Below are 144,179 nucleotides of genomic sequence, written 5' to 3'. Positions count from 1 at the left end.
TTTGGAAACGGACGTGCAGGTACCATTATCAAATTACGTTCTTTGCTGTGTTTGCGACTATCCCAGACAGTGTTATAATGACTTAATGGAAATATGATTTGAATCTCGATGCACAGTTTGGGAACTCAGCGCTCGCAGGCGGGCTTTAAATTAATGCTCTACTTTGAAACTACCCCAGCAAAATATTGCCTGAATTTAGTGTCTGTTATCAGAACTGTGTGCGTGAACATACTTTAGTTCCACCCCCTTTTTATTGCTTTTCAAGATATGTAGGTGTAACGATATCAGTGAAACTCCTTTCTCTCTGTCTCTTCTCTGATTCGATGAAGTCGTGGAAGTTAAGATGAACTATCACTATGTGTCAATGACTTTTATATGACATGTTTACTTCTCAGGCTGTTATTAAAGCTGAGATGGACCTTTCCCGTTCCACATTATATGACCAAGGATGGTGTGTGTGTGTGTGTGTGTGTGTGTGTGTGTGTGTGTGTGCGTGCGTGCGTGTATCTGTAAATTATTCACCCAAAATGTGTATTGTAGCAACACCAATATATGACACCTGTGAAGTTTAAAGGCATAATTTAATTTACCATATGTAGATGAGACAAAAACCAAGCATTTGTGTTTCAAAATAGTTCTAAAGATAATGTTTAAAGGCATAATTTAATTTACCATATGCAGATGAAACAAAAACAAAGCATTTGTGTTTCAAAATAGTTCTAAAAATAATGTTAGGGATAGAAACAACCACTGTAAAAATTTGAATCCGTATAAACGATGTGAAGTATTGTTAAATACACAAAATGTGAACAATAGTTATAATTAAAATGTTTCCAGACTAAACCCTCTACAGTTATGGTTTATTGAGAAAAATACTGATATCTCCTTATATTCTAGGCTATATTGCAAAAATTGTATATGGCAGGATGCTTTGAGATACAACAGGCCTACACATATGCATCTTGAACATTTTTTTTTTTAAATCACTGCTCCCAAATGTAAACAATACCTGTATGGAAAATTGGACAATCTGTTCAAAGTTATGAATTTTTAGAGTTCCGGTGCCGCCATCAGTGGACAAGAAGATAGCAGTTCGTGATGTAGGTCCTAACATTAGGGCAACGACATAAAGAATATATATAAGAAAATGCTATACAAAACTGCAGGTTAGTATGAAAAGTTATACATTCCTTCGGCTTGCTGCTGACATTATGTTGAGGGTAATGTTATTCCCCCTGCCTTACGAAAGAGGTGAGTGAAGTGCTCTTTCATTATGCTATAAATTAAAACAATCATGCTGAATACCCTTTATGCTTTCTTTATATACATATCGTTGTCCTGCTGTGACCATGGTGGCATCTCGAATTGTTGTAGTCTTGTTTTCCAGCGATGACATGTATACGGCACATGGATTAAACCAAGATTGTAAAATATTCAGAACATTTGACCAAAATGTTCTTTTCCTCATACTTCACTGATGTGCCCTACTACTATTTCAGCATTGAATCCACATTAATATTTGGGGTGATTTTTTTTTTTTTTTTTTAATCTCCACAAGCCTGCGAATGACATGACTAGATAAACTGCACACTATAAGGAACAAGGATATTAATATTTCATTCAAGTTGTGGCTCGCCCATTGTGTGTCACAGTGTTTCCCAGCATTTGCAGATGCGGAGAATGGTTACTTTAATGTCATCACTGTAAAAGAAAAGTGCACAATTGAATTCTTCGCACAACAAGCTATCGTAGCTGCATATTATATATCGCCTCATGACCACGCATGCACGCGTATATGGATATGCGAATGAAATAATGGACTTGGGGAATTTCCCTTGATAAGCGCTATTTGGGTCAACCGCAGGGAAGTATAAAATATTATGTCAAAGATACTTGATATAAGCAGTGTCTTATAAAGCTAACTGATCTAGTTACTGTAGCACAGGATGAGTAACACACGTCTCATAATGTCCAGTGAAGAGGCGGTATGATGTATTTTGCGTTATTACATCAACAAAGTTGCCTTATTTAATTGACACTCAGAAAAATTCGAAATGAGAATGAATAGAGATAGTCCCTACGTGTGTCACTTTGTATACACACTGCGATAGGGAGATATTACGAGATTCCGATCACTGACTGAAAAACGTAGCGTTCAAGGGTAATATTTTCATGAATAGTCTGGACTAAGAAACCCACTCTTTCTCTGTCGACATCAGGCACTTAGTCTTGTGTCTCGTCTATCTTTAAAGACAGGAAAAATCTATGCAGGTCATTATCCAACAAAACATGTTATATCAACCATATCACATCTCACTATTTCGAGTGTTCAAAGTCCAGTATTTTGCTAAACGCAGACGATAAGAAAAACAAAATACAAACAAACAAATCAATATAATCACGTTCCATTGAATGCAGAGTGGCGTATACTCGCCCGATTAGCAAAGTGTCAAAAATATCATCTGGAATGTTAAACCGGTTTTTATTTTGTAAATAAATAGTAAAATTCTGTCAATGATTGTATAAAAAGGATTACTTTGTGTATTACCGGTGAAACAGATACAGAGAATTTATAATACATGAATAAATTTCACCAGTGTTCAAGAATCTTTTGCTGGCTTCCTGTCCAAAGTCCTGTACAGTTTAAGATATCACTACTACAGGTGTTGAATGTTTATATATATATATATATATATATATATATATATATATATATATATATATATATATGTATATATAGACTGCGAGAAGGGGTCTCGACCATTTACAGTACCAGTGTAGCTCCTTCATTATTTACATTCAGTGTGAAAAGAAGAGCTCTTCTTTTCACACTATATATGTATATATATATATATATATATATATATATATATATGTACATATATATATATATATATATATATATATATATATATATATATATATATATATATATATATATATATATATATATATATAAACATTCAACACCTGTAGTAGTGGTATCTCAAATCTGTATCATCACATAATACACCAGAAAGGAATCTTCATTCGAAAAGCAAAGGCTTATTGGTTATTCCAAACAGAATAATCCAATTCTATGGAAGACGAACATTTGCATGTAACGCCCATATTTCATCATTGCATATTCTATCTAAGAATCCAAGACAAATGAAAACAAAAGTAGATTCAACTTTGTCTTGAATATGCATCTCTTCACAGTTTCTATTTCTTTCCTTTTCTTGAGCGCATAGAGACATAATTAACACTATAACATGCGTAACCCACTGTATAAGCGTTGTTAATCGATATTATAATTTCAAGCGATGATAAGGGTGTTATAATTCAACACAAGTCATCATGCATTCCATTGTGCAGGAACTTTACCAATGCAGGGGCGGATCCAGGAATTCCGTAAAGGGTAGACGCCTTTGCAAAATTAAAGGGGGGGGGGCGCACGCACCCCCATTTTTTTTTCTTTTGTTTTGACCAAAAATAAAGAGGGAGCGCAAGCCCTATGCGCCCCTCTAGATCCGCCACTGCAATGGAGGTACAGCTGTATATGCCTACACAATGTCATGGCATAAAACCGGTGGATTTTGCTGCTGTTATTGTTGTTTCCAGGACGTGTGATAGATGTCTTACAAAACCACCTGAAGAACTTTCTGTGCAATCTTTCCATACTCGTACATCGTAAATGCTAACGGCTGTTTTACTTGCCAAATATATCAAGCTTTCATTATTCATTGTTCTGGAGACAAACTCAAAACTTGGAGAGAGATCATGTATGGAAGTGACAGGTGCAGTTCGAACCCATAGAATCTGGCCTGTCCTACGGAAATACCAATATTTTCAAAATGTTCGTTGGTTTACTCTTTCAGAGCTCGGTGATGAGGGGACACACATCCGTACATTCACCATACCCCCCCCCCAAAAAAAAAAAAAAAAAAATGTTTGGCCGAGATATGTATGAACTCCGAGCTGTTCTATGTTTTTGTTTTAGTGTGTGAATGACAAAGACTCGACGCTCCTGACTGAATGACATAAAAATTTGATCACCAGGGCAAGAAAGTCCACATTGTTCACAAAGGTCATAAATTGCGGTTTGCCTTTCACATTTTCCTCTCCAAATAGCATATTTGGAGAGAGAAAAAAAAAAATCGCACTGCGTATTTTGCCTTAGCTCTGGATGGCTGTCATATCTCTTGACATAAAATGCACCCGTGCACGGATTGTAGATAGAGATAGGCGGATGGAAGATACAGAGAGAAAAGGGAATCTTCTATCCCTTCAAGCTAGTCATGGAAACTCATGATATACGAGAAATGATACGTGAACTTGATTGAAATAAGCTTGTTTCAGAAGCAGCAAACGAAATTACAGACTGCTATTGAGAATGATAGGTATATAAAACGTGTTTTCAGCGATGTAACGGAATATAAGTCAAACCAGGGAGGTGAATCTCACCTCCCTGGTCAAACACAGGCAGTGTCAGACAGAGCAACGGGTGATCAACAGTTAGTTCAAATATCCATGTATCGCGTAGATATTATTATCAGAGATAGCAAGCCCAACTTCAAAGTTATGAGGAATATAAATGGAAATGCCAGAGAACCGCAGTGAATCTATTCAAAAACTTCTTGATCGTTTTTCCCCCTCGTGAAAATACCAACAGGTGGCAAGGTCGTGATAAATTCCCCTTCTCCAGCCTTTACCGACGTCTGCCGTTCACTAACGGTGTCTGTGCCTGCCTGTCCGTCTGTCTGTCTGTCTGCCCCCGTCACCCTCTCTTGGACTGTGCCCCCTCTGTCCAGTCAGTAGTCTACTTCATCAGCCAAAATGATACCAACAGCATGGTGGGAAAGACACTTTCACGGAATAGTGTGGCTGAAAGAGCTACGACTGCTAAATGGTGTGGATGCGTTTAGGTCATCGGCTCACCTCCGAGGTCTAGCCATGGACCTACAGTAGGTCCATGGTCTAGCCATGTGATTTCCTGGTCTAGCCGATGACTTTACAAGGCGCGCGCCGCAGTAGTGATGAATACGGGGAAACTATACCTACAACGAAATTGCTTTTCTGTAAAGATATCCTTAAAAGACGAAACAACGACGATAAAAGATCAGGAACAAATTTCATTGGAATCAGATTTAAAGGGGAAATCCAGTCCAAATATAAGTTAGTCTGATTAAAAAAAAGAATAAAATTTTATGAGTTCAACGGTAAAAATTGACTAAAATCGGATGAAAAATAAGGAAGTTATGACATTTTGAAGTTTTGCTAATTTCTGTAAAAAAGTTCTTCTACAGTGAATATGAATATGCAAATGAGTGAGCTAACCATGTCATAACCTCACAATTTTCCATTGATCCTGTACAAAAAATGACGAAAATTCAATGTTTCAGTCATTGGAGGAAACATTATGTTATTCCTGATTGAATAACTTCAGTATAATAGTGATCCGTTGAATATACCAGGATTTGAGCATCCGGCATAACTGCGTTTGAATGAAAAACTGGAAATTTCAAAATTGTACGTACAAACTATATGGCAAGTTGTGAGGGTATGACATGCTCACTTTGCCATTTGCATATTCATATTGATAGTTCAAGAACTGTTTCCTGAAAAATTAGCGAAACTTCAAAATGTCATAACTTCCTTATTTTTCACCCGATTTCGATCAACATTTTTTTTTTTCCGTTGAACTCGTAATATATTATTCTTTCTTATCAGACTAACTTATATTTGGACTGGATTTCCCCTTTAATGTCAAGGACATTATGGCAGTCTGGATATAGTTGAAGTAGGCGTCTATACTGGCATATAAAAGAGCTGCTTGACGTCATTTGATTCTTGCGTCTCCTTATTAGCGCTGATCGATTCTGTGCTACACACAAATACAAGATGAACTGAAAATTTTTAATGTTTTCAAGGCTTAAGAACGTGGTATCATTCATACACCTCATCTCCAGAAGGGTTACAGCTCGTTATTCCGAAGGTTCGTTATTCCGAAGGCTCTTTAGTCCGAAGATTCGTTATTCCGAAGGTTCATTGTTCCGAATTTCATTTTCAGATTAACGAATCTTTGGAATAACGAACCTTTGGAATAACGCCACAAATATTCGGATTAACGAACCCTTTTTCATTTTCGGATTAACGAACATCTAGATATAGGGAATTTGTGTGTTTCGGATTAACGACCCTTCGGAATAACCAACCTTCGGAATAACGAACAGCACCCCTCCAGAAGATGAGTGGAGAATTTTGTGTTTTTCAAAAATGTGGTTACAATCCACGTAACAGTCTCTTTAGACGCGATTCACCTAGGCATGAGATCATGACAGTGCAGACGGAGCAGCTTTGGCACAAAATAATGATAACGGCCTTTAATCAACTTGCGGTTATGTTTGTATTTCATCGTTTTTACCTCTGATACAACAATGAGCAAGGGTGACTCAATTGTACAACAAAGCTTTGATCTATCTATTTGAACCAAATTGATGGCCAAATAATTGTAGTAGGCCTACATAAGATTATATTTCTCGAAGACTCAGTTAATTTCTTTTACCCAGGTTCACAGAGCTGGTCTGAAATACCTAGACTATGAGCACGAAGGTTTGGTACCCTGAGCGCGCCACGCCGAATCAGCTGTTCACGTCATTGTGTCTGCGTAACCTCCAGCTGTTTGGTCGCGAACGGCTTGGGTGGCCCGAGCGCCATACAACCGGCGATTCTCCGCGGGTCCGATCGATCACGCCTCACGACGATACTGTTACACTGGTCGTTTGAAAATGAATTCTGACATAGCCTAAATTCCAGTCCACGGTTACAACCCTGTCAGGTTTTTTGGTCCCACACCCAAATACATTGTACACTTATATGCGCCTGGAGTGTGGAGACTGGTGCCATTTGGAATCATTTATCGAAATTTAGAACTGATTTTCGCAGCACTTTGAATGTGAGGGTTTAACAATATCATCATTTTAGCTTATTTGACTCCGCGCCAAGGAAATTCAGGAAAGAAAGAAGAAAAAAAAAACTTCCTCCATTCCTTTTCATCATTTCTGTCAACCCTTTCAGCTCCAACTAAGCGAATTCCATTCAAGAAAACGTTTACTTGTTCACTGTCTGGGATTTTTCTGGGATTGTTTATTTATTATTTTGAAGTGGGAGCGGCACACGGGGACCTGCTCAGCGAACGTCTGCCCCACTTACCGCGCCAAAGTTCAGGCGCTGCACCGACGAAGCGACAAACTCGGGCACCTCCTAGCAGAATCCTTGACAGGTAGAGGAGGTCTACAGGAGAGACATGTTAGTGGAACATGATTGGCCTTCTCTCATAGGACTGTGCGTCCGAGATGTTTGAACCAATGCTGCTGCGTGTTAATTTCCATGATTACGACAATGAACTCAATATCATAATTCCTTTGTGGAGGCTCTTCCTGCCTGGGAGTCTGACGTTGCTTTGCGTTGGTATCGTCACCCTCTACTTGTCCTGACTTTGTACACTTGTTTCTCCTATTGAAATGGGAAAAGGGGGGTGTAAACCAATATTTATACACACATCCAAACCATACTGTTGTTCGTATTAAAGGATAAACCTTCTAATCCAGGCAGACGTCATTGCTCCAAATAAATAGATTTACCTATTTCATGCAGCTTCTGATCAGATATAGATGTGCTGGGCCCTGTTTTATGAAGAGTTGAAATTGATTATATAGTTGATTTCAACTGCAATTCTATGGCAGCCTGTGTGGTAAGGAAATTTAGAATTAACTTTATCTTTTGGTAAAACAGGGCCCAGAGGTATCACTAAACTGACACTGCACAAAATCTATTTAAGACTACACTGCTTCCTCAGCGCCGCGTGAAATCATCCAAAATTCAAAACTCAAATTTCTGTCAAAAAAGGAGAAAAAATCATATATGGAGGCTAATGGTGTAATTCCAGATCATGCTCAAGTTGGCTTAATTTACAGAGTAAAATCAAATAAAGAGAAGAATCAAGGTGTCATGAAAATCAGAGCTAAGTAATAAAGTTATGAAAGTTTCATATGTTTTCACGAATCAGTGATATCAAACGCAATCCATTATGACAGATGTGATGATGCTAAAACCTTTGGGACATGCAAGCTGGAAGAGGTGGTGGTATCATCACCTCACAGTTCTCATAGTTTGCACACAAAACATTATTAGAGTCATGTTTTCAAAAATATTTGTCACAACCATTGTGAATTACAGAAGACAATTATGGCATTATACCATTACTTGTATACATAGATTAATATCGCTTAAAGGTACTAGCCCACATTTGCAAACCCACGAAAATCAAAACTGCATAAAACAGGTCCAATATGACTTCAAGTACAAGTTATAACAGTAACATACCTCACCTGTCGATCTTTGTCTATACCATTCAATGAAAGAGAGAAAATCATCGTTTTAAAATCAATTTTCAAACCGGGTCAACCCGACCCAAAATCGAATTACGAGCGCGGGCTATAGCTACGTACATTGTACATGTAACACGTACGTGGACCGGAGCTAGCGAGCATTATATATACGCATGCATACGGATTACGGTGCATTGTCATTTATTTTTATGAAATTAATGGACTAATTGGAACGAAATTTTGCACAGGTGTTACTGCAATCATACCCAAACTCCATGCTAACTATGAGACCAATTGTTGCAGGTTTACAAATGTGGGCTAAGACCCGCAAATAACTAGTTTATCAACTAAAACCCCTTACCCCTTGAAGTCATCATTGATAGCCTTTCACCTCGGTGAATTTCGATCGAGAGAATACAACTTTTTCTTTTCCATTTTCAAAAGAAAATATAGTCCAAATTTGAGTATATTACTATAGAAAATTTTGTGTATTCACCATAAATCAACTGAAATGAAACCAGCACAGTATTCATTATCCCCTTTCACCATGTAGGTGGTTCACGTGACCGTGATCTTTCCAGCGATAAACGCATATATTACATTTTATTTATGGACAGCAAACTTTAAAACTTCCAACTTCAACCTTCACATTGATGACGAAAAATAAATGAAGACATCTTGATGTTTCTGCAGGTTCGTGAGAAGCGTCGGAAAAACTCTACCAGACGATAGTTTAAAAACAGTTTTATCATCGTTTGCCCCCCCCCCCCAAAAAAAAAAATGTTAAACTTTATGCTCTCTGGTTGTCACTGATTAGACCGAAGTCAATCGAACAGAGGAGCAGAAGTTTCATAAATCTAAACTAAAAACACGGAAAATCAGGATTCGCTCGTTTTCACGAAAAAAAAAAAAAGAGAAACAAATGTCGACCATAATCACATTTGCAAATCTAATTCAGCGATAATGTAATGCCTTATCCAGTCTCTCATTTTATTGCGTTGAAAAGAAAAATAATTCATATCTATATAATTCCGCAACTGTATTCACCAGACATCCCCGTCAGCATGTTATAATTGCTAAGTACACGTATGGCTACCCCAGATTGATTTGATGTGTGGGAAATTTAGTGAAGATCTATGTGGACATAGAATTGAAGCTGTACAGACGATCCAGAGATTCAGTATTGGTCTATGGATAGACTGCTAATGACCGTTATACCACATTTACCATGTAGTACTCGTGGGCGAAAAAAAAAAAAAAAGGACAGAGGCTGTGTCTATAGGGCTGACGCTTGGCGGTAAGCGTCCAGGGTAGCGGCTTCGCGAAAGATCCAGGGTAGCGACATTTTTGTCGTTGTTGTTGTTTTTTTTCTGCTCGCACAAGTAGCAGACCGTAATCGTGCGATCAAACAGTCCGGAAGGTGGTAAGTTGTATCATGACCATTATTCGCTAGCTTCAGATTCAGCTGCCATATGCGTGGGAGTCGGAAGAACTGTGGGCCAACCAAGCTAAACCAACTTACATCTACTTGCTATTTGCACGGTCAGTGTCCGAACGCACAGGTGGTGCTCGAGTTAGAAAGCTCGTAGTCTCTTCCTAGCTACTGTAACTGTTTTCTTCAAACGAGAAATACAACGATTGTTCTTCATCGCACTGCCTCTGGCTTTACATATCTTAGGTTTATATGAAGACAACGACAGCAAAGCATGAAAACCAGTGAACTTGACTCGATTGGTAAGAAAGGTTGTGTGGCAATCTTAGCGCAAGTGCCCGGAACTCTGTAAGAATGCACGCTACTAACAAGTTACAACTGTATTTAATTACGTCATGTTTTGCCTATCTATGGACGAATATGAATGTATAAGAGAATAACGGTTTCATTTCTATAATATATTTTCATCTCCACTTCACGAAATACAGATGAGATGAAAATTGAAACTTAATTTATTGAAAGCATTTGCAGAGAACAGGGTCTGCCACAACAGACTGACCTAGTAGTGAGTCAGTAGCCGCCCGACGCCAGCAACAGCACGAGTTATCAGCTTGAGCCGCGCTGGGTGAATTAGGAGCATGGCTATCCATGAGGAAGGCGTACTCTCAGGGAGGGAGGGGGTCAGCACGGCTGCACGGAAGTCCCGATGGACGCCTCAATACGATTACTCAGGGGGAAGGGGAGGGTGAACTGGTTGTAACAGTTTCCTGTTGCTTTACGAAGCAGTGGTCAAATACAAGTACAACCACACCAACAAGTCACATCAGTACGGAGAACAGACCTCAAGACTGCCAGTGAACGGTCGTGATTACTCGGACAAGGGCATGTGTAATACGCTTATTCCATAGGAGCAAGGAAGTATCATTACTCCTTGGTAAAGAGCAAGGAGGGAGGGCCTACCATGGACCCTACCACAGGGTAGGGTCCATGGGCCTACGTAGGCAAGCTCGCCTCTTGCCTCCTTGGTAAGAGTAGGGTTAGGGAGGTGGAAGAGCAGACAGCAAAGTTTGAAAATAATTGCTTCTCTGGACCTGGCGGTTCTCAATAGCCTTAGAACAATGTATACGCCACAGATTTAGTCCTCTGCTCCTACGTGCAAGTTACTTTCCGCCTATACATTTATCTCGAAAGGGACATGTTCTCCATGACACTGATCAGAATATGTCCTGAAAATAGCGTTTTCTAGACAGTATTCTATTACGTGGGAAATATGCATACTAATGCTCATTATTCGCTGGAATCACAAATTTGGTCGTTTTGCAGACATAGATGTGAGGAATTTTTGACCAAGAATAGTAATCTAGAGCGGCCATTCACAAAGAAAGACATATTGACATTGAACGATCTTACTGTTTGTCAGATTTCCATTGTTCTGAAGCTAAACACGGTTTCCACTGAATGCATCGTTTTTTCTGAGGTTTTTTCCTTTAATCCTTGACGGTGATTACGATAGTGGAGATGATTACGTGTTCCCCTGGATAACACCCTGGGTATAGGAACAGCTGAAAAGGCTTAGAGCAAGTAAATAAAAGAAGTCAAGGACGTTGGGGACAGGAAGTAAAATGACAAATTTCGTCAAGGTCACTAATCGATGCTGTGGTGTATGCATTTCATGATCATAAAGGCGAAATTGACATTGACCGGGAGGATTTACAACAGGATGATACGATCATTTCCGGTACAAGTTAACCAATTTCCTTAGTGGTGTTTTGGATACATGAATGATAATCTCTAGTCTAGGAGCATCCCTACACTACTGATGGCTCCTTCGAGAAACGCTCATCTCGGCGCCCACAATAAAGTGACCAAACACCCAATTAAATCTTTTCCAGTAGTCTTCTCATGCTTTGCATGATGAGTCTTACCAATGTCCACTCACATTTAGAGACTACTGGGAGTTCGTCGAATTCTAGTCGGCACGAGATTACGTGAGGGACCTCCGTTTACCAAGTCCACCGGCGAGCCCGCGTGGTGGTTGAATGAAATTATAAGCTAATTCATGCCAGCTGTGATCATGTCTCTGTCTGTCTGTCTGTCTGTCTGTTTGCCCCTTTCACTCTCTACTGTTATTCTTCTCTCATTTCTCTCCTCATTTTCAAGTCTTTCTTTACCGTCGGATGAACAAATTCACATTTTGTTCATGACTTTGATGGTTCTGACGCCTTAGCTACTCTTGGTCAATCTGACTGAATTAAATCGTTCCAATACAGACCATTACAAGAACGAAAATGTCTTGGGAATGGCAATTCCACCATGTGATTGGACTAGTTGTCTCTCTCTCTCTCTCTCTCGCTCGCTCCTTCTACAGGGGTACTCTGGTCTATGTATTCTGAGGTTGCCTCTCTCGAGTCTTCTTGTTCTAGGCACGCTCAATACTCAAACCAAAACCTACGGTTTTCTTCAATATACCCAAAATACTAAAGAGTAAAATCAAATGACAGAAAGGTAGAGGATTCGTCAAATGACGTCTGAAACACAATATGCCAGTTTGATGATGTAATCATGGTCTAAGGTGTATCCCAGTGACCTACACACAAATCTTCACCATTACGTTTCCCTGTTTTGACATGACGTCACAAAAAAGTCCTTCACATCGAGGGTTTATTACGTCAATTACGACTTCGAAGGTTCATACCATATGTTACGTTGCAAACAGATGCAAGAATGAAACCAACTATCAGACACCGCCCGATAGCAGTGATGATTGTTGCATTGTCAACAAAGACATGCAAGCCCAGCATGTCCAGTGGTGTCAGAGCAAAGATCAGAATCTTTAAAAAAAGATCATCATCGCCCTCCCTAAAACCATTGAAACGAGGTAGGGGGAGTCCTTGAGTTGCACGAGTGTTTGAAACCAATGCTACAAGAGGAAAAGCGATCAGATTTTTACTTAAACTAATATCATGGACATTACTAGTATACTTATAGAGAGGCTGGATCTTTCACACACCATTCGAATTGATAAAAAAAAAATCATCTCAATGCAATGCTCTTGTGCATACTGTTATAGCAGCACACGATCAATGTTGTTCGAATTCTGCTTTACTATAATCGTCGGGAAGAAAAAAAACAAAACGAATCGGTGAAATAAGTTTGACGGCAGTTTCCCAAGTGAAATACCGATAACACCTCAACCTGTCGCTGGCAAAAAAAAAAAAAGAAAAAAAAAAGAATATTTTTGTATTGACAGTGATGGGGGTAAAAGTTACGAATCGTCTAGCCGAGGCATTTTGCTTATGTTACAGTCACATTGCATCCTACTTTTTACTATTGTTCCTCGCATTCCTTTGAATCAGCTGATTGGCCTTTTTTGGAATATATCTTTGATTTTTACATCGCTAGAGATCTAAGGTTTATCGTTTGTTTAAAGAAGCATACATGGTTCCGGCTACCCCAGTCATTCATTATAGAAAGGTGGGAGGGCTCCCTCTATTCATTGCATCCTGACTGCAACTGTGACTGAGGCGAGAGCAACGGAGGAGAGAGCCTGAGTAAGAGCAGGAGAGGGAAATGGTGAAATTGACTGATAATATTTAGACAGAATGCGGTAAATCATCGCAGGTGGGGCGACAATTTCAATGTGGGCCGGCCATAAAGCATCCAGAGAATTTTATTGAGAGTGTAAGTAGGGTACGAAATTGCTCTAGAATTCACCCTAAAGATTTATGTTCAACATTCCCAACGGTTAGAAGAGATATTCTGTTATCATGGAACATATCGGAGGAGGGCCGACAAATCGGAAAAGAGAGAGTGGAGATAAATTTCTCCTTGTGGCGACAAAGTCAATGCTGCTCACGTGCGGACATCATGTAATTTGGACTAGTCAAAACTGCTGGTGATCAATGATTGCAGTGCTATTGTGTCCATTACGATTTATCAAACTGTAAGCAGATTGAAATATATAAATGATCATACAATATATATATATATATATATATATATATATATATATATATATATATATATATATATATATATATATATATATTTAACTGGCCTAGCGAACCATCATAACCACCAAAAATACGCAGACTCTCAAACAAGGTGTTTGGTCGATCTCGGTCATCTTGTCGAACTCTTTATTTACATATTCCTCCGCGGAACAATAAAGTGCCCAGAAATGATAGTACAATGCACATGTATCCATAGCAATATATACGCATGTATATAGGTTTGTTTTTTTCCTGGAAAACAGACGATTATATATGCTATACCATATGTAAGGACATTGAAGTATAAAATAATCACTATGAAACATCTTTGTAAACACACCCGCATAATATTCTCTTCTTGTGCCCTACAAAATCGATAGGGACAAAAAGAGAAAAAAATACATAGTGTATTTCACCGCATGCATTATGACGTCACACCCTTTTTACTGCGCACACCACTAGGTTTAGATCACAGAAATTTCTGTGGTCTGGATCCGCACCAAAATCGCAGGCAAGAGATGACCCCATTCGCGATTATAGTTTGCCGTAAAGAGATGTGTTGCTCAGAAGACTCCGAAGCCAGATATTCACAGTCCTTTAACAAAAAAACAAAAAACACAAAAAACACAAAAAAACACAAAAAAACAAACCTAACAAAAACAACCAAACAAACAAACAAAAAATAAAATACTTCAACAAATTAGAAATAATGACGAATTTATTTCACTGTTTAATTTCTTTACTCACTCTGGAGAAAAGGATGCTTCAGAATTTACTCCCTTCCCTCCAAGACTCAAAGAACTGAAAAGTAAGTCATAAGCACACTCAATTATAAGAGTGAAGATTGTAAATAACACAGATGAATCAAATTTAGCTATACAATTCTTCAGGTACTTAGTAGAAAACAAGGTTGCAGATTTAACCCATAAAATGATAAAGAATTGAAAAATGGAAAGTAGGTCATCTTTTGGTTTTCACAAAGTTTGAACGTGTCTTTAATATGGAAGGCAAACTCAGACATATAACCGCAAAGGTCAAGGTTCGAGGTCAAAGTTCCTCGGGCCTACATCACTGCATCGCGTGCTGCTTCTTTTCTTCTTAGTCTTTTCAACCTATACCCTATTCAGTCTTGAAGTTGAACTGAATTGATGTAATTTATGTATTCAGACTGGCAGAAACTGATTAAAGTAGTCACATAAGATGAGCCGTACTTGGAACCGACCGTAAATAATCACCTGGAATTTCTGTTGATTTTTGTGATTTAGCATCATCAATGATGTCATTCTTCTTTTCTTCTCCTTTTTTTTTTTTTTTTTTTTTTTTGGGGGGGGGGTCTTTCGGAGGGGCACGGTTTTTTGTGATCTTGTAGTTTTTTGTTCCTCAGGACTCAACACGGGATCTCATACAATGTTCTTGTTAGTCATTAAGATATGAAACAACTGTAGAAGGGTCCGCAGAAGACCATGCCAGTTTAAAAGAGTGTGAATACAGCGATGTGGTTGAGAAGAAGTAGTATGTTTCCGATAAATGGAATTTTATTGACTACACCATGCTTATACATGTATATACATGTATAATATGTGTGTGCATGTATATAGTAGGACATTTTTAATGATATCGGAAAAGAAAAAGAAAGTGAACTTGGTTGCTAACCTTTGTTATAATATTAATGATGCGATTAGACTGCAGGTATAGATTCATATACGTTTAGTTTAATTCATCACTTTGAAAATTCACATCACGCATAAATTGCACTTCACTTCAAATGGTGATATCATACCAACAACTGGTGAAAAAAAAAGGATGGCCACTACTGTTGTATTCTCTTCTTTCTTTTCGAGTTTACGTGTAAAAAATATGGAATGTTTTAGTCTTAGGTCTGAGTGGCTAGAAAAGACGCAATATAAACCAATCTCTCACTGGTAAATACATTCGTACAAACAATTTATAGCCGTATTTATGAAGTCGTTTCTCCTCAAATGATGCTTTTCATACATTTACCCATACATTATGATTCTGTGCTCAAAATCATACCTCTCCGTTGGTTTGATAACAAATATTAGGAAAAATCGCTGAAAACTAAATGATTTACGTTGCAATGAAATTACACGTAAAGGAAGAACAAGGGAAAGTCGATTTTGAGATATGAAAACTTAATGTTGATTAAATGCCTGGCAACAAAATGTGGGAAATGCGTTATTTCAGTTTTTTGTGCTCTTCAACACATACATCAATTTCGTTTCATTATCAGCTAGAGTCTTGAGACACTTTGTACAAATTGTTTTATTTTACAAGCTCACACGCGTGGATTTCAATTTGTGTATTGATACCCATACTGCTGAATAACGTTTTATTCGAAATCTTCGTCACCAGTTTTACATTTTTGCATCAAACAAACGTTAAAAAGTTTCTTCACATTTTGTTTCGTTTGGACTCCTTGGGTTTTTCGCCGTCAGTTTCTTTGTTTACAGTTTTATTTGTTTTGGTTGTATTTCCGTTGCTTGCGGTTTTATAGTAACCTCGTCCTTGGCACTTCGATGGTCGATCACTGGAATCATTTCGTAAACACGAGTGAGCTTCACGTCAGAGACTCTTTTATGATGAGTACATCCTTGTACAACGTGTTGCAAAGCGGTCAAGTTTTATGAGTGACCAGAGACATTTTGAGGCAAACCATCGGAGGCCAGGCAGTGGTCAGAGGCTTATGACGTCAACTATTTTAGAGGACAGTGTTGACCGCATCATCGGACTGACCGCTGATATAGAACTATTTATCGTTGAAGTTGAAGTGAAAGTAGAGCTCACTGATAGTGCGTTGTATTTTTTCCCCCGTGGATTAATTTGGAGTGTTAGGTTTGCGCATTGCAAATATTATTTTCTTCTTAGAGTGGTCAGGTAAACATTTATACTTTCATCATTACGTCTCAAACTTAAATGTCATTGTCTGAATCCTTCGAAAAACAAATCATGTAGGCTTATACCCATGTTCTACAATGAAAATCTCTACTACGTCAGGGTCTTCACCCAAGACTTTAAAGGCATAATTTACCAATTGCGGATGAAACAAAAAGTCAGCTTTAGTGCTTCAAAATAGTTTTAGAATATGAGTTAGGGATGGAAACAACCAATATAAGAATTTGAATCAGTATAATTAATGTTAAGTATTGTTAACTATATACAAAATGTGAACAATACTTATTATAAAAATGTTTCTAGACTAAACCGTCTACAGTTATGGTTTAGTGAGAAAAATCGTGATATCTCCTTCTATTAAAGGCTTTATTGCGAAATATTTATATGGTAGGATGTTTTGTGATACAACTGACCTACACATATGCATCAAATGTGATATCTCGGTTTTTTTTTAATCATTGCTCCCAATGGTAAACAATACCTTTAACGAATGTTCATGTCCCTCTCTTCATTTATGTGATTTTTTTTTTTTTTTTTTTTTTACAATTTTCATTTCTTCGAGTCAGCAGACACAGTCACCTCCTTCCATATAAGTTCTTCCCGAAATTAAAGTGTAAATGTGGTTTCGTGAAGACCTCAGCAAGTAGGCCTACTTTAGTGTATCTTTTTTTTTTCAAAACCTCTCAAGATTTTAGTCGTTTTTCGGTCTTCTTAAAGGTGTGTTGGCCTTATAATAGAAACTAGGAATTATGAAGTATGCAAGTTTCAGTGGGAAAATTATTTGCTTTTGAATTTTTGCAGCTGACATTGTGAAAATATAAGTGTTTATGATGAAATGGAGATGACCAATTAAGCAAATTTGGTATACCAGCTCGATTACTATGGGATCATAAAAAAAGTTGGCAAGGATGTTGTATATTCGTATAGATTCGTATAGCATTCACGCTCTGCGACAGGTATTGAATCACCCAAGGAAAAACTATCGTCGAGGCCCGAGGGCATAAATATATAAAAGGGCACACTGCTCGTTTACAGGTAATACCACAAAATTTAGTCTGTATAGGAGACTAGGTGAACATCTTCTTGTAGCGCTTTGAATTGTTCTGATAACGATTTGTATAAGGCCTAAAGAGGAATTGATTTTCAGATTGCACTTGACACCAGGACAGGGGTAGACAGCTAGCAGACAAGAAGGTCAGGTAGAACTAGTCTGATGTTTCATACCCTGCCGTGTAGAAATGCATGCAACAGTTGCCTTGACACGTTGTGGGGGACTTTCCTCACCTCACAATGACTCTACACACAACGCCCGTCTTCAGAGATACAGATTGACATTGGTCTTTCTGGCTCCAGACTTCAAAGCTGTCCAACGATCTCACCGTAAAGACTTGTCATATTCAGTTTGTATGTCACTGATTCCCATCCCCCTTAAAAGTTATGAAAGAGTTTGAACTTGACAACCAGTCTCAACCGGTCGAAATCCTCTGTCCCCCATACAGAGCTCACGGTCTTACTAGAGGAGTAAACCTTATGAAATGAATGTGAAGGTACCGGTGGGACAGTGGGAAAGGAGGAAAGCAGGGGACCCAGATCTCGTCCTACACCAAGCATTCAGCCCTGTCTGTCTAGGGTCTGTCTGTCTCGTTGCTGCCTCCCCCCCCCCTCTCCCCATCCTTCTTCCCTTCTTCCCTCTATTTCTTTCACTCTCACTATCTTCTCCGTCTCTCTCTATCTGTTCCGTTCTTTTTCTCTCTTCTATATCATAGTTCTTCCTGTCTCTGTCCGTCAGTGTGTATTTCCCATCGTTCTCTCCTGAGTGACGGGGGGGGGGGGGGGGGGAGGCGGAGGAGTAAAGGGGATCGGGGAGGGGTAAAAGTGGGGGAGGGAGGTAAGAGGGTGGTTGTTCGAGATAGCCAGAGTAGGTGTTCGAACGATACGCAAATATCTTCTCCACCTTGATGTTGACATTCTTTGAAATTAAAAAAGGTGAGAGTACAAAAATGCAAGTGAAATATGAGAACCAGAAAGTTTGAAATATGTTTGATTTTGAAGAAAATGATATACTATTAATGTTTAACACTCGAGTACAAGTCGTGGTACGTATAGGAACTCGTGACTGTCTGAAACAAAGTAAATCTGCACGTACGATACCGGCGAGTCTGCGTTAATAGCGTTTCAGGGTAACTCAATTTTACAGATCCAATTCCCTTATCACTATATTTCGCTTCCAACACAACTCATCAATTTATCAAACAGCCCAAAGGCATCCGACCTCCCTAAACCTTTAAATCATTTTACCACTTTTTGCACATTAAACGAGTTACAATTGGTGGTTGCACGTTCAGTGATATTGAATGTGGGTGGGCGATCGTATTTCAGTGATCCATTACTGTCTGGAATGTTCCTTATAATTCCCTTGAATCATTGTTACAAATCTAACAGTCCCGTGTATTTTCGTTAGACAAGGGACATCACGAAGGATAGAGGGAGGGAGAGATAAGATGGAGAGAAGGAAAAGATGGAGAAGATAGGAAGGAGAGGGGAAATATAGAACCTCGCTGAGATCGCATTTCGTGAGCTATCATGTACTCCAAGGAGCTTAGTCATAAGCATTCTATCTCCTCCTCTACTTGGCATTGTCGCTCCCCAAATGTTGAGGAAATTCGAGTGCCACAACGTATGGATGTCGGACAATTATCCTACTGATATTGTAGCCTCTGGCTAAAGTCACTTTCAATCAGATCTCCCACTGTGTCGTCATATCTCAATGGCAATGCCATAACCTCGACCCCACTGCATCATGGGAAGTGAATATGTGACGTCACACCACCGTCGTGCGGACATGTACCTCGCAGGATGTTATGCTGCGATTTGCGTGGCTCCTGGGACGTTACACCATAACTAATCCTTTGCATTGTGGCATGAACTTTCACTGCGGGCTAAAAAACATGAAATGAATGTTTGCATACTTACAAATAGGTGTATTATCTAAAAGCGATGCGCGTTAGTGTTATTTGCGCAGCTTTGCCTAACATACATCATGAGACTTTTTTTTTTTCAATCATCCCTCCCATCATATGAGTACAATGATGAATAAAATCTGTGTTTAAAAAAATGAGTTAATAATTTATTCAATCTCCTCTAATTTCTTCTTACTGAAATAAGATTACGATTTAAACGAACATACATCAATAGGATATGTTGTTTAATGATTGTTGTTCGGGAAACTTATGATTGTGTGATATCAATAGAACAAAGAACCCACATTGTAAATCTTAGGCCCTGCTTGCAGGCTAACTGCATGCGAGAAGAAAAAAGAAAAACTGCAATGAAAGAAATTAATGATATCAGACAAAATTGTATATAAAGGTATATATAAGCCTAATGATAATCATCACGATCTGAAAGCACTTACTATCGCTGTAAAAAAGAAAATGATAAGAAAACCATGACTCAGACGAAAAAGCCTATTGAATGTGGTGTCAGGGTTTAACACCACATATTCTGTTTGTATGCTGTTGTAGCCATTAATGTCATTTAATCAACACAAGATTCAGCGCAATAGCTAAAATCATGGTTCTGTGTTTTCATATTCCTCATTCGCCCCTACTAAGAGGAGGTTTTGAAAAAAAGCAGAAATTAGAATGATACACTGCGAGAAATATTAAGGGACAATATTCTGCAAAGCTATTCTGAAAATATTGTTATTCATGCTGCGTGTATAGCAGAACAGATGCATTATGTCCATTTCATCTGATACCAATAAAGTACTATATAAAATGATAAATGTACCCAAAGATGTTAATTCCAAAAACAAGCGTCTATATAAATACACTTACGTCGTGTACCCGTCTAAGCTGAACAAACGCGGAGTATAGAAAAGAATGACTGATGAAGAGCAAACCAAGATAAATCAACAACAGAGTGCCCCATATAGCCGTCATTTAAAAAGAGCACTACACTCTATTTTTCTCTTTCAAAAAAGTATCTATAGTCTCTTCCGAATGCGGTAAGTGTTGTCTACAGCCGAACAATGCGCGGGCAGATATGACTGACCGACCGAGATACACGTTGTATCTTCAGCGAATTATGCTGGAAAAGCTCAAATGAAATTTGCGCCCAAAGTCTAAATGGCGAACAATGAGATCTATCACCCCGTCCCCCCCCCCTTTTACGTAAGAAAAAAAAATGAAAACAGAGATAGAGACCGAGACAGTAACATACAAACATATAAACACAGGAAACTGTGCAGCCAATATTTGGTGTTTGTTTATTTGTTTGAGTATTCCCTCCAGCTCACGATAGCGTCTTGTGATAAAGACATTATCTAGAGTAATATTCATTTTTGTACCTGATAAGAGTTTAACAGCATCAAGTGTGCATACAAATTACATTGTACAACGCAGTACATGCACAGAATGGATTCAAGTCCGAAGGCTGAAGGATGCAGTCGGTAAACATTTTGAGTGATGTTCGTTATTCCGAAGATTCGTTATTCCGAAACACACAAATTACGCATACATTGATGTTCATTAAGCCGAAATTGAAAAAGGGTTCGTTAATCCGAATTTTTGCGACGTTATTACGAAGGCTCGTTCTTCCGAAGGTTCGTAACTCCGAAAATAGAATAAGGTTCGTTATTCCGAAATTTCGTTAATCTGAAAATGAAAAAGCTGCGTACTAACGAACCTTCTGAATCACGAAGCTTATTTCGTTTTCGGATTAACGAACCTTCAGAATAACGAACCTTAGTTCATTTTCAGATTAACGAACGTTCGGAATATAAAACCTTCAGGAATATCGAATTGTAATCGACATTCTTTGTGTCTCTTCTTGACAAAGTGGCAGAGGGCTCTGTAATCTTCTTTCCATTGCATAGTGACTCGCGCATTATTCTTGATACTATGAATTCGACATCACCCAACTGCTTGATTAAAGAATACGATATTCAAGCCAGTAGCCGATTATGTATACACGTGCTTACACACGTGTCGACGAGCGGCTGAAAATCAACCCCATTAACTTTGCTGCGCATGTGCCGGGGAATTCCGACTCTACCGAACTCAAATCATTTTATTTGAAAAGAATTCTCCATTTTTATTATGTATTTCTACATCACTGCATCAGGTGCGCAGTATAGTGATAATCAAATTTCATGTGCAATGTCTCCGAACAAACAACAACATTATTTGTAAATGATTGCTGATTTGAATATCTTTTGGCATTAAACAAAATGATAAATGATATCAATTAGTGTATCAAACCACGACAGAGATAAGGACAGGAACTGCCATTCCAGTCTCCTTTGAGTGGCCACGCCCCATAAAGACACCTATGAGTGTGCCATCCGGCTTCTAAGAGAATCCTTGTGGAACTTCCACATCGTCTTCCGGGAAACAGTCCATCTTAAGACAGAATGATAATCAGGAGAACATATAAAACCGGCTTCAGTTCAACCACACCAAGATACCGATGTTTTCATGAACATTGAATTATACACAAGAAGAAGAAATTCAATTTGCCAACGTTAATGTGTTCCGTCAAGATATTTTTTCCCTGCATGGGGTGGAATATGTCGGAAGATGACCATGCAAGATCTAAGGCAATTATGGGGGGGGGGGGGTAATGTCACAGCACAATGCAATAAGAATTGATACAGAAAATAAAGAGCTTCTGATCTTTGTTCTGCGTGACAATAACTTGTCAGAAACGGTCGCAGGTGGTATGTACGCGCAGAGAGGTGGATATTGGATTGGTTTGAGGGATCCTGTAAACTGTAAAGGATTTGGGTGGTTCCTCACTGTACAACTAAATATCTCCAGTTCTCTCTTCATCTCTCCATCCTCAAGCCACATGCCTTAGCTCCAACAGGAGTATAAAGCCAAAGCGAGACAGCACCATGCAGTCAAAAGTCTCCCGCCAAGAGCATATGACGTCACATGACACGGTTCATTCATAAAATTGTTCTGCCTCATTTGCTGAAGCTCATGTTCCGATAGTGCAGCTTAAAGCCGTTCCTCTGAAACCATCTCAAACGCTTGCTAGAACCGATGATTGCTATGCTATATAGACCTCTGTAAGAGCATTTTCTGATTTTGATTGGAACATTGGTCTGCGGAAAGCGACCGCAGTGTACAAACATCAAAACGCTTTCGCTTGGCCAGGGGATCCGACCACTGAACCAATTTGTGAGTTTTGCGCAGTTGACGGTAACTATTCAACAGATCTTTTAATTTATTGTTTGGTGATAATTGATATTGCTATATAGCTACTCTGCCGAGGCTGTGTATTCCACAGTGCAAGATGCTAACAATACTTTCCCAAACTACATGTATTCAAAGCCCGGCGTTGTAACCTCCAAAAATCTGATTCAGTATGCCATGATTTAAATACGTTCTCTTAAACACTACGAACTCATTCACATTTCACATGCGAATTATGATGACTGGATATCAGGACCAATGACAGATTTCAATTAGAGGAAGCAGCCCGACGAGACGAAGGAATCACATACTGCTCTTTATTTTTAACCTTCCTTTATCGAATGATAAAAGAAGAAAGTGAAGACAGGAGAGGAATGTGGCGGAGGCGAACGGGCAACCTTTAACGAGAGCGCTCACACGTGGCTTACGGCATTGTTGAATCAACAATCAGTGTGGGCCGATGGCTCTCGTGTTTCCGCCAGTCGACATACCGTGACAGTCTATGCACACACTCTCATTTCGCGCGCTTTTTATATCTCACGTGCAGACAGTCATATCCATGACGGCGTGATATCGTACTGCAGACAATGTTAAAGGGAGTCTCTAGAGTCGCGGGAAAGGGTTTGTTCAGTGTAGACGACAATTATAATTTGCCACCTCTCTTTCTCACAGGCTACTTTTCATTCACACTGATGTCCTGTAGGGATTTCCTGTATATGGTGCTTACGTACCAGGCTCATATGCCACGCAGTGTGCGCGTATCGATCGGAAAATATCAGATAAATTAACATTCCAACCGAAATGTTGCTGGCCACACACGCGGACCGAATTCCCGTCTTACCAAATCAAGGGTCCATCACTGGGAAGAATTAAAAACCTAATGATGCGGTCATGCGAAACCAAAGGCTTGCACCACCCAACCATCGCCTCGAGCGTGACGGAACGTATTGTGCACGGCCTGTAACTAGCGTATTTCCGAAACCTTGCCGCTCAAGGCTTTGTGCATCTTTTGTCGCCTGCACGCTCGAGTTGTCTTGCAGCGCTCGAATAGCAATTCTTCCAACCCAGTTAACTCCTCAAAACTTGTCGATGAATAGATCGCCATTTTTTCCCTGCACCCGAGGACCGACATTAACAGACCTGTCTACAGTCATAGAAGAAGCCTGAGAAGCGTGTCTGAACAGGGTCTTCCCACCTCCCTGGTCTGAGGCGAGGCATGTGCATTTTGACTGCTAAACGGTGGGAAGTTCTCGCAGATACCAGGGCGGCCGCGAAATAGGCCAAAAATAAAATGAAGTCGATCTACCTGGGCCTCAAGAAAGATTGTAGGAGCCAAATTGGGCCAAGGGTCGCAAAATGTTGAGATGGGCGGATTTCAACGACTGGAGGATGAGCAGCATCTAAAAAAAAAGTAGCAAGCATCAGCTCAGAGGATTGTAACGGTAGGTCCACCTTTGTGGATGTGTAATCGAGGCTTCCTGAAACCATAATTGAAACAAGGGGGCATCATAATACGAGAAGACGCCTCCGTGATTGAACGCTCCCACGATTGTACATGATGTATCGATACTTGGAATTTGGCGGTAATTACATGTATCACCAGGTCATGGTCATTTTTTCCCCTCATGATGTCAGGCTCTTGATGTGAGCATGAGCATGATCAACTGATTTACTCGAGTATTTTGCTGCTTCTGCACGTTATCTAAGTATTTTCAAAATACGCTGAGTTTTCAATTAAGGATAGGCATAACCTACGACGAAATTAAGTAGGCCTAGATCTTACAGAGCACAAACATGAAGTTTAGCATATTAATGGAAGGAAATTCCTTTTAGTGAGTGTTGGTGTAAGAATACTGTTGTCAGCTTTTGTTGCTATTTTTTCTTTAGAAGAGGGTTATAAATAAAGTGTGAAATCTATGCATAGCAAGGGCAAGATTGATTTTATTACATCACGGATGCCAAGGGTATATAGAGAGAGCAAATACTTAGTATTGTGTTTGTTTATGATGTGTACCAAAACAACAGCAACAAAATTATAGAACGCAGGCTGCCGTGATAATAAACCTTTACAGCAAGTACACAAATACGTTTTCATATGGCATGTTCACATTCTTTTATAGGATAGATTCTATAACTCCTTCGTCAAAGTATACACCTCAATACTCGGGATATTGTATTCTCAATATAATGCTCTTTCATGTTGTCTTTTGGAAGAATGCTTGCAACTGAAGGTGTCGCGGAAAATGCTCAAGACGTGATTTAAACTGCCTTATTGGTCCTAAACACCTATATTTCCTGAAGACAAACAGACTGCCGAAGATGGGAGACAGGATGTCCCAGGTCAGATTTCTAGCGCCTTCAAATCGTAACCTACATACTACGGACTTGATGCGTGCTAAACAGGTCTGTCGTAACGTTGACACGCCTATGCCTGCGTCCTGGCGAACGACGAACTCCGGGTCCGATCAAATGCAGACTGGTGACCTTTCGCATGTAATGGGAGGGGGCGATGCCCGCTGCCGCTCGCTGTATCATCAGACATATCATTCACTGGACTCGTTCGAGAGGGAAATTCAGGTAGTGCAAGCCCTGTAATTAGGAAGACGATTGGGGGAGGGGGCACTATTTACAGAAATCGAGCTAAGTTATAACGTATTCAAACTATGGGCAACATTCTTCGAATGTGACTGGCAAGATTAACTCCCCGACCACACACAGACCCACAGGTGTACGTTACGTGAACGAACCTTTGCTTCAAAGGTAACTGCCCTTATTTGCAAACCATCTCTATTTCCGCAAATCTTATCTTAAGGTGATACTTAAGCTTAAGCTGAATGCGAAAAGTGCATCAACTTCTAGTTCAAACTACACCTGGATCAAACAGTGAGATATGACAACATTCATTTGCATCCTTAAAAGTGAAATGAGTTCACCGCTTTTTGAATGAACACAATGCGACTCATCCTACCTACGTTTATCAAAGCTTCGCGCGTTTTCACAATATCGGTTAGAACACAATCATAACTATGCAAAATCAGTGAGGCGTCGAAGTCATAGCTCCTTGATAGATTGGTATCTTGAGAATGTTAAAGCTATTTTATTCGTTTTGCAACTACAGCTCCTTTCTGAAACGCTGTCAATCCCTTTAAATCTTAAGCATTATTTATTTAGAATTAAAATCTTATGTTTAAAGAGCTGATCGCAGTAGCATAATGACAGGAATCGTGTATTGTTCCTTTCATTCGCACTTAATTATTTACAGATATAGGGGATTCTACATTTAGCAACGTTCTCACTTACATGCTATTAAAGATTAGTATAATGATTACAGCAGAAGAGAACAGCAATGCGTCGTGGGAGTATGCAGCCAACAGGAGGACCAGAAAGCTTCTAGAAACCTCTAGAAAGGGGAAGAAGATAAAGGAATGTATGTGGCATAAACCGAAAGTAATAACAAATACGAATAACTTGAAAATGGAGAGAGAGGGAAAGAAAACGTCGCTTACTTCAGGCTGTTTCGAGCGGTTTGTTAAAAATGAGCATCGGTCATAGTCTTCACAGGACGGCTCATTAATGCTACTTCACACGCTGGTTAAGAGAATTTTGTGGTCATGATTGTGCCAGTTATAATCCTCTCGGCCCCTGCCTTACAGGGAAATTATTACAGTACCGTCACTCATGGCAGGATTTGACGTCTGCATAATATTTTCTTTTCTTCGATGAATGCATTATTTCTTAATAACAGACTTCCAGCATGCTTTCATAACAACAGATCATGACAAATAGCAAAGAAATTAATAGTCCGCTCGAAAACAACATTCCCGACGTTTTTCTGGCATTACTCGATTTCGAAACAGATTGCTTTCGTGCACGTATGTGTAAGATCGAATGACTAAATCAAACAGTTAAGTTTTGATACAGTGAATAATTATGTTTCAACATGCCCTCAAGCCAACTCCTTGACGATTTGCTGTTTTTCTAAATTCATGAGCACTGTGCGGAAAGAGAGCACACTGATCTGTAGCTTTACGAGGCCTGGTGGCGTGTGAGATCAGCCAATCTCGCTCTTTGAGGTTTGTGGGGGTTTTTTGACGCAAGAGGGCGCCAATATCCCTTGTGATTACTCATCAGTATTGACCAATCGGAACTCTTCGCGACATATCTAGCTAACTATAGACCAATCAGAGTACGTCTTCATTCGTACAAAACGCCTGCGCGCTGTACGAGACGCAAAATTTGACTCTTTCATATTGAAGAAGATTAGAGGAAAATAAGACCGAAGTGGTAGGGGAAAATTGCAAAACTGTGCTGAGATGGCAATATTCTGCCTAATTAATGTAATCACCACGGAAAAATTAAGAGATTTTGAGATATTTCTGACGTTTGATTGTAGCGGTCCGATAGAGCATAATAATTAATATGGTTGACGTTGCATAGTATGCTACACAGACACGAGGACGGTCAATATACTTTCCTCTCCTCGACTCCACTTTCTCATAAAACTCTTTGAATGTGTCCCATACTCTCTCTCTCTCTCTCTCCCTCTCCCTCCCCTCTCTACTTGCTCTTTTAATTTTACCTTAACATACGTTATGTGAAGGAGACACACAGATGAAATACAGCTTTTAAAATAAAGTGTTTGGGGACGGAAGTTCTATAACTTCTTCTTTTAAAAGGGCAGTTATCACACCTAAACAAAGCTACAAAAAGAGAAAGGCGGTGATAGACAATGATAGAATAAGAACATACATAAAGAAAGTGGATGAATAAATGACTGGATAGATAGAACAATGGATAAGTAAATACATATGGTATTTCAGTAGACGAATTAATGCACGAATGAATGTAAGAATGAATGAATGAATGGACGCAAAGAGAGAACGAGCTGGGAGAGTGAGAGCGGTAGAGATAGTGACGAGCTGAGAGGTTGACGCGCGCTGGAGAAACGAAAGGTCATAATGCACTTTAAATTCTTCTCTGTTTTTCCTCCCCTTTGTCCACAGGATTGAAAAATGGATTGACTACGAGCTAGCTCCGTGTACTTCGGATATTTTTTCCCTCACGCCTACTTCTAAACAATAATATGATGACACCTGCGTGTTTCCGTACGCGAGTCCTTTGTCGCACGACCCTGTGACGAGACACGGGGGTGGCCCTGTGGCGTACTCCTTTTATAACTTGCCATCACAAGTTCTGTAACCACGAGGAGGCACGGGCTCCGAAGAACCGTTAATTCACCTACGCAAAGGACAAATGACAGTCTCATTCTCCCCTGTCATTCTTTATACCGTTGGATCTGCGGTGTTGTAATTGTGCAAGAATTACGTCTGATCAGAATACGGGAGAAAGGGACCACACAGTAAAGAAAAGATCCCAAGAACACACAGTCTGTTTCACTTTGTGACACGCGAACACAATGAAAGCTACAGACCGACGCATGCCGCGACGTGCGAGTCAACGAAGTTTATTAGACCACAATGAGATAATTGCACGAAAGAAGGGCACGTGAAAAGCAATGGTGAAGCCGCCGAGAGGAATGAAGATGTCTTCCTTGTGTGTGTGATTGTTTGATGACCTTTTGTCAAATGAAGTGATTTCAGTCCGTCTCCTCGCAATTGTGATTTCATCGACTTTTACGTCGTGCGCATGGCGCCGTAGAGGCCTGTAATTTGATCATGAGTCAGGCTTTGTCGACTCGTTCGACAGAATTTGTCGATAAGATTTTTTGTTTGCTTTAAGTGACAAAACTACTCATCTTCTATGTGGGCATATTTATGTTTTATTTCAACAATTCTGTCTAAAACAAGCTTCCTGTTGCCTGTTACTCATTATAGCAAGACAGGCGATTAAATCTGATGCATGTTTAGAGAGGTAAAATGAACATTGTCAGTTGCATGGCTCTCACATCGCAAAGTCGGTTTGGTACTATAGAAATGAGGTTTGCTGCTTTGTTTTTAAAGAATGATGACTTGTGTCGTTTCATTTCGTAATGTTTTTTTTTTTTCCGGCAGTAGACAATTACGCATGAAGAATGCAAAGATGAACAAAAATAATAATGCAATTTCATGGATATCAATAGACCTTTGTCTATAAGACCGATACCGAAAGCACTTTAAACACGCTAACGATAAATATGATGTAATATCCATGATATGGTGCAATATACAATACCATGAATACGACGTCACAGTATGGCATTTTTTTTCTCAGTTGGCATTCGTCTTCAACATAGGAATGTTATATTTGGTCACATGTCGCTATGTAGACCAATCATCGAACAAGATTTCATAAATAAAGGATATACTGATTAAATACCTTGTGTTCGGTGTCTGCTGTCTACAGAAAAAAAAAAATAAATCACAAGACCAGTTTACCAACATGCAAACACTCACGTTAATTTGCATAATTCATTTTGAACAGATCGAATGTTGCTCTGAGAATTTTTTTGACAGTTATGTTACTGCCACAACATGTTCAAAAAAGAATAATTTGACATGAGAATTTCAGTCATTCAAGACGTACATGACATTCCCCGAATCGATAATATGCGGGGGTGCCATAGCGCATTGGTATGATTTTGATATCTTTTCCATGCATGATTGTTAAAGTGTAAGTCTTTTTTTTTTGCAATGTATACTGTATACACAAGATTTAACAAGGATTTACCTCTAGTTTCTGAAGTTTTGTTTATTTGGCTTTCTCAATTATGTAGTTGCAGTTACGATGGAAACATACATAAGATAAACACTGCCATCCCTATATACATAATACTGCACATCTTCTTATAAGGGCATATACAGCTGTAGTATCTGAAATATTTAACAAATGACTAGATATTAAACATACTTATTATCTCACCTGCCCGTAATCTTCACTGTAATGCAGGGACTATGGAACGTTTTTGATAATTATGTGTGTGTCGACGGCGTGTGTGCGTGCGTGTGCGTGTGTGTGTGTGTGTGTGTGTGTGTGTGTGTGTGAGGAGGGGGAGGGGGGTAATACTTGTGACTGGGTGAAAGGTATCATCAGAAAGTCAAAGGCTTTCTTGTGTTTTCCTATATTTTTCGATGGGGGGGGGGGGTTGCAGCCCCCCTCCCCCCCCCCCAAATCCCATTCTGCGGTCCCTGTAACATAACAATGGATTCCATACCGGGCAACTACATTTCAACCTCGGATCGGGTAGTATCGCACATGGTCATGTCATAAGATAGAAGACCAATCATTCTCGATTTCCACGTTATAAAATTTCTCTTTTCGCCTCGATAGGAAACATGGATGTCCTTTAGCTGAGACTATATACCTGATGTACGGTATTCATGGTAGTGTTATGTGACATATATATAAGAAAGATCACCCTCCCCAATATCGCCACCAAGTCTGCCCTCTTCATAATTAACTGCACTCACACAGAGACCTATTTCACTTTTTGTGTGTTCTTTTTTTTTAAAGAAATTTAGCGCATAATGACAGGACTATTTTTATTTTTGGTCCAGTTTGTGATCAAAATTATATGAAATGAGAACAAGAACACTGGAAATTTGTTGATTGTGCCATGCCTATGTTCACTGAGAAACTCGATGTCAAGTATTACTGCGATGTACGTCAAATATATTACGGAACAGGGAAAATATTAAACGATTTTTTTTTTTTTGATTTATTTAATGGAATGGAATGGGAAAATGAAATAAAATGGTGAATGCATACACGAACTAAATGGTATAGATTTGACGCTAGCTATTGTGATAGTTAGGTACAAACAAGACGTGATCTGGCCTTAGACGAGACATGCACCTATACCCCGGAACACAATGTGTTCCGGAAGGGGTATATGTCATGTACCACACCCAAGAAGGGTGGGGTGTAAAAGCCTTTTTGTACACAGAGGGCAATCCGCCCAACAAATCACGGATGTCGATCATTGCTGACTGCATGGGGCACGGAATCAAGGAATGAAGATGTTAAACTGCAAGTGTGAAGACAAAAGAAAACAAAATTTGATTTCCTCTTTCCATTTTTCTCTATAGTATTAAACTGAAGTCACTGTAACTTTTGTTACATGGTTGTACTAGTATGATGTACACAAGACACAAATGGCACATGTCACTAGATGGCGGTATTTAGGCTCTCATGGTACTGGATACCTGGAAATAATTCAAATAAAACCAGAAGTCTGTATGAAATACACGAAAAATCTAGAGTGATTCCTGTTTGTTGTCCAAGTCTCTGGGTGAAAGTGCTTATAACCTCCTATCATAATATAGGCATTTACATTCTTCCATTATAAAATTTCCACGCATCAACCATATCTAACTAGCTATCAAACTAGCAGTCACTAATATATGAATTATTTCAATTATTGGTAGGCATGTCTGTAGCAAAGTCATAGGCCAGAACGATCTGGGAGTTACAGGTGTGAGGCCTACCATAGACCTACAGGTTCATGGGCCTACAATGTAATCGTGACATGAATCTGGACACCATAGGCACAAAACAGCACAGAGAACAAACAGAGCGATTCTGAGTTTAACCGGAAACTTATCTCCGTAATTCTTTCATGAGAAAATAAACTATATGACTAAACAGAACAGAAAAAGTTCATTCCATTTGATTGCAATCGGGCAAAGCAAAACAAAAATATCATGAAGTTTGAAGTCTAATACATGTAATACCTTTTCGCGAAACAGTGGTGTCGGTCGCAGACACGTGATACCATGTGCAAATTAGATGTTTCGTTGAACGTCCATTTTCTTCACATTCAGATTTTTCTTCTGTAAATAAAACTTCATGGTAATTGTTCTATTGTACAGCACGTTGGTTCGCAGAAATTGTCTTGACAGCCTATACATATCGCGCACACAGCGTATCACGAACCTCATATAATTTGCATTTCAAGGTAAGATTACGTAACGTCCACTATATTTTGTTTTGCTTTATTTTCTAGATATGTTTAATGACAAATCCTGCTCAAGAGCGGCAATCCACGTGAAAACTATACCCAAAACAGCCATGGCGAAGTGGTTTGTGTCACACAAACTTGTACGACACGCTACCATTATATCTTTTGTCCAGCGTCACTACAGGCCCGCTGAAATCATTCACGACATGAACGAAGATATAAAGACAAATGCTATCTGGGGCCCGTTGTATAAAAGTTACAAATTATGGTAACTTTGCCATCCAATGGTAACTACCATGGCAACAATACTCAACAGCCAATCAAAATTAAGAATTTCATGGAAGTTACCATTGGATGGCAAAGTTACCATAATTGTAACTTTTATGCGACAGGCCCCTAATTATCAAATGTATGTAATAGGCATCAGTACCTGTCCGCATTGATTTGGGTAAATGATATGTTACTTTTTTCCATTTATTGTGCTATGATTGAATTGCTTCGTGCGAAGAATACTTTCATAGAACAGAGTACGATCAAATAGAATCGTATAGAAGTGTCATGGAAAAGGCAATATGAAATTATAAAGTTATGGCATTTCAGGCTTTCACATATTCCACAATTTAACGGTTTTTGTCAAAACCACTTCTTCAAACATTGTATACGGTTGTCGTCATTTCACAACTCTTTCGTTGGTTTGCAACATTAAACGAGTTTTAGTCAGTGTTTGAGTAATCACAATCCCTTCTCCCCGAACGTTATGTAAGATTTTTACAACACGGTGACATTTTATGCGAAAGTGATGAGTTTATTTCAAGTCAAAAAAAAAAAAAAAAATCGGCGAAGTTAATAGGAGACTTGTACAGTCATTAGAGCAAGGCATCTTCATCCTCTTCAAAGTGCACATATAGCTTCGACTTTAATCATCGTTATTTTTTCGTTGTTGTTAATGTGTGAAAAGTCCCATAACCTTTATTATCACGTCCGATGTTCATAAAGCTTGTACCATTCTATTTTCTAAATCTTACTTTATGAGAGGCAGCATGAACACGGAATAGAACTGCACTTGAAACAGAATGCCTGCTATACTCTGTAACTAGGACTAAGAATGTTGAAAGTTGAGTGCCATCTCGGCTATACAGTTCGCAAGTGTTGCACGACCTAAATGATATAAATCATCGATAAAATAGCCATATCAGTGTACTCAAGCAGCGTAGATATCTGTTAATCACTAATGTCAGCTGATGCACATCAATCTGTAAACGTAAACGAACTCGATCAGCCTTGACATAACCAGAGGAGGGGCGATCACATGTAAATCAGAATTACAGGCCTTATTCACTTTGATAGAGCAATCTTGAAGATGCTCCCAGTGGGGAAAAGAAAGAGTTAAAAGTTCACGAAGAGGAGTGAGACAAAATGTTTAAACCCTCAAGATAATATTTGAGACGTACTACGTATTTGAAAAACAAACAAGACATATCTACTCATGGCGCACTGTCAAACAATCTTACGCAAAGCCGTACGACGAGTAGTAAACGTAAAATTGCATTCGCGGTGAGCTGGTGATAAGTCTGGTCCTCTGCCAACTTCGAGAACATTATCAACATTTGAGGGATACTGTTCGCTACCATTCTAGACTGTCCATTTCATAGTATACTGTTCGCTATACTGTTTGCTATCAATTTATATTGATTTCTTTATACCATTGCATATAGTTTGCTACCATTCTATACTAATTCATTTGCTACCATTAAAATACTGTTTTCTATGGTGACACGACATTTGCTCCTGCGACAATTGCTCCGGTCTTATTTTCTCCAAGGACTCATAGGGTTAGGGTTAGGGTTGTAATAGGTTTTGGGGTTTAGTTCGATGTGAGGATTAGGATTAGGGTTAGGGAAATGATTGTGGGCAGAATGTTTGGCTCAGAAATTTCATAGGAGCAATTATTGTCGCAAGAGAAAATGTCACGAAACCATTTGCTGTATACCATCTTATTGACAGTTTGCCATCATTCTGTACTGTTCACTAACATTCTAAACTCTTTGCAGTACCATTCTATGCTGTTTCCTATATACTATTTTTTTTTGCTACCATTCTATTATTCTTTTCCCCATACATGTATTACCATTCTTCTTCTTCATTCTTCTCCGTCTATTCACATTTACCTTTCTCATTGTTTTTCTCCTTCCTGTATTTTTCCCGTCAGTCATGTCAGTCCTCAAGCCACTGTAACCTTATTTTGTCCTAAATTGTTCTAGTTATTCTTGTCTCTAAATAGGATAAAGACATACAGGTAACCTGTTCTATTAAGACAGAGCAAAATTGGATGATCCACGCTTATATAGAGGCAAGCTGAACAATATAATATTAGACGATAGATCTTGCCTAACAATAACACATTTTCAAGAGTTGCACCCAGAGTTCCGAAGCTTAATGCACGAAAGACGGCAACGGAGAGAAAATGCACATCGATATAACAGATACGAGAAAGAGAAAGAGATCGATAGACATCTAGAGATTTTAGGGAATTGAAGAAATAAAAAGTAAACAAAGACTACCACAAGTGGCGGGCCCAGCATTGTTAATGGGTAAATGATATAGTTCACATTCCAAGCCAAGCCCATCTCTTTGTACCTCGACCCTGCTGGCACGCGACAATAAGTAGGACTTCGATCATGACATATAGTAGAGCAAAGGGACTTTCTCGATAATGTTCCTTTTGAATCGAGGTAAACGACCCTTAGACTTGCCTCCACAGAGTTCCTGACGGGGACGACTGAACAAGACAATAAGAAATTCACTATAAAATAGGAATGATACTTCTATTCTTTGCCGATGCCAAGGCAAAGGCTCTATCATCGATCGTCAACTTTATTCTCTAATACTATGATGTGATTATTGTGTATAATCGTAAGCAAGTGTGCCGTGCTGTTAAAAAAAAGGACGAACAAATGTATATGATGAAAACCATTATTTTTTTTTAGCAATCTCCACGAAGTTTAAGATATTGATACACAAAGAAAGCACAAGGTATATTATGACATTCGAAGGTGAGTAAACATTGTAAACCCAGGGTGAAGGGTATAACATGCTAATGACACAGAGAGCTGAGTTGAGTGCATGTGTCAAATGTATATGTATAAACGTAATTTTAAGCCAATTTAATAAAGCGTCTACTGATCATGATCGTAATACTATTGGGAGAGGTCCAAAGCACCGAAAGATGACACTGGTGGTAATTCATGATGTATTCCAAGGCTATCAGAACAGACGTGAGCTGAAGTCAAATTCAGCACATATACTATGGTGCAGTGTCTTTAATCAGCAAGTTTATGTGGGTGGCGAAGTGCACAGTAAAAAAAAAGGAACAGAATGCATTGGATTTGAATGATGCTCTCAAAATATTTGTCTGTGACTTCCAAGGTTAACTCAGAGCGAACATGTATAAAATTTAGCCTCCTAGCTAAAAAAGATAGAATTCTTCTATTGTTGTTTCTTTCCAACAGCCCTCACCTACAACTTTTAACTCTCGGAGGGACCAGTCAAATTTTATCTTAAAGAGGAAAGCTCCTAAAATTGCTCTCCCAGATGATTGCGAAAAGTCGTCAAAACTTTCAATCGCAAAATTATAATGAAAAACCAATGGCGCGGCGAGCCAGACAGTGGCTCTCAGATATTGCGCCTGTCAGACATTGGGAGGTCTGGAAAACAAATTCGGGCCCTCCGCGAGAAGCACCCAGTTTGAATCATGCAGACTGAACTTTGACCTCTGGTCACGTGGACCCATCAAATCGAGCTGTCCGTCCGTGTCTGTCTGCGTGCGCCGTATGTGAAGGCACAAGTTCAATGTCGTTGCCCCATCTCGCAAACAACAATTCGATTTAGCGCAAGAAACACACTCCAGTAATGTCTGAACACAATGCAAATTTTCACCAGCAGAACAAGGCTTGAAAAAAAAAACTATCAATTCTGAAGTTCACTTCTGTGTTTGGTGGATGAAATCACTTCAACTACATTGAATAGTTTATAAACGTGTTCGGAGAAGCGTCCCTTGTATTTGTATTAATTTATTTTGCCTTTGCTCTAACGTGATGTTGTCAAAGACTGATGAACTGTCGGTGAAACTTGTTGACATTTTTATTAAATCCCATTCTGCCAAACTCATCTGTGTGAACTAGAATGTCATCATGGATAACTATCCGACTCAATATTTATGTTATTTCTTTAAAAGAATCTAGAATATCACTCTCAAATAGTTTTTATTGGACATGATGTCCTTGCTCTGCAGTATCCAATGGCCTCAACACAATAAATGATGTTGTACTGAACTTATCTTAACGTGACGATATGGCCACAAGGTGGCGTCCTATCACAGGAATCCTCACATCATGGTTGGACCAACGAACTGGTATACTGACGTGACGATTAAGTATCGAAAGATAGTGACAAGAATAAACAATAAAACATGTGCGGATGGACCATTTAGTAAAATGTTTATTTCATGAACATATCATTATGTACACACACAAACAACACACAAACAAACACAAAACACCCAATCATACATAAAAGAATAATGAATCGTCATTCAAATTATTCGCAATACATACATTGTACAGGTGTTTTCAGTAGCCCCATCATGCTAGGTAGCTACCTACCTACTGCTACCAAGTAGAAGTCGACTCAGATCCGAGATATTGCGTAGGATATCGTGTTCACTTTAAAGATTAAATACTCTCATGGGATAACTCAGTGAAACTGATCAATTTGTTTGATAATTTCAATTTTTACTCTTTCAATCTTTCTGCACGATGTTTCATGATTTTGTTTCAGAGTTATGTGACCATATGCGTGAGAGATTAGTTTGTTGGAACCATTTCGGGCACGTCATCCCCGCTTAGACCGCCTGGCTCCTGTCGTTTCTCTCTCTCCTGGATTGTTTAGAAAGTGATCATGGCTTCGAATGCATTATAGGATTATAAACGTATCAGCTTTGATTTTACTGTCATCCAATCAGTATGCAGCATTTAAAGAAGATTTCAAACAAAGTAAAGGTGCATTGTATCATTGTCTCATTGCCAAGGTGTCTTTGCTTTATTTCTACTCGCCCCTAACTGTCTATGTTAGATTGGAGTTTTTGCCTCCTATATAAAGAAATATATGGACAAATCTACCTGGTACTATGGTCTATCTCTCATTTCTATGTTCAAATAGTGGTTATGGCTTAAGCGAGCGAATATAAATGAAAATTGTATCATTTGAGTTTATTCTCTGGTTTGCCACTCTTAATATTGGTACTAGTCTTTTCATTCTTGATAATTCTTCTTCTTTTATAATGATTATGTCGCAACCTGGGTTGTTTGTTTTGTTTGTTTGTTCATTTTCCATCTGTGAAGACGGCTGGATAGCCCATATTCAGCTACGTTAGGCTGGTCTTCCATGGGTTCCAGTTGGATGTGAGGTGGGACCACTTAACCGGGTTAAACACCCTGCTCTTTGCGATGAATGAATGGAGCGGGATCTTTTACGTGCATTAGTTGTTACTCTCTCATACACGGGACCTCCATTTTATGTCCTATCCGAGGGACAGAGTGTTTTGCCTCTTGCTAGAGGGGACGGTATGCTTACACGCAACATTGCTCAGTCCAGACTCGGGTTCGAACCCGGGCCGCGTGATCGTGAGGGAGACGCGCTACCGACTGAGCCAACTCACCGCCCTGCTATAGTAATGCTAGATTGTAATATGACTATGTCTCATCAAGTTTCTAGCATTTGTAGATCTGTAAGATACCAACTTCGCAATATCGGCTTCATTAGAAAATATTTGAACCGATCTTCTACCGAAAAATTAGTTCATGCTTTGATATCCTCTAGGTTTGATTTTGGAAACTCCGTCTTATTTAACTTACCACAAACTCAGCTCTCCATGCTACAGAGGCTTCAAAATGCGGCAGCACGCATCATTACACTGTTTAAAGAAGCACACTCACATCACCCCTATTTTTTGAGATCACATCATTGGTTTACAAGTCAAAGATCGCATTATTTTTAAGATTTTACTTATATAAAATCATATCAATTATCATTATTATTATTATTATTATCATTATTATCATTATTATTATCATTATTATTATTATTACCATTATGATTATAATTGTTATCATTATTATCATCATCATTATCATTATCTTCATCATTGTTATTATCATTACCATCATCGTCACCGTTATTATCATCATCTGTACCAGCATTATTTTTTTTCATCACAGCACATCGTTTCAATGGATGTGTCATGTCAGTCATAGTCTTAGTGATAGCATGGTTTGCATTTTCACCTTATCATTATGAATTAGACTTAACATAGATGATTAACTAGTGTTTGTTGAGGCGGTACACGGAGAACAACGATTAGCACTTCATAAATTATCATTATTATTATTATTTTTCTAATTTGAAGCGATGTGGGCACCTCGTTATCTTTCACTCAGTATTTGCTTTCAGCGAACTCCATATCATTTATCATGACATACGTTAAGATGTGGTGGCTGTACCTTTTAAAAGCCATGCATTACCGAGCTATACTCTTCGTGTACCGACGAAAATAAATGTGAATTGAAAAATAAATAAATGTGAATTGAATTGAATATCCGAAATAAATGTGAATTGAATTGAATTGAATTGAATTGAATTGACAATGTTTGTGCCACTAGAATAAAAAACAAAACAAAACAACACCTTTAAAGCACCGTAAGGTCGTTCGCTGAAATCTATCACCAACCTACAGTATTTGTACCATCAACAAAAAGAGCTGTCGAAAAATAAATCAATCGGTCATTAATTGCCAGGTATCACTCTGTTTGAAAATCGTCGTTACTATGGCTTGGCGAGTTGAACTTCTGTCTATGAACATAGCCTATACACCATGCTATGTTGACTGTATAGTCTTTTCTTTTAAAGTTGACTATAAAAATGAACATGCTGTTATTTTTGCTTTTTGTGTATTATTCAAATGCATGTATACAATTTCAATCATTAATTTGTATACTCTGTTGAAAAAAAACAATCAAAGTTTGAAAATAGTTTAGTTGTTACTGTGATATCGTCCATGAGTTTAAGCGCTGTATCAACTCAAAGAACTTTCGCATAAACAAAATGAATGCAGTTCTGCAGCGACTGGAGGGAGAAATGGACGTCGTTGATTTACTGTTTCGGTCACAACTTGGCTCAGTTTCCCTGTAAAAACCTATATTACACTGGTGTAAGTTTTCTGAAGGGGATAAGCAGCAAGAAGTAAAGTTAAACAAATCGAGCAAATCGAAGTCGGACAGGAAATAAGAAGGTTTTAGAATTTAAATTGGCGTAAGTTGACGTTATTGTAGGCCTTGTTATTTGAAGGTTGATTTGATCCTTTACAAAGGGAGGCGAACTTTTTGTCTCATCATCACTTTTCGAACATGCTTGCAAAGACGAACCGTAGCTTAATCAAGGCAGTCAGCCATTAAAGAAACAACAGTGATACCATTATTATCATTATCATTATCATCTACAAGCTATGCCTTTCGTCAATCCCCTCCATTTCCAGCAATTTTGTTTCTACCTTCACCATAATGACATAACATTTATTTGTATCTGTTGATAATTTACCTGAGTCTATATTACATGTTATTATGGTCATCGCATTGTTGTACTGATTTCCTGACATCTGGTACAGACATTTCATTGTATTCCTAATTATTTGTTTGTTGGAAATGAAATAAATCAACTTCATCAATACCCATGTGGGTTTGACGAGGGTGTAGCGATTCATTACTAAATGAAAAATGATGAGCATTGCTTTGGCTGATTGATGATATTTAAGAATGGCAGAATAAATTTATACCATGGGATCTGTTCAACGTTTACTTCTAAGTGAGCGTACGCACACACGCAGTGATAGTGAAGACGTACACACACGCAGCAAACACAACAGCAGTTTTTTTCCTCATAATCCATGCTTTCGATTAAACTTCGATCACTTACAATGCCCGCAAAATGTTGAATAAATACGCTCAAAAATTTGTTAACGTGATTGTGTTCTCACGAAAATGTAAGGAAAAACTCGTCGTTTTCACAAAAATATAAGAAAAACCTCGTCAGTCTTAAATTTCTAACAAATAGAATGTCACGGTTTACAATTCATTAATTAAAACCAGACTTGCGGTATACTACACGACTATGATGCGCTTTGAACAACCAGCTATAAGAACGGGCACTCCAATACCAATAGACCGTTTCGGTAAAATGGAATAAAATGGAATTAAATGAAATGAGATGAAATGAAATGAAATGACATGACATGACATGACACGAAATGAAATGAAATGAATTTATTACCAAATTTCAATGATACACATTTTTTGATAAATCACGATACATATTATACGCGTCTTGGTAAAGGGTGCTAAGAAATAGCATATGTTAATCGAGGTTAACTCCATGAAGTTGATTACAAGAATCAATATCAGTAAATTGACTGAAAATATACATCTCTAATATCTTTTAAAGTAATATAATATATGTAATATTCAAATTCTATCCTTGATTTGCTCATAAAAGTTGCAAAACTTGCCGGAGGATTGCCCTACCTAGCAATAACTAAGTGAATTCCTGTGCATGAACTGGTTCGTTACTAAACTGTGGGAAAAGAAATATCCATGAATTGTATTATATATTACAGAAACGGTGTGTTGTGTTGCGGCTACACTCCGCACTTACATCACCAACGAGGTTGAAAATATGCAATAATTTCTCACACACTTACCTTTCCACTAAACACAAGAGGCAATGAATAATGATTGATCGACTCGAGAATAGATATCACGAAGACTTGTAGCTGGCAAAATACCACAACGATAAATCAAAACTGATTCAATGGAGAAGGTGAATTTCTGGCACTTGATTTTCAACCTAACGACGGTCAATCATACACATTCATGGGAGTAACGTGTCATATGTAGGTTTTTCTATATAGCCAACACCATTCCACACATAGTCAAAACGTCTTCGAAATTGTTTTAGGTCGGGGAGAAATCAGCATTCCACTAAGAGTAATTTACAAAAGGGATCAGGGGAATCGGAGTGGTTAAATTTAGGCTAGTAACATTTTTCCTTTGCAGTCGGCGCATGCTTTGCGTTACTACGCGAGAGACGTCACTCGTCTTTTCTGATTGGAGACTAGATCGCCATACCTTTCAGGTTTGGGAAAATAAATCTTGTTTTAACAGTCCATTAAAAAAAAAATAGATAAATGACTCAGTTAGTTATGAATTTGAATATTGAATTCTTACCACGGGCCTGTCTTTTGAAATTACAAAGTAAGACCAATATAGGCCCTATACATTAGACCCCGACAAAAATATAAACGAAGCGCAATTGTAATGAAAGCATCTAGAATGGATTGCTTCATAAAGTAGGCCTACTATGATTGTAAAACATACCGAAGCGCATTTCAACATGTCTTGCCCAATATCATTGTACATCTTGTATGAATATGGCACGGCTTCACACCTACTCATGTGTTGTTTTCATTCGGGTTTTTTTTTTTTTTTTTCCTCACCATGCTCAATACTGTATTCATTATTTTCACATGATATACACAAAGATACATTTTATTACCACCCAACCCCCTCTTCTCTCTCTCTCTCTCTCTACACACACACACACACGCACACACACGCACACACACACGCACACTGCTCTCCTCGAAGAGTCTGCATGCATAGAAGCATTCAAGGGACGGTAAACCTATTGGATGTTCACGTCAAGGTTGGAAGGCAATGTCCTCAGACGGCGTCTTCTGAGGTCCACAGCCCCGCGGGAAGCCCCCCCCCCCCCCCCCCGCGGGGGCGCTGTGGCATAGTGGATAAGACTCCCGACTCCCGATCGGAGAACTCGAGTTCGAATCCCGCCCAGCGCTTACGTCCTTGGACAAGATGTTTTACCCACAATGTCCCTCTCGACCCATGCAGGCGCCGCGAAGCTAAGGGTTTATGACGTAACAAAGGCTTCTATATTGGGAAATCGGGTAATTTTTCAGCATGTAATGGGTGGAAATCAGTAATGTCTATGGAAGAGCCCAAAGAGCTTTCCCCCAGTGGTGGAGAGGAGAAAAAAAAAATCTCTTTGGGAAGAGCAAGATCATCGATGGAAAGTAACTGCTTGGCGGAGGTCTGCGCTCTAAGAGTGCTTTTCTAGTTATTATTATTATTATTATTATTATTATTATTATTATTATCTCTATCTTCACAAGATATCTCTTAAAGATCAATATCACGTCAAGTTCCATCCTGGAACCTTAGACTTCTAGTACTTTTCTCAGGATTCGCGCCGTCCCAAGCAATGCTGCTTTTTGGAGCGTTTGCACTCGATCGGGCACGCCCACATTGTCCAAGTGCCGTCGCAGCTGCTTTGGCGTTGTTCCGAGTGCTCCAACGACAATAGGGATCACCTTCGTTTTCATATTCCACAGACGGCGAAGTTCTCTAGCAAGGTACTGGTACTTTTCTATCTTTTCCTTCTCCTTCTCGGCTACTCTGCTGTCTCCCGGTACCGCGACATCGACGATCGTGCACATCTGCCGAGCCCTTTCTACGACGATGATATCTGGACGCCTATGCTGGATGATATTGTCAGTTTGAACATCGAAATCCCGCAGGATTATTATTATTATTATCATTATTATTATTATTATTATTATTATTATTATCATTATTATTGTTATTATTATTATTAAAAAGCGGACTATTATTAATCAATTTATACACTGCCAAGGATGCCATGTCTTTGTTTGGCAAGGGATGACTTAAATGAGTAAACACAAGGCAATGCAAGCATTGAAAGTTTGAGGTAATACTCTAGTTCATTACCTTTCCTTGGCATATCCTTACAGGCCCGAGTTGGGGAGAAATGTAATAAATAATACAAACATATTCGACGTGTTTCAATGTAAGATACATGGCAAGTAAATGAGCATGTCAAGTTTATGGTTTTTCTATTGAACTGAATGAAAATGTCTGATGATAATGTATACTACTGTTGCTACTGTTGTTGCCTGTCTACGTATCATCCTACATTTGATTTGACCACCCATCAGAGAGATTTGTGTCACTACATAAAATCACGGAGGAATAAGCTCTTTCCTACCCCTGCGGTAAAGAATGACGCCTCTTGTGCCCCTCCTATCCTAAATCTTCATAACTGTATCTTTCTTTCTGATATCCCCTCTCTCTATAAGCCTCTCACACCCCTTTCTTTCTTTCTTTCTTTCTTTCTTTCTTTCTTTCTTTCCCCCTTTTCTGGATGTCTGTTCCTTTCATCTTACATTCTGTCTCGTCTTTGGCGGCTTCTGTTCATTTAATACGTTTTATGTGTATTTAGACGAATTTTCTCTTCTTCCATAGTTTGTATTTCATGTCATCAATCAATCGGATTCTCCTTTTTCTCCAAAGCATACCAATCACATCTGTGTTTACAGGTTGTCATTATTTTGTTGTGTATCCGATTTAACTGTTATTAGTTTGGTCCTCCACGACGCTTTTCCTCTCACATTATTTTTTTCCGTCTCCCATCAGTTTTGTAAGTTATGAAATATGCATGCTGTGTTATTATGACCTCTAGATCACCATACGGAAAATGATAAATACTCCCATTAGTTTTTACAGTGAGAAATATGTGATTTTCCAATATACGGCCTTTTCACCAGAGGTACAGGAAAGGGGAGGGTATACTGTAGGCAATATCAAATCAAAATCATGCAACTAGCTCAGTTTGAAAATATGCGATTTATTCTTCACTTGTTGTCTATTTTACAAAGCACTATTATGTCTGTGGTCAACATCCCGCAAGGAAAGAATTACAAGTATTCGACATTTCCCCCGAGGGTGACGTTGTAGATGAGGTAATAGTAATGTAACCCCTCGCCAAGATTGCAGCATGAATAGTGTACACCACACTGCTCGCACTCAGTCACAGGTACAACAAGATTAACGTTGGCCTTAAAGAGGAAATCAAAGCCTGTTGAAATGTCGTTATGGTATCACCGAAAGATGATCAAAATAATGAGTGTATTGCTTATTACATATTACTACGACTTTTGAAAGGATAAAAGGTGTACAATGACGGGTTGATTCCACAATCCGTCTTGTTTAAGTGTGTCTAAACTTAATTTCCCTGTAATGTTATGCAAACTCGGCGTTGAATATCTGCTGAAACTCCGAGTATAATTTGTAATTCTAAAAATGAAGCCTTCGACCTTATTTTACAGTTTTAATTAAACATCCGCAAGTTTGATGAGCAATATCGGAAATTGGAATGAGGTGCTATATAGTTTTGTATAATAATTCTTTTATTTTTGAAAAAAAAATGATAAAGATTAATAAATATCATAGGATAGACACTTCCTATTGGAACAGAAAAACTGTCACGATTCCACATTCCTCACACGTTACCTAGTCCTACCGTTATATGGCTTTGGTAAGGAGAGAAAGGTTAATGAACTTTTATACATGAATGACACTGTACTTTCTTGGTGGTGACATTTTCACACGTGCGTGAACTCGAACACTCTCTCACAAATCAAATTTATTTTGTAATCGAGATAATGATAGTTGAAGCGATAGTTTATTTGCAAGCTTGGAAGACATTCTTTGTAAGCGTCATGCACTGACAAAATACTGCGAGGATCTCATCATAAACAAAAAGCGAAACAATGTTGTCGACATCACCTTTGGTCGCTACGTCGAAATACTGAGTATCTTCTTCTTCTTCTTCTTCTTCTTCCTCCTCCTCCTCCTCCTCTTTTGTTTGGTCGTTTCCCAACATAAAAAGTCAATTTGCAGTTAGAAAAATGACCTCAGAATCACAAACTCTTCAAAACATGGAATTATCTTTAAATCAGGAGAGCAGTTGAAAACAGTCACGTAGAAAGTGGTAATTTACATGTATATGTGAGATGCATGAATGGTTTTAGTTGATTTGGCTTAACAGAATACACATTCACCTATACATTCCAATATGTACCTGGTTCTTATATGAATATCTATATCACGGTTTTCACAAAGACCTATCCAGCTTTTCATGTACCTCAGTTACAAGTCAGTTTCAAGAGAAGGGCTATGATTACAATGACCTTTATCGGCGCATGCTCAGATCGTACAGCCAGAAAAAATTACATACACATCGACATTATTACCTTAGTAAGAAAATACAAACAAGAAACATGTTCGTCCATAAGTTGGTACGGATCAAAGTTTGATACTTATATATTTTTTTTTCGTGATGTATAGCATTTGAAATTTAACAAGATATTCAGTTTATTAGCCTATGGTCGTTAACATAATCTTTTTAGAGTTATCTTCGGCTTCCTTTACTTTTTGTCGCATTTCACATAGTTCCATGAAAGAAAGCCAAGACGCTCCTACAAGGCGAAGAAGGAATACCTCGATGGCCACATAATCATTATCTCGACCTCTTAACTTTTCATCACAATTTGTTCTTACGTCACAACTAGTTCAGAGGGAAAAGACGTGCTTGTTGGGGGGGGGGGGGGGTAGGGGACCATAAAGTGCTACTCTGCCATGAGAACTCCAAACAGCGCTGGTCTTCTTAGAATAACATCTATGACCAAATGACTGTCAGACTTTTAATTTGCTATTGAGTTATCTATAAGAACACACGCACTTGTTAGAAACACATCAAAATTGAAAATTGCTGCTCGACAGTGCTTACTGACTGTCACGGTATCGCATATACACGCTGTAAGGTCCCTTGAGGAAGACTACTGGGAGAACACGCACGAAACTGTCATGTAATGGAAGCTTGATTTCAGTATGTCAACCGACGGCCCGAATTCTGGTAGATATAGGAATAGATCAGAGATTAGAAGCATCCCGGACGCTTTGCCTCTGTCTAGAAGACTCTGGCACAGGTGTCTGAGGTACGTGTGTTGAAATTTGCTCAACATGTCATTCTTGCTATTTGAGTGGATCAGTATAGTGCCTCACATGCATCGGGAATCACCAACAGGGTTACATTTCCATTTAGGTCATAATACATTTTGCCACAATGGACTGTACATTAATGTGGTTGAAATATCATTATGTCAACAACAATAAAACGACTAAACATCATGATTACGTTGAATTTTTCTCAATGTAAATTCGTAGAAAAGGTACACACCTTAGAAAATATTGTCAAGTAGTAAGGGATACAGTAGGAAAACGTACTATATTCCGGATAGTCCCTATCACATGCTCGTCTACTACCATGAATCTAGAGAAAAATATGCAGACAACATAACAGTACTATATCACTACAACTGGTTGACAAAACGTTCACAGGCGCAAATATCATTCTGTTTGTTCGTCATTACAGATCTCGTACTTGTTATACAGAAAATCGAATGATATTATTCAACATCAAGCAAACATTAAATATGTCCTGCATGCTGGATGGATCTACATTTACCGTTCTGTCGAAAATATTGCGTTAACCAAATGAGTGTAATAAGGCACATCCGGGGTCCGTAAGCAATGAATCATACTCTGTGGAAGACTGATAAATCTGCTTGTTCAATATCATTTAGTATCGTATTTCAAAGCTAACATACGCCTTTATTAAACAAGCTAGCCATCAGCAAATATATTACTTGTCCATCCTCCTCACTCCTGGTCAACCCGTCCATGTTTTCACGGGGGCACATTGGGATGCCATGTTGGGTATGTCCATGTGTAGCCATTGGCTGCATTGGAATTGTTTGTCATGGAACGACGTCGCCGCATGATTTCACTTTTAAGGACTTCCATTGGATCCATGGGGGCGGGTCTGGGCGGGGTCGGTCGAGGGGCAGGGGGAGGAGGGGGTCCCGCTTGGAGAGGTGGACCAGGTGGTGGGGGCGATCCAGGTTGTGGAGGTGCGGCCGTCAGCGGTGGAGGCGGGGCGTCTGCTGGAGGAGGAGGTGGTGGTGGTGGTGGAGGAGGAGGAGGCGGAGGTACACCAGGGCCAGGCGGTGGTGGCGGTGGGGGAGGAGCTCCAGCTTCCGGGGAGAGAGAAGCATCTGTATCCGACACTTCGGCCACGATTTCTAGCTTCTTCTTTGACTTTTTGCTGGACTTCTTCCCTCTTAACTTTGATCTGAAGGAAGATTTAGCCTTCTTGGGTTTCTCGGCCCCTGGTTCCTCCAAGACATCTTCGTCAAGGTCCCCTATCTCCGGTTCATCTTCAGGTTTCGACGAGGGATTTGTTTCTGATCCCGATCTTTTCGATTTTTTTTGTTTCTTGTCTTTCTTTTTCTTTTTGCTCTTTTGCCCTTGGTTCTTCCTGTCAGTTGTTGAATAAATAATTAAGGGAAAAGAGCACGCATGCAGTCATCTTATGTCAAATGCTGTTTCACGTTTTGCTTTCATGTCACTCGATATGCCTAGCCGTTTTCCGAATATTTTACAAACGTATACGTTTAGTTAAGTGCGTATTTCACGTCAATTCATATGTGTTAAGACAATAAAAGCGATCAAAATGGTCTGTACTACAGACGATGTAATGAAAAGTGATAAAAACATATTCCGACTAAACGAAAATCCACATTACGCACATGAAGCGTTTCTAAAGAATCATGTTGTTGTTCCCTTCGTCACCAAGTGTTTTCCTAGCATGGCGTGAACATCTTCTGAGGATATATTACATGAAGTGATAAGTGCTATAGGTGTAATGACACGCTTTGCAAATAAATGTTGACATGGATGCTACTTGTTAGGGATTATGCTGGTAATCCGCACATTGTGTCCGCAATTTCCTCACTCGTTTCATCCCGTCGCCATCCCACATTCCGCGCTCTGCCACCTTACAGCAGCAGAGAGACATTCCATTAACCCCTTCGCTTCTACTCTCATCAGTAAGATTGTTATTGACAGCTGTCTTGAAAAAGATTGCCTTACCTCTTGATTACCGCATAGATAATGATCACAAGGAAAATGACAACGGGTATCGCCATGGGAACGACAAATTTCGTCAACTTGCTCATCATTTCTGGAAAGCAGTGAAAATAAGGTTAGGCGAAAATGGCGAGAATGCTCTGTTTGTTCTATTCTTTTTCTTTTTCTTTTTAAATTTTGCAACACCACCTGTGTCGCGTTTACTTCTAATTGTTGGTTAATGCGCACACATTTTCTTCGACATTTACGCTGATAATGTGAACCTAGACATGACGTGCCGCCCCTCTCTAGATTGAAATAGACCACCGAAATCTGGTTGACGATTATTAATTTATAGGTGTAGCAAGGAAGCAGACACATTAGGAATTGACAAGTCTCCTCTATGACGTACGTTCGTGCACTTATACCTTCGTGCACTTTCACTTACAGAAAAACAGAAAATAGAGAATACAAACATCTGACCTCAGTGTGAAAAAACAAAAACATAAAAATATTCAAACAAACCAAAGTATTTTGAGAGATGAACATTAAGACACAGACAGGAGAAAAGTAGGAAATGGAATCTAGTATTGGTTTGTGAAAACGTCACCATCATTTTCAAAATCCCAAATGGTTCATTTTCATTGTGAGAGCTATTGTGAAAACAGAGGCATGCAAGTACTGTCAGCAGCCTCTCTGCCATGAAAACTATCATTGATCAGAAACGAGGAACAAATTTTCCTTTGCTTACCCGACAAGCTTCTCTTTCCGGTCACTGGATAAAACAAATATTGGGGAAAAACCAAAGATTCACCAGTTATTAGCTGACATCATGCCTTGATCTCTTTCTCACACCGCATGATAGTAATATGATAACGTAAGATGTTAATTACAATATTCATTAGGCATGAATGCACGATGTGACATGAATGAAAGTGAAAATAACCCTCTGTTCAATTCTAGATTTTTTTGATTAATTCTACAGGCGAAGCTATCAAATAAACGTTTTCAGAGCACTTCTTCCTGTACATTTATATTTTCAAAAGGAATCGAAACTTATGACATCATTTGTGTTTTCTTCGAGACATTTTCTTATGGCAATTGTACCGCCATTTAAACTGTGCAATAAACCAAACGAAGGATAATAAGTTTAACTGAAGAGAGGATTTTATATCTTTCTTCTGTTTTGAAGGAAAAGGTGTTAAAGTAATAAAAACACCGCTTTGCTGGGTAAAATGACATACTTGCTGGTCAGTATTCGCCGCGTGTGATTCTTGCTAGGTGGTCAGTGAAGGCAATTCACATGGAGAGGATAACTGTATTTCGATTCTACACAGGTATGCCAACAGGATTTATGTCTATCATAAACCTAAATTCGAGGACCTCCGTGGGCTTTCAAATGGACAACATCAAAATTCGACGTTCATACGTGATTTCCTTCGTGTTCTCCAGTGATCTAAAATATCGACGTTCGATACACACCTTTGAGCAGAACAACGTGTCTGTTAAATGTTTGATCCCCGGCAAGCACCGCACACGCGTAAACTCCTTCGTCGGCAAATTCCACTTGCTTGATTTCCAGATCTGCCAGATTTATCAGCACTAATCGATCTGGACAGCAAGAGTAGGTAATTCAGGAAAATCAATCTCAAGCACATGAGATAGTAAATATGATGAGATACGATATATGAAGTTATGCCATGAAATGCGCAGAACATTCCTTTCTAGATGTGTGCAAGTTGAAACAAAATTCGTCAAGAAGCACTCCACTCCTCAAGCTCCAACATACATCACAATAATCATCTGAGGATTTCAGAGTTCCTTGACAATCGTTACCTAAGAGCTATGCATATGTGCGTATGTGCAATGGTGGAATACCCTGTAAACACATACATTTCGTTGTATGTATCATAATATTATATCATATATATTGTTATATACCGTCTGGGCGAAAAAATTGAAAATTAACATGTGACTTTGTCCGTGGGGTGTACTGCGATGTAAATTTCTGTGAACTAGATGTTTTCATCTATGTGACTGTGAATGATGTGTTTGTGTGCGTCGATCCATAGATACCTACCATTTAACGTTAACGTCTGTTCGTTCTTTGACCAAACAACAGTAGAACCTGGATGATCTTCCACAAACCAGTTTCCATAGCAACTGATGACGACCCCACGTCCCTCTTCCACAGAGAACTCACTGATTGCCGTACCGTCTGTGGGACAAATCAAAATAAAAACCCTTGCATTGGTCACATATTGTATATGTGTTATTATCTTAAAAGATATGAGATGTATATTTTCAGTCAGCTGATATTGATTCCTTTAATCAACCTTGTGGGGCTAACTTCAATATGCTATATTTGTTAGCACCCTTTACCGATATGTTATACGTATCTTCTTCTTGCTTATGAGGCAGCAGCATCTAAGTAATGTCCCTCAATTGTTGTAGCCAAGTTACAGTCTGTGGAGTAGGGTGTGTCAGGTCCATGTTGTCAGGAGGTCGGAGATCAGGGCACTCACTCAAGATGTGTTGAGCAGTCTGTTCTGGTGCACCACACTGGCAAGCTGCTGATGGGCGTAGCCCCCAACGATGCATGGCTGCATTGAAACGCCCAACTCCCGTTCGGATCCGATTTAGAGACACCCACTCACTCCTTGGGAGTGAGTGGGTGTACGTATCATTGTGATTTATCAAATTTATGTATCACTGAAATTTGTTAATAAATTCATTCATTCATTCATTCATTCATTCATTCATAAATATGATAACCAGTTTCAGTTTATCGCGGGCTGACATGGGGGGGGGGGGGGGGGATAAGACTGGGAACGTAGCAACAGGGAAGGTTTCTGGAGTTTTTTAACATCATGCCAATTGAGTCGGTTTTATGCCACATTTTTATACGATTGTTCTTTTCAGTTTGACTTTGCATGCATGTTCAGTTATCTATTTATTTATCATGTACTTATTCGTGTTCTCTCTCTCTATACATATATTTGTTATGCTTCCTCATTTATATGCAAAAATCCCGCACTGAATTTCCTGTAATGTTTTTACTGGACGATTAAATGAATTGAATTGAATTGAATAACCACCACCACTCTATTTTTTAAGTGTGTTGCAAGACAATTATTCATACGAGACCTTTTGCCACGACAAAAGAAGGGGCAGACGTCAACAACGAGAAAACTGCAAAGGAGGAATTGGTTAGAAAGTAAAACGATTTTGATACTTGTTCACTAAAATTCAGAGTTTAATACCTTGACTTCTTCCCGTCCGAATCAAAAGCCTAAGAATGTTTGAATTTCGAAATTTCTCGGATTTCATGAAGCATGTCAATTGGTGATTTGAATGACAATTGCCTTACCTCTTGTGCAGTGGAATTTTGGACAAAAATTGGGACACATCATACATGACTTAAAAGTTGAGAGTCTTGGTTAATGCGAGTAAAAGCAGAAACTTGATGTTTGGTGACTTTATCAGGATTTCATGGTGATGGATGAGTACTACTTTGTCAATTCTCATCTACTGATTAACTTCTGCTCAGTATGAAATAAATTGAAAACCTGACACATTGGGCATGAGGTGGGGTCAAAAGATTTCGGCGAAAATAATCCAGCAGTGAGAAAGGAAGGTATTTTTCGAGGCTGCATTTCATTTTCCTCGCATGTCCTGACTGCGACATACACTGGACTCAATGTTCACAATGCGCAACATCTACGTTGACAGAAGTTTACCATATACCGGTATATTATAATTATTGTCAGTCTCAGATGAACTGAGCACATTTGCTGTGCTGGAGCCCCACCTTCCCCATGATTTTTTTTTATTTTTTTTTTTTTTTAAAGAGTGATACTCGAACAGAAATGAATTCACTGGACTCATCTGGCAGTCTACAATGGTAGATGGTGCTGACGTAAGAGTTTTAACCTTTTAGCCAAGGCGTGATAAGCATTCAAAGGAACAAAGATGCAATCCGAGGAATTTCTCGAACGAATCCACGTCATCACCACGACAGTTCGACGACGGATAGCACCGAGAAAGCGTTTGAAGTTCACTGACATCCCAAGGCTATACAAGATGCCAGGCGTGTGAGTAGGTTCAGCTGGAATTCTACCGATGCTGCTCTTAATACCAAATGCTATCTTCAGACAAGCTTTGACGGAGATTGAGGGAGCATGCAATGGAGGGCTCCTATCTCAGATGGGTCTGTTACAACGCTGTGTCGTCGGGGCACATTAATGTCACCGTCAACAAAACATGCCGCGGGGGCCGACACTACAATTTGTCGCTAATTATCAGCTTGACATATATCCAATCATGTAATCACGCGCGATGTGTGCAAGGTTTAGAACACACGCCATCTAATGTGCAGTTTCCAGGTTATTTTCACTGAATTTTATTTAAATTTATCGAACTTGAGATAATACGGTGTAAATAATCATGTTTATGAAATGTACTAGTACGAGAGATTCTGGGACTCCTCAAAGCAGTATCGAAACCGGAGCAGGAGTGGGGTGAATAGTTGGAGAAACCTGAGACTATTCTACAGAAGCAAGGTGCCTTATTCAAGGCAAAAAAGACGAGGGAGGCCAGGAGGTGACTTGCAAAAATTCACCAAGGCGTCTTGTTTAAGACGAGAACGCGAGAAGGTGATGACTTTTACGAAGACGCTAGAGCCTTGTTTAAATACTGAAGGCAAAAGGCAACTTGTACAAACTCGCCAAGCCGTGTTATCTTACACGAAATGCGAGGAGGCTTGCTAACTCGCCAAGTCGCCTATGATCACGGGAACTTTTTTCCAGATAATCCCCCCATCACACACACACACACACACACACACACATACACACACACACACACACACACACACACTCTCTCTCTCTCTCTCTCTCTCTCCTTTGGTTTCGATAATACTGGGGAGTTTCAAGAGTTTGTCCTGATCGCCTTCTCATTTTAAACAAGGCGCCATGGCGAGTTTGTACAAGTCAACTTCTCGCATTTCATCCTAGACAAGACGACTTGGCGAATTTGTACAAGTCGTCTTCTTGTCCATAACAAGGTACCTTGGCAAGTGAGCACAAACCGCCTTCTCGCACTTTCGTCCTAAACTAGGCGACAAAGAGACATGGCGAGTTTGTACAAGTTGCCCTCTCGTCTTTTCGATTTTAACGAGGCGCCCTGGGGAGTCTGTGCAACTCGTCTTCTCGGTTTCACGTCTTTAAGAGGGCGTCTTGGCGAGTTTCTACCAGTCACCTTCCCACCTTTTTGGCCAAAACAAGGTACCTTCTCGGGACACTTTTAAGATTACGAATTGTCGATATGTACCTTGAAGAAGCAGCAGTGAACATGAGCATGAAAAATCACGATAAACTAGTCCGATTCTACAGGTTTTGACCCATCCCTCTCATCGTCACAAATCTGCCTTTCAATTCCCCTTCCCATCCATCTCTAACCCCTCCCCCCCCCGAAAAAAAAAATGTACATGTATATAGGACCTAAATTCGAGGCAGGCAAACGGGTACTTCTATTAGTGGTTGAATATCTTCTGTACACACACACACACACACACACACACACACACACACATATATATATATATATATATATATATATATATATATATATATGTCAATTTTGAAGAGGATAAAGCGTTAAACAAGTGATCAATCGCTGTTCTATATAATGAAACTCAAATGTATCAAAGAGTGTAATACTATTTTCCATTATCATTGATTAATAGATAGCTAGGCGTTCTTCATTGAACCAATGTTTTCTTTCGGTATATCTTCTTTACTTTTATGTTTCATTGCTATATGATACGGGATGGTTTCCGTTCCCTGTCTTCATACCTGTCATATACAGCAAATACTTTATCATGTTTATTCAGAGCAATATATTGTTCAAAAGGTGATCTTTCCAGTGTTAGACTCTTGCATTTTAAGTACATCTTTTCAAAAGGCAAATTCCAGAATCCACATAATCAAGTGCATTTCTACATCTTTTCCAGATGGTATGAGCATATTCAAACATCTAAAATCTATGTTCACATATTCTCCTCATCTTTCCCCCAAAAAGGAACGTAGGTTATAAGAGATCAATCTAAAGCGGAATTAATTATTAGAGAAGAATATCATCTGTACTGCAAATTCATCTGAAATTGGTGTTAAACTTTTGATCTCAATAGAAAATACTTGCTTCATTTTACCTCGGAAATTGAAAATGATGAAATGATGAAAATTTCGGAGGTAAATATTTGGTATTGAGATCAAGATTTTAACACCAATTTCAGCTAAAGACTTGATTATCATTATGCTACAAACGATCGTTTAAACGATTCTCAACAATAAACACATGTGTCTACATTACTACTGTACATATTGTAAATACAAGACATGACATCTACTGTTAGAAGGAATGGCCTCGCCTAGCCTGCTTGCTATTGCTGTTTCTTTTTACCAACTTTACTGTTTTTTAACTTTTGACTATTAAATGTTTGTTATCGATGTTACTGTTTGGTAAATAAATTCCATTTCAAACTTAGATATCATGCGACAACTTGAATTGAAACTCTCGTAAACGACTTCTCCGTCTTAACCCCCCCCCCCAAAAAAAAAAAAAAATATATATATATAACAACCCACAGGTAAATATTTTCAATTTCCTTAATTGCAATAAGCTACTCGCAAGGCAGTCCAGGAATCACAATTCTATGATGTTCCACGTTTTTTCTCGCTAGAAGGAAGCTATGAGTAACAACTTCCCCCCCCCCCAAAAAAAAAAAAAAAAAAAAAAAAATGACACTGAGAAAATCAGATTTACATTGAATGCCATAATGCTTGTTCAGAAAAAGCAACCCGAATTAAAAGGTGCTATCCATCGAAACTCTCTTGCCCTTCGAACAGTTTCTAGTTCATAATTTTTCACAAAGGAACTAACAGTTGAACTCTGCAGACAATAAGCACAAGTTAAATTTTTAGATTTGGAACATGTGCTCTTCATTGAATAATTTAGATTTCACTTCAACATTGTAGATAAACAACACGGACAATGAAACATCTTTGCATGCAAAATAATCCGAAGGGAAAAATAGGAAAACATACATGTATATAGGAAGAAAAAGAAACAGGATCGTTTGAACAAATTGTCACCAGAGGGACAGACATTGTGTGTAAGTGGCAGTAATGATAATGCAGCGTAGATCTGCTAATATTTTTACAAAATAGTGTTGATCATTTTGTTCTGGAACAAGGCCTTCCTGCTGGGAACCTACCTTGGCAAAGTAACTCTGCGAAGCACTCCCGCGACTCGACGTCGTCGCCATGACAGTCCGACTCCGGACAATGCCGCGATCGCATTTGAACTCCAGATCCACACGACACCGTGCACGGTTGCCATTCACCCCAGGCACTCCACTCGCTACTTCCTCCTATCGGTAGCAAAATAGCGGCATGCAATTATGGCATTATATCACCATGCGCAAGGGCACATATCTATACGTATGCAAGCATTGTGTTTTCAGTAGATTCATGGAGTATTACATTGGAATCTTAAGACTCTATTATCATTCGATTGTTTGTGCATGGGTGTGAGCCAATAGCAATCTTCGAAAGTTTACTGACTAAAATTACAATGCCAATTGTGGAGAACAAATATCCTTCCACGTACCGACAGCATTGAAGTCATCGTCATTGTTGTTGATTGTTTCGTCATTGTTGTTAATTGTTTCGTCATTGTTGTTGATTGTTTCGTCATCATCTCCGTTCCCTCGATCCCTGTTAGCTTCCGCTGGCTCCGGACACCCGGATGGAATGCATCGCTGTGTCTCCTCAACCGGCAATGTGGATTCAGCACATTGGACGGTCATACGTGGACGGCAAGAGCGCGAGCGCGTCTTGTGGCGCTCCTCGCAGGAGCAGGCACTCCATCTTGTCCAAGGCTTGAAGATCTCGCTCGAGTCCTCCACACTGGGAGCTTCTGGAGGAAAATGCAGAGACAAAGTGTTGGCAACACTATAAATCACAACCCAAAATATGTTTTGGAAAAGAGTGCAACGATAGATATTTATTTTCAAAAAGCAAGAATACGGTAAAAAAAAAGTCGTTTTAATTTGCCCCTAATTTGTACCTCGAGGGTAGGCTGTTTAAGAATTTGCGGCACATTCAGTAGGACGCTATAATCAATGTTATATGTTAGATTTCTGCCATAAAACAGTGCGGATAAGTTAACCAACATTAGAAGATGTCCCTGATTGAGAGCAAGAATGAAAACTGTTAGGTTGGTGACACTTCTTCTAATTAATGTCAAAAAATTCAACGCCCTTTTCGCAATTATCTAGAACAAGGGGTATCTCATTTAACAGCGAATGTGTGTGAACGTAGCGAATTTTAGGTTTCGTCGGGTTCGTAAACAGTTGCAGTCAATTCGTAAACAATTTCCATTGACGCCAACAGTTTTTCTTGTCGCAGAAATAACTGACTATGTTCAACATTTCTTTGCGATTTTTTGCGAATACCCTTCTTCGTAAACAGTTGAAAGTGGTTGCTAAATAGTCGTGAGCTTTTGCAGACGGTTGTAAGACCGTCGCTGAAGTTCTTCTTGATTCGCCAATACTAGCGACCACGTGACAGACGTGTAGAGACGTAAAGCAATCGCCACTGGCCATGTATCTCAATGCACTGACCAGCTACAGACCAGGCGTCAGAGCTCGTCTTTAATCTTTAGGTTGGTGTCCTTGTAATTCTGGATGGAGGCTGGGACTATCCTCTAAACTGGGTCCTGGAACATGTCATTTTTACTGTCAGGAAATTCTTGAATAAGCTAATGACATCGCCATCTGCCAGTGTCTGCGGCAACCATCTCCCTAACCACACCAGTCCTTCTTTTCTTCTTCATATCTTCAACTTCTTTCTCCCTCTTCTGTCGCACGACATCTGCACAGTAGCAACCTGGCAAAGCAAATCTTCAAGGACAACAGCACGTTGGACCTCTCTTTGGCAAAGTTTTACATTCTCGAAATCCATCTTAAAACAAATTCTTCGGCGGTGGTCAGAAGAAATGCTGGTTATGCCACCTTTCTGTAGGGTTCGATCCAGAGATTCGCCGGGTATATTACTAGGAATTAGCAAAAGATCTCAGAAGTTCACAAACAGTGGCAAAGGACTGGTAAATAGTTGTTAATCTTCGCAATACCTGTCGTTAACATAATTTTGTTTACTGTCACTAATAGTGGCCCAATAGTGGTCGCAAACATTCCCGTCACTGTTTCTATTTGAAGACAAGTGTCGCTACATTTAAAATCGCATCGTTCGTTAGCAGTCCGTAAACGGCTCAGTGAGATACCTCTGAAACACTATTGTTAAATGAACTGAGCCCTCATCAGAGAACAACCTCTCTTCAAACCAGTAGGTATATCTACTCCTGTCCATCTCTATTTTCAACTCATAAACGGCTGATGGTCATTTGCATGAAAACGGTGAACTTGTTTTCAATGTTTTCAACGTAGGAATATTTTCGGGAAAAAAGTAACAAAATTATCATTCAGGGAAAATGTGGAACGGCTATGGTGGTACAAGGTATCTCTCATCTCTCGTTCCGCGTGTACGTCTTTCACTGTGTACCAAGTCTATAGAGGTGGACGAGCCCGGGGGGGGGGGGGGGGTTGCTCCCCACACGAGGGAGCATTTGTATTTTTAAAACTTAAATTCAACGATACGATGTATACATTTTGAAACGATCTAGGAATATCTGGAAAATTTGAATTAAAAAAGTAAGAAGGGAAAATGTGGAATGGCTAAATCATGCTGGTCACACTATTTTTTTTTTCTCCCTCCGCGTGTGCATCGTTCACTGTGTGCTACTAGTAAGTCTTCCGGGACAATGTGAATCGCTAATTCAGTGAATTAAGATAACTGTCACCTTGTTCTGCGTGTGCGTCTTCACTATAATGTTGTAAATTTAGAGGTGGACTGGGCGGGGAGAGGCCGGAGGTGTGGAAGGGTGGATCCCTGTCGGCATCAGGGAGCTTTTGCATCTTTAGAATTGAAAATCAACGACGAGGCCCCGTTTCATAAAACTTGTTATCAGTGACAACTGCCTCATTTCTATGACAAATTTGCTCTCAGCCAATAAGGTGCAAGGATTTCAGTAGCTTTTAACAACTATGACAAATTGTCACTGATAACAAGGTTTATGAAACGGGGCCCTGGTGCGCACTTTTGGTGGAATATTTTGAATTCGGAACGGTGTTAAGGAGGGGGGGGGGGGGTGGTTCAAAGGTCAAATAGCGTGACTCCAACCCCCCCCCCTTTTTTTTGGACCTACCTTCATTACTGGATTCCCCAGGACAATTTTGCTCGTTACAAGTGACACTGAGCGTATAGTCTCCTGGGCAGCCGCCAACAAGATTCTGTTCTTCGTCGACACACTCTCTCCATCGAAAATCGACGCCACCGCCGCACGTCTTGCTGCACTTCGACCACTCGCTCCATGATGACCATTTTGGATTATCCTGCTGGACAGCTGTGTGGACCGGGATGAATAAATGGTAACGTATATTATTGCATGAGCTGGCCCATACTGGTAAGAATTTTGTACCATTTGCTGACTAAATTTCAGGCTCTCTCTCTCTTGTTGTCAATTTATTTGTTTGTTTGTTTGTTTTAGGGGGGTCAAGAGTCAAGGGTTAAAATTTTAATGACATGACACCAGCCTCTTTCTTGGCCTACCTTCATTTCTACGACAATTTCCCTTGTTACACGGGGTATTGCTCGTATAGTCTCCTTGGCAGCCCTCAACTTGATTCTGTTCTTCGTCGACACACTCTCTCCATCGATACTTCTTGCCAGGGCCGCACGTCTTGCTGCACTCCGACCAGTCGTTCCAAGGTGTCCACCTTGCGTTGGCATTCAATTCTTCCCGGACGAGAGCTGTGTGGACCAGCATGAAGAAATGATGTTATTAGTATCATGTTGGAGTAAAATAACAAAGTGCGTTATACGTGATAAGTGAAGCCTACTCTTTATGGCAACGAGCGCCTTGTTATGGAGCGCATGAACGAAATAGTTTGCCTCTGCTCGGTAATATGCCTCAAACACATTTCTCAGACCCCGTTTACAGTGCGGGGCTGGGCCGAGCCGCGGCCGAGCCCGGCCTCAATTGCGGGGCCGAGCCCCGCAATTCTGTCCGTTTGCAGTGCCGGGCTCGGCCCGGGCTTTTAATTCAAACCTTTCTATATTTTGTCGTAGTGGCGCTCTGCTTGTAAACAAACGCTATTTGGTATGGTCTGGTTTCCAGACTGTTTACTAACTGGATTCCGTAGCGACGAAGTCGCCGTTCGGCAAAGGCCTTTGCCGAAGGAAAAAATCCTTTGCAGGACAAAACCACCTTAAACTATACTAGTTTTCGACGTTGAGTGGGTTAATATCCTAAATAGCGAAATAGTACGGGCAGAGGGTCTGGAAGCCAGACTAAATTTGGTACCGCATTTGGCCCAGTTTGCGTTTACACTGAGAAAAGGTCGGGCTCGGCCGCGGCCGAGACCACCTCCAGAGCGTGGCCAAATGCGCGGCCAATTTTGAGGTTTGAATTTTGAGGTTTGAGGTTGAGGTGAGGATTCATCTTTTAACTTTTTGCAAGATATATAGAAACCACTTTATGAAATGTTTGAGAGCATACAATTTTAAGAGGAATTAAACATTGATTCGATAAAAAAGGGTTTTGAAATTGGCTTAGAGATTGAAAAACAAAGTAAAACAACGCCATCCTGATAAAATACAAGGTGGTTCCCACCTTCTATTAGGATGTCTTTGTGTTGGATATCTCAGCCATTACAAAACCGGTTTTCATCAAACAAACTTTGAATTTCTCTTAGAATTATATGCTCTTTCATACTTCATAAGAGGTTTCTCATTATCTCAAAAAATCATCATCATCATCCCCCCCCCAAAAAAAAAGGAAAAAAATGTTGGAAACCCCATGCCCCATCTCAACCGAAACTGTACCATCCCTTTAAACAATTTGTCAGAAAAAAATATCTGACAAAACACTTCATGAAATGCCCGCCCCCCCCCCCCCCCCGGTGACAAGAATGGTCCGTCAATAACACCTGTAAAGGTATACGTTTCATGATTTTGCATTGAATGCATTGATAATCTCCTTCTATTGTTATTGTCAGATACCAAGTTTGTTGTCAGGTGGTTGTGCTGGCAGGCACCATTATGAAGATTACCTGAATAATCATTACATCCGAGATGCTCATCTCAGTGAATTTAAAAACCGACATGCCCTGTTGGTACGAATGACCTTTTTCTGCTCACGCGCAAAGGGGAACCCCGAACTGGCATAAGCTACCCTGACACTTGCACGATTTTGGCTTTGCGCATGGTTTGAGCATTGTCACGTATCATTTCGTGCCAATGCGAGAAACATTCGTGGCAACCTGCGGGAGGATGCTGGTCAATGCGGTCAATGCGTGAAAAATTTTTGAACTGTTCAAAATTTTGGCACGACGAAATTTTTGGTCAAGTTTCGCGAACCCTTTGTGAACTATGCACAACCTCTGCCCAAACTAGCCGTACCAGTATACAAATAATGACTGCTATGAGGGGCACAGTTAAAATTATGGGCCCAAGGTGATGTGAAAACCATAACTATGCCCGAAGCGAAGCTGAGGGCATAGTTATGGGTTTCACATCACTGAGGGCCTACATAATTTTAACTGTGTCCCGAATATCAAGCTGTCATTATTTGTTTTATATACCGAAAATATAGATTCCGAAATATAGATACCGTAGCATTCGTAATCAACGCTGATCGACAGCGCGGCGGTCGTATCATTGGTGCGTACATGTGACGTGATCTATGTGTACGGGGTTGCAACTGTCTGTCTCCAAACGTATATTACAGGGCACAGTCAATCAACTGTGCCCCGGGCACAGTAAATCATGACGTCATTTTGATCAACAATGGGGCACAGCTATTTTCATGACTCCCCTTTTAACCAATCAGATGAGAGGATTCTATATATGAGGTATATAATACGTACTAATGCGTGTCCATCAACCTAGTGGCACGCAGGTCACGACTAAATCACGACTAATTCGCTAATAGTTCACGACTAACTTGCGTATCCTTTGCTCATAAAATACGCATACTCCCGCATAGTTTTCGCATGTCAATCGCATAGTCTACGCATGATGTGCGGATTAAAGGAAACCAAAACCCATATATGAATTTGGATTGAATGAAAGTAGCAGTATAGATCATAAAATCAGCCAAAGTTTGAGGAAAATCGGCTGTCGATTCAGAAGTCATGATTTTTTTTTTTTTTTTTCGGTGCAGCAATTTCTGGACAAGGAGGATATTACGCAATTCAAGAAAAAGTGTCATTTTTCATGAAAAGTACATAATTAATCTACAAACTATACTGACATAGGTTAGGGGTGATATTATTTCCTCTATTTTGTGAAAGAGGTAAGCCAGATGCTATTTCATAATGTTAAAAAGTGAAAATATTTTGAATTTTCTTTATGTCTTCTATACATCGTTGTCCATAATGATGTCATGAACTGTGGTAGTCTCCTTGTCCAGCGGTGGCGGCAGCGAAACATGAAAAATTCATAACTTTTGAATGGAATGTCCAATTTTCCTCAATAAACTTTTACTGATGAGATCAATTAATATTGCTGCTTCCACTCAATCCACATTAATTATATTGGGGTTTTGGTTTCCTTTAAGTGATCAAGAGCAGTCGTCACAATACAGACCAATAATAATCTGTTCGTATCATGTACAATGACACTAACCAGCTCCTCCTTATGACAGAACCTCTGCAGTCAAAGACCAGTTGTTCAAAGGCCAAAGACAAGGGAAGGAAGACAGTTAGTGGGTCGTGAAGGACATTTTGTGATACACGATAATGTTGTTTGTTGAATTTTTCAAATGCATTGCATTAAAAGAAAAACAAAAGATAAAAGTGTTGGTTATAGGATATATAAACTAAGCTTGGGTGCAAGTTGGATTACAATTTCTTATACTGTAGTTTTGTTGACATATTCCGAACGTTGTTGTTGTTTTTTTTTTATCCTAATGATGCAGGGTTGTTTAATTCCAAAACTTGGATAATGTTCCTTACTTAGAAGGTTCGCTACTAGTATGAAGGTTCAATAATCCGATAATGGCATACGTTTCACAATCTCAATCATGAAATATAATTCCTTTAGTGACAAAGTACGGTGATGTGATTAGATTTTTAAATAATGTATGATATTAAAGCCAAAACATAGTTCTGTTACGCCTGCAAAAGTTGTCAAATTTCGCTCCCAAATGTGAACGTATGCCTAGGAAATGTGCGGAATAACGCTGTAATAACAAGATATTTGATGGGTAACGACAATTAAGCAAAAATGTTCAGTCTCAGAACTTACCCGAACGGGGTCAGGCTAAACTCGGACTCGGGGATAACTCGGCCTCGCTTTGACGGCGGGCTGAGTAACTGTTGTATTGGTTGTCCCTCTGGATTGTACAGTGTTGTACTATGGGAGCGGCCTGTATAAACTACATTGTAGCGCTTCGCGTTCTGGCTACTCGCAGTAATTGCCGAGTTGTTAAAATGCGCGCATCAAAAAACCTCTTTGGCGCGCATGCAAAATTAGTGTGCGCCTATCAAGCACCTCTAAACACAATCAAAGACGCTTGATAAACAACAACAAAAACTTCAAAGACAGCGCGTCTCAGCAACTGAGGTTCTTCTTCTTCTTCTTCTTCTTGCTTATGAGGCAGCAGCAGCTAAATAATGTCCCTCAATAGTTTGTTGTAGCCAAGTTACAGTCTGTGGAGCAGGGTGTGTCAGGTCCATGTTGTCAGGAGGGCGGAGATGGCGGGTGGTATTCTGAAAATCTTCCTAAGTTTCTTCCTAAGTCAGAAACTTAGGAAGTGCCTAGGAAAGACAAAATTGGTATTCTGAAATTTCTTCCTAGGCACTTCTTAATGCAAATTACGCCATCCTTATCCCCGCCCACGTCCTTTACTAAGCCAATACGAAATGCCGTATCATAAGGAACTAACCAATGACAATCGCATATTACTATGACGTAGGGTCAAATACACGAGTGCGCGGCATGTCCCCTTTCTCACGCTCATTTAGCGCATCAAAGTACATGTGCGCGCAATGACTGACAAGCGCGCCTATCACGATGCTTGCAGTTTGCTATTCTTAACAACGTACTAAGGACAGGGGTGGGGCTTTCCTAAATATTTTCCTAAAATTCTTTCCTAAGTGCATTCTAGAATACCAACTTCTTCCTAAGTCAGAAATTTGCATATTCCCGCCCCCTTCCTAAATTTCTTCCTAAGTATACTTAGGAAGAAACTTAGGAAGATTTTCAGAATACCACTTAGAAAAAAATCCTGACTTAGGGAGAAATTTCTTCCTAGGAAGGATTTCAGAATACCACCCCAGGGCACTCACTCAAGATGTGTTGAGAAGTCTGTTCTGGTGCACCACAATGGCAAGCTGCTGACGGGCGTAGCCCCCAACGATGCATGGCTGCATTGAAACGCCCAACTCCCGTTCGAATCCGATTTAGAGACACCTACTCACTCCTTGGGAGGTTTGCTCCTGGGGGGGGGGGGGGGGGGACAGATGTATTGGGCGTGACAACGAGTTGGGCAGGTCGTTGGGTGTCTTCCCAGCTTGTTCTCCATGTCTGGCAGATGTTGAAGTCTGATCCTCTCAGCGTTGCTGCATGGCGGGAGAAAGGGCGGCGAGACTTCAGTCGCTGATGCCGCTGACCCAGAGTTACAGAGCCCTCAACTACGTCGTGGAGGAGGTCGTCCGGGTTGCTGGAGGCCTTGGTGACCAGCCTATGTGTGTGATGTTCTCGGCGCATAGGGGCGGAATCGATGCCTGAGAGAACAGGTAGGAATTCTGTTGGTGTAGGCCGGAGACATCCTGTAATTAATCTCATGGTGTCATTCAGAACTGAGTCAAGTTTCTTGGTGTGAGAGCTCCTACACCACGCAGGGGAAGCGTATTCCGCGGCACTGTATACCAGTGCTAGCGCACTAGTGCGGAGAGTGGTTGCACTGGCACCCCATTTTGAGCCTGCAAGTCGGCGAAGGAGGTTGTTCCTTGAAGACACTTTTGCACTTATGGCCTTGAGTTGTTCCTTGTAGGTCAGCTGCCTATCCAACTTCACTCCAAGGTAGGTTGGTGTAGCATTGTATGGAAGAGGTGTTCCATCAAGAATGACACTGAGTTGCCGATTAGCCTCCTTGGTGTTCAGGTGGAAGGCTGTTACCGTTGTCTTGGACATGCTAATCTTGACTCTCCAGATCCTGAAGTACTTCGCGATTTGCGACATATCTGCAGTGAGGGTATTCTCTACATTTGACCAGGCTCTGTCAGAGTGAAGAAGGGCAAGATCATCTGCATAGCCATACTGTCGTGAGGTTGTGAAGGGGATGTCACTGATGTATATATGTTGAAGAGCAAGGGGGATAGTACAGAGCCTTGAGGAACTCCATTCCGCAGTTGCCGTGGTCTGCTGGACTGTCCATCACTAGTCTTCAGAACGAACCTCCTGTTGGCTAGAATGTTGCAGAGGAACCTCACCATGTGGCGATCAGGGATTGTCTTTAATGATTTCAGAGTCAGACCCTGGTGCCACACAGTGTCATAGGCTGCAGTGAGGTCGACAAAGATGGCGCCGGCTTTGTGATTCTTCTCAAAGCTGTCTTCGATGTCATTGGTCAGCTTGACAATTTGGTGGACTGTATTCCGACCATGGTGGAAGCCCGCTTGTTCATCTGGTAATTGTGGGTCAAACACAGGTTCTATCCTCGCCAGAAGGAGACGTTCCAGAAGCTTGTAAGGGACACAGAGAAGGGAGATTGGTCTGCAGTAGCTCTTGGGGTAATCAACTGGTTTGTTTGGTTTTGGGAGAGCAATTACAGTAACTTTTCTCCATATCTTAGGGATGACTTGGTTGGTGAAACAGCAAGAATAGAAATCTGTTAACTACTTCTGGCATTTGACCCCGCAATGAATAAGGAATTCCGGTGGGATGTTGTCCGGACCTTGGGCCTTTCCACTCCTAAGTAGGGCTAAAGCATTAGCTAACTCCTCCTGAGAGAAGGGGGCCGACAACCATCCATCCACTCCCGGGGCCTGCCATAGGTTGGTAGTCTCCTGTTTCACAGATCGAGTGTGGGCCTTGTCACAGTCCTTGAATCGCCCATTGCTAACAAGTTGTTCCGCGATGGAGTTGGCTGACACGGGACATGTTCTAGGTTTGTTACTGTTTCCAGTGAGGCGTTTGAGAGTCTTCCAAGCAACTCTGCTAGAGTGAGTGAAGTCTATCCCTTGCACGGTTTCTTCCCAACGTTTACGGCGCTTCCTGTCCAGACAATCAGTCAGTTCTGAGCCTTTGGAGGAAGCCATGTCTCCAGGTTCAGATCGCAAGAACTGGTTGTAGATAGCATCACATTCTTCGTCCCAGGTGGGGATGTAGTGTCGGCGAAAACCGCGCGGGATAGAATTCGTTGCTGCCTTGATAAGTATATTGCAGAAGTCTGAGTAGGCTTGGTCGATGTCACCAAGCCTACTCAGTTCAAGTTCGAGAATTTTTTTCCAGTCGGCCTTGCGGAAATTCCAACGCTTAACAGGCTTGGTTGTGACTGGTCGGACTGGGTTTACCGGTATGAGCAGTGATGGCCTGTGTTGTGACTTGGGAAAGGGGTCTAAGATAATCCGGTGAGGTGATGGGCCTTGAAAGTTGACAAAGGCTAAGTCAACTGAGGTGATGTGCGTATAGGTTTGAGGACCGCGCGCTGTCCATTTGTTTTGTACAGGATTAGCACGCACTTTCCTGTTTCACGTCTTTTCAGTTATAGGCCTCGTTTGGTATTATACAGCAGAATATGGCGATCACAAACTGCGTGTAAATTGTCTGAAATAGGGTCGAGTTTTCCCTGAGACCGAGTTAGTCTGGATCCTTCTGGAATAAAAGTCGGTTTTCCGACTTTTATTATTTTTCTCAAAATACTCCAAAACGAATCATCATCCCGGCAAATCGCGTCAGCCAGGTAAGCTTCTTTGTAGACTCTTTCGATATACTGCAAGCAAATATGAAATGGTGCCAGACGGGTTCTCAAACCCTTACCAAAACTAGGTTTTCACTTTAAGCACACACACACACACACTCACACACTCACACACTCACACAGGGCCATAGACACGTACAAACATCAGATTTTGGGAACTGGGATCGTAACTTGTAATATTTGAATTCTGATGAAAAATATTTTTCTCCTTTATACATAATCACCAGGATGAGTAACACATTCTTTTTTATAGTAAGAAACAACAATGAATTCAAAGGCAGACCCCCCCCCCAAAAAAAAAAAAAGAAAACCAACAACAACAACAACATAATGTGTGTTGCGTGTGTGTGTGTGTGTGCTGATCGTTACTTTTGAAAGGATCCTGCTTGTTCCCCTGGTCATGATAGATCAGCCCATTCGCACCCGCATGTAACTACTCGACAGAAACAGTTATTAACAGATTATCAAATGACCTTCGGATTAACGAACCTTTTTCATTGTCGGATTAACGAGACTTTGGAATGAGGAATATTGATGCGATTTTATGCAAAGGTATTTCATGTTAGGACTACCGAACCTTCGGAATAACGAACGTATTTCATTTTTGAGACTTACCTATCTTCGTAATAACAAACATCCCGGCAAACATCATTGCACCTTTACCCACCTTTGTTTCTCAGACTTCCTCATGCTCCTTTTAAGATTTGGTGTTTCTCAAAAACAATGTGCCCTCCAGTCACTACATTATAAACACTTTCTTTGCTCTGAAACAGTTTTCCGAGTTTTGAACGTTTTTGATGTTGTTGAATTTCTTATTATCATTAGATACAATCAAGTATGCCTAATTGGAAGGGGAAACAAGTTATTTTGTGATCTAAAAAAAGAAAGGACAAAACTATTGCAAGTAGTGCTTTGGCAATGAGTACGAAAACGTAAATAATGCGTAAATGTGTCGGGAACATGACGTATCATTGAGTTTCACTGAGAACACTCATTTCTTGAACTACTCGTAAATTCGAAATGACTAAAATTGGCCTACGCGCTACTAAATACCACGTACTGGCACGCCATAATGCGGTGCACTGCGCAAGCCCAAATTCGTGCAAGTGTCAGGGTAGCTATGGACCCCGTTTACAGTGCGGGGCTGGGCCGTGGCTCGGCCGCGGCCGAGCCCGCCTTCATTTCAGTGTAAACGCGCAAGAGGCCAAATGCGGGGCCAAAATTGGCCGCGCATTTGGCCACGCTCTGGAGGTGGTCTCAGTGCCGTATATTCGGCACTGGGTGGTCTCGGCCGAGCCCGCCTTCATTTCAGTGTAAACGCGCAAAAGGCCAAATGCGGGGCTAACATTGGCCGCGCATTTGGCCACGCCCTGGAGGTGGTCTCGGCCGCGGCCGAGCCCGGCCTTTTCTCAGTGTAAACGCAAACTGGGCCAAATGCGCGGCCAATTTTAGTCTGGCTTCCAGACCCTCTGCCCGTACTATTTCGCTATTCAGGGGCCTGTCTTATAAAGACTTGTGATAGAAATCAATCACAAGTTTCTTGTGAGCTGCAATGCAAGTTGCGATTGATTTGGGGACTTGTTATTGATTTGAAGGATTTATAAGACGGGGCCCAGGATATTAACCCCCTCAACGTCGAAAATTAGTACAGTTTAAGGTGGTTTTGTCCTGCAAAGGATTTTTCCTTCGGCAAAGGCGGGACTTCGCAGAGTCGATTCGATTCGATTCAAAGTTAATTTCATTTTCCGACAAAACATAAGTTACACTTCTTTTGACAACAGAGAATAAGGTAAACAGAAAATTATGTATTGAAAAGAATGTGCAACAATTGAGGACCTTATAGTAATTATACATTGTTGTAAAAAAGAAACAGAAGTGATCGAAATGAAGTACATGTATAACTTTGCTTAAAGTGCGAAAAATGGAGAGACCCACTAAAAAGACAGAGCTTGTAGAATGTGGGCCCCTCTGGAAAAATAACATCAATGGGAAGATTAATTGAAGCATCATAAATACAAAAGGAAAAAAAAGAAGAAAAAAAAAGAAGAAGAAGTCTGGAAGCCCACTGAGAATTAGATTCACAGATAAATACATTCACTTTCATAGACGCGAACAAACATAGAAAAAGACTAGACAACGAAACAACTACTGAAGAAAAGGCTGTACGGGACAAAACGGAATGGACAAGACTAACAAACAGAAGACAAAATAGCAAACGAAAATGCACAACAGAGACAGCGATCTTCGACAGAAGCATGTCAAAAGAAACAGATGATAGTTGTGGAGAAAAAAGTGATATTGTAACGCCTGAAAGGAGAAAAGCAAGGAAATGAAGGGACGTATGAACAGGAGTAAGACAGAAATTAAAGTCTTTGACGCTTTAAGCGATAGCGTAGATGGCAGCAGACATCCAAAAGAATACAATTAATTCTTCAAAGAGGAAAAAAGGTAATTAAGTCAGTATGTGAGAAAGAAGGCCAAATGGCTAGTTCAGTACTGTAGAGCCATACGATTGCAATAGAAAGGACTTCAGTCTCCTCTACATGCATTTAATATTCTTGCTTATATCTCTTTAAGATCTATAATGTTTGTTTTATGTTATAAGTGCTGTCTGGGGCAAATTATTTGTATAGGGCCCCATTCCTCTCTCTCTCTCTTCTTTCGATCTTTAAAATAACAACAACAACTCTTGAAAGAATAAATGGGGAGTTTTTTTATATCGTGATTCAAAGAATTCCAATAATTTGGGCCTATATAAATAAGTGTATTTTTAGCAAGGATCGTGCGTAAAAGGGGTAAATGAAATTCATTGGAACGCCTAGTGGGATATTCATGAAATGATTGGTTTTTGAGGAACATAGAATCAAAAATAGATGGAAGCAAATTGTTGCAATAATTGTACATAAATTGGCCTAAATTATACAAAAACAGATCTTTAATTTTTAAGAGCTTGCTAGAGGCAAACAACGTGTTTGTATGAGAACGTACAGGGGAATGGCAGATAACGCGGAGGGCTTTCTTTTGCAAGAGGGACACTCTTTCAGTAAATTCTGATGCGTGTTGCCCCAAACTAAAACTCCATAATTCAAATGAGACAATGTTAACGACGAATATAACATAAGTAATATTTTTTGTGGAATATGAAATTTCAATCTATTTATAACACCTATATTACGCGATATTATGTTACAAAATATTATCAATATGTGATTTCCAGGAAAGTTTATCATCCACAATGACCCCCAAGAATTTAATATTTGATACTCTTTGTAGATGAGAATCATCTAAAACTATATTTGTGTTTAAACTATCAACAGTATTACTAAAAATCAATTGGCAAAGGGTCTGGAAACCAGGGCCCCGTCTTATAAAGACTTGTGATTGATTCAAATCAATCACAACTTTACGATTGAATGCAAATCCATCTTATAAAAAAGTATATGATTGAACTCTAAGACGGAGAACTGCAATCAATCAATCACAGGTTACGACTGATTTGCAGCTTTCGAGAAATTTGTGATTGATTGATTTCTATCACAAGTTTTATAAAACAGGGCCCAGACTATACCAAATTGCGTTTGTTTACAAGCAGAGCGCCACTACGACAAAATATTGAAAGGTTTGAATTAAAACCCCAGGCCGAGATCGGCAGTGTAAACGGACAAAATTGTGGGGCTCGGCCGCGCAATTGAGGCCGGGCTCGGCCCAGCCCAGCACTGTAAACGGGGTCTTATTGGATGGGCCCTCCATTTTTTTTTTCGACACCACTGTTACACCACCATTGAGGGAGCCAAAATGCCAGCACATTTGCAACATCACTCTCAGGATTTTCACACATCGCAATGGGTTGGTGACAAAAGCTCATGATCAAACGGTCAGATACTCGTGAGACGATCACAGACATGTTGGTGTCCCACATTTGAAAGGGCCCAAAATTTTGTCTGCATCAAGTGGTGCGACATTCCTGCGAGTAAGCTACTGCAGAAGATGCTAAGGTTGTATGAGCTAATATTGTAGTCCCAATAATTGCTGCGACACATTTGAGGAGGATGAATCTACGCCCCATTCCGAGCCGATGTATAATTAATGATGACGATGATGATGATGTTCGTCCTTCGCAGGTGAAGGCGACCACAGCACAACTTCTCATATCACTACTCGATGTATTCTTTGACTGAAGCATGAAGTTGCCAGTTTGATCATAAGGCCCTCGGAGATCACGATTTATTTTTATTATCATTAATATTATTATTATTATTATTATTATTATCACCATTATTATTATTATCAGCATCATTATTTTGCTGTAAAAGTGAACTTAACATTGCACCCATTCTACAGGCGACATTAACGTGAGAATACCTGAGGGGCAACTTACGGCGGAGACATGGTCGTCTGTTGCAGGGTTGATCCCGGAGCTTCATGGACTGCCCGCCGTCGCACTGCTGGGGCACGGTGCACAATCGAATTCTGTTCCGAGAACCGTGTATTCCACAGGTATCCGAACAATGGGTCCACCGATCCCAAGGGCCCCAATGAGGAGAAGTTTCTATGCGTCGAACTTTTGGAGATCAAGGAGGACAAAAACGATAATGACTATGAATGTAAGAAGACTGTATGTCAGTTCGTATGGCAAAAGCTCAATGTCCGTCAACCTAATATGGCAATCATGTACAAACACAACAGATGCATAACTCGCGGGTGTCATGCCTAAACAGTAACATTACCATAATGTCTTTCATTTTAATATATTCTGAAATGACCTATTATGTCTATCGCGTGTATATATGAAATTTCTTCTAACAGCCGCACATTCACTAAAAAGAAAAAAAAAGAGGGTGAAAGCTCCACAGCGTCATTGTGACAGTAATCTAGGCTAAAGACACAACCTCGTATCAAGATTGCGAAACTGTTTGGAACCGACATTTTTGTTTATCTCGGCAGTCTAATTAGATTTGATATACTTAAGTGCTAACAGACCATTATATCACTTCAGATTCGTGCTAATTTCACCGTATGTCTAAAGCATGCATGGGATATGCTCAGAGGGCATCGATCGCCTTTTCATCTCTCTTCAAAGAGATCGTACAGTTTTGATTGAGACCTAATTTCAGTTTTCTAACATTTTTGGTGAAATAATGAGAAACCTCTTATGAAATATGAAAGAGCATATAATTCTATGAGGAATTCAACGTTTATTTGATGAAAATTGGTTTTGAAATGGCCGAGATATCCAAAAAGAGCGATTCTAATAAAGTGTGGGACCCATGGCACACTTTATGTTTTACGGTATGTTTTACTTTGTTTTTAGATGTTTGAGTAATTCCAAACCCGATTTTCATCAAATAAACTTTGAATTCCTCTTAAAATGGTATGCTCTGTACTATCATGTGTTTTCTTGGTATCTCGCAAAAAGTTGAAAGCCCAATTCTCATCTCCACCAATACTGTACCATCCCTTTAAGCTCCTTCCACTCCATTCTCCTTTTCATTTGCACGTATTTATATAACAATAATGATAATGATAATAATAATAATAATAACTACAGAAGCACTCTGAGAGCGCAGACCTCCGCCAAGCATGCAGCTCATTTCCACCACTGATCTTGTTTTTCCACAGAGATCAGTGATTTCCACCCATACGTACTTATAGCATTGTGTGCTGAAAGCCGCCCGATATCCAAATATAGAAGCCTTTGTTACGTCATAAACCCTCAGCTGCACGACGCACCTCGCCCTAGTAGAAACTAGAGCACGCACTTTAGTGCGCGCATGCAAACCTCAAATACGCGCAGGCTGAACTCCAAAGTTCATTGACCCTACCTGCCAAAATATCAAAAATCCTTCATAAATTCCCCCAAAATTCTCGGATCACTACCAAAAGTTAATCGTTTGTTACTTGTGTCATTCTCAACCTTTCCTGCAAGTTTCATCCCAATCCGTTAACTACTTTTGAGTTATTTTGCACACGGACAAACTAACTAACAATCACACAAACACGCAAACCAACGGTAACGAAAACATAACCTCCTCTCTTGGCGGAGGTAACTAGAGAAGCACTCTGAGAACGCAGACCTCCGCCAAACATGCAGAGATTTCCACCACTGATCTTGTTCTTCCAACATATATCAGTGATTTCCACCCACACGTACTTAGAAATAGCACTGTGTGCTGAAAGTCGCCCGATTTCCCAATATAGAAGCCTTTGTTACGTCATAAACCCTCAGCTGCACGGCGCTCCTCGCCCTAGTAGAAACCAAACTAGAGCACGCACTTTAGTGCGCGCATGCAAACCTCAAATACGCGTAGCCTGAACTCCCAAGTTCATCGACCCTACCTGCCAAAATATCAAAAATCCTTCATAAATTCCCCCAAAATTCTCGGATCACTACCAAAATTGAATCATCTGTTACTAGTATCATTCTAAACCTTTCCTGCAAGTTTCATCCAAATCCGTTAACTACTTTTTGAATTATTTTGCACACGGATAAACAAACAAACAAACAAACAAACAAACCAACGGTATCACGAAAACATAACCTCCTCCCTTGGCGGAGGTAATAATGTGGATATGTACCACTCAGTCTGAGTGCTCAAAAGGCATGAAAAATACCTCACACAGCATAAAAGAGAGAAAGAAATAGAGAAAATAAAGAAGGAATTATAGTCATTGACTAATCATGTTATGAAACACGTGTGTTTTCAGTGCTGTCTTAAAAGAATCAACTGGGGAGATAGTAAGAATGTGTAAAGGAAGCTTGTTCCAAAAGACCTATCACCCCACATGTTGTTGTTGTTGTTGTAGTTGTTGTTGTCGTTGTTGTTGTTGTTGTTGTTGTTGTTGTTTTGGTAACTAGACGTGTATGAGGAGGTCAGTATTGCAAGAACGGCGTGATCTTGTGGGAATGTACTAAAGAAACAGAGAAGTATCACTAGCATTTTCCTTGCACCTTTGTCTTCATTAGATTTGAATCTGATTTATCACATTATTCTCGGTGTTGCCGAGGAGGCCAAATCCTTTGAATGCAAAATGCATTGAATGCTATCAGCTTCTAAACCTGTGTACAACATATTTCAGTGTGTCTCTTGTACGCATTCTAGTTTTTCTTCTTACATTCTCTCTTGTTCGTTATCGTCTGTTGCTTCTCATGGATAATTTGACACCCATTTGTCAATTCTGTAATTTTGTTTGCTTTCGCTTTGATTTCACCTTGCATAAATCCTGAAAAAAGGGCAGTTCACTTTTTTTATGAAATAAAAAAAAATGTTGTCCAATCAAGACCGTTTTCGTTGAGAGCGAATCTCTGGTTAGTACACTTACGATAGTCTGGATCACAGGGTGAGGGGTTGCACACTATCTCTTCCGTTTTGTCACCCGGACAACCGTCAGCCAGTTTCCCTGACTCTTTGCAGTCGCGGTACCTTGACTTCTGGCCCCCGCCACAGGGCTCGTCACACGTAGTCCAGCGCTGCCATCGGGCCCAGCTGGGCGCTTAATGGAAAGGAGGTAGATTACTCTAGTGCATCGTAATGGAAAGTTAGATTGTTGAAACAGGTCAAGATGCCTGAAGGGGAGAAAGCGTCGTTGCACGCCGCCGAAGCGCCTTCCCGTCCTGGGCAAGAGGCAAAGATGGGTTTTCAAAAAGTCGCCTCCTCGTCCTAAGTAAACCTGTACAGTCATCTTCCTATTGGACGTTCAAACTTTTGTATGGCATCGTGAATCAGCTGGACTTTGTTGTGTTAGATAGGTTGCAATTGGTCGCAATTCAATTATAAACCAACCTTAGCTCTCAACAAAACAGAATCGCAGAACTGAAGATGAGCCCCGTTTCATAAAAGATGTTAGGATGGCAACTCTTGCTGGAATGGCAACTTCCAATAGCAACAGCCAATCAGGAAGCTGGATTCTTGTCGTTACCATGACAACTGCCATTCCAGCCAGTTGTTATCGTATCGACCTTTATGTAATAGGGCCCAGAGGACAATGTTTTTCACGTGATAGCATAATCGTTCTGTTAAGTTAGTGCGCAAATATTACAGCATGAGTGAATGTGTTAACTGCATTCTATCGCATTACAAGAAAGAAAATGTTTTTAAATTCAGTAGGTTCTCACTGCGTATTAAGGGGACAAACTGTTCTCTTATGCCAATCAATATGTTTCTTTAAGGGGATCTAATAGTTTTGGTTGAGACCTAATTTCAGGTTTCTAACATTTTTTTGGTGAGATAATGAGAAACCTCTTATGAAATATGAAAGAGAATGCAATTCCATGAGGAATTCAACGTTTATTTGATGAAAATTGATTCTGAAATGGCCGAGATATCCAAAACAGAGCAATTCTAATAATGTGTGGGACCCACATTTATTGCGATTTGTTTTACTTTGTTTTTGGATGTTTCAATCATTCCAAACCCGATTTTCATCAAATAAACTTTGAATTCCTCTTAAAATGGGATGTTCTGTACTATTTCATAAGTGTTTTCTTGGTATCTCGCAAAAAGTTAATAGCCAAATTCTCATCTCCACCAATACTTTACCATCCCTTTAAGTTTAAAAGATCAATTTATAGATGTATACTTACGAGGACATGCTTGAGTATTACACGAACCCTTCTCTTTTCCTCCGCCCTCACAGCCAATGGATGGTTTCCCATGTAGCTGGCAGGTTCGTCTACGAAAATGTTCACCTCCTCCACAGGAGTGACTGCACTCACGCCAATTGTCCCATTCTCCCCAACTGGGGCGGTCAATTTCTGCAGATTAGGAAAGAAGCATCATCTACTCATCTACCATTACCAACGTCGGCGTACCTGCCGTGGTCGTCATTGTAATCATCATCGTCACCACCATGCAGCAGTGTTAAATATGCAGGCGATGTTGTTGGGACCAAATAAATGAATGAATAAATAAAACGAAGATTTCAACGAAGCATTTTTTAAAGGACTGGTAAGTGTAAAATTCTGAAGGCCAAATTGCCCGAAGAAAATTATCTGAATCAAGTTGCATAAAACTGGCCTCTAATCAAGGTCGCTAAAAAGATGGTTCCTGTTCCCTGGCACGGGCCTTCATCGCCAACTGGGGCTGCTCGGAATTTCTTCCTACCATATTTTTCATTCACTGCCTTTAAAAGCTGAGAAATGCTAACCTCTTCGACTTATACTTCGTTATTACCAATAAGATCCTAGCCATACTTCACACTACTTGTACAATCTAGGAATAAGTTAAGGGTTTGTTCTGGGAGCCCAGTAACAGGACTTTTATCAAAGCGTATATAAATATGCAAAAACAACAACAACAAATGTAACGATAATCATACTTAATGAAATAAAAACAGTAATTACAACAATGATAGTGAAATAACATTTTCGGTGGATCTTAGGTAGTGTGGGGAGGCTATAAAATTACATGATGATCTAATCAAACTCTGCACCAGCTTTAACATGTCATCGTACATCACACGATGTACGATTAGAGATATCTCGTTGGGTATACTTTAAATAAGGAAGTTTCGTTTTCCGTACCTGGATGACCACAAATTGGAAGAATGCACGTCTCAGTTTGAGAGTAAACCATGCCGGGGCACCTATGGAGTTCATTGCCTGCTCTAGAAAGACACTTTCTTTTACGGTGACGCGTTCCGTGATTACCACAAGTGGCGCTGCATCGACCCCATTCTTGCCATTGCGCCCATGCTCGACCATCATCTGATGCGGTGAAAAACAAATGAAAGGCGAAGGGCGACTGATATGAGATACATTAATCAGAACTTCATGATAGTCTGCCATAAACAGAAACCTCACTGGGAGCCACTCGTACATTCGTCGATGTGACACTTTTTTGAAAAGCGTCCCCATCCCCTCAGCTGGGAGAGCATGAACAACCATTGTGGGACAGCATTCTTCGTCAAAGATTGCTGAAAGGGTAATGATAAAAAAAAAAAAATAATGTCATTGGCTTTGACTCTATATTAGGCAGATTTCGGTTTGGACGATCGATGTGATCTACAATGCAAAGTTTCTGACCATGGTGTGTCTCAACATTAATCCAATCCTGCAGAACTTCCTTTCATATTAGATTGCGCTCCGAAATCTGGCTTCCTTACGAAGTAACACACAAATGAAAAGCAAACAAACAAACGACAATGACCTGGTTTCACTGTATCAAGAGGCAAATCTTAGTGCCGGTCTTATAGTGTGGATAACTTCAACAATACAACAGAATAAAAAATCACAGAAAACCTCTGGGTGCGGTATAAGGATTTGGAGCCGCTGTGATTGACACACGCTTATAAGGTCTCATTGCAAATTCAAATCGCAGTTCGCGTTAGTCGTGCAAATCGCAAGCTAACTGTTACACTGTACCTCGGCCAGGACACCTGTTGTTATGGCAGTCTTTGTAAAGCCTGTCGTCGCCCTGACAACCACGTCCGTATGATCCTGAAGGCATTAAACACATGCGCATTTTCATGCGTTGTCCACCTCCACAGGTCCCCGAACAGCCCCCCCATTGGGTCCACTGCGTCCAGGAGCCAGGTTCCTCTGTCGCAAGATAAAAACATATAATACTCTGCTGCATTCATCACTCTATGCAAAAACACCTAATTGACGGTTTATGTGGAGGCTAGAAGGTGTTACGTTATCTCCGTCGTAACCAGCAGTTTCTATGATTACATATAAACAGTATACCCATTAAATCATTCTGTAATCACAGTTATAAACCAGTTTATCATCAAAACTGTTCAGATTGTATAATACATACATCTCACATATCCCGTAGTCAAGACGACCGTAGGGACGCCACAGAAGACTTCGTAGCCAGTTTCCTCCATCCCTCCTTCTCCTCTACCTCTCTTTCTGCCTCTATAAAACCAGGCCAATCTCATGGTTTTATTAAGTTCATAGAGAAACTCTATCCATAATTTTTCAAACAATTTTGTAAACCATGCCTATTGAAATACATTGAATTTGTACATGTGGATGGAATAGCTTGTTACTTCAAGGGTTATTATATGTACTCAGGGGAACACTGTGCATAGACTCAGAAACACTAATTGCTCAACAATCCCTTTTATAATGCAAATGAGTATGCTGCAATACACTTCTTCAGTGATGTATTGCAATTCAGGGATATTTCTTTTCCTACAGCCTGTAGCAACAAACCATCTCATTCAAAGCCTCCCTCCCATAAAGTTTATTGCTACGTGAAATTTATTCATATATTACTGGTTTGTTTTCTTTACATTTTCCTACAGGGTTGGCCTAAAACAGTTGCACAAAACGCCTTTCTAAAGGCGCCCTGTAGTTTTACAAGGTTTGATATCAGGAAAATACATGGAACAATTAGTTATATACAATTAGAGAGTGAATAAAACAATATACAAAATGTATCATGTAGATTCAAAGTCAGAATATCAAATATCATTTAAGGAGGCAAGAACCATATCTGCATACACTCAAACACTGCATACACTCCTCACAAACGTGAGGACTTCCTTTCGCTGAAATCAATTCAAATGCTAAAGCTTTGCAATATTTTTTGAAAATATAGAGGGAATGAATACAATTAAAAAAAAAATATGACAATCATGATTATGCAGAAATTTATCTAAGTATTCCACATTTGTTTGGCTACATGATGGACTGATCCTTTCCCTTACTGAAAACTGTCTAATTATTCAGTTGGAAAATCGACTGAGAAGCCGAAAAGTGTCATAATCTGATGACCTTCACTATTCATGAAATTATACAAATGAGAGAGTTTAGTACCACTCCACTGTGCAGGACAAGCTCCGAGATTGCACCCTTGTGACACCCTCTGGTAAATGTCGCCGCACGCCCAAGATTGCAATCCCGCTGAATCCTGGCACTCTCGGGATCTTTCTCGTCTACCCTCCCCACAGGTCTTGGAGCAGGGGAGCCACGAATACCAACTTGACCACGAGGCCCTCCCTGGAACAGTGGGGAGGTTAAGAAGAAGTGGGCAACGTTTAATGGCTGAAGTGCATGCTCGACGCGATTTCTTCCCACGACAAACATATCATTCTGTGAAAGTTTAAAGCTTTGGAAGTCTTGTCAATAGTAATCCCATGATAGACACATACATCTAGTTTTAACAAAAAGTGGAACTTGCTACGACTCGTCTTATTCTCATTTAACACTTGCAGGTTAACAGAAGATTCACATTCGTTATTAGCCCCAGACAAACATAAATGCCTGTCTCTATTTGAAGAAACCTCAAAGAAATCAGAGGACGCGAATGATTATCACATAATCTTATGAGATGAGGAAATTCAAACTCTCTTAATGTCAAAGGCAGACGATACGGCAAAATACGGTTTGTTTGTCTTCATACGGCGGTTCTTTGACATTTTCTTGCAAATAATTGGAAATTGGTAGAAATCAGTAGCAACATCTCAGTTTTCGCAGGAATCTTACGTGCCGTTCGAAGTAAGCATCGACTTGAGAAGCACTCCGCTACTTCCTTGTTGTCGTGGTTACCGCATCCATGCATGGAGTCATGCCCGTCTGCGTCCACACACCGTCGCCGGCGCGTCATCTGTCCAGTGCCGCAGGACGCCGTACATGCGGACCACGGAGCCCAATCCGACCAGCTCGGTGACACGGCAGGAGAGTCGGAAACCATCGCGGCTGAATGCAAAGATTATTACATCATCAAAACATTATCACATTTGTGTCATAACGCTGATGTACTTTTATGACCTCATTGTTGAACCTGATACCAGCCTTGATCGAGTCCTATTTATACCACTGCGATGACACGCACATGAATTATAGTACCAGATACAAACACACACAAACAATATGCACACAAACATTTCAGAAATAAAGATGAGGGAAAATTACTGTTTACCGGTTTTTGTATCATCAAAATCAACATATTTGCGCGTATAAGAGCGTATAAAAGTCACCTGGAGTGTAGATATAGACAGATACATATAGATAGATAGATAGATAGACAGACAAATATAGATAAAGATGGTTCTAACTGAAGTATAAACAGGCAGTCAAAGATAATTAATTTGTCCGTCAAGAATAAAATGATTTCGCCTCTAGCTGTTAATTCTGGCAACCGAGAAGTTAAAAGCTTATACGCTGTATGCCGTAGAAACTGTAAACTGCGTTTTCCCCGTTTAAAGCCTGCATGCCTGAGGCTTTTCTGAGACCTGCCTGACAGAGGTACAACTAGCGGTTCTAGATCTAGATCTAATGCACACAAACTGCATTATCGATATTAAGCAACACAGGAAAATATCAGGAAAATATCCATAAATTTGCAATACAGTAGACTACAACATATTCACTCGAGGCACAAACATTTAAGGAAAATGTTGAAGAGAATATTTTCTATTAGACTTTAGAACCCTAGACAATCTACGTTTTTGACAATTAAGATTAGGGCTAACACACTTTTTTTTTAATTGTGATTTGGGCCTTATCAAGGTCTAATTTCACGAATACGAGGTGAGGAAACCCAGTCTAAGTGTTGAAGCTAAATCGAGGGGAACAAGATTACAACTTTACTTTATTATTATGATGATGGCGATAAAGTGAAACTCTGGAATCTAACTTTACCGTTGCATTGCTCTCTCAGATAACACATGTATGGGGTAGGTCAATAAGATGGGGTAGGCCAATAAGATGTTGAGTGAGCGTTCAGCCTATGAACAGCTCCTCACATCTGCTCCCATATTTTGTTCTAATTACTTGCTATATATAATTTTGACCATGGCTTCAAAACTACACCAATGTTCTTGGCAAGGCATCTGGATCACGCTAGACTCTTGATGCGATTTCTAAGGATGTACCTGTCATGTCTGTGGACTTCATATTTTTGCTCTGCCATGAGTCTACTTGGGTCAAGCACAGCCATGTTACAGCTTCTTCATGGGCATACCCATTGCTGATTACTCAAGCCTGAATGAACTAGCTTGGAATCCTATTGTGACCATCCACTGAAGCAGTTACACTGTACTGAGACAATGGAGTCAATCGAGTATTCAACCCTTGTTCTGCTCCTTGGAATGTACCTGCTGAATGGGTGTACTTCAGAATGCTGGTCTCAACAGAAACAATCTCAGTACACTCTTACACCAGTGAAGTGGACACATTCTCAGGCAGTGAAACTTACAAGTAAACTCTGTGGAGGTCAGATTCACTATTACCCCAAGTCTGATGCTTGTTTTCGAATCTTCATTCTTCGTGATGGTGACATCAATCCTAACCCTGGACCTGTTGATGACTTGTGCAGAGGTCAAGACACGCAAACTGAAGACATCAGAGAGCATGTTACGTGTATATTCATCCTAGGCAGAAGCTGTATGATATCAGCCTCAAAGAGACATGTCATCAGTGGCTTCCCCCTACATTATGGAGAACTCTCACCTCTCTTGATATCTCGTACAAAAAGAAAACGAGACGTAGGAAAAAGCGGAAAGCAGCAACACCCATTACTCAATCTTCTGTCATACGTATAGTGTCTGAAGAGAGCAGCACTTCAACTGCACAATCTATACCATATTTGCCATGCTGCCACAAGGTAAAACCACCCCCAGCGTCCATGATGCCCTCAACTTCTACGTCAGCCCAAAAGCCCTGTCACTTTGGCTTGTGGAATGCACGGTCGCTGAACAACAAAGTGGACATGTTCTGTGATGTGGTGATGGAGAGAAAGCTTGATATTATTGTCATCACAGAAACATGGATGTCAGGGGATCATCTAGATGACCACACCATGGCAGATATACTGAATTCACTACCAGATTATAGGCTGCATCATGTGCCAAGAAAAACCAGGAAAGGAGGTGGCCTTGGTATTTGCCTCCGTAAGTCCTTCAAAGTTGTTTTCAACAAATCCAAAGTATTCGAGTCTTTTGAAATTATGGATCTGACATTTACCTGTTTTTTAGAGTGTTCATCTGTGCGTCTGGTAGTGATTTATAGGCCGCACATGACAGCAAGCAGATGCTCCACAATTACTAACTTTTTTCATGAGTTTTCGACACTCCTTGAAGAGCTGGATACTTACCCTGGTCACGTTATGTTGTGTGGAGATTTTAACATTCATGTTGATGACGTCACAAGTCGCAGCACTATACATCTTGATGATCTTGCTACGTCATTCAACCTCAACCAACTTGTTAAATCTCCAACCCATGATGCAGGCCATACATTGGATCTGATCCTGGTACGTGCTTTGGATGATTTTGTTGTGGATGACAGTGTCACCGTCTCTAATCCCTTGCCTTCAGATCACGCTTTGGTTGAATGTAAGCTGAATATTTCCAGGCCTCCGGCTGGGAAGATTGTCATAAAGACGCGTAAGCTTCGTGACATAGATTTGGAGGCATTTCGCTGTGACATTACAAAATCTGCACTGTTTCTTGCTCCATATTCTGATCTAGCCGAATTAGTAGAACAGTATGAGGATGTCCTTAGTGATCTGCTGAATAAGCATTCACCTGAGATAAAACAAACTATCACTGCTCGTCCACATGCTCCTTGGTATGATGATTCTCTCCGCTCAGCAAAGAGGGAACTTCGGAGCTGGGAACGGCTTAGAAATTCTCAGAATCTGGAAGTGTACAAACAAGTTTTTCGAGATCAGCGAGCGAAATATAGGGCTTTGTTAAACAAGAGAAGACGTGAATACCACAAGAAATCCTTCGAGGACTGCAACACTCGGCAAATGTTTCAAAAGTTCAGCAAACTTTCCTCATCATTGTCTGACAAGGTTCTTCCATCCAAGTATGGTGGGGATTTTCACTTGGCAAACCAGTTTGTGCAATTCTTCACTGAGAAAATTCAAAACATAAAGAATGAATTGGCAAAAGTATCAAACAACCAGTCATCACTTTCGCTTCCTTGTACGTCACCACGTCCAAATAGCATCCATGCGACAGCCTACGGACCAACCTATGCAGAATTTCAACCCGTCACCGAGACAGCGGTAAGGAAACTTGTGTTGACTTCACCATCTTCGTCTTGCAAACAGGATCCAATACCCACATGGCTGTTGAAGAAATGTGTTAATGAGCTGACTCCAGTACTCACACGCATTATCAACCTTTCTCTGATGAGCGACTGTTTTCCAGATTCCTTCAAACATGCGCAAGTTGATCCTCTTATTAAGAAGCCAGGTTTAGATTCAGAGGTATTGGGAAATTACAGACCAATAGCAAAGCTTAAATTTGTTGCAAAATTGGTAGAGCGAGCATGTGCCAATCAGATACATGCATATCTGGAATCAAATGAAATGTATGGAAGAACACAATCAGCATACAGGAGAAATCACAGTGTTGAGACAGCCACGATACGTGTTTTTAATGACCTACTTCTTGCAGCAGACAGGGGCCAGGAGACACTGTTGGTGATGCTAGATTACTCATCTGTATTTGACACCATTGACCATATCATCATGCTCCGTCGTCTGTCATCGACTTATGAAATTGTTGGTACTGCATTAACTTGATTGGTTTCAGTTTTAACTTTAGCAACCGAACGCAGAGTGTGTCAATCAGTGGTACTGCATCTGTCCCTTATGTTCTCAGACAAGGGGTTCCTCAGGGTTCTGTCTTAGGATCACTGTGTTTCATAATGTACACAGCTCCCTTAGAGGAAGTAATTGACATAAGTAAAATTACATATGCTGATGATACTCAGATTTATCTTTCATTGCCAAAAAGCACCAATTCTGATGTAGCAGTTGGTAAGATTGAATCATGCTTAGGTAAAATTCAAGGCTGGTCTCTGCAAAATGGTTTGAAATTGAATCTTGAGTAAACTGAAGTTGTGCATGTAAGATCTCGTAACAAGTCCTCAACAACTTTGTCCGTCAATGTTTGCGATATTCCTGTGCTGCACGTGAACTTGGTGTCATTATCCAAGATGATCTGAGTATGAAAACTCACATCAATAACATATGCAAATCTGCAGCCATAGGCCTACACAGGATTGGAAAATTGAGACACGTTCTCGATAAAGCAAGTACAGAAAAACTGGTTCATGCGTTTATTTTTAGTCATTTGGATAACAATAATGGTTTGCTGAAAGGACTCCAACGGATACAAAATTCAGCCGCAAGGCTTGTAACCCGCAAAAGGAAATTTGATCATATAACTCCCATTCTTCATAGTCTTCATTGGTTGCCCATAAGAGCTCGTATCAGGTTTAAGGTTTTGACCCTTGTTTTCAAATGTTTTCATGGAAATGCCCCTGTATATCTCAGTGAACTCATCAAGCCATATCATCCTGGTCGTAATTTGCGCTCAAAATCAAAAAATCTCCTCTCTGAAATAAGTGTCAAATCTAAGAGTAGACATTTGGTGATAGGGCTTTTGGAAAAATGGCACCGTCATTATGGAATAATCTTCTTCTCAGTGTTAGATGCATCACAGATTTTGATAAATTCAAATTTGTGTTAAAAACTCCCCCCACCTTTTTGATAATTGTTGATTATATGTTTGAATAGAGAAATATGTGATAGATTTTATTTTCATTAGTTTTGTACACGCATCTTATGGTATTATGCGTTCTAAGAACTGACTATTATTATTATCATTATCTAACGTTAGATCTAAATAGATAGCAGGTTTGGGTTGCTACGTAACAGGGTTAACAGGCGGATATTAGGGTGTCCCGTCACGTCAACATTTATGCCAACGTGACGGGACCCACACCCTGTATGAAAAAGTACATAACAAAAAAGTATATAACAAAAAGTATATAATAGGGGGTGATGATAGTTGGCCTATATTGGTTTGATGCGAAAATACGGCCGGCTGAATCATCTCGTGTCATCATCGCACCGCTTACCTTGTAAGTAGACAAACACCACGATGACCGTTGTATCAAATCGTCGCATCGGGAAAAGAGCGGACAGGGCATTCCCTTGATTGCTTATCCGCAAGAAGTCGACTCACTATGGGCCAGCTTATCATCATATTCGCTGAAATATTCTGTGTCAGTCATCCATTCAACGCCATGAAATTTGACACGAATTTGACAGTGCCACAAATATATTTCATTCACAATTGCAGATACTGGAGTAGCTAGCAAGTTCTATGCAAGTTTATGGAACCAATATGTTGTTGTTGTGTATAGCACGCAGACCCGATTTTGGCTCACAGAGCGTAACTATTTCCTTTATGGTCTCTGTGCGCGCATGGCGTTGTCTTGTTGCTTGGCAACGATCTAAAGTACTCAATACATGTTCAGCTAGTAGTTCAAGCATTTATGATTGTACAAACATGGGGGAGAGAGTAACCAAATAGATGCTACTAAAATGTCCTGATGAAATTGTTAGAATGAGTACTATCTCATCTGTTCATTTCAATTGAAATTTTTTTATGATTGTGGAAAGCGATGCAGTAAGCTGGTTGTAGAAGAATTGGTGCATCATCTCAGTAGACATTCGTAACAAGGTCAGGTATAAGCTGCCCGAGTACGTAACCTGCCAGTATGCCTTTGCGCTGTAATGATTGCGCACCTGCGCATAGCAACTAATTCGCGTGAGACGCGCGTGATAAATCTGTGACGTAGCATAGCAACAAAATTGCATAAAGTTCACCGGCCACGTCGTCCAGGGTATACCTAGGGTTATATCAGTCAATGTGATTTCTAAAGCTCATCGGGAATTTCACATTAGCTCTCAGAGGAGGCTAACGGTCAGGCAGCTTTCATCCTTTTGAACAATAATAGTATCGATTTGTAGTTGTGATGATTTCAAATCACTGGAGGTCTGCAAAATGCCATGAAAATTCACTTCTTTCTGGCAGCGACGAGACAGTTGGTTCTTGTGATTATAACACTGCACTACTGGGAAGGTGAGTGAAAGTACTGTCCGTTTTAATTCATTTGATCTAAATCTAATCTAGATCTAGAGTGTATCGGCCTTCGTGATGATGATAATAATAATAATAATAATAATTAGACGAATTTGTATAGCGCAGCTACTAGTCTATGTAAATATACTCTACTGCGCTGTGATGTAACAGAGCTCCTGACATTGTTACTGATTAGACACACAAAAAATAAATTAATTAATCAAAGGCTTCTGAGAAAAAGATAAGTCTTCAACAAAGATTTGAAGACAGCAAGTGATGGGGCCTTCCTCATTTTCTCAGGTAATTCATTCCAAAGTTTTGGAGCAGCACAACTGAAGGCACAATCACTTGATGATTATTGATAATGACCATGACGACCATTGATTATTGTGACTATCAATATTAATATGATTATCAGGTCCTATACGATATGAAATCCTGTCAGTTAGGAGAGGGTAGATAGTCTATAGGGAAGGGGAAATAGACTTCCCGTCAGACTACACTAGATCTATTTCGATTTCAGGAAGTGCACTAAGGTATAAATAAAGGTCCTATATGAAAATTGCTAATGAAAATTCCTGTCCAAATAGCTGTGCCCGTGATGAGTCATGTTGCATGTGTGTGTGTGTGCGTGGGGGGGGGGGGTTATTTAGACCCCACAGATTTGCAACTAAGAATAGATCTAGATGATTCTCCACAACATGAGAAGTATTCATCAGTCGATTGTCATGAATATCTTTTTAGGTAGAATGAGCGCTTTAGTATACAGTCTATTACTATTATTATTATCATCATTATTTAAATTATTATATCTTTTTCTCAGAGGCTTTTTCATATTATGGGCCCAAAACTATGGAATGGCCTACCAAATCTCTTAGAGAAGCATCTTCCATTGATAGTTTCAAAAAGAATCTCAAGACGTATATTTTTAATTTGAATTGACAATATTGTATGCCTGTATGTAATGTATGTGTACGTATATAATTTGTTGGTTTATTGTCTTATTATTTTCTGTGATACTGTTGTAACGTGACACAATATGTACTCTGTTCTATAGCGCCTTGAGTATCTTTTTTAGGTAGAAATGTGCGCTCTACAAGAGTCTCACTATTATATTATTATTATTATTATATTAAAATATAAATAAACATAAAACAAGACAATCAAAAAATATATCTGATCATTTTCCTAGCGTCTATATTATATTGACAATGGTTCTATATGAAAGGTTAAAGTACATGTATTGCATTAGTATATTTATGATATTAGTAAAAGAGCATCCAGTATAGGAGCCTCTACAGAAGGTTAAAGGGTGTGTACAGTTCTGGTTGAGGTAAGGATTTAGCTTTTATGAACGTTTTGCGAGATATTCAGAAACCACTCTTATGAGATGTCAAAGAGCATGCAATTCTAAAGGCTACCGCACACTACACGATCAGACTGGTCTTAAAGTCTTAAAGGGAAGATAAACCCCAAGAACAATGTGGATTGAGTGAAAGCAGCAACATTAGTAGAACACATCAGTGAAAGTTTGAAGAAAATCGGACAATCGATGCAAAAGTTATGAATTTTTAAAGTTTTGGTGTTGGAACCGCTGGATGAGGAGACTACTAGAGGTTATGACGTATGAGTGGACTACAATATCAAGGAAATATAAAGAAAATACTACAAAAATCCATTTTTCATGAAAATTACAAATTCCATCAACTTGATATTGACATATGTTAAGGGTAGCAATTATTCCCCCTGCTTTCTGAAGGCGGTTGGTCCACTGCTCTTTCATAATTCTAGAAAAGTGAATTTTTGTTGAATATCCTTTATATTTTCTTTGTATTGTTGTCCACTCATACGTCATATCCTCTAGTAGTCTCCTCATCCAGCGGTTCCAACACCAAAACTTTAAAAATTCATATACTTTTGCATCGATTGTCCGATTTTTCTCAAACTTTCACTGATGTGTTCTACTAATGTTGCTGCTTTCACTCAATCCACATTGCTCTTTGGGTTTACCTTCCCTTTAAGCCAAGCTGGGTCTTAAGACCAGTCGTACGACCGGACACCGCACACTATACGACCGAACCTTACGAGTAGGCTTAATTACGACTGTAAAGCGCGCGCAGTGCGCTCTGCGTACGCTTGCATTTTACTGCATTGTGAATGGTTGAAAGCCTACGACCGGTCGTAGAAATTCAACATGTCAAATCTCTACGACTGGCGCTAAGACCCAGTCGTACGACTAGAAAATGGCAAGACTGTGACGTCACACTTCTAGTCTTAAGGTCCTAAGACCGGTGAATCGTGTAGTGTGCGGCGGGCTTAAGGGTATCAGAAGTTTATTTGATGAAAATCGGTTTTGAAATGGCTGAGATATCCAAAAACAAGGTGAAACAAAGAGATCCTATGATAAAAGGCGTGGCCTGTAGCCTTTTATTATAATCTCTTTTTTTGATATCTCAGCCATTTGAAAACCAATTTTCATCAAATAAACGTTGAATCCTTCTTACATGCTCTTTCATATTTCATATTTCATAAGAGGTTTCTTATTATCTCACTTAGGAATGTTATAAACCTGAATCCCCACTTCAACTAGCACTGTACAGTCCCTTTAAGTGTGCCATGCATGGCTGCAATAGACCTTACATTGTCGACATCTGTAACATCATGGGAATGTTCTTTATTACGGGTATTGAAAGTTACTAATGGAGATGATCTTACATTTGTATTTTTCATCTAATATATAGCGCTTTCACAAGACGCAACGAATTGGGGTCCTTGGCAGCCTTGGTCCCTCTGCAGTGCATCATGTGGGGGCGGCAAACAGTTTCGATGGCGTCTTTGCAACCAAAGAATAGATGATTCTCCACAACATGAGCGGAAGTATTCATCAGTCGATTGTCATGGCAAACATGACATACGTTGGAAACTGTGTAACATTGCTTCATGCTCAGTTAACTCATCTTCGAACATTCGGAGACGGGACGGGGAGCAATACTTGGGTAAGAAAATTCAAAGTGACCAAAGGCATAATATATAATCAAAGTGTATATGCAACACACGTTGTTGCTGGAAATAAAAGTCGGTTACTAACCACAATAATTAGAAAAAACATTCTGGTCTCATGCATTATAATGAAATATTAAATAATATAGTGGCCTCTTATAATGCGCTGAATTCCATCAAGAATGATGCTTACATAATCAGTTTTTTTTGAACGGCCAATGAATTCAATGTAGACCTAGAGGTGCTTTGAATAAATGACATGATTTATTGTTTGATACTTTGCGCTTCCAAACAAGCAGTTTGGCATATTATGTGCTCTTCCTCTACAATGTCGCGTATTATTATTGGCACGCACTTTGCATTGAAAAAAAAAGATGTGTTTAAAACATCTAGTATCTTCACTTTTTTTTTTTCCCGGGACTAAGTTCGATGGAAGGAGTGAAAACAGTGTAAACGCGATGACAAAAACTGCATAGGTCTTCCACGAAGTAACACGCTAAAATAAAAGAAGAAATCCACCCCAAAAGTAAAAAAGAAAAAAAAAAGATGTATGTTTATGTATGAAACTTGAAAAATTTGTTATTCATACAAATAAAAGCATGTTCCCATACCAAGATATATTAGATTTAACATTTGTTCTTTTTAATTTTGGGTGGTTTTAAGACAAGTTTTATATTCACACAGCTGAAATATGAGATTTTTGTCATTTCTGTATACGAAATGAATAAGAGATGGTGAGAGCATGACATCGTCAACTTGCTAATTTGAATATACATAAGGACTGGTCAAGAAATGGTTTCGGGAAAAAAAAAAGTGAAATTCCAACATGTCATATCTTCCTTATCTCTTATCTGACTTTTGTCATTTTTGTATCATTCTGTAGGAAATATTTTCCCTTTCTTTTAAAGGTTATTTATTTCGGGGTGGGTTTCCTTTATAACACTGGGTATAGTTCATATACGCTGATAATGACGAATGAAGAGAACTAGAAAGAAAAAATCTCCATTTTCGTGCCATTCTGAACGCAGGCAACCTGAGGGACGCTCACACCTCGCCTACGAATTCCTCGATTCCACAGTCAGGCCTCGCAGATATCGGCACGCCAGACGAAGATGATACATTTTCAAGGCTATTTTCTAATTCATCCATTGGTACAGCCCATTCAAGAAAGCGTCGTGCAATACGTAAGATTCTCCTTCTCAATATAGTCTTACAAAGTTCATAATATTCGTATGTATCAAACATTTTCTTGAAACGCATTCTTGAGCAATAAGAAATGAGAATATTCCTTCAAGGTGGACTAAAATGTCTTCACTGTTGTGAATTAAGCCATTGTAGGTCTTCACTACTTCACTATTGTGAATAAAGCCATTGTAGCTCTGATGAAACGTTGACAGTGACACCAATCCTGTTTCTAATGCCACCGCATATAATATACCACACAATGATCTTTGCATCCAGCTACATGAGCACATGAGAAAACCTCCAGATCATTTTCAGACTTTTTGCATCTGAACATCTATAAATTGGTTATACTGGGTACAGACTTACAGAATCTATAATGATTCGGATGAGGAATGAGAATGATTTCAAAATTCATAACAAATCACAATGAATGAGAATGATGACATAACATAACAGCTTCACATAAGAAAGCGTGATTGGTGCTCAAGGAACCAGAACAAAAGAAGAAAGCATGTTTAGATTATGCACAGTTGAACTTGTTAAACAAGTGGTGTTGTTATGGAATGACATTGCTACATTACTGGAATAATTTATGTGAGTCTCCTACGCCATCATCCTTGTTCAATGTATTGTATTTTGGGGTTTTCAGAATATATTTATCATAATAAATTCCACGAATTTACACAGCATTGTATATTTAAAGTGTATGTAGTACCCGATGATGTGAAATTTACATGACTGTCATCTGGAATGCTCTCTTAACGTTCTTATGAATTTGCTGCGCTGTTGTGGAAAGTATAATAATACTGACAGACAGGTAAATTTCTACACACCACATTACATGCTAATTGAGTGAAGCATCTCTTGTGTGTAGACAATAATACTCAATCTTAAGACGCCATCATCATCGTTCATATATGGGGACGGTGCGGTAAGATTTGGGTAAAGACAATAAAGCTATATTGCGTATGAATGCATAAAACAGAAATAAGCAGCTTTGTTACAGCGTTCAGAATCGTGGTTTTGGCCACAAAATAATTTCCTCTTGGCTTATCATAACAGAGTATGTCTTACCTGCCACTTACTCCTTTTGTTCTTGTCTCTTCTCCTGACATGACTGCAGGTTTAGCCTTAGGTGAACTCATGTATTCACAGTGGACTCCCTGGACGTCGTGTTCGTGTACGACGTCGACCAAAACTAGACTTCGGTTTTGCATCGTGAATAGGCACGAGTGCCGGCGTGCTCGTGGCCGGTATCAGACCGCGGAAACAGTATCTTGTCGCCCAACTGGTTGCTATGGCAGCGAGCAATCAACAACTGTTTCCCCTACCACTCTGGAAACCACCACAAGTATTTTTTTCCCCTCTTCTTTCTTCCCTGATGTATTCTCGTACATTGTGATGAATATAGACTGTATATGCCAGGTCATGAGCGAGTATAAGCGTCTTATAGGTGAAACTCCACGTTGACACAATTTCATTTTCTTATTCAAATTGTAGAATAAAATCCAAAGGTATCAAAAAAATTAGGTCCACGAAATGAACAAGACACAAGCAGCGCAAAGAATTCAGCTAAAATATGAGACAAAGTTAAAAATTAATTTATGTACACTAGCTGTGAACAATCATTTGCCTCCTCAGCACACTGCAAATACTGTTGTCTTGTTAAGCTGAGACACCACTACAAGGTATCAACATTTCGCTTTCAAATCTTCTATACTTCGCCATGTAGGTGTTTCCGACTCGGCTGAATCAATGATTGATATTTGGCCACATCAGTATGGAGTGGACAGTGAACGGGTCGTTGCGTGGTCAACATGGAGCGAATGGTCACCGTGCGAAATTTTACATGGAAGCGGACGAAAAGCACGTTGGCGGGAGTGCTTGGACGAAGACCAACAGCAAGCAGCAGGCTGTCTTGGGGATTATCTGGTAGTAGACGCTTGTAGCATCCGTCACTGCTCTAATAGAGGTATGAATTCCTTTCGAAATTGTTATATGGACAATATTCATTGCGCTGAACTTATTTTCAACCCACTTCAAAGCCTAGTTAATATGTATACGAATTAAGAAATGAATCCTGGCTGTAGAATGATTTTCAGTATTCTTCACTTTATGATATGTTTACTCGGTCATGATGTTATAACACGATCTCCTGCAAGTTGTACCTAAATATTGTCTTATATACTTATGGCAAGTCCGAACTTCTGTAACGAGCGGAAACTTACAGCAGAACAAAAGTTTGGCGTTTTGTTTGAGATAACTATTCGGCACTCAAAGTGCGCATTTAACATCAAATTTATTCAACCAGTGTAACGAAGGATGATTCACCATTGGATTAGTGAATTAATTACAATCTGCCATTACAAGGAAGTGTTAAACTATATTTTTGTCGATTATATCATATTGTACAATGAAATCTCCAAAACAATGGTATCATACGATGTCTAACCACCACAACACCAATACATACTGCTGTTTGTCCCCTGACTATCATTTACAGACGGCGGAGGTGGCGATCAAGACGAGAATGGAAATCAAAGTAATTGTGACGAAGAGGATGAACATCCTACTGGTAATAATCGACATAAAAATATTCAAATCAGTTATACATACAGCTATAGTATTATTTGAGTAGAAGCTGGAATATCAAGGGTATTTTAGAACAATTGTATTCTTTATCTGGTATGTGTTTGTTGTTGTTTGCCATTTTCTTCTCTGTTGTCAAATTTGAACATGTACATACAAACATAATGTATCACTCTTATCATTTTTTGAAGCGCCATGAGCACCGAAAGGTGGACCTGTGCGCTATACAAGTAGCGCCTACAATGTATGTTATTATTATTATTATTATTATTATTATCATATGTACGTGTACGGAAAAATAGTAAACTTCTCTCTCTGCTCTTCCATGGACAACAACGCCCGTTGGCGATTGTTGATGTAGTAATCCTCCACCAGGCCCTTCTACCGTCGTTGTATGGTAACATTTATATCTTATACACATAATAATGAGAAGATAAAAATGGACTAGATAGGCCTATAAACGGTTGGGTTAAATGTGCGTAAAGCAGTGGATTTTTCATATTCACTTGTCTCATGTGACAAAGAATTTCGTTATCCCGATGTATTTCATTAATTGATATTTCTTCTGAGAACGAAACTTCATCATTATAATTATCTATTTACATTTCAACCCTCACAGCAACCATGCCTGAGGATGAATTGTCCGATGACCAGCGTCTAATGGGGTTCTTAGATCTTGCTGAAAGTTTGCCGGACAGAGGGTCTACTAACGATGCCTCCACCTTCAGTGATGGCGATGGAGAAGAGCTCAGCAATGTGCTGAGCCACGAGTGTCGTGCGTACTCATATGCAGGAGTTCGTGGAGATGACGAAGAGAATGACGGTCACAGAAATTCAACAGGACACAGTACTCCGGACGAAGGTGACCGCTCTGATTACAGACAGCTATCGGAATGTCCTGCATATCAGCTGGAGTCACATGACATTGCTATCACGGAATATGATATGGTGTATAACGATGACTCTACATCTTCTGAAGAAGAACGTACGGGTGGATGTCCCGCTTATTCAAGTGATACTGATAATGCAGAAGGACACAGAAGACGTAATCTAAGGACTCATATGAATGAAACAGATGGTAGAGATTATGAACAGTGTCCCGCCTTTTTCGGGGCACCTCCCTCTGAAGACGCGAGAGAGTTCGGATATATAAGTCCTCCGAATCGTCAGGTTGAGAATCCACGAAGTGAAGAGACTACCACCTGTCCTACCTATGCTGATAATGCAGAAGGGCACAGAAGACGCAATCTAAGGACCCATATGAATGAAACAGATGATAGAGATTATGAACAGTGTCCCGCCTTTTTCGGGGCACCTCCCTCTGAAGACGCGAGAGAGTTCGGATATATAAGTCCTCCGGATCGTCAGGTTGAGAATCCACGAAGTGAAGAGACTACCACCTGTTCTGCCTATGCTGATAACGCAGAAGGGCACAGAAGACGTAATGTAAGGACCTATATGAATGAAACAGATGATAGAGATTATGAACAGTGTCCCGCCTTTTTCGGGGCACCTCCCTCTGAAGACGCGAGAGAGTTCGGATATATAAGTCCTCCGGATCGTCAGGTTGAGAATCCACAAAGTGACGAGACTACCACCTGTTCTGCCTATGCTGATAATGCAGAAGGGCACAGAAGACGTAATGTAAGGACCCATATGAATGAAACAGATGATAGAGATTATGAACAGTGTCCCGCCTTTTTCGGGGCACCTCCCTCTGAAGACGCGAGAGAGTTCGGATATATAAGTCCTCCGGATCGTCAGGTTGAGAATCCACGAAGTGAAGAGACTACCACCTGTTCTGCCTATGCTGATAATGCAGAAGGGCACAGAAGACGCAATCTGAGGACACATATGAATGAAACAGATGATAGAGGTTATGAACAGTGTCCCGCCTTTTTCGGGGCACCTCCCTCTGAAGACGCGAGAGAGTTTGGATATATAAGTCCTCCGAATCGTCAGGTTGAGAATCCACGAAGTGAAGAGACTACCACCTGTTCTGCCTATGCTGATAATGCAGAAGGGCACAGAAGACGTAATCTAAGGACCCTTATGAATGAAACAGATGATAGAGATTATGAACAGTGTCCCGCCTTTTTCGGGGCACCTCCCTCTGAAGATGCGAGAGAGTTTGGATATATAAGTCCTCCGAATCGTCAGTTTGAGAATCCACGAAGTGAAGAGACTACCAGCTGTTCTGCCTATGCTTCAAGTAACAGTGACTCGACACCCCGCAGGAGATTATACAGTTCTGAACACCAAGACATGACGGATGGACGGCGATATGATCAATGCCCTACTTACTTTGGAGCTGCCGCATCGCCTGATGCGCAAGAGCTTGGAATAATGCTACCTGACCACCGCACACAGAGCAGTGACGGAGCTGAGAGTATGCAATCTCTTGGAAACTGCGCAGCGTTTGAACATAGCAGCACTAATCGCCGCGATCTACGTACACCCCAAGGCAATGACCTAGCAAGCGATGAACGGCAATACGAGCAATGTCCTGAGTATAAAGGAGCCCCGTCTTCTCCTGATGCCGTGGAGCATGGAGCTATTCATTCATCGGCTTATCACATAGAGAACAGTCGAGGTAGAGTCGGGTTTGAGAGTGGCGTGTGCTCGGTGTACACGCAGTTGAACAACGGCGGGCGGCGTCGAGAAACACCGCGACGTGAACCCGTCGGCAACCGCGACACTCGTGCAATGGCAGGTTGCCCGGCCTATAACTAGCTCATGGTCATGTAAGCCAATCTTTGAGTGTTCACATTATTTTTTCGTTCCACTGGGATTTTTTTCTCATCGGTCACTCGTTGGAAGCAAAGTATTTTGCTTCCAGCCACCAACCGAAGTGTATCGGATCGCAGTCTGATGAATCCGACTTGTTTTGATCGACTATCAAGTCAGTGTCCTATTAAGCAAGATTGTCCGATGAGGATCACGCGCGACGTGTCTGACACTGACGTGATAGTTGACCAACCAAGTCGGATTCATCAGACTGCGATCCGATACACTTCGGTGGATGGCCCAAAGCAACAAACTTTGCTTCCGACGAGTGGCCGATGAGAGAGAGAGAAAAAAATCTCAGTAGAACTGTGGTACTGAATCAGGGTTAATTTTGGTTAGTTTCTTCAGTTTGTTTGTTTCATACATAAAGCACCGCTGGTGAGGAGGTTGAAAATGTAACTTCGCCTGCAAATCATCATTTTCTACCAGCAGTGACCAGAAAACCCAATACCGGCAAGTGCTTCCATGAGCCAATGAATGAGCTTGCCATTTATGTCAAACTGATATTTTGGTAGCAAATATAGTCTTTTTGCTTTTAAATTAAGAGAATGTAATATTTCGGCCTGTTTTTATGTGGCTCTTGTAATAATGAATAATTGAGGAATAAAATTTTGATACGAGATGAATATAATTATGTATATATCTACATCTCTCTGTCTGTCTGACTGTCTGTCTCTCTCTATGTATATTGTTGTCTGACATTAAGTATTATAAATATTTCAAAAGACAATTATACGCTTCATTCGCGTTCCCTGCATTGTTTGCTTACATGGGATTTCTTATAAATCTATGGTGCAACACCAGTCTTATCTAGTTCAAGTAAATTATTTCGTCGTCTTTATAAATGTCGTCTTTCTTTCAAAATTCTTGTTTCAAATCAAGCCATTGAGCAAAGAAGCTTTTTTCCCCCTCTTTAACCCTATGAATGATGTCGGGTCTTGTGTGGACCGGCAGATCCCGCAGACTCCGGTCCTTCTTGTATGATACAAGAGTAGGATCTTTGAAGATTTTCCTGGTGGTGGCATCCTTGTGTTAATTGTGCACCTATATATGATTATGTAGTAACTGCTTTGGTACAAATACTTATCCCTTGACCTCTGCGATCGTTGGGGAGTCATGAGGAATAGTAAGCGGACGACCGTTTTCATCCGGCTCTATCTTGGGCTGTTGTGAGGAGGTCCGACAAGGGTAGAGCTGTCCATTCCTTCACATTTATATTGTCCAACCAACTTTCTCTGTCAGCCGTGGCAGCGTCCACCTTCTGCAATGCCCTGTAAAACACAGTCTTTGCGAGGCAGTCGTGCCGGACAACACGACCAAACCAGGCCAGTTTGCGTTTCTTACAAACAAGAGACCCGGGGTGTCTCGCGCTTACCTGTGTATCGCAAGTTCACCTTCCATGCATTCTAGTAGACTGTTACCTGAGAACATTAGAAACTTGTCATGGGGGTAGCTTTGAGAGCTGGGGGCATTATTTGCATATTCCATCACACTGGTAAAAATATCTGCCAAGTACATTGTACTTTATATAATGTTGGACTATGCGGTTTGAAAAAAAAAAAAAAGATTAAAGCTCTATCACTTCTGGTTCTGGAGAAGAAGAATTGTAAATATTTCTTAATGTGGGGGGAGGGGGGTATTGGGCCCCCTAGAGGCCCCAAATGAGAGCATGGTGCCCTGTTGAATAAATTGAGATCTTTATCCCCTGTCATGCTACCTGCCAATTTTGATGAATATTCATCATTAAGATAGGGGTTTTCAAGAAAAATATGAACATGTACAATTCAAGTCCCCATTTGGACCCATCCCATCCAATTCCTTAATGGGGGTGGGTTGGGCCCCCCTTGGGGACCCCCATATGGGGCATGGTGTCCATTTGATGAAATTGAGATTATATTCCCCCGTAGGGATGCTACCTGCCAAGTTTGGTGAAAATTCATCATGGGGTTCTCAAGAAAAAGATGGAAATTTACAATTTGGCCCCAATCTAGGCCCCTCTGGGGCCCCCAGGTGGGGTATGGTGCCCATATGGTGGGAATGAGATTCTATCTCCCTAGGGATGCTACCTTCCAAGTTTGGTGAAAATTCATCATGGCATTTTCAAGAAAAAGATGAAATTGTATAATTTGGGCCCCATTAGGACCCCTCCCCATCCCCCTCCCCTGGGTCCCAAGGGGGGCACCCCTGATTCCGCCATGAACAACTTGAAACTACAGTCATCAATGTACCAACTCATAGTATTAACTTAGCTCTATCACTATTGGTTCTAGAGAAGAAGATTTTTAAAGATTCCTTAATTTTGGGGGGTTTGGGCTCCTCTGGGGGCCCCCCAGGTTGGGCATGGTGCCCATTTGAACAAATTGAGATCCTATCCCCCTAGGGATGCTACCTGCCAAGTTTGGTACAAATCAGTCATGGGGTTCTCAAGAAGAAGATGAAAATGTAAAAAGTTTACGGACGACGCACGCCGGACGCCGGACGAAGAGCGATCGCAATAGCTCACTTGAGCCTTTGGCTCAGGTTAGCTAATAATGTCACATTAATAAGACATGGCTAAAACTGAGCCAGGAATTGTCATTATAGTGATAAGAAAGTGTACTCCTCTTTCTCCTCCCATTGGATGCATGAAACAAACTCACTTTCATTATAAACAATCAAACAAGAGACAAGGGGCGGATTCCACCCCCCCCCCCCGAGATCTCGGCCATCGGTGGTGCGATCGCGATGAAATTTTGCATGCATGAGACCCAAATCATAATCTACAAGATTGTGTCATAAGATTTTTTGAAACAATCAATTTCTAATTTTAATTAATTAGTTATGCAAATTAATCTCAAGATCATATTTTAGCCTAATTAAAAGCATTGAGTATAATTTTTGATCTTTAAATCTGCTTTAGCATATTCAACAATACATTGTACGTCACAAAAACTTCCAAAACTCATTTCAATTCTTATGTATTTTATTGTTTTCAGAATTTCTTATGTATTTTTTTTGTTTTTCAACTTTGTTTTTTTTTTATTGGAAATTGTCACTGACCACTTTTCTACCATAACTAGCATAAAATTAATCAATGAAAGTGATTAATTGTAAAAATAATCAGGTTTTTATGACTTTCATGACAGAGCACTGTTTTCCATAGGAAATGTACACAAAATCACAAAATTGTGCCCATTTTGGGGCAACATTCCATTACAAAAATGGGCGTGGCTTCGCAAAAGTATGCGTGGACGTTGCAAATGTGGTCTCAAAAGTTGCGCGAGACTTGAACAAACAAAGTCAAGAAGCCTCGCGACGAGGCCTTCTCGCGTTACAGAATTATAGCGCGAAACGTCGGGGGGGGGGGGGGGGCGGAATCCGCCCCCCCGGCCCTTTTAGGGTTAATATATTTGCTCATAATATTACCCCTTTTTCACATTTTTTGTTTGTTTGTCTGTTTGAATTAGGGGGTTCTGTGGTCCTTGTATAAAGTATACATATTGTCACCCTTGAGATATGAATTTAGTGACAAATTTCCACTACATGTTTTCAAGAAGAAGAAAATGTGTTGGTCCTCCCCCCCCCCCCCAACTTACCCCTGGATCTGCCATAAACGTAGAAAATACAGGATTGGTAAAGATTTTTTAAGTTTGGGGGCTTTGCCTCCCCCACCCCCAGGCATTATGCTCCCTGGATCCCCCCCCCCCCCCCCCCCCCCCAGTGGGGAATGGTACCCATTTGCACAGATACAAAACCCTGGTGATAATCCTTGTTGAATTTGGTAACAATCTGACCACGTTTTTTCAAGAAGATGAAAATGGCTTTGGCTCAGGTGAGCTAAAAAGTGTTGTGTTTGTAACATTGCCTTACTTTGAAGGCATACTACAGTACGTGTACATAAATGTCATTAATAAGTCTGCATTTTCTTCTCTATTTTTTTTTTATTTTTTATTTTTTTTTTTTACATATGTGCCTCAAAGTACATGAAGTTTTTAGTATTATACAGACAGCAGAAAATAAGTAGGTTGATTATCAATAATATTTGAACTTAATCCTCAAGCACATTGATGACTGTCTACTATCTTGCTGAAATAACACATACCTGTACTTTGCACGATAGTCCAACTATTCAATCGTGTTCATTCACACCTTCATGCAGCTGATAATTTTGCTCTACAGAAAGGAGAGAAACTTTATCAACACAATTTTGGCTTTCATCTTCGAGTTTATTGCACTGAAAAATATACAGCTGTATTTCAATTATAGCACTAAATCTCTCTTACATCACGAAATAAAATACATCGCCATTCTGCTTGAAGATATATACATATACATGCACCACGTAAAATGACACAATTCTAAAAACCAGAACATGCAAATACATGATGCGGTTGAAACATAAACATGCAGGTTTTTTAGTCTTTGATTAGTCACATTGCACTGTTTGTTCTGTGACTTTTTTCTTTGACTATAGACTGAGTCAAATGCCGAAATATACTTATAATGCTTTATTAGTTAAAGGATATACCGGTAAACCCAATTTGATCACTTCGGTCAGCAGACTCTGGGTTACTTGTGGTCCCTGCATGTAGTAAGCAGGGATGTGTTACAGAGATGGAGTGGCAACTCTTCGTAATTCATGTAAACACATGTTTGGGTTCAAGGCGTTACAATGGGATGTCTAGCATTCCACTATGCTTTTAAGTCATGCTCGGCACCGCTCTAGCTGCAAGACAAAATTCGGAGACGAAGAACGCATTTCACCTTCCATTGAATTACAAGCTTTATTTCACCGTAAAATTTTAAATGAAATACTCTAATTGATTTAGAATACCATGTAGTTTAGGAAAGAATTCAATATTACAAACATGTATTTCTAGTTTCTTTGTAATGCGCAAATTGAAATGAAATGAAAATTAGGCTCTCTTAAAAACCTAATATTTTTCTATAATGCGCACATTTGCGCATGTTAGTTTTCTATCTACATTGTATTAATCTGGGATATTTTGATCTTTCAAATAAATTACTCCGCTAAAGCGTGTTCAAGCGTGCTTTTAAACTTTTGGCTGTTAAAATTGTCAGTTTTACACTGCATTTTGATTCGCTGCTCCAATTCAAGGTACACAAATTCATTGTTGTCATCACATTGAAAGAGAGAGCGAATTGCAGTAGGAGCAAGTCTTTCCTGATGTGAGAACGCTAGTATCGATTATTGATGCTCTCTTTTGTCAAAGCACATGGGTAACACCTGTAGTTGAATGCATAACTTCTCGGCAGTGCCGCGCATGACTTCAAAGGAGAGCAGTAGTTGTCTCTCCTTCTCTAGCACCTCCCTGGAGTATAGTAAGTCTTAGGGCGAGCATGCCTTTGCACGTGCTGGACCATCCCTGTGGAATTCACTGCCACTTCACATGAAAAATGTGTCATCAACGGAGTTGTGAGTTGAAGTTCATTTGTTTCATGATGTTTGTACTTTTTCCATTTCTCTATCATACCTTTATACTCTCATCATGCAGTGTGCTTGAGCATTTAATTTGATTGAATAATGGTGCAAGATAAATTGTAATTACTATTACTATTTTAAAGAAACAAACTACACAATTTCTTAAAAATCACCCTCAAATGAAAATAAGACAAAAGAAAAAAGCGAGTTCACAACAAATTTCTACATGAATTCATGAAAACTAGTAATGTAAGGGACAGAGCATTCAACATTACAGGTACATCATAAAAAATAAAGCCTTTGTCTCTTGGTTGTATCAATGGAGGATGGAGCTCAGTTTAATATTTAAAAAAATGTATGGACAACTAAACTGATTGGAAACCTGAAGTCCTGATAAGAGTTCTCAATAATTCTTTATTTTAAATGTGTCAGTTAATCACAAGAAATGAAAGCAAATTCTGTTACATTCCATGCCATACAAAACACATGCCACATTAATGAAATAATTGTTTTACCTTAAAAAGTAATCAATAGTTTCTGCACATGCAGAGTGAATTACATTCAGTATAAGGTTGTTGTTCTACAGAGAATCTCACAAAGGAAGCATGCAATATACATATGTTTCATCCTATCAACAAGCATACTACTTGACTAATTGAATGATGATTAGAATCACCACAAGACAAAGCTAATTTCATAGCTTTCATTCATACCCAAGTTTACATTTTTATCTATGTAAATGAGCACATCCGACAGATGATAAATATGAATGTACAGAAAAGTAACAGGCCTAACATCTAAAGTGCATACTCACAATGGAATAGGAAATTGACATCTTACAAAGAAAGCCTGTATTGCTTAATATTTAATGTTCAATGGGTAAACAATTACTGGCATACTCCTGTTCACTGCATGAGAGTAGAATAACCCTTCCTCGGCATGTAACATAACTTTCCACCTCCTAACCTAGCACATGTTTGACTGTATAATACCATTATGCTCCGACCAACTCTGCAGTAAAGAATTATAGCGCGAAACGTCGGGGGGGGGGGGGGGGGGGGGCGGAATCCGCCCCCCGGCCCTTTTAGGGTTAATATATTTGCTCATAATATTACCCTTTTTTCACATTTTTTGTTTGTTTGTCTGTTTGAATTAGGGGGTTCTGTGGTCCTTGTATAAAGTATACATATTGTCACCCTTGAGATATGAATTTAGTGACAAATTTCCACTACATGTTTTCAAGAAGAAGAAAATGTGTTGGTCCTCCCCCCCCCCCCCAACTTACCCCTGGATCTGCCATAAACGTAGAAAATACAGGATTGGTAAAGATTTTTTAAGTTTGGGGGCTTTGCCTCCCCCACCCCCAGGCATTATGCTCCCTGGATCCCCCCCCCCCCCCCCCCAGTGGGGAATGGTACCCATTTGCACAGATACAAAACCCTGGTGATAATCCTTGTTGAATTTGGTAACAATCTGACCATGTTTTTTCAAGAAGATGAAAATGGCTTTGGCTCAGGTGAGCTAAAAAGTGTTGTGTTTGTAACATTGCCTTACTTTGAAGGCATACTACAGTACGTGTACATAAATGTCATTAATAAGTCTGCATTTTCTTCTCTATTTTTTTTTTATTTTTTATTTTTTTTTTTTACATATGTGCCTCAAAGTACATGAAGTTTTTAGTATTATACAGACAGCAGAAAATAAGTAGGTTGATTATCAATAATATTTGAACTTAATCCTCAAGCACATTGATGACTGTCTACTATCTTGCTGAAATAACACATACCTGTACTTTGCACGATAGTCCAACTATTCAATCGTGTTCATTCACACCTTCATGCAGCTGATAATTTTGCTCTACAGAAAGGAGAGAAACTTTATCAACACAATTTTGGCTTTCATCTTCGAGTTTATTGCACTGAAAAATATACAGCTGTATTTCAATTATAGCACTAAATCTCTCTTACATCACGAAATAAAATACATCGCCATTCTGCTTGAAGATATATACATATACATGCACCACGTAAAATGACACAATTCTAAAAACCAGAACATGCAAATACATGATGCGGTTGAAACATAAACATGCAGGTTTTTTAGTCTTTGATTAGTCACATTGCACTGTTTGTTCTGTGACTTTTTTCTTTGACTATAGACTGAGTCAAATGCCGAAATATACTTATAATGCTTTATTAGTTAAAGGATATACCGGTAAACCCAATTTGATCACTTCGGTCAGCAGACTCTGGGTTACTTGTGGTCCCTGCATGTAGTAAGCAGGGATGTGTTACAGAGATGGAGTGGCAACTCTTCGTAATTCATGTAAACACATGTTTGGGTTCAAGGCGTTACAATGGGATGTCTAGCATTCCACTATGCTTTTAAGTCATGCTCGGCACCGCTCTAGCTGCAAGACAAAATTCGGAGACGAAGAACGCATTTCACCTTCCATTGAATTACAAGCTTTATTTCACCGTAAAATTTTAAATGAAATACTCTAATTGATTTAGAATACCATGTAGTTTAGGAAAGAATTCAATATTACAAACATGTATTTCTAGTTTCTTTGTAATGCGCAAATTGAAATGAAATGAAAATTAGGCTCTCTTAAAAACCTAATATTTTTCTATAATGCGCACATTTGCGCATGTTAGTTTTCTATCTACATTGTATTAATCTGGGATATTTTGATCTTTCAAATAAATTACTCCGCTAAAGCGTGTTCAAGCGTGCTTTTAAACTTTTGGCTGTTAAAATTGTCAGTTTTACACTGCATTTTGATTCGCTGCTCCAATTCAAGGTACACAAATTCATTGTTGTCATCACATTGAAAGAGAGAGCGAATTGCAGTAGGAGCAAGTCTTTCCTGATGTGAGAACGCTAGTATCGATTATTGATGCTCTCTTTTGTCAAAGCACATGGGTAACACCTGTAGTTGAATGCATAACTTCTCGGCAGTGCCGCGCATGACTTCAAAGGAGAGCAGTAGTTGTCTCTCCTTCTCTAGCACCTCCCTGGAGTATAGTAAGTCTTAGGGCGAGCATGCCTTTGCACGTGCTGGACCATCCCTGTGGAATTCACTGCCACTTCACATGAAAAATGTGTCATCAACGGAGTTGTGAGTTGAAGTTCATTTGTTTCATGATGTTTGTACTTTTTCCATTTCTCTATCATACCTTTATACTCTCATCATGCAGTGTGCTTGAGCATTTAATTTGATTGAATAATGGTGCAAGATAAATTGTAATTACTATTACTATTTTAAAGAAACAAACTACACAATTTCTTAAAAATCACCCTCAAATGAAAATAAGACAAAAGAAAAAAGCGAGTTCACAACAAATTTCTACATGAATTCATGAAAACTAGTAATGTAAGGGACAGAGCATTCAACATTACAGGTACATCATAAAAAATAAAGCCTTTGTCTCTTGGTTGTATCAATGGAGGATGGAGCTCAGTTTAATATTTAAAAAAATGTATGGACAACTAAACTGATTGGAAACCTGAAGTCCTGATAAGAGTTCTCAATAATTCTTTATTTTAAATGTGTCAGTTAATCACAAGAAATGAAAGCAAATTCTGTTACATTCCATGCCATACAAAACACATGCCACATTAATGAAATAATTGTTTTACCTTAAAAAGTAATCAATAGTTTCTGCACATGCAGAGTGAATTACATTCAGTATAAGGTTGTTGTTCTACAGAGAATCTCACAAAGGAAGCATGCAATATACATATGTTTCATCCTATCAACAAGCATACTACTTGACTAATTGAATGATGATTAGAATCACCACAAGACAAAGCTAATTTCATAGCTTTCATTCATACCCAAGTTTACATTTTTATCTATGTAAATGAGCACATCCGACAGATGATAAATATGAATGTACAGAAAAGTAACAGGCCTAACATCTAAAGTGCATACTCACAATGGAATAGGAAATTGACATCTTACAAAGAAAGCCTGTATTGCTTAATATTTAATGTTCAATGGGTAAACAATTACTGGCATACTCCTGTTCACTGCATGAGAGTAGAATAACCCTTCCTCGGCATGTAACATAACTTTCCACCTCCTAACCTAGCACATGTTTGACTGTATAATACCATTATGCTCCGACCAACTCTGCAGTAAAGAGGAGACTTCTGTACTGCTATTTCACCTACAGTACATTCAGTCTACAAGTCCATCCACACTAATGCTGAGACCTAAATACAGTGGAAACTCAGTATAATGATATCCTTGGGACCAAGACAATTTGTTCTTTATATCAGATATTTCGTTATATCAATAAAAAACATTAAACAAAAAATAGATTCATTGGGACCGGAGAAATTACTTTGTTATATCATGGACTTACGACACATGGACATTCATCATTTCCTTAATTGATGCATGCCTCCGTCTATGTCAAAAGTGTCACAAAAGCATTTTGGACATTCTTCCCTGCTTTGATCTTATGAGCTCCGCCGCCGCCACGCCTGGGCAAAACACAACGCAGCTTTGAAAAATCTGTTAATAAATGCGCAGAAAATAACAACTGTCTTAAATCAAGGAAAATGCATGTGCAGTTGTGGTATGTATTGGTACATCACCGCTCAGACATTTTCATTAGCAAAATGCAGGTACGTTTGAGGAGATAGCTAAGTATTTAGTTGATTGAACATGATTTGTTATCTCATTTTCCACATTTTCCGCACATTTTTCCAGAGTAAAAACAGATAGCAAGGGAAGATGATACGTCTGTCTTTCTATGAGGCAAAATCATATGTGTGAGCGCTAGTGAGCGACTCGGTAATTTCCAATCCAATGAAACAAGATCAGTTGTGTTCTGAGGTTTGCTGCTTCTCATCATTGGCGTTTATTCAAAGGCGTTTCAGTCTGAAAAGGCGCATCAGCCAAATAAGACCAGAATTAGGGCAACAATTCTTTTGTCAGTGACGATGCATGGTTATGCAATCATCATTTTTGAGACGCCTGTATGTACTCATTGAGATGCGCATAGTCAGGTGGCGGCGGATCTCGTACTTCAAAGTGGTAGGTTTCGTTGAAAGTCCATTCGTTAGTAGGTCCATGGTTATATCTGTTATATAGTTAAATAAAATCTCTTTCTATCGAGTTTCCACTGTATGCCTAATATCCTTTCAGTCAATCAATCTGTGTTGACAGAGACTCCAACCCAAGCATCTCTTAGACAGGAGATTCACCTGCCTGGACCCCCTAGCAAACGGGAAACTCTGATCTTGCTAACATGCTCACATCACGAGCGCAAAGCACAACATCCCTTGCAGCCAGGGGTGCAGAGCCCTTAGGCGGGCTCTGGAAACTCTAGGTTAAAGGTACTGTTTACCATTGGGAACAGTGATTTTAAAATTTTTTGAGTTTTTACATTTGATACATATGTGTAGGTTAGTTGTATCACAAAATATCCTACCATACAAGAATTTTGCAATAAAGCCTAAAAAATAAGGAGATATCACTATTTTTCTCACTAAACCATAACTGTAGACTGTTTATTGTTCACATTTTCTAAACAATACTTAACATTGATTATACTGATCAAAATTTTTACATTCCTTGTTTCTATCTCTGACTCACATTTTATTTTGAAGCACTATGGCTGAGTTTTTGTTTCATTTGCAAATGGTAAATAATGTCTTTAATAGATGCTCTCTGGTGCAATCATTGCCTTATTTTTGAACATATATGACAGGACCAATGTTGTGCAGGAGAAAGTTAAATTTTAAGCTGGAGGAAACATGCCTTAACACACAGCCAGAGCAGGAGAAATTTAAACTCAAGAAAACGAAAATGGGCTCAAAGCAGGAGAGTTGGAGTCTCTGCATTCACTTCTCATTTTCTTCAACGATAAGCAAGTCGCAAGTCAAAATGTTCTTATCTGTTCAATCCATCATATGCTATCATGTGGTATGTTGCCCCACATACATGTGACTTCTTTGCCAAATTGCCATTTAATAAACATCACTTAATACTACGTGTATTAAATGAGTCAAAGAATAGTAAAATAAGAGCAATATGCAAGAATTGCCATGGTGAAAGAACAACAACAAAAACAAAAAAAAAACTTGCTGCTATCGATATGCTTTTCTTTTGCCATGTGTTTGCCATGTTTGACTTGTAAATAAGAAATAAAACTGGACTGATTGCCAGCAATTTAATTGCTCATCATCTAAAATTAATTATTGCTGCAGGCCTATGATGTACAGTGCACTCCTGTTATGACAAACATGGTTACAACGAAAATCTTGTTACAATGAAGTGAAAATTCAGGTCCTAAAAAAATTATCTCTATATATCTTTATATACTGTATACGCCATATATTTCGCGAGTCTAATTTTTCGCGAATTGGGAATTCCCGACGATTTCGCAAGTGGATAAATTCGCGATCGTGGAGTCCTGTACTGAATGGAGAAATGTACAAGCGTTATGTAACATTCACATCGGGATCAGAGTCAATATTTTTGCGGGTCTTTAATGTCGCAAATAGCACCTGACTTATGAAAATAAAAACCTCGCAAAATATTTGCCGTATACAGTACTTTATTGTTCAACTATAACAAAATCTTGATATAATGAAACTGCCAATCCTGAGGACCTTGTTACTGTATAAGCTGCTATTTTTGCTTACAGATATTTTCATGAATGAGGAGGTCTCAGACATTTTCGCGAGATGTTGTTGTCGTGAATTGACACTGATGCTATCATAAATGCACTATTAACCTAGCGCATGACAACATTTTTACATGCTGTTAAATTCGCAATCCAACTGTGATTCACGAAATTTCTGAAAATTAAATCCTCGCGAAAATAACAGCTTATACACTGTGGCCTGAATTCTCAAAGGTGGAATAACTTTATTACACCGCTTATTCCGCCGATTTATTACGCCTCTTATGCAAATCAGGCCCTTGTGACGTAAAATGACGCGATTTATTCCCCTGAATCTATTCTCAAGGGTGGAATAACTTATTCCCCAGAATAACTATTCCGCGGAATAGTTATTCCAGCTTTGAGAATTCGGGCCTATAAGGGAGTTGTCTGTAAATTATCTTTTTCAAACATCAGCAGGCTCTTTCTGTCAAAGACCTCCTGTGGCCATTCCTATGAAAGGACTTTTCTCCTTGATGTCACTCAGACCAGGGCTACCAGTTCCTGTCGCAGCCGCCTGGCCTTGTCCCTGAGGAGGGCACGCTCCATGTAGGGCATCGTTACGGCCAGGGGTAGGGCTGAGGGAAGCAGGGCTAGGAGGGTGGAGGCATCCAGCTCCTGTACCAGGTAGCCAAGCACACCTGGAGACATGCGAGGGGATAAAGACAAATTCTGTCTGTCCTGAGCCAATCAAAAGGTGGCAAAGTGACACATTTGATGAAACATAACCATGCCCAAATGCAATGTTACAGAATATTAGTGTTAAGAAAATTCACAATTAATCACCTCTGCTGCATCAAATAACCTATTGCACTACTTGCACAGCTGTAGTTTAATAATAGTAACCACAGTACTGACGATTATTACATCCACTGATACCGCTACAGGCAAAACTTACAAATTATAACACTGAAGGGTGTACCAGTTTGAGTGGACTCACTTTATAAATAAACATGTCACTTGGGTGTGCATTAAGTAATACCTAGACTATGCAACGGTACATACATGTATCAGTCAACATGTAAATTTGCTCTTTCCTGCAGTGTAAATCGGTAATTCTGTGGATGATGGCAGGATTACAATGCCTGCCATAATCAAACTAAAGTATCTTGGGTGTGTAAAAAGTACTCATAGCGAAGAAAACTCTTGCGCAGAAAAACAGTGCATTACTGACACTGCAACATTTATCTGACAGTAAATATGTGGCAGGGTTTAGTGTGTGACGGGTATATAATGCACCTGCCCATCCTGCATATATAGGATCTGTATGTAGGCAAAAAGTTTTCACACTATTCAAATGGGAAAATTTGAGACCTTTTACACATATCCTTGATTGCTGGGAATGCACTTATTCACTACATGAAGCCAGATTTTCTTTCACTAACCAAACTGAAAATAAGTATTATTTTTTATGGTTTTCAACTTTGATTAGTCAATTTATCAGAAAAAAGGAAATATATATACATATATATATATATTTCTACCTGAAACAAATAGTGAAATATGCCCTTGAGGAAATTATCATATCCCCAGATGAAGCATCTTACAAGAATGTAAATGTGTGTGTGTGTGTCTGTCTGTCTGTCTCTCCTTCTATGTCTCTTCCTTCGTTTATGGACATCTCTCTCTTCTCACCTGATAGCATCTGGAGCGAAACTGTCTTCCTAGTTTCCATGCCATCAGTGGTTTTCTCCTCCATGCCTCTAACCAGGTCTGCTAAGACATGTGCCCACAGCTCTGGGCTGTGGCCACAGTGCTGGCTGGAGAATTCCACAGCAATGCTGGGGTACTCCTGAATCACCAAAGACAATGCCCCCTGCAGTATCGAAACAAGAAATTATATCAATATCTGGCTCTGCAAATTTGAGGAACCTCAAGAATCTGTAAGTGATACAACATTTTATTTCATAAGGGCAGTAAGCTTATACTTCCTTTAGTTTTTACACACTCCACTGGAATGTACATTGTATCTGATAATCTCATGACATAGTTTTATAAAAAAAAAAAACAAAAAAAAAAAATTGCGATGCTTGCTCCGACTTCAGCTCATTAAAACTGGTCACAAAAGCATGATTGTTGCTTGAAAGGAGTGCATAGCTATATATTCTAAACTGAGGCTCAAAGAATTTGTATCACAATCGAGACTAAAGGATGCTTAGCACACACGAGTATGTGTTTGTTTGTGTGTGTGTGAAGATCACCTTGATGTCCAGCTTAGCTTGGCACAGAAGCTGCAGTGACCCCCGACCTCTTCCATCTTTCATGTCCTCTGTCTCCTCGATGACATAGACAGCAACCTCTGAAGGGAGGTGATCTGAGCAGAGGAGACTCTGGTATGGTACACACAGACAGACAGACAACAGACTGAATACTACACTTGAGAAAATGAAACATCACTCAACTATGCCAAACACATACATAAGTTGTGACATAAGATATTTAATGGCAACTAATGTGAAGACTATGACTACTTCTACAAGAAAGAAAATGATCCATTACACTTAACCCATTGAGGATGAGTCCCAAGTATACTCGGGCAAGTGCCTATGGGAAGTGTGTGCTGTAGCAAAATCAACCCGTCCTCAACGGGGTAAGACTACAATCTATCCACTGCACGTATATTGCAGCGAGGCAACAATGTGGAGATCAAAAGGAGATTTATCAGGTGTATAATCACACTGTCAGGACTCTGCATACTGGTATTGTGTTGTCAAATTTATCGCTCACAAGGTACTCGTCTGATTCTATGTAACTTGCTGATTTACATAAAATTCTCGCCACTGTCATTACACTGTCATCACTGCATCAGTCTTATAAAAAACACGGATATAAGTTATATGGTTATTTCATCCCCATAATCACAATCTAATCCTTAAAATCATTATGATCACATATCCAATGCTGTAATTCTCACCTTTACAGGCTGCGTTTGTCTAACTTGAGAGAAGAGAATCCCACTTCGAGAGAATCCCATTTCAAACATGTTTTGAATGCCGTTCATGAATGTGGTTTGAAACACGATTCTTGAGGTTTATCTAACCATCATGTAATCGCGATTTGAGTGTTGTCACCCAGCAGCTGCTTTGCGCTGCTAGACCCAGGAAGTAGAGGTCAACTGCGAACCACCAAACATGTCTTCATTATTCACGCACAAACACTGATTAGAAAACACAGATGATGCGCGTTTTTCTCTGCAATTGGAAACAGCTTGAAGTCGACCTGGGCAGCTCCAAGATATGAACGTGTTTCAAAACAGCATTGCATATATCTACTTGAAGAAAGGCAAAAGTGGTCTCAAATGCATCTCAAATTGCACTTAGAATGGTGTTTCCAATAGGTGTTTCTAAACATGTTTGAAAACATAGTTGCATTAATCTATCACCCAAAAATACCTCAAATGCATTTAGGATTGTGATGTTGCCTCAAATTTTTTTTTAGATAAATGCACCCAAATATACAATGATCAAGTGACCATCACCAGCCAATCATCATATCTGTTCTCATTCTTTATATCGATGCTTTCAAAACCATGTGCATCAGCGTCAACCATTCCTACCACCTGCACCTCTACCACCATCACTCTCCGTCACCATAGTAACCATGAGCCCACCTGTAATCTCATGAGGACCTCATTACAGCAGCAGCAGGGACAGCTGGCACCACTCTTGGTGGTGGTCTGAGGCTGGGTGACTGATCCGCTACGACCCCTCTGTAGCCTCCAGGATCTAGCCTTCTGCTCCAGGCTGGTGCATGTTTGTCTCAGAGAACCTGGCAGCAACAGCAACCGCACCTACATCATTACTCATCAATCATTCCTGATACTTACTGTCTTGCGTATAAAAAAGTCTGAAGCTTAACTTATGTGAAAAGTCTAAACCTCAATTCATTAATTTGTGAATGTGTATCACTTTTATCTTCACAGTTCATAAAAACTTTATGGATCAATTATGTAATAAAATCATGTGTAAAAATATGCAATGTAATTTAAGTTTTACATCATAATAGTATCATGCATATACTTTTACAATAAATCAGTTGTTTAAATGAAGAGGCAGAAGAAGATATACAACTATTTCTTCTAGTAGACATGATTTAAATGAAGTTTTTGTCTAGATCAAAATGACTTACGAGTAGGCTATCAAGTATACTATAACTTAAATGAATGCAACTACTTTAGTTTAAAGGCCCAAATATCTAATCCTATGACAATATACTTTCTATATTGCTCCTTATATTCTCAAGATGTTTGAAAATATTTGCAAGAGCAGCAATACAGGTAGTAATAATCATCATACCATAATAGTTGTGTGGTAAGTGGCGTTTCTACGATTTCTTCCATTGGAAATGGAATGCTAAAAACACTGTATAGTAATTTGCGAAAGCTAATCTCATACACTAAAGTTATCTAATCACTTTTGAGCTGATAACCCCTGATTTCCAGCACTTCCCAATTTCTTCTGCATATTTTTGTCTATTGTCGGATTTACTTTGAGTAGTTTCAGAGACCATAATGCAAATTTCTTTCAATCTATTCCACAGCTATACATAAAGCAATTCATACATTCATCTGCAAATAACAGATTAAGAGTTGATAGCATTGACATCACAACATGATACTTCATACTATGGCAGACTAAACCCTTTACAAATGATAGTTACCTTGAGGGTTACTACAAACAAATGATTCAAATATTCCTACAATATACATTCTATTCTTTGCATTATGCTTTGCTTCAGTGCACTACTAAGTTGCTGCACAATGACTAAGAAGTTATGGGTAGATTACAACACTGACCTTGGAAAGGGGCCAGATTGTTTAGCCAACTAAATCTTGCTGCAAAGCATCCATCTCCTTGAGGCTGAAAGGATGTCATGAAAAGATGGACACATATTACATGGAAAATCCTTAAATAAGCAAATATGCTAAGTCTTCTGTTTATTTGCTGATTTCCTCTAAAGCCCAAAGAAAGTTCTGGTACGCCTGCAAAAGTTGTCAAATTTTGCTCCAAAATGTGAACGTATGCCTAGGAAATGTGCGGAATAACGCTGTAATAACAAGGTATTCGATGGGTAACGACGAAAATGGGAAATATTAACTAAAAACGTTCAGTCTCAGAACTTACGCGAACGGGGTCAGGCTAGACTCGGACTCGGGGATAACTCGGTCTTGCTTTGCTTGACGGCGGGATGAGTTGTATTGGTTATCCCTCTGGATTGTACAGCGTTGTACTATGCATATGGGAGCGGCCTGTATAAACTACATTGTAGCGTTCTGGCTACTCGCAGTAATGGTCCGAGTTGTTACAACGCGCGCATCAAAAACCTCTTTGGCGCGCATGCAAAATTAGTGTGCGCCTCTCAAGCACCTCTAAAAACAATCAAAGACGCTTGATAAACAACAACAAAAACTTCAAAGACCGCGCGTCTCAGCAACTGAGGTGATGTGCGTATACTATATAGGCTTGAGGACAGCGCGCTGTCCATTTGTTTTGCACAGGATTAGCACGCACTTTCCTGTCTGCTCATCAAGGCCTCGTTTGGTACCCGTAGTATAGAGTACTGATGAACACGGCAATCACGAACTGTGTGTAAAGTGTCTGAAATAGGGTCGAGTTTTCCCTGAGACCGAGTTAGTCTGGAGCCTTCTGGAATAAAAGTCGGTCTACCAACTTTTATTATTTTTCTCAAAATACTCCAAAACGACTCATCATTCCGGCAAACCGCGTCAGCCAGGTAAGTTTCTTTGTAGACTCTTTCGATATATTGCAAGCAAATATGAAATGGTGCCAGACGGGTTCTCAGGCCCTTACCAGAACTTTGTTTTCACTTTAAAGGACGTCTTCCCCTACGGGTCAGCTTCACCTCCTTGCTATCTTGGCATCAAACAAGAGCAAACCTCTTTTTATGTTGAAATACTTACTAATTGTAATCTCATCTTATCCTTGCCCTGGCCTGATCAAATTGTCACTAATAACATGGTACTCTTACAGGCATTGACCATCAACTATAGAAATATCTAGTCATAAGTCATCCAAATTCACTGCACTGTAGTGCTGTACAACTACACTGAGATACCCTAAATTCTTTCCATGTTTAAATCACTAAAAACAAAATAAATGACTTTCAGAAAGATTTGATCTTTGATTGGACTCTTCACCATCACAATGAGACTCATAAATTAATTATATGAAAAAGCACACAGTCTTGATTCAATTTATCACTGCTTTCTCCAATCAATTGAAAATCATACAATTACAAAATTTATCAACTTGCAGATTGATCTCAAGCAGATTTTCTGTAATTTGAGTGAGCATAATGCTTACAGCTAATCGTTGTACAGTTGCTTGAATTTCATCACATAACCAAAGTTTAAAGGTGCATGGTCCCGGTGTTTTAGTCAAATGCGTATGCGGGCGCACGGCGCAAGTTTCCTATAGAGACCTACGCTATCGACTCCTCTTTAGCGCTTACGCTTTGCCCCACTTCCCCCGAGTCCGAAGAAGTCCGATCCACTGTAGTCAGTGGTCCGATCACAGTTTGGCTCATGATTCGGCTGAGGGGGATGACAGCTTTAGCAAACTTCTTTTGTGATGTCATAATAACAAGCACATATGCACGCACCCTGGCATTACTACAGACTGCGCGATGTGCAGAGTAAGACAACCAAGGCAACGTTACTTAGCAACACCTACGCACTTTACTCTTGATGACAGCTCAACTTCAGTAATCTTCGAATCAATGCTAACGGTGATTGGCAGTATCATCAACAGCGCCCTCTACACTGTGAGACAATTGTGAGCAACCTGTCTTACAGTCAAGATGGTAACAAAAATATCTTCACACAAACAATACAATCACCATTCACATTATGCTTGTGATGGCTTTTTGTGGCAGGATAACGAGACTGAATGTCAACAAATCATTTGATAAATAAAGTAATGTTCACAGACATCCACAAATGAAATACATCAGAAGCCTACCACATGAGCATGTGTCCGTCTGCATGCCCTGGAGGTGTTCATCATGGATGGGTGATCTGTATGGAGCAGTTGGCTAAGATAGATCGGGACAATCTCCTCCTATGAGGAAAAAGTGGTTCAAAAGATGATAAATGCTTTCATACAAATCTTGACAAAAGTTTCTCCTTGAAAGCTCTTAATTTGTTGCCCTACTTAACCCCTAAAAGATCAAGGCATTTGGGGAGTTTTTGGAGTGCAAAGTGAAATATGCAACTTATCCAAAATATCCTTCAATGCAGGCACCGGGGATAAATCTATACAATTTCAAGTACAGTATGTGGCAGGTATGTGATTGCAGAATGGTGCATGTACTGGGGGTAAATTCATACAATTCCAAATATGGTATGTGGCAAGTATGAGGTAGCAAAACTGTGCAGGTACAAGGGATTAATTCATACAACTCAAATTGCGATATGTGGCAAGGAAGTGGTTGCAAATCGGTGCATGTACCACAGATAAATCTAATACACAATTACAATTACAATACACAGGTAATAAAGTACTGTACTCTGACATCAAAACGGATGTGTGCAGCTCTCATAAATGTGTAAACAAGGGAATGCCACATACATAAACATCTTGATGGTCTTTGGTTACAGCAATACAACAACAATTGCTACATTTGATTATGAGATTGAACTCTGGACCTGGCTTTACGGGAGGCTCTTTTTACAAGGCACTATTTCACACTGCTCTATAGTCTACCCAGCTTTTACAAGATGCTGGCTAAAGCTGGAAGTTAAACCTATGCTAAGCTAAACTTATGCAGACCCAAGTTATGTCCATGGTTGTTGCACATCACACAAAGTGAGCAAAGCTGTGGTCAGATGGGTCTCTATGTACACCCAGGACAGTCTATTTTATTTCGATTCAATGCAGAAACTCAAGTTTGCGCAGATAGCCGAAATTGCAATGATGTACATTCTGACCCAGGCGTACGTCAATAGACTAAAAAGGAAATTAGATGTGTACTATACCATAGCCTCCTGAAAGACATGATGCCACTTTGAATCACTCATGACCGACTCTAGCAATCTTGTGAGCAACAAACTGTGGCCTGATGAGCCTGTGTGCAGTGCCTAAAGAAATGGAATGAGTACAAAGCATAGTGTATGATTATTCTTCAATACCATCGCCGAATCCCATGCTTCTTACCATCTAAATCAATGTGAATGGATCAATTTCAATGCCTAACACACATTTAAATTAATGAACAACCCTGTGAATGTTAAATATTGCAAAATAACTTGAAAACATTTTAGAGACAATCCCTACTTGACGATGATAATTATATTTATTAACTGAGTATATATCCATTCCATATCAGGGCAATTATACCCCCCGAGGGCAATGACCCCCCAGCTACATACTGGTTAGTGGTAAGGTTAGAGTACAGATTAGGGTTAGGGTTACGATCAGTGTTAGAGTTTGGGTTAGGGTTAGGATTAGGTTCAGGATTAAGATTAGGATTAGGGTTAGGGTCAGGGGAAGGGTCAAGGGGGTAATTGCCCTAGACCCATCCAAGACATTGTTAGACTTGCACAAACAACACAGAGACAGGATAAACTCATGAATCATTCATGACACTTCTCATATGTAACTTAAAATAATCATTCCAAACTAATACAAATATGTTACATGCAGAAAAGGTCAAATGGATTCTAAAAATCCATCTATGAGAGCAGAATGTTTTCAAATTATATAACTTTCCATTCTTTCTATGTACAGTATTTACACCAGCATCCACTCCTACAACAAATGTACTCCAGTGATGAGACACAATTACTAATGAACGTTTCAAGCTTTGAAACCGGATGAACATGCACATACCTTCAATAAGGTGATGGCTTCTTTCAAAGAAAGCTTGTCATTGTCTAAAAGTTGAAGGAGCACCTCTACCATCCCATCTGTTGCTTCTTTGCACAGCAGCTACAGTGTAAACAATAAAAAAATGAACATATACCATACTGTAAAACCAGAACATTCACAGCATGAAACTTTTGTGCACTTGGAGCCGACTGCCTTTTTAGCAGCATGAAGCTTTTGCAAAGTGCCGACCATACTGGAGTATGGCATTGTACTAGTATTGAATGCATTGTGTACACAAAAAAATAGCTGTGCATTTTACTTTGGGGAATCTGGGCCCCTTGCAAAATATTCAAAATTTTCATGCACACAAAAATATCTGGTTTAACAGCACTTTATCCAGTCCTGCATGCAGCAAAGTTTATGAAAATTTGGATCAGACAACACAGCTGAGCTCCACAAAAATACATCAGTATTTGACTCTTTTATATTAACTTAGGACAATATCGTCGCTTGGGTGACAAGACCTTGTATCTGCAATTTTGGTGAAAATCACTTTTTTGGATTAATGGTCAAATAATGGGTTAAGTGTTGTCCTGTCCAAATCCCAACTGTCTTACTCCAAAAATGAAGCCACCACGGCATGTCAAAGGAAAGGCTTTCCCATTTGCAACAGTGCTTTGGCCGCCATGTTTTTTTGCTCTCCTGAACATTTGACATTTTGTAGATACGAGGTCTTGTCGCCCCAGCGACGATATATATCATGTATAGAAGCAATCAAATGCATGATAAGAGAATCAGATAACTAAGGATTTTTTTTTTTTTGACATTATGTTTGTGGTACTCATATCAACAAAGATCTAGAAGAATGCAGTTAAGCTTGACAGAGTGTAAGCAACCCTTCAGAATATTAGATATGAGTGGCAGAATCAAAGAACCTACTAAATCTTTTCATTCTGCATCTGCAAAGTAAATCTGTCTTTGTGCATTGAGCTTTTGTATTCAGTTATTTATTCCTTCGGCTTAGCTTTTCATAAAATTTAAGTTATTGGAAGAACATGCTTGTAAAATATAGCTACTGTACCCTGGCAAAATCTGTGAGCTGCTTGTCATCACTGAGAATAAGGTGAGCATTGGCAGGGATGAGTTCAGTGACCTCACTGGGGGTCAAACAGGAGGTCGCGAACTTTGCCTGCTCCATCTCACCCAGCTCAAGGTGGATGAGAATCATGCTGATGTTGTCTGCAGAGGACCATCTGGAAAAACATGCAGAAAGAAGTTAAGATCCAACTTTGACTGACTCACTCTTTTCTATGGCATTCACTGTGGATTAATCATGCACACCAAATAGTGTGCAACTATACCATTAGGCTTGCAGTAAAGTTAACCCATTGAGGACAAGTCCCAAGTATACTTGGGCACGTGTCTATAGGAAATGCGTGTAGTAGCAAAATCAGCCCGTCTTCAACAGGTTCAAGACACATTGGTCATTTTACGAGGATTACATTTATTTTGCAGAAAATTTATCACATAATATAAAGAATAGGCAATAAGACATTTGACCAAAAAGGTACAGAGTTGACAGTAAATTTTAGCATTAAAAACAACGTACTGTAAAACGATATATTCGCGGCATGAAATTTTCACGAATTGGAGCCGATGGCCTTTCTCGCGGCATGAAATTTTTGCAAATTGCCACTGGCATTCAATGCATATAGTGTAGGATAAGAACTTTCGCATGCATTTTAATTTCTTAAATCTTGGCTCTTGCGAAATTAAAATGCACGCAAACATGCCTCGTTTTACAGTATCCCATCACCTTTGTGCTTTAATTGTGTACAACACTTTTTCTTGACTCAAATTACAGTTCTAATACTGAAATTAATGCTGTAATACTGAAACTGGATACTACAATACAGTTCGACCTCGATTATACAGCCATGTCGGGACCGGCGCTCATCCGGATAAGCGAATTGGCCGGATATGGGAGACACAATGTTAATGTATATAGCTGCCGTCCAAGCTGCCGTCCCAGTGCACTGGCAGCTAGGCAGGTAGCGTAACCTGCAACGGTGGTGTAATCTATGCTAGCCTGCGCAAAATTGTAGTCCCTTCTTCACAAAAATAAAGTATATCTTTATGTGAAAATCACACATGTTTTACCTCATTAGATATTGAGAAACCTATCATGCACATCTTATGAAATTAGTGAAATAGATCCATGAAAAGATGTTAATGTCACTGTCTTTTCTCAATTTTTGGATGAAAAAAAAGTCCTTCACTGCGTAAATGCATCCGGATAATAGAGATTTCCGGATAAAAGGAGGCCGGATAATCGAGGTCCAAATGTACTTAAATTGAGAGTGGATCCAGCTGGGTGATCTTGGTGTGAGAAAACAAGTTACTGACAATTACATGAAACAACAGGGCAGGGAGAGAGGAGAACAAACAGGCAAGCAATATGATTGAGGAAGAAAGAAAGACTAGATAAGGGACAAGGCAAGTGCCAAAATGTGTCTCGCCCATTTGCATAGAAGAAATTGTTTTTCTAACTCCCGGAAGTTCATTGACCCCACCAATGACTTTTGACCTAGTGATGAACTTAAACTCCCCAAGGGATATTTATCAGCCAAGTTTGGTCACAAACGGACAAAGGGATCAAAAGTTATGAGCCATAATCGAAACGCGCCGTAAAAACTTAACATTGGGCCCTAAAATTTTGTTGACCCCTGTATGTGGCCTTTGACCTTATGGTGACCTTCAACTCCCCAAGGGACACCTACCATCCAAGTTTGGTCCCAAACGGACATAGGGATCACAAGTTATGAGCCATAATTGAAACGCACCGTAAAAACTTAACATTGGGCCCTATAGATCAGTGACCCTGCCTGTGACCTTTGACCTTGAGATGACTTTCATGTTTGGTAAAATGTGTAACTTTGTATAACCACTCTTCCCTTTAAGTTTGATTGAAATTGAAGTCCTCAGAGAGTTATTCAAGTTTTTCTAGTGTGACGGATGACGGACAGACGAAGGACAGATGACGGATGGACAGACGGACGACGGACGGATGACGGACGGACAGATGCCGCAGGCAATCCCTTAGTCTCCCCTCACCTCCGGTGGGCTCGACAAAAATGACAGAGGAAGAAGAGAAAGAGGGAGATGAAGAGAGGAGAGAGAAAAAGGAGGAGAGAGGAAGAGAGGAGAAGAGAAAGAGAAAGGAGAAAGAAAAGAAAAAAAATTTAACTAGAAATGTCGCTATGGCGACTGGTATGCCTCCGCCATAATGCATGATTCTCCTAATAGGTCTAGATACATGTAGTACATGTGGACAATGTGTGATTACATTTTCACAAAATTGGCAAAAGATTAAAATAACAAGTTTGTCACAAATGTGTTAAATGTTCACCTTCCTTGACCTCGGTTTAATTGGATGAATATGAGAGTATGTATTTGGGATTTAAGACTTTAACTTGACTTTGACCCATTCATACGTTTATGCATTGAGTAATTTTCAAGATACATGTATGGAATAGTAAATTGTTACCATTTTCATCTGGCCTTTGACCCTAAAATTCGTAAGATAATCACTGTCAGGCAGAACATGGATAAAGTACGTTTCAAGATAACTTGAGCCACTTCCAAGATATGGAGGAAAAAATTAGTTCAGCACTTTCACTTGATCTTTGACCTTTTGACCTTTGAGGCAAAAACAAAAGAAAACAAAAACTTTACAGAGAATCTCCATTAGGTTATACAAGCATACACCAAGTGTAAAAAAAAAAAATAATCCTGCTGGCATTGCATAAACATGAGGGAAATAGTAAAATTTTGAAGTGTTGCACTTGACCTTTGACCCGACCTTTGACCCCATGAACCCTAAATTCTCTAGATAATCACTGCCAGTCAGTACATGTATATATACTATGTTCCATGAAGATACCTTGAACAATTTTCAAGGTACAGAAAAAAAGGTGAAGTTTTAATATTTTTACTTGACCTTTTGACCTTTGACCTCATGACCCAAACTTTCACCAGAGAATCTTAATTGGGTAATACATGTATACACTTAGTTTCAAGAAAATATCTTCAGGCATTGCATAGATATGGTGGAAATAGTAAAATTTTATGTATTTGACCTTGACCTTTTGACCTTTGACCTTGAGCATGTGCACTCAAAAGTTGATAGGCACAACTTCACCCCCTAATACACATACATGCCAAGTTTCATTAGGATACCTCAAAAGGTTTTGATAGTTACCGTGTCCACAAAATTCATTACGGACGGACGGAAGGACGGACGGAAGGACGGACGGACGGAAGGAAGGAAGGACGGACGGACGGACGGAAGGACAGACGGACGAACAGACAACCCGAAAACATAATGCCTCCGGCACCACTTCATGGCGGAGGCATAAAAATTCAAGACAACTATCAGTTGTCCTTGGAAACATATTTCTTGTGATTATTGGAAAATTTGCATTGTTCACATTTGAGTTGCATGTTCTTCATGCATGTCGTAGCAATGGTACAGACGACATTCACACATGATGCTAGAACTAGGCACAAACTATGCAAGAATGGTTTTTGGCTCCATTGTCATAATACATTCAGAAAAAAAAAAGAAAAAAAATTCTAAATGTTTGTCTTTGCCATTTGTTTTTACATTTAATCAGCCACTAAGTCTCTTGTCATATACATGTACATTGATAACAGTGCAACAGTGTAGAGGAGGAATATGTGGACTTAGATATCTCTCTCTTCCATGCTTCTGCTCAACTTAGAACCCAAGCAGCACTAGTATGTGTCATAAAAATATGAACTCATATCTAAATTACTGTCTCTTGCTTTCAGTAACAATCTAATTCTATAACACTGTCACATACTTACTGGTAGGAATCTTGTGACTGCTGCTGTTTTAGCCTCTGGAGAACGTCCAACTTCTTCTGGGGGCTGAGGTATTCCTTTAACTTTCCCGAAAGAAAAATATCCGAGCATCGCGAGGGCTTGATGTGTGAATAGACATCAATGATGCGCTCTGCTGTGTCCTGGCAACAATGTAGGTTGTGTTTTAAGCAATGATAAACAGCACAAAATTCAGAAAGCACATCAAATCTTACATGTATCTTCCCACAGAGACCATATAAATGCTCTTCAATATTTTCTTTGTGTGTGTGTGTGTGTGTGTGTGCAATGAATTAAAAGTTTCCATATATAACCTACATAATTATATCTTTGCACTCAAGCTATTAATTGCATAAATGAGATGTAGTTATCAGAGCAGCATACTATACCAAGAATACTACTGGATTCAAATTGAAAATTACAATTGCCTGCGGAATTTCACTGAGATGTGCACATATTTCTTGTGATTATTGGAAAATTTGCATTGTTCACATTTAAGTTGCATGTTCTTCATGCATGTCGTAGCAATGGTACAGACGACATTCACACATGATGCTAGAACTAGGCACAAACTATGCAAGAATGGTTTTTGGCTCCATTGTCATAATACATTCAGAAAAAAAAAAGAAAAAAAATTCTAAATGTTTGTCTTTGCCATTTGTTTTTACATTTAATCAGCCACTAAGTCTCTTGTCATATACATGTACATTGATAACAGTGCAACAGTGTAGAGGAGGAATATGTGGACTTAGATATCTCTCTCTTCCATGCTTCTGCTCAACTTAGAACCCAAGCAGCACTAGTATGTGTCATAAAAATATGAACTCATATCTAAATTACTGTCTCTTGCTTTCAGTAACAATCTAATTCTATAACACTGTCACATACTTACAGATGTATGTATGTATTTGGCGCTGTTGTGCTGCTGCCATTTCTGCTTCCTGTGATTGTTTTGATTTTTATGGGACATTGACTGTTTCCTTCCTCAAATCTTGTGTCAGATGGTTCTACATGGAACTGTCCACTGGCTGGACACTTTGAACATTATTTGGTCAATTGGTTGTGGAGTAATATTGGTATGATTTTCATGCAGGTTTGGGTTGCTTGGCTACTGCTTTTTACACACTGTCTTAGCACAGTGCATGAAGCAGGGACAGTTGCTGTTTGCTACACACCATTGACAAGACCACTTACAATAGATGGATTTCTTTCTGGACCTTGGATGAATAGTGTGACAATGGATGAGTGCACTTCTTCAATACCTTGTGCTGTGAAGCCAGGCTCTCATACCAATGGCTCTAATGTGTGCTATACAAGGCAAGTCTTGTACTCTCTTCGCCACAGCCTTGGTACACAACATCTACCCCCGGATACTTATGCTCGCATCATGGAGTTAGGTATAAGTCACATGAGAGGCAGGAGAGGTGGACGACATATTCGTAATAGGACTGGCACTTGTGAAGCACAAAATGGTCGACTGCAACAAAAGTATGTATACTCTCAAGTGAATAACAGTACAATTCCGGTGCTAGTAACTGCTTGTAGAGAACCAGTACGTTCCCATAAAGGTAGATTACACACCAAGAATCTGGTATCTGTTCAAAGGGAGAGGTATGATAAACTCAATGTTCATCTCTGGAACTGTAACTCGCTCAGAAATAAATCTGCTCTTTTGTTCGACTACATACTGGAGAACAATGTTGATATCATGTTTCTGACTGAGACATGGTTGAGGAGTGAGGATCCAGTTGTGATTGGTGAGAGCACACCCTCAGGCTATACCTTTATCAATGCATCACGTGACAGAGATAACACCCATGGGGGTGGAGTCGCTGTTATCTATAGAACTGGTCTTAACCTCTCTACTGTCAACATTGGTCCTAAACACAACACTTACGAACTAGTCTGTGTTACTGACCCTGCAAAAATGGTGAGCTATGTTCTGATCTACAGACCTCCACCGTCCATACGTAACAGGCTGAAGACAAGTGACTTCCTTGCAGATTTTGATAAGCTAGTGAAAGAGCTGACCACACGTTCTGGTAAACTCCTGTTAATTGGAGACTTCAACATGCATGTAGACATTCCTAACAAGCCTGATGTAACTCAGTTTCTCTCATCTCTTGAAGAAGCTGGTCTCCAACAGCATGTACATGGCCCAACACACAAGTGTGGACACACTCTTGATCTAATCATTTCGAGAGCCAATGACGAGTCATTTGTGGAAAAATGTCAAATCCATGAAAAATTGTACTCTGATCACCATTTCGTGAGTTGTGTTCTGGATGTAGCTACACCCAAGTCACAGCATGAAATATCTGTTTCTCGTAACTTTCGAATGCTGGATAAGGATGAGTTTAATGCAAGGATTGCCGAAGCCTTCGTGCAGTTTCCTTTTGATAGCTCGCCCAGTGATCAAGCTGAATTCTACGACTCCACCACCACTAGAGTACTGGATGACCTGTGCCCGGCCGCTGAATGGAAGCGCAGAAATTGTTCTCGTCCAGCATGGTATACTGATAATATCTATTGTGCCAGACGTACCCGACGCAGGCTTGAACGATCTTGGCATAAAAGTCACAGTGATGCTGATCACGCCAAGTACTTAAGGCAAATTCATACCCTTGACAGACTCGTTCGCAAAGAGAAGTCTTCATTCTACATGAACCAATTGCGTGATGCTGACACCAAGACTGTGTTCCGTGCCCTCAATTCTCTATTGAATAGAAAGCCATCGGTTCTGCCTTGCCATGTCTCAGCAATTGATCTGTCTAACAGATTTTCAACTTTTTTCAAGCAGAAGGTAGTGAAAATACGTGAAACCCTGATTTCATCAGTTTCCTCATCAGCAAATTCGACATGTAGTGCTGGAGATAACACAGCCAGTGGACTAACGTCAGGTGTTGCCGAGTTCTCTGAATTTGATGTTATTTCTGCTGATACGGTGCGTAAACTTATCTCCTCATCTCCAAACAAATTTTGTTCACTTGACCCTTTGCCAATGTGGATGCTGAAGGAGTGCATGGACACATTTCTACCTTACATCGTGTCTATAGTCAGGTCGTCATTAGATTCTGGTGAATTCCCATCGTGTCTTAAGGAAGCGATTGTCACTCCTTTAATTAAGAAGTCAAACCTGGATCGAGATGATCTAAAGAACTATCGACCTGTATTGAACCTACCCTTCCTGTCAAAGATAATAGAAAAGGCAGCACTGGCCCAGGTTTCAGAGCACCTGGAACTGCATGACCTGAACAACGATTGCCAGTCAGCGTATCGACAAGATCATAGCACAGAGACGGCACTGCTGAAGATGAAGAGTGACATCCTTCAAGCTTTGGACAGAAGACTTGTTGCTTTTGTTGTTTTACTCGATCTTTCGGCCGCCTTTGACTCTGTGGATCATGCCATCTTACTCCGTCGACTATCTGACTTGTTCTGCATCACAGGCACCGCACATTCCTGGTTTGCCTCTTACTTGTCAGGCCGCACCAGTAGATGTAGAGTTGCATGTGAATTGTCCACTCCTGAGTCCTTGGAATACGGTGTTCCACAAGGGTCAGTGGTTGGCCCAAGACTCTTTTGCATGTACACTCATCCTTTACAAGACATAACTGAGCAGTATGATGGTGTGCATGTCCAGTCGTACGCGGATGATGTGACGCTGTATGCTTTTGCGGATCCTAAAACCCCTGAGTCTGTAAAACAAGCTCTTCTTTCACTGTCCAGGTGCATTGAACATCTGCAGGGGTGGATGAAAGACAATATGCTGAAGCTCAACTGTGACAAGACTGAGTTTGTGGTAATTGCTAGTACACAATCCCGTCATCGTTTAGAGAATGTCACGCTTACCATCTCAGACATCCCTATCAGAGCTAAGCTGTCAGCAACGAGTCTAGGTGTGCAGTTTGACTCTGCACTTAAGATGGACAAGCATTACCATCTGTCCAACATCGCTCGCATTAGACCATTCATTGACAAGAAAGCATGTGAGGATGCCGTCAGAGCCATCTGTGCATCCAGACTGGATTACGCCAACTCGCTGCTTTATGGCATCAATTCCCAGCAGGTCCAGCGCCTTCAGAGGGTACAGAATCGTGCCGCAAAACTCATCTTCATGTGCCGTAGGCGCGATCACGTCACCCCCTTGCTGAAGCAGCTACATTGGCTACCAGTCGCACAGCGCATTGTTTTCAAGATCTTGACAATTGTATACAAGTGTCTTCAAGGGAAAGCTCCTACTTATCTTAGATCTCTGATCACCCCATACTATTCTGCTCGCCCTGGACTACGTTCAAGTGCAGATAGCACCTTACTCCATGTACCCAAAACAATCAGTAGAGCGGGGGACAATGCTTTTGTGACGGCTGCACCGCGATTGTGGAATGATCTACCTCGGTGCGTCCGCATTTCTCCATCCCTTGATGTCTTCAAGAAGAATCTTAAGACTTTTCTTTTTGATGCCAATCTGTAACTGAATGTTGTAAAGTGCTGTGAAACCAGTCATTGACTGTGTAAGGGCGCTATATAAATGATCTGATTGTATTGTATTGTATTGTACATGAATTTGAGTCGTTATCTTTTTTTTTTTTCACAGCAGAAAAGTATACAAAGAAACATTTGTGGCAACATACATATCCTCTTCTGTAGTTCATATTGTGTTATTTACTCCTTCATAAATTACATTTTACATTGAGGTTGAATATCAGAAAGCTGTCTGGGTATGGAAGGAGTTTATAACTACAAAATTACATCCCCTTCATCTGGCAGCATGTTTATTATGTTTCACACCAAGAAATAATCTCCCTGCACTTCTCTAGTGGCCACTATGAAGTAAATGTGTAATGTCGGTTAGACAGTAATGATTACACACAAACCTTGTCCATTCCCACTTCACATGCATCTCCAGAAAACAGCTTAAAATCAAGGTAGCTGGCCAATCCTGGACCAAGTGACAGATCCTGGAAAGAATTAAGACATTGGTAAGTTTTTGTCTTTGATTTATCTTCGATTTCATTGTCATTTATCCTAACATGAGCGTCATGACAAGACATATTTTCTATATATCATGTAATAATTTGTCTCATTTTAGCAATATTTATCATGTAAAAACTTATGTTGCTTTAATTGTTAGACAGACAGTGGGACTTGAGCCTGCATCAGCATGACTAAATAAGGAGATTTTGTGATGCACAATGAAAGTAAAAGACAGTGGGTTAGAATTAAATGTGTCTGGAATGAGTAGACCCTAAATGACATCAAAATACAAGGACAGGGTATCCCTGATGGTATGTCTCATGCTGTCTTAAATGTGGATGTCATTAAGTTTGGGGTTCCAAGGAGGGAAGACCTAAGTTTGGGGTTCCAAGGAGGACAAAAAGTTGGAGAGCCAACGATCATAAAGGAAGATGACCCGTTACTCCAGGCAGGGCATCTTCAACAGTCTAGAGCAACCCAACGAGAGAACTTCTAGAACAACTGAGCAGAGCAACCAAGATTGATATCAAGTCTAGGAATTGGGAATCTGTACTGAAGTTTGTACTTATTATTAAGCTTGTAAACCATCACAACTTTGAAACCAGTATAATAAATCAATTGTTATATTGTAAGAACACGGTGTGATTGGCTACTTATTTTGAGGCACACTTATTGCGCAAGTTGAAAGAGTTGATTGAATGAATGGTCTGTTAACAATCTGTTGCATTTGGAGGAAGTCAACCATTGACTATAATAGAAAAGATCCCAGTTGCAGGGAGGGCCTTCATTTCCCACATTCACAGGAAAGTCTCCTGTGACAGAGAGTATTTGCAAATAATTCATGAAAATGATTCCATACTGATGCTTAAAGAGGTGACAGTACCTTTAGTCCCAGTGACATTGCAAATCTTCGAGGAAACTACAAATTAAAGCTGCACACTATTTTCAATTCAGGGCTCATGGTGACTCTAAAAAGCTCGGTCAAATGCTATTTTTCAAGAAAGAACATGAAATAGAAGCTTGAGTCTTCATGAAAATTATATGAAAATTATACAAAAATGTGAAGGAATAATTATCATTTCACTTGAGATTTTTATCTTTTCATCTTATACTGTCTTTGGACACAAGCATATGAAATGCAATGTGCAAATACCCCAGGTTAATTATGCATTAATTTCAAAGACAAACTTTCTTGAGGATACAGCTACAAGCTGTTTTACTCACCTATTCCTGCTTGAATAAATCAAAATTATCAAAATTCAAAGAACTCATAAATCAAAATACTGGGAATTACATTTGCATGCAAACTAGGCCTCATGCACAATTTCTGCTTGTCAAAAAAATAAACAAACAAACACTATGAAAGCATGCTTTTGACTTAAATATATGTTCATAAACTGGTCTAGTGTACAACAATCCTTATGATCATTATTTGGACAAAGTCTATAGCAGCATGAAATCATTGGGTACTCAGTTTTAAGAATAATATCTCCAGTTGCTGACCATTCTTGTATTTTCCAAAAACATGTCGTGGGCAGTCCTACATGAGACAGGACTCCAAAACAAAGCAATCATCCTTCATCTCTGCTTGAATACACTCCAACTAATACTGAAAACTATTTTCAGAATACCTCCCACAGATTTAAAAATTTCCACTTTCACTGGAAATTAAAGTTTTACCTGTATTCTTTCCTATAGACCTAAACATGTACAGTTTCAAAGACAAAACTTCCATGTCTCTCAATGCATTTATTTTCAATACATCTAACAAATTCTTCTTCTTTTTTTTTTTTTTTTTGGGGGGGGGGGGGTGGGGTGGGTGCTAAGGTAAGTGTAACCCTCGATACCTCACATTTAGAAACATTATTACCTCTGCCAAGGAGGTTATGTTTTTGCCAGTACTGATTTTTCTGTCTGTTTGCACAATAACTCAAAAAGTTGTGAATGGATTTGGATGAAACTTACAGGAAAAGTTGATAATGACACAAGGAACAGATAATTAAATTTTGGTAGTGATCAGGGATATTTGATGAATTCTTTTGGCAAATAGGGTCGCATATTTGAGGTCTGCATATGCACATTAAAGCCTGTGCGTGCTTTGCTCACGGTGCCGCACCACAGAAATCTGATGATGTACAACACATGGCTTTTTTATCATTGGGAAATTGGGTGATTTTCGGCATGCGTGTATATGGGTGGAAATGAGCTACTTGGCAGGGGTCTGGGCTGAGTGCTTTTCTAGTTGCTTTAACAACCACAAACCACAAATTTAATGCAATAGAACTGACACACATGCCTCCACCCTTTCCTCTTTACTACAACTGACTCACTTTGTGTCTGGAACAGGCATGACTTTGTTTGAATTTTACACCACTGTAGAAAGACATAGAAAGACAGCCTAAAAACACTATCACATGTAGTCTGCATCACCACTGCCTAGCAGCCACAAAAATAGATAAAGGGGCATTCCGGACGATTTTCATAATTTCACATCATGTAGTACATAAATCAATAGCTTCATGTATAGATTTGTAGAATTTATTGTGGTTCTTGAGCAGAGAAACAGTACTTTCAAAAACCTTAAACAAATTACACTGAACAAAGATGATGACATAGGAGCCTCACATATCTCAGAAATGTAGCAGTGTCATTCCATTACAATACCGCATGCTTGCAAGCTCACCTGTGAGTAATCTATGCATGCCTTCTTCTTTTGAGCTGCTTCCTTGAGCCACATCTCATGCATTCTTATGGTGAGGCTGCCATGTCATCATCCTTGTTCATTGCAATTTGTTATAAACTTCGAAAACATTCTTATTTTTCATCCCAATCATCATAAATCCTGAAACTCTGTACCCAGTATAACTAATTTATATATGTTCAAATGTAAAAATTTGAAAATCATCCAGAGGTCTCCTTTAAGATGAGAAATGTCTAGTTTACTGAGGGGTTACTATAAACTGCTTGTAGACAATGGAAGAAATCTGAAGACAGTGGAAGGTAGCCAGATGAGAATTCAGAGAGAAAATCACCTCCTGCTTGAATTGCTCCTGCAGAGATCCTGTAACGGATGCCAAGATTTCTGAGATAGGCCGTTCAGACATGTTCAGGTAGGGGAGGGTCAGTGGCCACTCTGACTCACAAGTGCTTCTGATGATGAATGAAGAGAAGAGAGATAATACAATAACCATCACACACACAAAAAGTGGTCATAGACTGATAAGACATGACACAATTCAAGACAAGCCTACACATTTAGCATAATTTATGTCCATGTGTTGTTTAAGTTGGCACTTTACAACACTGAAACATTACAAAACTGAAACATTTTTGCTAGTAAGAAAAAACAAACAAACAAACAATGTAGAAAAGTTGAGCTTTCTATCATGTTCATTAACCACCAACTTCTCCAGTTACACACATCTCCTTTGACACTTTAATACATATTTGTATGGAATAATATTTGGAAATGGCTAGAAATGTTCGATTCTTCAAACGAATCTCAGCATGGATAAATGGCATGTTTCTACAATGTAATATAATTAATCCAGTGATGAAGCATGCAGGTTTTACAGCTCCTTTTTATTTCCTTTCCAAACAGCAGGTGATGAAGATAGGCAATGACACAAGCCAATAGTAATACACAGCATCACCAACAAGACATGTCTTAAAGGTGCATGGTCCCGGTGTTTTAGTCAAATGCGTACATGGGTGCACGGCGCAAGTTTCCTATAGAGACCTACGCTATTGACTCCTCTTTAGCGCTTACGCTTTGGCCAACTTTCCCGAGTCCGAAGAAGTCCAATTCACTGTAGTCAGTGGTCGGATCACAGTTCGGCTCATGATTCGGCTGAGGGGGACGACAGCTTTAGCAAACTTCTTTTGTGATGTCATAATAACAAGCACATATGCACGCACCCTGGCATTACTACAGACTGCGCAATGCGCAGAGAAGACAACGAAGGCAATGTTACTTAGCAACACCTACGCACTTTACTCTTGATGACAGCTCAACTTCGGTAATCTTCGAATCAATGCCAACGGTGATTGGCAGCATCATCAACAGCGCCCTCTACACTACTGGGACTATCTACCTTTAAGACATGTCTTGTTCTTATAATAAGCTTGATAACAGGATATTTACCTTCGTATTGTGACCTTTACAGCTAAACTGAAACTGAAAGTACACAACAATTGAATACAAAATTATGATACAGACTCACCCAGCGTAGACCTGTCCGAGTAATGCACTGGTTTCCTGAAACAGTCTTTTCATCGCCTCATACTCAGCATCCTTGTCCTCCTGACCACTGCCAACATCCTTGTTGCCATAGCAACACTGCATCAGCTTGGCCCGTGCCAGAAGGTGGGCCTCCAACACCAAGTGCTGGTAGGCTGAGACGTTGGCCTGACGGACACTCGTGGCCATCTCAATCATGTCCACATGGAGGTCAGTGGCTGGAGCTTTTTGCAGGACATAGACGCTCCAGTCACTGAAAAGGTAACACAGAAGTTAGGCATTTCCACCATTGTAGACCTGCTTGATGTACACATGGACAGAACCTAAAACATCCTTGGCAATGGAACAGGTGTAATGATTTAAAGAAACACAACCTAAAAGAAGAGTAATGGCTTTTAAATACATATGCAAACATTTTTGCATTCATTCAACAGGTGCAACTTCATGATCTGTGTGTCCAAAGTCACTGACCATGGCAGTACGGTCCCAAGAAGAAAAAGAGCAAAGAGCTTACCATTGCAGACCATTCCAATAGACTGCTTCTGTGATATATTCAGATTTGATGCATGCTTTATTCACAAATGTTGCCCTTAAAAACCACAAAGCTTGCCGGTAGCTTGCCCTATCTAGCAACAACTAAATGAATTCCTGCTTGTGGAACTTAATGGGAGGGAGCAGGTAAATGATATGCTTTCTTACTTGGCTGTTAGAAAAGAAACATTTACAAATTGCAATACATTGCAGAAATGGTGCATTCACCCTCTAACACAAAAATGCTGCCCCGTATGTCTGCCTCACCTATTTGATGCATGCTCTCCACTGCTCTTCTCCTTGCACATGAGAATCACATGATGGTCACATGACGTAACAGTCTGCACACTCAGGAATGGCCGCAAGCTCACCAGGCAGATGTCGGTAGTGGGGTCAGGACATGCCTTTGGACAAGGATTCATTACACAGGAATAGATAATTTCCATTAAAAAAATTACATCACCATTCGGCATGACTACTGCTGAGAACGACATCATATGAGAGTAATGTTTAACGAACACACTTTGCAAAGGTTTCACTTTGCAAGAAAACTGGGATAAAATATATCACAATTGCTGGCAAAGGCATACAAATGCATCCACCTGAATATGAACATAAGTGCACACATTCATACATTTTTTCCTCCAGTTTTTTTGTTTTATTGCGATTTCATTAGTTGCCATACATTCCACTTGAATGGTTAGATATACAAAATGAATATACGTAACATAACATGAGTACAATTGAGTCATTCTCTTGAACAATCAGGAATGTGGAAATACAAATATCATATACACAACATAATATCTCCTGTCAATGAGCACAGTAAACATATGTGAATGAAACGTTTTATACATAAATACACATCTTTCATCCGTTTTACACATAAATACACAACTTCCATCCCCATAACACAAACAACAATATTTCTTCCCTTATCATTAATTCCTTAATCTGCCCTTTATGCAAGCCCCCACCCTTACCTTCCGTTCTTTTCCTACCACCTCACCCCCCCCCCCCAATTTACGCTACCTATTCCCACATAATTCCTACATCCTATGTTATAATCATTGCCTGTTGTGGAATACAATGCTTCATTGGTGCATATAAAAAGATGGTTTGGCGAAACAAGTGCTCTGTGCACCTTCTTTCCAAACAGCCCCATATGCATTATTTCCAGTCTTATTAAAAAAATTCTATAAACCAACCCATGATCAATGAACAAATACACAACAATCCTGACATATAAATGCACTCACATTGGACACACCATCAATGCTCTCTGTATTGTGGATGGCTGCGGCAGTAATCCGATGTGAGTACGTCTCCAGTCCACTGGGAGACACAGCATACAGGAAATCATGACCCACCTGCAACAAGATCACATTTGTATGGAGATGGTTTCAATAATGAATAGATATTTTCCCAGCATTAAAGCTTTGAGCTTTTTGTCTCCAGTCCACTGGGAGACACAGCATACAGGAAATCATGACCCACCTGCAACAAGATCACATTTGTATGGAGATGGTTTCAATAATGAATAGATATTTTCCCAGCATTAAAGCTTTGAGAGCTGTTTGCACTCATAAATGACCAATGCCCTTTGTTCTCTAAATTCTACATTTCTTTTAAAATGAATATGTACATCTGTATGCCAAAATGAGAGGTAATAGGCATGATTTAAAGTAAATATAACAAGTTCTCCTCAGTTTGAAAATTGCTGGAATCAGAACCTAGCAATCCTTCATTTCAACGTCGGTATAACTCATCACATACATACTAATGTCACTAAAATAATTCTTGTTAGTTCAAGGGTAAGAGTCCTACGGACACTGAAGCAATAGCATAGATACCCTTATCATTATGTCTGTATATGAGAACTCATCTTTATAGCCATTTTCATTGCATATTGTGTCCTTGGTGTATGTGAGCATGAACATAAGCATGAATACATGCTGTTTAATATGTAATTAATGTTTTGATATGTTCTCAGTACCACCAACAACAAAAATGTTGAATCCTGCCAATGCTAAATGGGTCATCAGCAGCACACCAGGGATCAGCAGTGTTTCAGTCATTTAAAAAAGGACTGGACATCTCCCCCTGGCTGGAGCATGTTGCATTGGTATTCTGTATATAGCACCCCCATTGACATCTCCCCACAATTCCCAGCAATTCCATAACACTAATGAGAGTATCAATCTCACCATCACTGATTCCAAGGTGGAATCCTACTCCTCTAGCTGATGGTTCCAGCTACTGATACCCTCCAACATTTTCACTCAAGATCGCCAATGTTCCCTCTACACCCCTACCCCCATGCCTTCCCATCAATCCATGCAGATCCTGTCTCCACTGCTCCACAAGTCCTCTTTACCCACCTCAATGTGTAAGCGTATGATTCCCCTCATCCACCTGCACCTCCCAATTATCCTCCTGCTAATATTCCACCAACGTCATCCTCTTGGGCCTTCCTCCTCGCACTGCATCTCACCCCCTCCTTTACAAACTGGATACCCATTTTCTCCTTTCTTGCCTCCACTGCTGCCCTTCCCAATCTCTCAATCTCCTTCAACACCTGGTTGCGCCTCCATGTATAGGCCGGCATACGACTATGCAAACAAGTTGTGTGTTTTTTTTTTTCTTGTTGCTGTTGTTGTTTACAAGTTTGATGATACACACGTTTACTCTTTCTCCTTTATCGTAAATCTTATATTCCTATCACTTCTTGCTCGTTATTGAAATGATTTTTATTTATGTGACTGATACAGACTGTATGGCACTACCATGAATCATGATAAACCATGAATGAATCAGTGAATTAATTATATGATCTCAATCTGATGGTAAATTGTGCCCAACAATGTTTGATTTGCACAACATGCCCATATCGACTCTGCAGGTTAATGAACATGGTTTGCATCTGCACATAACAAGACTGGTTCACATCATGAAACATCATTTCACAGAGGAAAGAATGACATCTTTACTGGTGCTACTTACATCTATGGCAATAGCCTTGGCTGTGTAGAGATAGTAAGAGAGAGGGCGCACTTGATCTAAGATGTCGTAGACAAGGCCCTGCTTTGGAGTGCTGAGTAGACAGCACATTCCAACCAAACTTTGAGCAAGGAATGACTCAGAAGTTCCCTCTCCAGAGGTTCTTATGGCATCCAGTGAAAATGGAACTAATTGGACAAAGAAACAAAGACAAACACACATTTCACAAAAGTTATATATTTTTTTTTGCGACACATGTTTTAGAATTTCTAGAATGCAAACAGATGGTTTAAGCAAGAATCTCACTTCTTATCCATTACACAGTATGTGACACTTTTGTTTTCAAACTTGTAAGTCTGTATACTACAACCTACATTGTAGCATAAATCCAAGTTCTTTGCAATATCAACTAACTGCACACAGAACTGTCTTTGTGCACTAAAATATATATATAATACAAATATATATAAACAGGCCAATTTGAAGCAAATGCTATGAAACACAGTTTTTATGAAATAATGGGAGCCACATTAACTGGGGAGAAAAAAAAGAAAGAATGAGATTCATCATGCTAGATTTCAAGTAAATATATATCTTAAAAAAACCCCACACAAACATTACAAATCCTTCTTCACAGATATGAGGTATTTTATTTACAGAACATAATACTATATTTAACCCATATCGGGCCAACTACAGGATATTCAGTAGTTCGTTCAAACGCCACAGGGGCCACATACGGAATATCCCGTAGTGAATGAGCTGACATATAAACGACGTCATTCCAAAGTTCTTCAACCTTCTAACCTTTGACAACATATCCCAGAACGCTTTGCTACACTGTCTGTGATAATTCAAGAATTTTTGTCAGTGGAACACCAACAAAATCGTAAAAATCATTGGAAAAAAAATGTGTGTTTACATGGAATAACGCGAATAACCACGAAGCGTCAGAGGGGACTATGTACAGCTGTATGGAGTGCTCGATTTTGGATTTTCTGCAGCAGTTTTTGAGGAGGTTTGGACACTTGCAGGACGATGATTCGACTGTGATAATAGTCCCACATGTACATCCACATGTATGTATAATAATTGTATAATTCAGTCAAACCTGAGAAGCTATAGCTGTATCTATCGTGACGAGTTTCGCTTCAACACACTATAGGATGCACACATTATACCATCGATTTCCCGTGCACTCGCAATGGCTTCATCGTCATAAATATAAACATACACCTGTAATTATTGTATCAATGGTCATGATGTTTATATGTTTAGAGAGCTGACAATCTGATCATTTCATTTCCTGTACTGTATGTGTAAAATTACAACATTTACTATTTTTAATCCATGAATGAAAGCAAACAAACAAATTGATTTCGTAACTTTTGGATGACTGTACTTCACTACTGGTGACTGCTATGACTACACTGTGCATTGAATGGCAGCATGTCATATATCATTTAAAAGGGAATTTTATCCTCTTTCAAATGATATATAACTTGTTTATGTTTTGTCTACTGTTTGCTAATGAAGAGCGATTGTTTGGAGAGTTGTCTGCCTGTCGGCGTGTGTATGCAAACGGTGCTGGGCCACTGTGGTGTTTGTTCACACAAGTGCGTTGGCCCGATATGGGTTAAACATTGAAGTTTAAAAGGCAGATTGCCCATGTTTTCTTTTACTTTTTTCATAAGTCGGCAAGAGTTGCACTGTTGTAAGACCTGCTTCCGACATTGGAAATCTGCAGTACAAGAGATGGATGTACGATGCAACCTTTTCAGCACCAGCTCTGCAGGTTCGGGAATGCAACGACAAAAGTTAAAGTTCTGTGTGGAAGACATGGCAATACTGAGAGATTATATCATGAGGAATGAATGCAATTTTTTCTACAAGACCGAGTACTACAACGCATGCAAATATCTGAATATATGAGCATGCTTGGTTATGGCACTGTCACTAAATCACTAATGAAACTCAAGTGTGCATGTCATGTACATTACGTGTATAATTGGCCGACACAGTGCAACATGTATAAAACAGGCTGATATGTACATACTGGATGGATGAATGTTTCTGCTAAGCATGTTTTACTCAAGCTGGTATTGACTCTGTGACAACAGAAGGAATAATGTGTGTGACATAACCTTACTGTCTGACATGTGCTTCTGGATCAATTAATTTTCTTGTTGAGCATGCAGTAGCATCATGCAGTTAAATATGCACTGTATTTTGCACTCTTCTAAAACCATCACCAACACTGGATCACTTCAAACAAAATTTGAAGACCTACTTATTTTGATATCCCTTTATATGCACTGGGCTTGTACTTTCAATGCCCGGTAATTTGTATATATTTTATCTCCTATGAGGACCAGAGATGACATCTCATAGCGTTTTGTATCCAGTGGAAAAGGCGCCCTAAAATTTCAACTATGTTACTATTATCATTATTATCATTATTATTATGATTATCATCATCATGATATAGTTACTGATATTCAGTATGCAGGTTGGGTGATATCCTTTTATAAATGCGTTGAACACATTTATATGATAGTAAAACCATCAGGTTTACAGAGATATGAAATCACTAACTAGTACATTATAGATCATACATTTCTATTGCCTTGTCTTAATTATATGGAGAGGTTTTTCTTTTTTTCTTTTTGCCATCTTACCTTTTGCCAGAGTTTGTCCACTTTGCATGTCTTATTTTGAAAGGTGCTACACCTGGCACACCACGGACTGGACCAAGGATCTCTGCAGGGCCTTCTTTCTGCTTCACATAATCCTCATTCAAGATGCTGGGAAGCATGATGCAGTTCTGGATGATTTGCTCTGAGCGGCTACCTTCAGAGTTGTCCACTGACAAACCAGTGGGTCCACAGCTCCACTCCACAAAGTGCTTGTCCCTCACAAATCCTGAGCTATGCAGGCTTGCAGGTGGCTGTTGAGTGTCGATGTCAGATTTGTCCACAGGTGGAACATCCACTTTTGAGGATGCAGATTTTCTTTGGACTTTGCTAGTAGATGAACATGTAATGTTAAACTTCTGTGCATTGAGCAGCAACATGTGAGCTTCATGGTTAGATGTGAAAGCAAGGTGAGCTCCGAGGATATCCACATTGATGACTCTGAAGTTGTTACCGGTAATCACAATGTCGATAAAATGCTGGAAGTCATGGTGGCCCTCAGTGCCAGTCAGTCGGAAGATGCTGATGACTCCACTCATGCCAGCGACCAGGTTTCCGTTCTCACTGCAACACGCCATGCACAGAATGTGACGCATTGTGCGCACCTCCACTACCTCAAGATGTCTGGATGGGGTCTCGCTGGATGGGGAGAGCACCGGTGAGCTGGTCCCTGCTATGCGTGCTTTGGTCACATTCTCCTGGATTCCACTCTGGCGCCAGTTAAAGTAGACTCTCAAAGCATTGGATGTGCCAGTCTCATCTTCCAAAAGAGCTATGTAATTACCTGCCAAGGTGTAGAATTGTTGCAATGAAAAGAAATCTTGTGGCTTGATAAACTATGTTATATGCTTTTTTTATTTTTTAAAATATATTTTAATATATTTCTTCATATATCTTTAAAATATTTTTTTATATATTTCTTCATATATCTTTAAAATATTTTTCAGTTTACTGCAAGCTCTATACTTAGATAAAAAGTCAGTAACCAACAAAAGAGGGCGAGTGTAAATTTCACATATCAAACTTGTAGCCCCTATGTACATGTAGGTTGAATATTGTATGCACTCAAACACTGATATGCCATATATTTAGCGAGTCTAATTTTTCACAAATCAGGACTTCCCGTGGAGCCATTCAAGGTGGACATGATTCGATCATCACGTAGTAGCAACATTCTACCTAACCATTACTAAATGGGGAGGGCGCTTTAGGAATAAAAGTGGGAATAGCGACTTTTATTATTTCACTTTGTTATCTAAAAATACTACGAAACAAGTCTTTATCTGGGTAAATTGCATCAGTAGGACAAGTTTCTGGGTAAAGCTTTCCAATGCATTGCAAGCAAATTTCAATCGGCAGAAGATGAATTTACAGCCCTTACAAGTACTATATTTTTGCTTTAAAAGCAATGCACTTGCAATTTGCCTTATTTGCGGTTCTACTGATGGATAAATAGCACATCAAATAAGTCTGCTGAAAAAATTAGTGACAGTGTCATTACCTGGAACATTGAAGGCACCTTTCCATGGGATGCCAACTGTCTTCATCTGTTGAATGAGTGTACATTCTGCCCCATCCAGTCTATATACCTCCACTGTTAGTTGGGAGGTTGCCACAAAGAGATAATTGCCCGATGCAAACACAGCAAGTGGCTCATGGCTTGGACTTACAACAGTTTGTGACTTGAAGTGATGACAGGAAAGTACTTGCACCATGGTGGAATCTGACACTATCTCATTCAGATCTCTTCTTTCAGGGACTAGGTCCTGCAGTCATTTGTGATTTACCTCTCATGTAGAAGAAAATCTAGAAATTAAACAATTAAAACACATCATCATGAAACCTCTTGGGAATGCTGAAAGCAACAACAAAAGCAAAACCAAATATCTAGACTCTGACGAAGGGCAGACTCTGCTCGAGTTTTTGCTTCTACTCTTCAGACATGCTTTTCAAAGGAAGTACCTCACTGATCTTTATTCTTAATCTCTCTGAGCAATTAATCTGTAGCAGGCTTCTGATACCTTAACAATAGGTCCTGAATTTAGGTACAATTTTGTACTGTTAAAGGGACTGTACAGTACTGGTTGAGGTGGGGATTCATGTTTTGAACATTCCTAAGTGAGATAATGAGAAACCTCTTATGAAACATGAAAGAGCATGTAATTTTAAGGATTCAATGTTTATTTGCTGAAAATTTGTTTTCAAATGGCTGAGATATCCAAAAAAGTGATAATAATAAAAAGCGACAGGCCATGCTTTTTATTAGGATCTTTGTTTCACCTTGTTTTTGGATATCTCGGGTATTTCAAAACCTGATTTTCATCAAATAAACTTTTGATACCCCATAGAATTGCATGCTCTTTGACATCTCATAGAGTGGTTTCTGAATATCTCGCAACACATTAAAAGCTAAATCCTCACCTTGACCAGAACTGTACACAACCTTTAATACAGGAACTCCTCATCATTTTCAGTTCTTGTGTCAGACTAGTTAGGGTACATCAAGGGTACATCAACATTTTTATCCCCATTCCACATTTGCCTTATAGAGTTGTCATTCACCTTCTCGACTATAGGTCTATAATTTATGTATAAAAGGGTCTGCCTTTTTAGCTTTGGCTTTGTTTGGTAGTGGTACATACTGGCATGGCACAATGGAAGATATTATCCCAACTTTGAAGAAAATTTATGTAATTGCCTTTTTATCAAAACAACCAAAGACTTTTCACATTTTTCTTCTACCAAGACAAATGAGGATCTCAATCAAACAATCTCCCATTATCTGGCTAAGCAGACTATAAAAACTAAGCAGACTCTAAAAAGCAGACTCGGAAAGAACTGATACGCATTGCCATTCATTCATTCCAAGGACAGTAAGGAGCTGGAATTCCCTGTCCTCGGAAATTGTTGCAGCACCATCTGTGGGAGCATTCCGTAGCTTAACCAACTAACGGTTAATCACAGTGGCTAGTCTTTGTTCTTCATATCATTTTGTTATAAATGTGCTTGTTAATTACGGCCAGTTAATGATTGCCCCGTCACTACTAGACTACAGGCATGCTAACCTGGAAACATTAGACTGCACATTACTAATACTTACTTGAATATGAGACCATACTGAAGCAAATAATTTCCACACAATAGATAATGTACTCCTAAATTACCTCCCTGCTTAAATGAATCCCACAAGGATTGGAACAATCATTCCCAGCATCCCCACTGATTGGTTACTAGCCATAGGCCCATAATATGATCCCCTGAAGAAGAAGAACAAGAAGAAGAAGAAGAAGAAGAAGAAGAGGAGAAGAGAGGGGAGCGAGAGAGGTGCAAACACTTTGGTGAGCACTAATTTTAATTTTTACTTAACTTAGGCCTGCTAGAAACCCTCAGCTCAGCCATTTCTCGAATTCTCTTTGTACTTTTGCCTTGGTCTCTCTTGGCTCCAACATAAAGTTACAGTCTGGATACTACTCTGACAGTATTTCTGAACCTTCTGTGATCACTGTACGTGATTATTCCGAAATTAGTTTACTGAGCTGCCTAGCCTGTCATTAACATTGCTATTTTAACTTGCAGTTTTGTTTTGTTTTGTTTTTTTGCACAGGCCTAAGTATTATAAGCCCTGAGGTCTGTGGATTAGCGAACCAGTCTCGATATCTCACCTCATAGGGCTCTATGAACAGTCCCACGTATAGACATTTGTGGGCTTTTAATGAGTGGGGACTGGGGCGATCAAAATCAACTCACGTAACTGAATCAAACGCAAGATGTAACGTTAGAACTACTGCAGACCAAAGAGTATGCTCTTTGCTGTAGACGTCGTAACTGTCGCCTTCCTGGCTGTAGAAAAAAAGATAATACAATTTGATATATCAAAACTTACTCTAACTTGTCTAACGTTAGCAGGTTAGACAGCTCTTCTCAAGTTCTCAGCTCATGACTGTCGACGTCTGGCGACTGATCCCTGTGCCCTGAATCTCGTTCGTGTACTACGTACGTAGTACGCTGCTATATGCTGGCTGTGCGACGTAAAAATCGACGCAACTAAAGCAAACTAATGCAAACTGATGCAAACTGACGCAAACTAATGCAAACTCAATGGCCAATGCAAACCCAATGCAAACTCAATGCAAACTTTCCGCTAATTAATGCAAAATACGGTAACGCAAATTACTAATTAATGCAAACTAATACAAACCACTAGCGGTGAAAATTAGGACCAGTGGCTCTACCCATCAGGCCACTCTAGCCCTCTCGAAACAGATATTGATCAAGTAAACCAGGGGCGCGGCGTCACCAGCTTTTTTTCAAGGGGGGTGCGTTTTGACACTAAATAATGTAACGAGATTTTTGGACAGACATTTGGAATTCAGGAAGCTCTCAATCCCCAGACTTTTAGGGTTTTTTTTAGGGAAACCAAGCGGGGAAAGGGCACCAGCGTAGCTAGGATTTCATTTTTTTTTTTTTTTTTTTTGGGGGGGGGGGGGCGGGGGGTGTTAGTATGCGAGGGAGCGAAGCGACCGAGCCCGAGCCAACGGAGCGAGCAAGGGGGGGGGGGGGGTTGTCCCCTCCCAAGGTGAGAACTTTTTGCATTTTGATGTTGAGGTATCATCCAAATAAACTTCTTATTTTAACATTTGCACTGAATATCATGAACGCGACCAAGCAAGAGCGAGGGAAGTGATTAAGGGGGGAGAGTGTGGGAGGGGGTGAGACGTTTTTGCATTTTGATGTTGTAAATGGTGCAATTTGATGCAGGTTTTGCATCTTTTATCGACTTGAAACAGTCCCACTTGTTTAAGGTAGCAGTACATTTTGATGTACATTGTTAATGAACAATTTGCCTATAGAATGGTATCATTTAAATGTCATGAACGCGACCGAGCCCGAGCAAGCGGAGCGAGCGAGGTTTTAGGGTTTAGCGGAGTGATTAAGGGGGGGGGGGGGGGAGAGTGTGGGAGGGGGTTGTCCCCCTCCCACGGTGAGAACTTTTTGCATTTTGATGTTGTAAATGGTGCAATTTGATGCAGGTTTTCGCGTGTTTTATCGACCTGAAACAGTCCCACTAAGGTAGCAGTACATTTTGATGTAAATCGTTATTAAACAATTTGCCTATAAAATGGTGTAATTTGAATAAACTTCTTGTATTAATTCTTCCACTGAATATTATGAAAGCTGTCTGTTAAGTAATCAAACAGAAAAAAAAAACATGCACACGAGGGTGTACATAAGGGGCATTTCTGCTCCAAACGAAGATGATTTTGTATTTTCAGACCACTTCAGCGATTTTGGTGCATACTTTTGGTGCAATACAACTGTACTTGAATTTTTTGCAGCCCCCTCACAAAAATAATAATTCAAACAAATAGTTGGGTTTTTTTTCGGTGAAATGTTAATGGCTCTTATTCCGAATGTGCACCATCAGGCTCTGTGTATGTACAAAGTATAGTGAGGTAGAGCTTAGGGGGAGGAAGGGGAGCTCGACGGAGCTTTGAGTTTTTAGAAATTGAAATAAAGCCATCTGAAGCACACTTCTTGTGAAAAATCCGGAAATTGTCATTCCCTATAGTGTACTAAGTCTTGGCTACGCGATTGGGAAAGGGTTGATTGTTAATTGAAAGGAGATAATATCCCCTCCCCCACGACGGAACATTTTCATTTTTTATTAAGTAAAGTGACAGATTTGGGGCACGCTTTCGATGAAATATTTGTAAATCTGTCAATCTATATATAGGTGTATTAAGTCCATGGAAAATAGACCGAACGGGGGAAGGTGTGGGAAGAGGTATCTCCATCCTACACGAGAGAGACTTTGCTTTTTTAGAATTGAAATTCAGCAACCTGCCATCTGGTGCGCACTTTGGGTGAAAATTAATAATTGGACAGATTTCTAACAAAAAAAAGCAAGAAAATCTTTTCATCGCGGGAACTATAATAATGTGGGGTGGGGCAGATAATATATGGTGCGCTTACCCCTCGAACATTTTATGGGGGCAACTTTTTTTTTTCTGTAAAAAAGCAAGGAAATCTTCTCATCTCACTAATTATTAATTATGGGGGGGGGCAAAATAAATATGCGTGCCCTTCCAATGTTTTTATGGGGGTAAACTTTTTTTCTGGCAAAAAAGCAAGAAAATCTTCTCGTCTCGGGAATTATGGGGGGGGGGGGGGGTGGACAAAATGATATACTTGCCCCTCCAAACTTTTTTTTATGAGGCTATGGCTCGCACTTGGGCTCGCATTATCGATATGGATTGGTCAGAAGTAACGTGCTGTACATAGACCCTACATACTTGAAAGTAGCACACGTACAGCAAACGTGTACGTGCTCCGTATATACCGTACGGATGTACAGTACGGTCGATAAATAGTAAACACTGTAGAATACTCGTAGATATGAAACAAAATTAGTGCTGACAGAGCCCAGGATAAGAATTGTTTTTTTCCCACGATTTTGTTGTCATTGGTGCAAAATAACAAAAGTAAAAAGAAAAAAAATACAAAAAAAAACCAACAACAAATAAACCCAAGAATAATTATTTAGCGTCCGGTGTTGAGGTCGCTCGCAAACTGAAGTGCTGATTTTTTTAATTTTTTAATTTTTTGGTCTGAAGGGGGGTGCGTCCGCACCCAACGCACCCCCCCCCCCCCCCGGTGACGCCCATGAGTAAACCCATCCTATCGAAGAATGACTATAACGTCACGTTTACTTCAGTATACAAGCATCTCACTTCAACAGTCAACAATAACTCGGAAAAAAAAAAACACATTGTATTGAAAAATCATCAAATTCATATTTTTTGACCAAACAGATGTCGTTTAGACTTTAGTTTGCTTTAAAAATTCAGAAAATGTAGAACAGAATGAAGCGTAGAAATACGGACTGTATGATGATCGATCATTGATGGCCGAACTAAGAGTGATGTTCGTCAAGGAGTAAACACGCGGTCACGGCCTTCTCCTCCACCACCCATTGCGTAGCGTGTATTTCTGGAATTTCAAGTTCACCTTTCAAAAATGGCAAGTAGCAGCGGGCAGCGGGGAACCCATAGCGGGAAACGGTTCCGGACTCCTTCGAGTGTTACAGCCTCGAGCCCGGTTTTCAGCACGCCGGAAAGCCCCACGTTACTGCCGTCTATCAAAAAACTTATGGAGACACAGATAGACAGGGTTTTGGAGAGCATTCAAAGCATGGAACGGAAATTTGAGTCCAAAATCAAGAAGCTTGAAGAGAAAGTGGATGAAGTCGTGAAATCTGTCAACTTCAACGACCAAAATATCCAGGAGCTGAAAACGCAAATACCAAAACTAGAAAGTAAACTGAAGGAAGAAACAGAAAAGGTGAATCAGGAGCTGGATGGTATGCAGTCATACATCAGTCGGGAAAACTTGCTATTCCATGGCCTTCCACAAAAGGAGGAAAGGGAGGATTCTGAAAAAGTGCTCCGTCAGTTTTTTGTGGAACACCTGAAATTGGAACGCGAGAAAGTGGAGGGGATTGAGTTTCAGCGGGCACATCGAGTGAATGCAACGGGGATAACCGGGAGACCGCGCCCAATTATCGCTCGCTTCCTGAGGTATAAAGACCGCACTATCGTGATGCAGAACGCAAAAAATCTCAAGGGAACGAGTATGTATATCACGGAGGATCTCCCGAAGCGAGTGAGGGACCTTCGACGTGAGCAGATGCCCGCCATGAGAGCGGCCCGCGCAGCGGGCAAGCTGGCCTACTTTTCGCGACGCGAACCTTGGAAACTCTTCGTGGATCGGGTGTATATGCCTATGGAGAAGCAAGGCTATTTCGTCCAACAGCACCCGACGGGAATCCGCCTCCAGGTTGAAAAAGTGTCGGATCGAGAGGCTCACCCTACTCTTTTGGAGCAACAGGTGGCTGAGGCGGCAAGAATGGAGGTTGGAAACTAGATAAGTATCGGGAGCCATTTAGGAGTTGGTGAGTTTGGAAATTGATAGTTAAAGTAAATTTGTTTCAGAGGAGAAAGGTATCACTATCATGAAACGCTAATATGTTGGAGAAAGCGGAAAGTTAAGTTCTACCGTATAATATTTTGACACCATCTTATGGATCACGCTGCCATTCTGGATATTGGAGACTTTGAAGTCTATTGATTTTTGAAAGGAAAAACATACCACGAGTGCATAGAACACTGAATGTCATGAAATGCTCAAGAAGAGACTCTAGGAAGGGGGACAAAGGTGGAAAACAATGAACCGTCATTTTTTTTTTTTTTTTTTTTTTTTTGAACAAAGAACTGGAAACTGATAAGCGTGTGACATAAAATGACATCTCTGAAAACTGGCTTGGGAAATGTGTTCATCTGTATAAATTTGCAGTATGACATAAAATATGACATAAAATGTGTGACATAAAATGACATCTCTGAAAACTGGCTTGGGAAATGTGTTCATCCGTATAAATTTGCAGTATAGATATTTTATTAAAGCTGGTTTTGTTGTGTAGGGTAGGTTATATGAACAGGTTTTGTACATGTCAAACCAAATTATAAGAGCCAAAACGTTTTATCAGCTTTTTTTTTTTTTTCTTTTTCTTTTTCTTTTTTCCTTTCTCTTTCACCCAGTATACATACCTCTGTGATCTAATCTTAATCATTTTC

The 144,179-nt window shown here is 39.8% G+C and overlaps 4 protein-coding genes across 4 annotated transcripts; 2 read left to right on the top strand and 2 right to left on the bottom strand.

Moving 5' to 3' along the window:
• Positions 1–44,452: 44,452 nt before the first annotated feature.
• LOC140238588 (SCO-spondin-like) lies at positions 44,453–83,959 on the bottom strand. Its single transcript, XM_072318489.1, has 17 exons — positions 83,697–83,959; positions 78,300–78,512; positions 77,631–77,813; positions 76,227–76,403; positions 75,387–75,569; positions 74,448–74,618; positions 73,187–73,357; positions 70,245–70,427; positions 58,489–58,689; positions 58,085–58,282; positions 55,430–55,738; positions 55,035–55,190; positions 49,839–49,976; positions 49,241–49,369; positions 48,510–48,533; positions 47,783–47,873; positions 44,453–47,168 (listed from the first exon to the last, which is right to left on the bottom strand). The coding sequence occupies exons 1-17, from the start codon at positions 83,743–83,745 to the stop codon at positions 46,538–46,540; spliced, it is 3,207 nt and encodes a 1,068-aa protein (XP_072174590.1). The 5' UTR covers positions 83,746–83,959; the 3' UTR covers positions 44,453–46,537.
• A 532-nt stretch (positions 83,960–84,491) lies between these two features.
• On the top strand, positions 84,492–94,913 carry LOC140238802 (uncharacterized). Its single transcript, XM_072318700.1, has 7 exons — positions 84,492–84,706; positions 87,448–87,702; positions 88,735–88,890; positions 90,015–90,242; positions 90,624–90,863; positions 91,395–91,466; positions 92,100–94,913. Exons 1-7 carry the CDS (start codon positions 84,634–84,636, stop codon positions 94,211–94,213), a joined length of 3,138 nt encoding a protein of 1,045 aa, XP_072174801.1. The 5' UTR covers positions 84,492–84,633; the 3' UTR covers positions 94,214–94,913.
• Positions 94,914–106,664: 11,751 nt separating this feature from the next.
• Positions 106,665–137,261, bottom strand: LOC140239026 (BLOC-2 complex member HPS3-like). The gene is made up of 19 exons (XM_072318923.1): positions 137,048–137,261; positions 135,532–136,330; positions 134,536–134,642; positions 132,857–133,041; positions 131,113–131,223; positions 130,121–130,257; positions 129,306–129,575; positions 128,115–128,232; positions 124,983–125,066; positions 120,091–120,248; positions 116,282–116,453; positions 115,222–115,320; positions 114,369–114,470; positions 113,353–113,451; positions 111,168–111,231; positions 109,983–110,140; positions 108,574–108,702; positions 108,008–108,188; positions 106,665–107,013 (listed from the first exon to the last, which is right to left on the bottom strand). The coding sequence occupies exons 1-19, from the start codon at positions 137,259–137,261 to the stop codon at positions 106,856–106,858; spliced, it is 3,345 nt and encodes a 1,114-aa protein (XP_072175024.1). The 3' UTR covers positions 106,665–106,855.
• Positions 137,262–142,563: 5,302 nt separating this feature from the next.
• Positions 142,564–143,469, top strand: LOC140238587 (uncharacterized). The gene has a single exon (XM_072318488.1). It carries the CDS (start codon positions 142,564–142,566, stop codon positions 143,467–143,469), a length of 906 nt encoding a protein of 301 aa, XP_072174589.1.
• Positions 143,470–144,179: the final 710 nt, after the last annotated feature.

Source organism: Diadema setosum, chromosome 15, assembly GCF_964275005.1.
Source record: "Diadema setosum chromosome 15, eeDiaSeto1, whole genome shotgun sequence".
In the NCBI taxonomy this organism is placed as follows: domain Eukaryota; kingdom Metazoa; phylum Echinodermata; class Echinoidea; order Diadematoida; family Diadematidae; genus Diadema; species Diadema setosum.
Note: the sequence above shows the minus strand (reverse complement) of the source record. Positions and strands in the feature narration are given on the sequence as shown.

Bases quoted from the DNA above. Each gene is read 5' to 3' on its own strand.
- LOC140238588 (XM_072318489.1), bottom strand. From the start codon at position 83,745: ATGCGACGATTTGATACAACGGTCATCGTGGTGTTTGTCTACTTACAA. The intron at 75,570-76,226 runs GTACAGTGTAAC...TCACCGCATCAG, and splicing joins CAACAGGTGTCCTGGCCGAG to ATGATGGTCGAGCATGGGCG. The intron at 58,283-58,488 runs GTAGGCCAAGAA...CGGTCCACACAG, and splicing joins AAATTGTCGTAGAAATGAAG to CTGTCCAGCAGGATAATCCA.
- LOC140238802 (XM_072318700.1), top strand. From the start codon at position 84,634: ATGAAAATTCACTTCTTTCTGGCAGCGACGAGACAGTTGGTTCTTGTG. The intron at 84,707-87,447 runs GTGAGTGAAAGT...TCTAATATATAG, and splicing joins AACACTGCACTACTGGGAAG to CGCTTTCACAAGACGCAACG. The intron at 91,467-92,099 runs GTAATAATCGAC...CAACCCTCACAG, and splicing joins AGAGGATGAACATCCTACTG to CAACCATGCCTGAGGATGAA.
- LOC140239026 (XM_072318923.1), bottom strand. From the start codon at position 137,261: ATGGTGCAAGTACTTTCCTGTCATCACTTCAAGTCACAAACTGTTGTA. The intron at 136,331-137,047 runs GTAATGACACTG...ACACCTTGGCAG, and splicing joins AGGTGCCTTCAATGTTCCAG to GTAATTACATAGCTCTTTTG. The intron at 129,576-130,120 runs GTGAGGCAGACA...TTACCTTTTCAG, and splicing joins GGAGAGCATGCATCAAATAG to TGACTGGAGCGTCTATGTCC.
- LOC140238587 (XM_072318488.1), top strand. From the start codon at position 142,564: ATGGCAAGTAGCAGCGGGCAGCGGGGAACCCATAGCGGGAAACGGTTC.